At 42.2% G+C, this 116,105-nt stretch overlaps 4 protein-coding genes across 12 annotated transcripts; 2 read left to right on the plus strand and 2 right to left on the minus strand.

Annotated features, from left to right (window-relative positions):
- The first annotated feature begins 12,519 nt into the window (after nt 1-12,519).
- On the plus strand, nt 12,520-71,206 carry LOC105007103 (transient receptor potential cation channel subfamily M member 1). 4 transcript variants are annotated; one of them, XM_034288359.1, is made up of 27 exons: nt 12,520-13,229; nt 27,607-27,683; nt 28,424-28,634; nt 30,099-30,312; nt 31,738-31,862; nt 32,710-32,881; nt 34,726-34,900; nt 35,043-35,166; nt 42,240-42,312; nt 44,029-44,129; nt 45,678-45,845; nt 46,285-46,419; nt 47,210-47,260; nt 47,412-47,552; nt 52,664-52,693; nt 52,869-53,158; nt 53,564-53,792; nt 54,207-54,332; nt 56,417-56,539; nt 56,996-57,124; nt 57,345-57,596; nt 61,911-62,103; nt 63,757-63,777; nt 64,115-64,259; nt 65,512-65,717; nt 66,367-66,499; nt 68,981-71,206. In XM_034288359.1, exons 1-27 carry the CDS (start codon nt 13,143-13,145, stop codon nt 70,743-70,745), a joined length of 5,496 nt encoding a protein of 1,831 aa, XP_034144250.1. In that variant the 5' UTR covers nt 12,520-13,142; the 3' UTR covers nt 70,746-71,206. The 4 variants fall into 4 exon arrangements, with proteins under 4 accessions (XP_034144250.1, XP_034144251.1, XP_034144253.1 ...); XM_034288360.1 differs by having other exon boundaries at nt 61,911-62,085; XM_034288361.1 differs by lacking the exon at nt 12,520-13,229 and adding an exon at nt 23,892-24,768.
- Nucleotides 71,207-76,633: 5,427 nt separating this feature from the next.
- Nucleotides 76,634-88,704, minus strand: LOC105007100 (ras-related protein Rab-8B). 2 transcript variants are annotated; one of them, XM_010865897.4, is made up of 8 exons: nt 88,502-88,704; nt 88,184-88,244; nt 86,759-86,819; nt 86,288-86,365; nt 83,305-83,394; nt 80,165-80,230; nt 79,813-79,863; nt 76,634-78,459 (listed from the first exon to the last, which is right to left on the minus strand). In XM_010865897.4, the coding sequence occupies exons 1-8, from the start codon at nt 88,623-88,625 to the stop codon at nt 78,352-78,354; spliced, it is 639 nt and encodes a 212-aa protein (XP_010864199.1). In that variant the 5' UTR covers nt 88,626-88,704; the 3' UTR covers nt 76,634-78,351. The 2 variants fall into 2 exon arrangements, with proteins under 2 accessions (XP_010864199.1, XP_010864200.1); XM_010865898.5 differs by lacking the exon at nt 88,184-88,244 and having other exon boundaries at nt 88,502-88,679.
- A 2,414-nt stretch (nt 88,705-91,118) lies between these two features.
- Nucleotides 91,119-95,804, plus strand: rps27l (ribosomal protein S27 like). 3 transcript variants are annotated; one of them, XM_029115143.2, is made up of 4 exons: nt 91,119-91,197; nt 92,471-92,579; nt 92,698-92,808; nt 95,565-95,804. In XM_029115143.2, the coding sequence occupies exons 2-4, from the start codon at nt 92,561-92,563 to the stop codon at nt 95,591-95,593; spliced, it is 159 nt and encodes a 52-aa protein (XP_028970976.1). In that variant the 5' UTR covers nt 91,119-91,197; nt 92,471-92,560; the 3' UTR covers nt 95,594-95,804. The 3 variants fall into 3 exon arrangements, with proteins under 3 accessions (XP_028970976.1, XP_012987162.1, XP_028970975.1); XM_013131708.2 differs by lacking the exon at nt 91,119-91,197 and adding an exon at nt 91,643-91,714; XM_029115142.2 differs by lacking the exon at nt 91,119-91,197 and adding an exon at nt 92,021-92,255.
- A 123-nt stretch (nt 95,805-95,927) lies between these two features.
- On the minus strand, nt 95,928-103,422 carry dnaja (DnaJ heat shock protein family (Hsp40) member A). Of its 3 annotated transcripts, XM_034288323.1 has the most exons (8): nt 102,968-103,422; nt 102,573-102,718; nt 101,644-101,824; nt 100,107-100,211; nt 99,782-100,009; nt 98,391-98,621; nt 96,829-96,929; nt 95,928-96,682 (listed from the first exon to the last, which is right to left on the minus strand). In XM_034288323.1, exons 2-8 carry the CDS (start codon nt 102,702-102,704, stop codon nt 96,455-96,457), a joined length of 1,206 nt encoding a protein of 401 aa, XP_034144214.1. In that variant the 5' UTR covers nt 102,705-102,718; nt 102,968-103,422; the 3' UTR covers nt 95,928-96,454. The 3 variants fall into 3 exon arrangements, 2 of the variants coding, with proteins under 2 accessions (XP_034144214.1, XP_034144215.1); XR_004574803.1 differs by lacking the exons at nt 95,928-96,682; nt 96,829-96,929 and adding an exon at nt 96,942-97,148 and having other exon boundaries at nt 97,203-98,621; nt 102,573-102,720; XM_034288324.1 differs by lacking the exons at nt 95,928-96,682; nt 96,829-96,929 and having other exon boundaries at nt 96,942-98,621; nt 102,573-102,720.
- Between the last annotated feature and the right edge of the window lie 12,683 nt (nt 103,423-116,105).

The raw sequence follows: 116,105 nt of genomic DNA on the forward strand, positions 1-116,105 counted from the left end.
GGAGATTTGTGGGATGCACATCCAGGGCACGAAGCTCCCGTTCCACCACATCCCAAAGATGCTCTATTGGGTTGAGATCTGGTGACTGTGGGGGCCATTTCAGTACAGTGAACTCATTGTCATGTTCAAGAAACCAATTTGAAATGATTCGAGCTTTGTGACATGGTGCATTATCCTGCTGGAAGTAGCCATCAGAGGATGGGTACATGATGGTCATAAAGGGATGGACATGGTCAGAAACAATGCTCAGGTAGGCTGTGGCATTTAAACGATGCCCAGTTGGCACTAAGGGGCCTAAAGTGTGCCAAGAAAACATCCCCCACGCCATTACACCACCACCACCAGCCTGCACAGGTGTAACAAGGTATGATGGATCCATGTTCTCATTCTGTTTACGCCAAATTCTGACTCTACCATCTGAATGTCTCAACAGAATTCGAGACTCATCAGACCAGGCAACATTCTTCCAGTCTTCAACTGTCCAATTTTGGTGAGCTCGTGCAAATTGTAGCCTCTTTTTCCTATTTGTAGTGGAGATGAGTGGTACCCGGTGGGGTCTTCTGCTGTTGTAGCCCATCCGCCTCAAGGTTGTGCGTGTTGTGGCTTCACAAATGCTTTGCTGCATACCTCGGTTGTAACGAGTGGTTATTTCAGTCAAAGTTGCTCTTCTATCAGCTTGAATCAGTCGGCCCATTCTCCTCTGACCTCTAGCATCAACAAGGCATTTTCGCCCACAGGACTGCCGCATACTGGATGTTTTTCCCTTTTCACACAATTCTTTGTATATCCTAGAAATGGTTGTGTGTGAAAATCCCAGTAACTGAGCAGATTGTGAAATACTCAGATCGGCCCGTCTGGCACCAACAACCATGCCACGGTCAAAATTGCTTAAATCACCTTTCTTTCCCATTCTGACATTCAGTTTGGAGTTCTGGAGATTGTCTTGACCAGGACCACACCCTTAAATGCATTGAAGCAACAGCCCTGTGATTGGTTGATTAGATAATTGCATTAATGTGAAATTGAACAGGTGTTCCTAATAATCCTTTAGGTGAGTGTATAGTGTCTAATTGAGAAACAGACTCCTTACAAGTTTGAGGTGTATGGATCACAAAGAAGAACATTGGTGGACAGGATATTGAGGCATAGTCGGGGTGGGGAGGGGTTGCAGCATTGCTGCTTTTTGTGGATGATGTGGTCCTGATGGCATCATTGGTCTGTGACCTTCAGCACTCACTGGATCGGTCCGCAGCCGAGTGCGAGGCGGTTGGGATGAGGATTAGCACCTCTAAATCTGAGGTTCTCAGCAGGAAACCGATGGAGTGCCTCCTCCGGGTAGGGAATGATGCGTTACCCCAAGTAAAGGAGTTCAAGTATCTCGGGGTCTTGTTCGCGAGTGAGGGGACAATGGAGCGGGAGATTGGCCGGAGAATCGGGAGCAACGGGGGCGGTATTGCATTCGCTTTACTGCACCGTTGTGACGAAAAGAGAGCTGAGCTGGAAGGCCAAGCTCTCGATATACCGGTCAATTTTCCTTCCTACCCTCACCTTTGGTCATGAAGGCTGGGTCATGACTGACAGATTGTGACCAGATCGTGAGCACAAATGGCTGTAATGGGTTTTCTCAGAAGGGTGGCTGGCTTCTCCCTTAGAGATAGGGTGAGAAGCTCAGTCATCCGTGAGGAACTCGGAGTAGAGCTGCTGCACCTTTGCATCGAAAGAAACCAGTAGAGGGGGTTCGGGCATCTGGTAAGGATGCCCCCAGGAAGTCTCCCTAGGGTGGTGTTCCAGGCACGTCCAGCTGGGAGGAGACCTCGGGGTAGGCCCAGGACTAGGTGGAGAGATTATATTTCGACACTGGCCTGGGAAAGGGAAGTTTGGGGTCCCCTGCTGGAGCTGCGAACCGATACCAGATAAGCGGATGAAGATGAGATGAAAGAAGCAGTCAGCTAGTATCCTGTCTATAATGGAGTGACCAGAACAGTCACCAGATCTCAACATTATTGAGCTGTTGTGGGAGCAGCTTGACTGTATTTTCATGGAAAATAAGGACATTTCAAAGAGTGACCCCAAACCTTTGAACGGTAGTGTATCCACCAGTATCCACCACATTCCTATATCCATCTATACACCAGTATATATAACTAGAAGTTTCTGTCATCCATGAGTCTTACGTGCCTATGTAGTATTTTGTATCTTTTGTATTTCTTTTTAATCTTGTATTCCTATTGCAGTCTCTTAATGCATTTTTGGGAAATATACATTTTATATTTAGTCTATGCTTGTTGTTCACAAAGCATGCAAAAAATGAGGATGGCAATAATTTGAATCAGGTAAAAAAAACTGAATAATGTAAGAAATGTGTATGTTCTTCAAAAACAATTGATGAATTGGGGCCTTAAGCGATGCATTATTACTATTATTATAATAAACTCCACTGTTCTCAGCAGAACATTACTATATCATAATATACTCCAGAGATCTACCTAGCATTACAGTACTGTACTATACTACTCAGTTCTACACTATACTTCGCTTTGCTCAACTGAACATTGCTTTACTACACTGTCTTATACTCTACTCCACTGTGCTGTACTGAACATCCAATCCTATACTACACCTCACTGTGTTCTACTAAACATTATTATGCTGTTTAATACTCTACTCCACAGTGCGGTACTGATCATTACTGTAGTATACTGTGCTATACTCCACGGTAATCTACTAAAGATTACTGTTCTGCATTTTACTGTCATATACTATACTCCACTGTGCTCTACTAAACATTACTATTTTATACAATACTCCATTAAATTACATTTGTTTATACTTTACTATACTATAGTTCAAGAACATATAGTGCAGGGCAATAAAGTTCAGGATAATATAGTACAGAATAATATAGTTCAGGATAATATAGTTCTGGATAATATAGTTCAGGATAATATAGTACAGGTATAGTATCCTGTACTATATTACTATTAATTACTAATTCTTTTATTTTTTAAATGAGTATTGTGTATTTGTAAATAATTTTGTATTAAGTATGTGTTTGGATTTAAGTTTGATTTCAGGGAAAGTAATGGTTTCTTCAGCTGCAGCAAATCAAATACCAATTACCAATACTGTAATTGTTTGTATTGTATTCTACTCTACTGTACTGAATTATAATTTATTGTACTGAACTATATTCTACTTTCAACATTTTCATTGAGCATAGGCTTTGGAAGATAATTTTCATACATGGATGTCAATCAAAGTGATTTTGTATTTGATTGTGTTTTGTTCAATGTCTCATGTTGACCTTTATTTGCATTCATGGGGATTTAGTGACATTGTGTGGTTTGTCGATGTGTTGCACTTTGACTTTAGACATTTCTGGAGAACATTCTGGAATTATTCACGTGAACTAACACTCCTACAATATTATGTGCAGGGTTGGGTACATTACTTTTTAAATGTAATTTGTTACAGTTACAAGTTACCTGTCATCATTTGTAATCAGTAACGTAACTTTTGGATTACTCAAACAATACTTTCATATTAAGAGGGTTTGATGATAAAAAAATAATAATTAAAAACATTGTTGAAAAATAAATGGCAATTACTCGAAAAGGGGATTGACATTTTTGTATATAAAATTATAATATCTGTTTTTTTTGTTCTGAGAAAGATGCATCTGTCTTCATCTGTCCCTAATCTGGTTTTGCGAGCGAACTAATTTTACATGCATGATGATGATCAAACACAATTGAGGCACGCAATTCTTATTTTGTTTCAAATAAAGATGTTTTAAAACATCAAACTTGCAACATGTCATAATTATTTTTTCAATTGAAGTAATCCAAAAGTAATCATACATTTTTTCAAAAGTATCTGAAATCCGATTACAATATCTTTGTTGGTAACGTAATAGATTACAGTTACAGTTTTTTTTGTAATCGGTTACATGTAATCCATTACACCTGTGCAATAATCATGCTGTCTAATCAGCATCTTGATATGCCACACCTGTGAGGTGGATGGATTAAAAGGAGAGGTGCTCACTAACACAGATTTAGACAGATTTGTAAACAATATTTGAGAGAAATAGGTATTTTGTGTACATAGAGAAAGTCTTAGATCTTTGAGTTCTGCTCATGATAAATGGGGGCAAAAACAAAAGTGTTTATTATTTTGTTCAGTGTAGTTTCTGTACATCAGATTGAGACCTCAGGGAAAGACACATTCGAGGAACAGGCCCAGTGTTCTGGCAATTCCCTCCCTCAGGTCTTTGCTTCTCTTTGTATTCCTCAGTTGTATAAATCATAAAGGATTATGTTCTCTCCTTTCCTTCCTCAGTGATTAGGTTCCTTTTGTTTTCTAAGTAACATAAGACTTTGTGCTTCATGTTCTCTCATTTGCTTCCTCATTTCTTGTTCCATTTGTTTTTCTCATCATGTAAGATATGGCATTCAACTGATATCTTACACTAGGCATTAAAGGGAGTATTCACCCTCTTTCAAATGAGGCCTTATTTTTACTGTTTCTGTGGTAGTAGTTTTCCTATTTAAAACATGTTTGACACAATTTCCATTCTTAAATAGAGCATTTGTGGCCATATTTTGCTGAATGATCATTTCCCATGATCATTAACCATCATCACTTACCATTCACCACTCCAGATTCCTTCTGGCTAATGTCTCTGCATAAAGTACCCTAAACAGGATGAATGAGTGATACAGGTTGGGTTAAAAAATCATGGCAGTAGAATCAGAAAAGGCAGAAATGGAAAGAGTACAGCTGAATCAAAAAGAGGAGGTTGCCCTGTTGCTTAGCGGGGAGATCTCCTAACTCTTGGCCAACGACAACATTTGGGTGAACGCCATTTTGAATTTATAGCACTTCAACAGGCACCTGCAGGTCTGCAGGTTTCTGATGCTCACCCTCCAAGGGCTGTTGGACAGCCTTGAGATGGGACCAGTGGTTGACGTCTATAGACCTCATTGCGATGTATCCTGCACACAGGAGGTATATGATATTTTCATTCAAAGGTGTTGACCCTCGCACACTGAAGGGCATCAGGGTCCCTGACCCCCTCAGACTGAAGGGCACCAGGGTCCCTGACCCTCTCAGACTGAAGGGCACCAGGGTCCCTGACCCTCTCAGACTGAAGGGTACCAGGGTCCCTGACCCTCTCAGACTGAAGGGCACCAGGCTCCCTGACCCTCTCAGACAGAAGGACATCAGGGTCCCTGACCCTCTCAGACTAAAGGGCACCAGGGTCCCTGACCCTCTCAGACTAAAGGGCACCAGGGTCCCTGACCCTCTCAGACTAAAGGGCACCAGGGTGCATTGTAGGTAATATACCTTTAGGGGTTAACTTTCTGTTGAACACCCACAGTCTACAAAAGGGAATAGTGGAAAGAGTGGAAAAGGTTGCCAAACATATCTTGTTTACCACACAATGCCTCTAATTCTCAGAGAGGTACAGGTTAAAGGAGATGTATAGAAACAAAGTGTTAGGCCAGGATTCAGTCTGATAAGGAGTACATCAGCACTGTATGTTTGACATACACAAACAATACCTTTACGCTAAATGCTGCACATAAAGGCTCAGTTGAAAATGATAGGTAATTTCCGATTGAGACTTTATATGCAGCATTTACTATGAATGCGTTGCCCTCTAGAGAAACAATACATTTAAAAGGTGTATAGCTGTAAAAGTGCTTGGATTAAATCCTGTTCTTAACATGTTGGTTTGAAGAAGGCAGCAGTTTGAGCTTTGGAATGGTAGAGTCTGCATGTGTTAATATGAACAGCATATATATATATATATATATATATATATATATATAAATCGGTGCCCTTTGTTTTGTACAATGTTATTTCAGATACCAATGGCAGATATATTATTGTCACTGGCAGAATCTATAATACTCCATTGATCCTTGCAAATATCTGTGCACCAAATTGGGATGACATCACATTTTTCATGCCTTTGTCTCGTCACTACCAGATATAATCTCACACTTATTAAGCCTGGGAGGCAACTTTAATTGCTGGCTACATTAGGGGTCAAATAATTTCATTTACTAGGTTTGAAAGAATGTTTTTTTAAAAAGAGACTCTCTGAACTGGCATCTAGTATTTTCCAATTAGACAGTACTTACACTACCTCACCATCCCCAAATGTGTACAGGGATCGACTATCTTTACAAGCTCAAAATATTGTTACAGTTAAATAATGTTAAATAATGAATATAGGCTTAAAGTGCAGTCCCTCAACTTTAATTTGAGGGAATTCACATCCAAATTGGAGGAAAAGTTTAGGAATTACAGCTCTTTAATATGTATCCCCCTCTTTTTCAAGGGATCAAAAGTAAGTTTCATGGACAAATGTGGGCTATTCCTTCATTATTTATTCATCAGTTAAGCAGGTAAAAGGTCTGGAGTTGATTCCAGGTGTGGCATTCACATTTGGAAGCTGTTGCTGTGAACCCACAAAATGTGGTAAATTAAAACAGGCCATCCTTAGGCTGCAAAAGAAATCCATCAGTGAGATAGCAGGAACATTAGGAGTGGCCAAATCAACAGTTTGGTACATTAAAAAAAAATTATATTCATTGGTGAGCTCTGCAACACAAAAAGGCTTGGACGTCCACGGAAGACAACAGTGGTGGATGATCATAGGATCCTTTCTATGGTAAAGAAATACCCCTTCACAATATCCAGCCAAGTGAAGAACACTCTCCAGGATGTAGGCATATCATTATCCAAGTCTGGCATAAAGAGACGACTTCACAAGAGCAAATACAGAGGGTTCACCACAAGGGGCAAACTATTCATAAGCCTCAAGGATAGAAAGGTCAGATTAGAATTTTCCAAAAAACATCTAAAAAAGCCAGACCAGTTCTGGAGCTCTTCAACCACAACTCCGAACCCTGACGCATGTGACAGGGCACCCAAGCCATCGCAGACTACCAGCCAAATAACCCCACCCCCACAGCCAGCGACGTCTCCTTCACCAACGAGTTAAACAGGTTCCAAGCATGCTTTGACAGGCACAACAAAGAGACAGTCATTAAAGCTGACCCCCCCCCCCCCAAACCCCCACCCCCCCATGTCAGACTATCCACCACAGAAGTGTGAACATATACTGGGCAGCTGGCCCAGGTCTTTACCGACATTTTCTACCTGTCACTGGTCCAGGCAGTTGTCCCAACATGCTTCAAGACCACAGCCATTGTGCCAGTGCCGAAGCAGTCGACCACGTCTAGCCTGAATGACTTCTGACCGGTTGCACTCACCTCCACAATCATGAAGGGCTTCAAAAAACTAGTTCTGGCCCAACTTAAGTCCTGCCTCCCCCCAAAACTGGATCCCTACCAGATCAGCCCCTCTCTCTGCAACTATACTCTGGACATCCTAACCAACAGACCTTAGAGGGCATGTCAGGACACGACATTAGTAAAAGACAGTGGTAGTTTTTAGTGTTAGAGGAAATGTAAGGATATGACATCAGTAACAGACAGTAGTAGTTGTTAGTGTTAAAGGACAAGTAAGGACATGACATCAGTAACAGACAGTAGTTGTTGTTAGTGTTAAAGGACAAGTAAGGACATGACATCAGTAGCAGACAGTAGTAGTTGTTAGTTTTAGAGGGATGACAATATTTGTAGGATGACACTCTATAAATAGTTCTAGGATGGATACTGTATAAATATTTGTAGGATGGATACTGTATAAATATTTGTAGGATTACACTCTATATATAGTTGTAGGATGGATACTGTATAAATATTTGTAGGATGGATAATATATAAATATTTGTAGGATGACACTATATAAATAGTTCTAGGATGGATAATGTATAAATATTTGTAGGATGACACTATAAATAGTTGTAGGAAGGATACTGTATACATAGTTGTAGGAAGGATACTGTATACATAGTTGTAGGAAGGATACTGTATACATAGTTGTAGGAAGGATACTGTATACATAGTTGTAGGATGGATACTGTATATATATATATATACACACACACACACACACACACACACACACACTCACTATCTAAATAGTTGTATGGTGGCATTCTGGATGCTGTCAGAGTCTGTTTTTAAGTGTATTTCCAGTTTGGTCACAACTACAGACTTATGTAAGGGGATCTCTTTTTTTTCTTATTTACCCTTACAATTAATAAATACTGATAACCCCACTAGAGGGGGCTCTGAAATAGTTCATCCCCAAGGAAGACATGGGATCCACTAAAACAACATAGATTTCGACATAGGGAAGAAACTGGATCCAGCAGAATGCCACAGAACAGATGTGGTGAAGTAACCAGAACCAGATCACCATAGAAAAGAGATTCAGTAGATTGCCATAAAACAGAGATAGTGTAGAAACTGGATTCAGTAGAACACCACAGAACAGACATAGTTAAGAAATATCTCATACCAGCTGAATCCACAAAAACACAGAACAGAGGTAGTGAAGAATCCCCAATCCACTGTTATATGGTCATACCAGACATTGAACAGTAGAGGGGGCTACTGCATATCATAGCTTTTCTGATGAATAGATATGCCTAAATAGTGCCGAATGGTATTTAAACATCCTGGTATTGTAAAATGTATAAATAGTGTCTGATATCACAACTGCTCAGTGGTATTGTTAAAAGTAGTCAAAGTGAAAATCTAATGTCTCACAACCTGGTATTGTACAGTGGATTAAGAGTATCAGAAGGCTGTCTGAAACAGGATACATAACCTGTCTGTTAGTGATGTCATGTCCTGCTTTGTTTCTTTTTCCTTTTTGCCTTTCTTTTACGCACTCGTTATACTCGTACCATCACAGACATGCCCCAGACACCAACAACTACTACTGTCTGTTAGTGATGTCATGTCCTGACATGCCTTCTAGGACTAACAATTAGTACTGTCTGTTACTGATGTCATGTCCTTATATGTCCTGTAACACCAACAACTACTACTGTCTGCTGCTCTTAGGTAATGTTGCAATCAGGATTTTCAGGAATCCTTTCAAGGTCCACAAAGGGCTTATTTGGTAGGTGAAAGTATTGTGTTCACTTCCCGCTGAGCCACTTCCTGCTGAGCCACCAAAATGCTAACAAAACATTCATCAAATGGGCATAAATATTATCAGGAAAAAAGTATAATATTTTTCAGACTGAAGAGAACTACTTCTCAACAATGATTATTGACTTGAGTTCAGAAATTTCTGAACCCAAAGAATGACAGAGCAATATAACGTATTAATACAGATACTTTTTTGGGTGTTTATTATTTTTTCTTTTGATCACTTTATGTTCCTTATGAACTCAACTACATGATATGACATTGGATTTTGTTCCCTTGGCTAGGTTGAATACTTCATGGGTACTTCATGGGTCTTCTCTCCATTGCTTGGTGCTGTTAGTCTACAATCAGTATCTCTAGACTTAGTCTGCCTGCTAGTCTATGTATCACTAGTGTGTCCTGACTCAATCTGCCTGTTAGTCTATGTATCATTAGTGTGTCTGGACTCAATCTGCTAGTTTACAGTGGATATAAAAAGTCTACACACCCCTGTTAAAATGCCAGGTTTTTGTGATGTAAAAGAATAAGACAAAGATACATCATGTCAGAACTTTTTCCACTTTTAATGTGACCTATAATGTGAACAGTTCAATTGAAAAACAAACTGAAATCTTGAGGGGGATAAATGAAAAAGAAAAACCTAACAATAACCTGGTTGCATAAGTGTGCACACCCTCTTATAATTGGGGATGTGGCTGTGTTCAGAATTAACCAATCACATTCAAACTCTTGTTATATGGAAGTCATTACACACCTGCCATCATTTAAAGTGACTCTGATTAATCACAAATAAAGTTCAGCTGTTCTAGTAAGATTTTCCTGACATTTTCTTAGTCGCATCTCAGAGCAAAAGCCATGGTCTGCAGAGAGCTTTGAAGGCATCAGAGGGATCTCATTGTTGAAAGATAGTCAGGAGAAGGGTACAAAATAATTTCTAAAGCATTAGACATACTATGAAACACAGTGAAGACAGTCATCATCAAGTGGAGAAAATATGACACAACAGAGACATTACCAAGAACTGGACATCCCTCCAAAATGGATGAAAAGACGAGAAGAAAACTGTTCAGGGAGGCTTCCAAGAGGCCTACAGCAACATTAAAGGAACTGCATGAATTTCTGGCAAGTAATGGCTGTGTGCTACATGTGACAACAATCTCCCGTATTCCTCAAATGAATGGGCTAGACGAAAGCCTTTTCTTACAAAGACATCCAAGACCGGCTGAAGATTGCAAAAACAAGTATCAAGTCCCCCAAAAGCATGTGGGAAAATGTGTTATGGTCTGATGAAACCAAGGTTGAACTTTTTGGCCGTAATTCCAAAAGGTATGTTTGGCTATAAAACAACACTGCACATCACCCAAAGAACATCATACCCACAGTGAAGCATGGTGGCGGCAGCATCATGCTTTGGGGCTGTTTTTCTTTAGCTGGAACCAGGGCCGTAGTCAGGGTGGAGGGAATTATGAACAGTTCCAAATACCAGGCAATTTTGGCACCCAACCTTCAGGCGTCCATTAGAAAGCTGAAAATGAAGTTCACCTTTCATCACGACAACGACCCAAAGCACACATCCAAATCCACAAAAGAATGGCTTCACCAGAAGAAGATTAACGTTTTGGAATGGCCCAGCCAGAGCCCAGACCTGAATCCAATTGAACATCTGTGGGGTGATCAGAAGAGGGCTGTCCACAGGAGATATCCTCACAATCTGACAGGTTTGGAGCACTTTTGCAAAGCACAGTGGGCAAATATTGCCACGTCAAGATGTGCCATGCTAATAGACTCCTACCCAAAAATACTGAGTGCTGTAATAAAATCAAAAGGTGCTTCAACAAAGTATTAGTTTAAGGGTGTGCACACTTATGCAACCAGGTTATTGTGATTATTTATTTATTTTTCCTCTAAGATTTCAGTTTGTTTTTCAATTGAATTGTTCATGTTATAGGTCACATTAAAGCTGGAAAAGGTTCTGACATGATTTATCTTTGTCTTGTTGTAACTAGGACGGGCGTGGAGGACGCGCGCCACCCCTCCCGACGTGGTGTTCGGTGCGCGTCATCGCCGGCCTTCTAGCCACGCCGCTCCTCCTCCCATGGCACTGTCATGTCTTGTTATTGCACACACCTGGTGTCCATTCCCTCATTAGGTCGCATATATAAGTTCCTGTGTTTCTGGCTGTCTTTGTGTGGTATTGTTCTATGTTCAGTGTTCTGTATTTGCCTTGTGCAGTTGTTTTTTTGCGCTTGTGCATTATTTGAGTTTTGCGTGCCTTGTTTATCTTAAGTACGCAATACATATACTTTGACTGCATCCCTGCATTCGACTCCTTTTTTCAACACGCCTCTAGACACACTGTTGCACTTATTCTTTTACATCACAAGAACCTGGCATTTTAACAGGGGTGTGTGAACTCAATCTGCCTGCTAGTCTATGATCATTAGTGTGTCTGGACTCAGTCTGCCTGCTAGTCTATATAATGTGTCCCTGGACTCAGTCTTCCTGCTAGTCTATGTATCATTGGTGTGTCTCGACTCAATCTGCCTGCTAGTCTATGTAGCACAAGTGTCTCTGAACTCTTTTTTGTTAGTCTACTTTTCATCAATATCTCTGGAGTCTGGAGTCTGTTAGTTTATGTATTATCTGTATCTCTAGACTAGTCTATATATCATGTCACGTGTGGTAACCGCGTCTTCATGCCTGTGATGAACCAATCTTTAGGCCTGTGGTGAACCAGTCTTTAGGTCTGTGGTGGACAAGTCTTTAGGCCAGTGATGAACCAGTCTTTAGGCCAGTGATCAACCGGCCTTTAGGCCTGTGATGAACGAGTCTTTAGGCCTGTGATGAACCAGTCTTTAGGCCTGTGATGAACCAGTCTTTAGGCCTGTGATGAACCAGTCTTTAGGCCTGTGATGAACCAGTCTTTAGGCCTGTGATGAACCAGTCTTTAGGCCTGTGATGAACCAGTCTTTAGGCCTATGATGAACCAGTCTTTAGGCCTGTGATCAACCAGTATTTAGGCCTGTGATGAACAAGTCTTTAGGCCAGTGATGAACCAGTCTTTAGGCCTGTGGTGGAAAAGATCTTAAGAGCTGTCAGATGTTAGTTACTCAGGACACACATCTAAATCCGGCCTTTACTTCTTTGAGTCTAGCCTCTTCCTAACCCCATCATTCTCCGCTGTGTAACCCTCTCAGCTCTTTGTGATATTTCTATCCCTCCTTGACCGCTCAGCCTCCCAGCTTGCTCTCTATTTCCTCTCTAAGCCCTGCTGTGCCCTGCTGTGCAGCACTGCACCAAAGTACATTTACCTTCAATAACCATGTAATAACTGTCCCTCCATTAGACTGAATCTCCAAGAGCGTTAAGCCAGATTAGAGCACAGTGCTACAGAGGAGAGAGGGCTATGTGTCATCTAGTGATCTATATTCTCAGATGTCCCTCTGTCCTTTCAGTCTGCAGCTGACAACGGAAGGGCTCTGGTGATCACTGTCTCTGGGACTCTAACTTCACTCAGAGAGAATCCTGGGTACTGTGCCTCTGTTTGCACTGACTCTGACCCAGTGACTGCTGTGTAACTGGTTACTGGTAATTTGCCGTTACAAATGGAGGAAGGCTCTACTGACAGCAGATGGAAGAGCTTTCTACTGACAGCAGACAGAGGATGTTTTTACTGACAGCAGATGGAAGACACATCAACTGACAGGACACTGAAGACATCCCATGAAGTAGAACTAGAGGCTATGTTCGTGTGAGGTAGAATTAGAGAACATTTTCCTGTGAGGTAGAACCAGATACTATGTTCCTGTGAGGTAGAACCAGAACCAGTGTTTCTGTGAGGTAGAAACAGAACCAGTGTTTCTGTGAGGTAGAAACAGAGACTATGTTCCTGTGAGGTAGAACCAGAGACAATGTACCGGTGAGGTAGAACCAGAGACTGTGTTCCTGTGAGGTAAAACCAGAGACTGTGTTCTTGTGAGGTAGAACCAGAGACTGTGTTCTTGTGAGGTAGAACCAGAGACTGTGTTCCTGTGAGATGCCCCTACGGAACTGAGAATGGAGAAGGGTATTGGAGTGAAAAGGGCCAGCATCTCAGTAAAACGAGGCTCCATCAAACGTTCTGCTTCTAGTGCCTCCAATAAGGTAAGAGGACTGACTGACTGAACTACTGACTGACAGGCTGACTGACTGAACTACCGACTGACAGTAGTTCAGTTTCTGTAGTCTTACTTTAGGGTCACTGTACTTGTACTTTTGGATTACTGTAGTCTTACTTTAGGTTTCCTATAGTCATACTTCATGGTAACTGTACTCGTACTTTAGGGTTACTGTGGTCTTACTTTAGGGTTACTGTAGTCTTACTTTAGGGTTACTGTACTCGCACTTTAGGGTTACTGTGGTCTTACTTTTGGGTTCCTGTAGTCATACTTTAGGGTCACTATTTGGCCACTCATGTTCAAGAGACCGGGTGTGGTTGGAATGGAATGCTTGGGTTCCAGCAGAATCATATAATGTGTACTGTATATTAGGTCTGAAATAATTCTAAGAATATTGATATAGACATGACTCTAGGGCTGTGAGACAACAATTTGAAACACTGCTGTTGAGCTTTTGACAGTTATATCAGACTTAGTTTACAGGTATGCTGTAATATCAGAGTTTGTTTACAGGTATACAGTTATTACAGAGTTAGTGTACAGGTATGCAGTAATATCAGAGTTTGTTTACTGGCATGCAGTAATATCGGACTTAGTGTACAGGTATGCAGTAATATCAGTTTTTGTTAACAGGTATGCAGTAATATCTGAGTTAGTTTACAGGTATGCAGTAATAACAGAGTTAGTGTACAGGTATATAGTAATATCAAAGTTAGTGTACAGGTGTGCAGTAATATAACAGTTTGTTTTCAGGTATGCAGTAATATCAGAGTTAGTGTACAGGTATGCAGTAATATCAGAGTTAGTGTACAGGTATGCAGTAATATCAGAGTTAGTGTACAGGTATGCAATTATATCAGATTTAGTGTATAGGTGTGCGGTAAAATCAGAGTTAATTTACAGGTATGCAGTAATATCAGAGTTTGTTTACAGGTATGCAGTAATATCAGAGTTATTGTACTGGTATGCCGTAATATCAGAGTTAGTATACAGGTATGCAGTAATATCAGAGTTAGTGTACAGGTATGTAGTAATATCAGATTTAGTTTACATGTAGGCAGTAATATCAGAGTTTGTTTACTGGTATGCAGTAATATCGGACTTAGTGTACAGGCATGCAGTACTATCAGAGTTATTGTATAGGTATGCAGGTATATCAGAGTTAGTGTACAGGTATGCAGTAATATCAGAGTTAGTGTATAGGTATGCAGGTATATCAGAGTTATTGTACAGGTATGCATTAATCGGCAAACATGCATCGTTTAATGAGTCCATTAACCTTGTTCCTCCTATATATATTATAAATAACATTTGGAAGTATATCTGAAACAATCTTCATGTTGAGTTAATAAAATGTGAGGCAGAGACCACAGTCTTCTAATAAGAACACAGACCCACACACAAACACCAGCCATAAAAAACATCTTATGACTGCCCCTTTTCACTCTCTGGGCTAATCAGAAGCATGTTATTTTGTTATCATGTGATGCCCTAACACCCAAACTTAAGCCAAGTCACCAACATTGAGGGACAATGGATCTCTTCACTAACCCACTGAAACCAAACAGCTATTCTCAAAAGGTAAAAGCAAATTAAAGTGAGTTAATGAAACATTAACTCACTTTAAACATTAAACTTTTTAAGGCCGGGTGTTTCTGTAAAAGCACTTTGTGACAACTGCTGTTGTAAAAAGGGCTTTATAAATACATTTGACTTGATTGATTGACTAATGTTCAATTAGATTTAAATCAGAAGATAGACATTCCACTTTTTCCCCCTGATGAGCTACTTGGTTGCATTGCTTATGTTCCACAAATCCATTATTTTCCATTTCACCTTTAACATTGTGAGGTCATGACTTTAGAGGTGCCTCCAGGCATCTCTATGGTTGTCTAATGTTGATAGTCATGGCATGACAGCAGGCAAGCCTCTAGGCATCTCTGCACTTTGGTTTGGTTGTGCCTAGTTTGAGGCAGCGGTCTTGCATTGCCTCTTATAGACTCTGTGCACCAGCGTAGTGACAAACTTACGCTTTTGTCTAGAAGTCAAGATGAGTGATGCTGTTGTACGAAAAAATATATATAACGCATGTGACTCATTTAATTTTCAAGGTACAAGTGGGGCATAATTTTAATCAGGAGAATGTCCTCTTTTTAATAAAATATCTTCAAACGCTAATAGACTTCAAACGCTAGACTAGAAATAGTCAGAAAATGCGATTTTTATATACTTCCACGTAACGCAGGTTTAAGCGCAATTAATACCCTATAGGACCAGATGTTTACTTCCTATCCCAGTTGTTATTTTTCAGTTTCGTTGTGAAATGAGGTTACAGTAGTAAAATAAAAGAGGAGACCTGTTTTGGTACTTTTTTGAGGCTATGGAATTTTAAGCTTCATTCAGGTTAGAAGAGGCTGAACGAAGGTTCGTTTCAATTCACTTGCTATGGGGACGCGCTAGCGTTCCTGCTCAGCCAGCATTCTTTTGCCGTTTTTGAGGCTAGGGTGAATTTTTATGCGTTATATTGTCCTGCCTAATACTACACTAAAAAGGAACACGTCGCTAACTAGCTTAGCCGATAGCCGGCCGGCACACCACAGTAAACAACTTACCCTCGTAGTTGTGCAGATAACTCGATATGTAGAGTTTGAATCCCTTGTTCCGCTTTCTTGTTGAAGCAGGGGACCAGGCATCAACAATTCGATGGACATCACTAATGCTTATTTTAGGCAGGTCTTGGAGACATCTATTAAAAACTGACATTTTGGGCGACGCCGGTGATCGCCTTAAGTAAACCCGAAAAATGATATGCCGACATCTGGCTAAAGCTCAAGTTCGTCCATACGCGTGTGCACAGAGCCTATTTGGGATCCTATTGAATTTCCATTGCTTCCACACACTGTGTGGTTCATTGTGCTTGTACTGTATGCTTGTAAGGAATGTTTCACTACAGCTCTGGGCCTTGTGTCCTGCCTACTCGCCACCGTAGCAAAAATATTTATCACTGGATCACTGGATTTTTTCACCACTTACGTTCAGCTTTCCTACATTCTTTTTTCAGGGTGCGTACCTTAATGGTGGTTTTCCATGGTGCTTTCTGTTTGCTCAGAGATTTATTGACGCTTACCAGTGCAACATGATCCATGACATTCAATATCTTGGCTTTAAAATGATCTAGGATATCAGACATCAACTGACTCTGCACTTATTGTCGAGGAGATAGCTATGGCCTCCATTAATTGATCATTGGTACTCTCATTAATGTACCTTTTACTTGAACATCCGGGGTGATCAGTGATTACAAAAAAGACACAGAAATGATCAGATAGGGCCAAGTTTTTTACCATGACAGGAAATATCGAGACCTTTAGAGATCTAGAATGTGACCTTGAGTGTGTGTACGCTCTTTCACATGTTGAGAGAGATCAAAAGTGTCACGTAGTGCAAACAGTTGAAAACAGAGGTATTCAAAGGAAATAAAATTGTCAAGTGTATTTTCTTTGCACTGGAATGTATCTTTGAATAAGGCAGCCACTCCTCTTCTAATACCATTTCGACACGTATTCATATAACCAGATGTTTTGGGACTATTTCAGAGAGTACAGGGTTGAGATGTCCAGTAATATTAAGACTGTTACAGAGAGTACAGGGTTGAGATGTCCAGTAATATTAAGACTGTTGTAGAGAGTACAGGGTTGAGATGTCCAGTAATATTAAGACTGTTACAGAGTACAGGGTTGAGATGTCCAGTAATATTAAGACTGTTGTACAGAGTACAGGGTTGAGATGTCCAGTAATATTAAGACTGTTACAGAGAGTACAGGGTTGAGATGTCCAGTAATATTAAGACTGTTGCAGAGAGTACAGGGTTGAGATGTCCAGTAATATTAAGACTGTTGTAGAGAGTACAGGGTTGAGATGTCCAGTAATATTAAGACTGTTACAGAGAGTACAGGGTTGAGATGTCCAGTAATATTAAGACTGTTACAGAGAGTACAGGGTTGAGATGTCCAGTAATATTAAGACTGTTGTACAGAGTACAGGGTTGAGATGTCCAGTAATATTAAGACTGTTGTACAGAGTACAGGGTTGAGATGTCCAGTAATATTAAGACTGTTACAGAGAGTACAGGGTTGAGATGTCCAGTAATATTAAGACTGTTACAGAGAGTACAGGGTTGAGATGTCCAGTAATATTAAGACTGTTGCAGAGAGTACAGGGTTGAGATGTCCAGTAATATTAAGACTGTTGTACAGAGTACAGGGTTGAGATGTCCAGTAATATTAAGACTGTTACAGAGAGTACAGGGTTGAGATGTCCAGTAATATTAAGACTGCTACAGAGAGTACAGGGTTGAGATGTCCAGTAATATTAAGACTGTTACAGAGAGTACAGGGTTGAGATGTCCAGTAATATTAAGACTGTTGTAGAGAGTACAGGGTTGAGATGTCCAGTAATATTAAGACTGTTGTACAGAGTACAGGGTTGAGATGTCCAGTAATATTAAGACTGTTACAGAGAGTACAGGGTTGAGATGTCCAGTAATATTAAGACTGTTGCAGAGAGTACAGGGTTGAGATGTCCAGTAATATTAAGACTGTTGTAGAGAGTACAGGGTTGAGATGTCCAGTAATATTAAGACTGTTACAGAGAGTACAGGGTTGAGATGTCCAGTAATATTAAGACTGTTGCAGAGAGTACAGGGTTGAGATGTCCAGTAATATTAAGACTGTTACAGAGAGTACAGGGTTGAGATGTCCAGTAATATTAAGACTGTTACAGAGAGTACAGGGTTGAGATGTCCAGTAATATTAAGACTGTTGTACAGAGTACAGGGTTGAGATGTCCAGTAATATTAAGACTGTTACAGAGAGTACAGGGTTGAGATGTCCAGTAATATTAAGACTGTTGTACAGAGTACAGGGTTGAGATGTCCAGTAATATTAAGACTGTTACAGAGAGTACAGGGTTGAGATGTCCAGTAATATTAAGACTTACAGAGAGTACAGGGTTGAGATGTCCAGTAATATTAAGACTGTTGTACAGAGTACAGGGTTGAGATGTCCAGTAATATTAAGACTGTTGTACAGAGTACAGGGTTGAGATGTCCAGTAATATTAAGACTGTTACAGAGAGTACAGGGTTGAGATGTCCAGTAATATTAAGACTGTTACAGAGAGTACAGGGTTGAGATGTCCAGTAATATTAAGACTGTTGTACAGAGTACAGGGTTGAGATGTCCAGTAATATTAAGACTGTTACAGAGAGTACAGGGTTGAGATGTCCAGTAATATTAAGACTGTTGCAGAGAGTACAGGGTTGAGATGTCCAGTAATATTAAGACTGTTACAGAGAGTACAGGGTTGAGATGTCCAGTAATATTAAGACTGTTGTACAGAGTACAGGGTTGAGATGTCCAGTAATATTAAGACTGTTACAGAGAGTACAGGGTTGAGATGTCCAGTAATATTAAGACTGTTGCAGAGAGTACAGGGTTGAGATGTCCAGTAATATTAAGACTGTTACAGAGAGTACAGGGTTGAGATGTCCAGTAATATTAAGACTGTTACAGAGAGTACAGGGTTGAGATGTCCAGTAATATTAAGACTGTTGTACAGAGTACAGGGTTGAGATGTCCAGTAATATTAAGACTGTTGTACAGAGTACAGGGTTGAGATGTCCAGTAATATTAAGACTGTTACAGAGAGTACAGGGTTGAGATGTCCAGTAATATTAAGACTGTTACAGAGAGTACAGGGTTGAGATGTCCAGTAATACTAGGACTTTTACAGATAGTAGAAAATAGTCCAGGGTTGAGATGTCTAGTTATGTTAGGACTACAACAGAGTACAGGGTTGAGTTGTCTCGTAATGTTAAAACAGAACATATACTCATTGGAACCAAATCCACCCTCTCCAAAAGTGTGACTTTCACTGTCAGGATCGATGTCACTGTTGTTTCTCCATAGCCCCATGCAAGTAATCTTGGCATCATTCTCGATTCCACACTCTCCTTTGATCAACACATTGAACAGACTGTAAAATCTTAATTCTTCCATCTCCACAACATTGCCAAACTCAGACATTCCTTCTCATATCCTGCTGCTGAAACCCTAATACATAACCTCCTGTCCTGACTACTGCACCTTCCTACTCACCGGCATGAACTCTACATCCCTCCAGAAGCTCCAAATTTTTCAAAAAGTAATATTAACTTAGTAGTTCTTAGCTTATTTACTCAATACAGCCTATCACACACTCCAAACAGCCGACAAGACCTCCTGGACACTGGAGCACAATGCACAGGAAGAGTTCTCAACAACTTCCAACTTCCACCAGAGATCGCGAACACACCCCAGGAGATGCTATTCACATCGCCGACTGGAAGTGCCCGAGGCGGTGTCGAGATCCTAAACAGAAGCGTGAAGGCCTCCAGGCTAGGCTAAGCCTTTTCCTCGCTAACATACAGTCACTAACGAACAAAATGGATGAAATACAACTGAAAATCATCTCACAAAAATGGATTATGGATTGAAGTGTCAAAAAAAATGCCTTAACAACAACATACCTGACAATGTAATAGAGCTGGAAGGGAAGCGACATCTTCAGAGCTGATCGGACAGTAGAGGACTCCAGCAAGACCAGAGGAGGTGGGCTGGGCATTTATGTAAACAGAACATGGTGTATAAACACTAACTTAACCGGGAGTCACAGCTCAACCAATCTGGAGTATCGGACGATTAGATGCAGGCCTTTTTACTTGCCTCGGGAGTTTACATCTATTGTTGTTACTACATATTCCCAGATGCTAATGCTGAACTATTAATGAAAGAACCGCAGGCTACCCTTAGCAAACAGAAGACAGAACACCCAGATAGTGTTTTTGGGATTGCAGGGGATTTCAATTATGTCAATTATTTCGAATTATGTCTCAGGATTTGTTCAAGATAGACAAACATTTTGCTGACTGCATGAAACTCTCATCTTTTCACTTGACACTTAAAAAAGTATGTTATCATCTATATTGATACAGTAGTTATTCACGAATGGCTAATAAGCTGTTAAAACGGCTAGTGACAAAAGCCATAAAGTTCATAGATGCTATTTGTGGTGGAGGAAAACTAAGAAACGTTACAACACTTGGTTTAATACTATGGTTAATGGTGTCTAACGAAATATTCAAAGGATGTGATGTTTATCAAAATGATATAATGTCAAGAGGCTGTACCGACACCTGGCAAATGTGTACCTAGGTGGTGTAGTGTTAAAGACAGCCTTTTAACATGGATGACCAGGGTTGAATGTCGTCATTAACCCTATTTATTACCGGCTGGCTGAACTAGGCTTTCCTGGTTTCTTGTTCAGTTGTTACTTATATGTCTACCTCAGGGACCTCATTGCTGCAATCTCTGCTTTCAGGTTGCACAAGTTACCTTACTCGATTTGCCTGTATGGCACATTTAGAATGCTATTTAGAATTGGCCTTTGTACCCATACAAATATTTATCCCACTTGTAACATACACTATACGTAATACTTTTACATTTCTGCTAACCCTACCCAATCTGATTGTTGTATGATTCCATTCAGAAGACTAATAGCCACTATGCTTCATCATTTATTCACATAAATGCACATTTATTTATATATAAATGTATGCAATTTATTGCTAGGAAAAGTACATTCAAATGTTGCTATTAAATTAAATGAATAATGTATAATCTCTGTCTTTCCAACCCTATTAATACATTTACGCAATCCTCCTACTAATCCGAAACAGCTGCCTTTTGTATTTAACAATACTTTCTCTGGGTGCATAAGAACTGAATGGTGTTTATTGTTGCCAGGTTGCTGTAAGTCCTTTATTTATCCAGTACAGTCTCATCCACTGTTTCTAATGCTGCTTCTTGATGTTTCCAAGCACCAGAGGCCCAGTTAACAATCTGCTGGTTTCAGACTGGGTTTTAGTTTTAATTGCTGTGGATAATGAGTTGACGTAATCTGCTGTATTCTGTTCTGCCTAAACCAAGTCCTCTTTGTGTCAAAGTTCTATAATTAACAGCAGCCGATCTGACAAGCCAGGTCCTTTCCCTGAACCACCCCCTCTACACAATCCACCCCTCTACCCAATCCACCCCTCTACCCAATCCACCCCCTCTACCCAATCCACCCCCTCTACCCAATCCACCCCCTCTACCCAATCCACCCCCTCTACACAATCCACCCCTCTACCCAATCCACCCCCTCTACCCAATCCACCCCCTCTACCCAATCCACCCCCTCTACACAATCCACCCCTCTACCCAATCCACCCCCTCTACCCAATCCACCCCCTCTACCCAATCCACCCCTTCTACCCAATCCACCCCTTCTACCCAATCCACCCCCTCTACCCAATCCACCCCCTCTACCCAATCCACCCCTTCTACCCAATCCACCCCTCTACCCAATCCACCCCTCTACCCAATCCACCCCCTCTACACAATCCACCCCCCTAACCAATCCACCCCCTCTAACCAATCCACCCCCCTAACCAATCCACCCCCTCTACACAATCCACCCATCTACCCTATCCACCCATCTACCCTATCCATCCCTCTACACAATCCACCCCCTCTACACAATCCACCCCCTCTACACAATCCACCCCCCTAACCAATCCACCCCCCTAACCAATCCACCCCCCTAACCAATCCACCCCCTCTACACAATCCACCCATCTAACCTATCCACCCCTCTACACAATCCACCCCCTCTACACAATCCACCCCCTCTACACAATCCACCCCCCTAACCAATCCACCCCCCTAACCAATCCACCCCCCTAACCAATCCACCCCCTCTACACAATCCACCCATCTAACCTATCCACCCCTCTACACAATCCACCCCCTCTACACAATCCACCCCCTCTACACAATCCACCCTCTCTACACAATCCACCCCCCTAACCAATCCACCCCCCTAACCAATCCACCCCCTCTACACAATCCACCCCTCTACCCAATCCACCCCCTCTACCCAATCCACCCCCTCTACCCAATCCACCCCCTCTACACAATCCACCCCCTCTACCCAATCCACCCCCTCTACCCAATCCACCCCCTCTACCCAATCCACCCCTTCTACCCAATCCACCCCCTCTACCCAATCCACCCCCTCTACCCAATCCACCCCCTCTACCCAATCCACCCCTTCTACCCAATCCACCCCTCTACCCAATCCACCCCTCTACCCAATCCACCCCCTCTACACAATCCACCCCCCTAACCAATCCACCCCCTCTAACCAATCCACCCCCCTAACCAATCCACCCCCTCTACACAATCCACCCATCTACCCTATCCACCCATCTACCCTATCCATCCCTCTACACAATCCACCCCCTCTACACAATCCACCCCCTCTACACAATCCACCCCCCTAACCAATCCACCCCCCTAACCAATCCACCCCCTCTACACAATCCACCCATCTAACCTATCCACCCCTCTACACAATCCACCCCCTCTACACAATCCACCCCCTCTACACAATCCACCCTCTCTACACAATCCACCCCCTCTACACAATCCACCCTCTCTACACAATCCACCCCCCTAACCAATCCACCCCCTCTACACAATCCACCCATCTACCCTATCCACCCCTCTACACAATCTACCCTCTCTCCTCCTATCCACTCTCTCCTCCTATCCACTCTCTCCTCCTATGCACCCCTCTCCTCCTATCCACCTCCTATGCCCATCCAGCCCCTCTACCCCAATCCACCCTAGAGGCGTTGCTAGGATCACAATACATTTGGGGCTTAGCCCCCCGGCACAGCAAGTACAGGGTTTTGAATGTACATGAGAAAAATATTGATGTACATGCTAGCGGCCTACATACGTTGTCATAATGGCCGATCAGAATTATAGATGAATATATCAGCTGCTTTTTTGGGGGGGGTTCATTTGAGATATGGGGCTATAGGCCTAACAACGCCATGATTCCACTGTCGTGCCACAAATGGAAACTATATCAAAGCATAGATTCCTGTCAAGACTGCTTACAGGGCAAATATACCGATGTGCCCTGTTAATTATTTTGGGTGAACTATCCCTTTAAGCCAGGAATAAAATCATCTCATTAAAGTTGAATGAGTATCTCAGATTATGTAATTACGACAGTTTGAGGTTCCGCAAAGAAAAGAACGTGGTGACTCATTGACCCAGTTGATGGGGAATACCCAATCAGCTAGAGAAATTGGCAGCTGCAAACTGCTTAGCACAATTTATACAATCACAATGAATGGGACTGGAGACTGAATAAAACTAGACATGCTATAATGTTCAATATGTTTGATAATGTTAACCTGACATGATCGATAACTTTGTGTAGGATGTTGGCACACATTAACGGTCATTAATCTTGTTGGACTTTAACCCTTCTTAAATCCACACAGCCAATCAGTCAGGCAGTTAGTCAGGCATTTAGTGAGCCAGCCAGTCATTCAACCAGCCATGTCTTTACAAGGCCCATTACAAAGGAATGACTGCAAACAGTTACATAAATTGAGTTTAAATCAAAGTGGAGTAAAGTAAGGAGGAGAAAGAACAAGAGGAGGAGGTTTTACAATTAAAAGTGGTGTAGTGCCAGCTCATCCCTGATCTGGTTTATTTGTAGTTATCTCGTAGCTCAGGTCTTTCCATCCAGAACCTACCGGCCTTCGCAACTACTGGGACATCAATACAAACTAACAGAGTTCCACCAGCCTGAAGGGAGATAGCAGGCCAACTGCTACCAAAGGAGATGCATTGTTCCTCTCCCTCACCCTAGCAGGGCTGACAGCCCCTCTGACCATGGAGACCGGTCATGAGATCTGCTGAAGGAGGATTAGCTACCTTCTGTTGGAGTCATGGGACCGCCTAACAGAACAAAGACCTAGCTCACATGCTCTTCAGAACAACCCCTAATAACACATCAACACTCATGACTCGCTGACACTGCTGGGAGCAGCCAATCAGGGCACAAACTCCACTGGGACCAGCCCATCAGGGCACAACCTCCACTGGGACCAGCCGATCAGGGCACAAACTCCACTGGGACCAGCCCATCAGGGCACAACCTCCACTGGGACCAGCCCATCAGGGCACAACCTCCACTGGGACCAGCCCATCAGGGCACAACCTCCACTGGGAGCAGCCGATCAGGGCACAATCTCCACTGGGACCAGCCGATCAGGGCACAACCTCCACTGGGACCAGCCTGTCAGGGCACAACCTCCACTGGGAGCAGCCGATCAGGGCACAATCTCCACTGGAACCAGCCGATCAGAGCACAATCTCCACTGGAGAAACCCGCTGGTCCTTGTGTGATGGGACCAAATTTGTAGCTAGCTGAGGTCCAAACCAGCAACTTGGAACCCTGCAGAGGAACGTCCAGAGATGGTACTCAGACCTGGTCTCTCAGATATCGACAGACCTCCTTCCTTCTGTCTCCAGAAGGGTCTGTCTTCAGAAGGGTTTCTCACTTTGTTAACTTGAGGTAGGACTTACATTGCCTTGTCTGGAGCTGATAGTGATATTACTTTTGTCATCTGTATTTGAAGAGATGGCTGAAATGAATGTAACTTTATTGTAAGCCTAAAATGGGTTTATTGTTTTTGTGACTTTGTGAAATCAAAGTAGTAGGGTACACTATTAATAAACATTTACAACATGATCATGTTCAAACATTTTAACTAGAGGCAAAAGAAGAGGCAAAAGAAAAACATATTATATTTTCCTAATGGCCCATAAAACCATTACCTTCTAAATAATCAAGTTGTGAATTATCACAGTGCATCTTTCCTAGTGTGTCTAGATCCCCTGTGAAACAAGGCTGTGATTATTGAACCGTACAAACTACTCACCAGGCTGAGTACTGAAATGGAAGGAGCATTAGTACTAGATCTAGATTTGACCATTAGTTTATTAATTTTGTCAATAGAAAATAAGTCTGGCTGATTTGTTTTAACTCAGTTGCATTAAATAATCCCCCCCAACAAAACAATTTATAAATAGTAAATCATATTTTAGCAACCCACAGCTTAGTTATATGTAATGTGAATTATTGTATTACCTACTGCAGCTGAAAATGTGTTTTTGGAACCAACATATAGTCACAGCAGAGGGGGTGGAGGCTGCTATATCCTCCAACCCCTCTTCTCATCTGTTATATCCAGCCTCCACCCCTCCTTCTCTGTTATATCCTGCCTCCATCCCTCCTTCTCTGTTATATCCAGCCTCCACCCCTCCTTCTCTGTTATATCCTGCCTCCACCCCTCCTTCTCTGTTATATCCAGCCTCCACCCCTCCTTCTCTGTTATATCCAGCCTCCACCCCTCCTTCTCTGTTATATCCTGCCTCCACCCCTCCTTCTCTGTTATATCCAGCCTCCACCCCTCCTTCTCTTTTATATCCAGCCTCCACCCCTCCTTCTCTGTTATATCCAGCCTCCACCCCTCCTTCTCTGTTATATCCTGCCTCCACCCCTCCTTCTCTGTTATATCCAGCCTCCACCCCTCCTTCTCTGTTATATCCAGCCTCCACCCCTCCTTCTCTGTTATATCCTGCCTCCACCCCTCCTTCTCTGTTATATCCAGCCTCCACCCCTCCTTCTCTTTTATATCCAGCCTCCACCCCTCCTTCTCTTTTATATCCAGCCTCCACCCCTCCTTCTCTGTTATATCCTGCCTCCACCCCTCCTTCTCTGTTATATCCAGCCTCCACCCCTCCTTCTCTGTTATATCCAGCCTCCACCCCTCCTTCTCTGTTATATCCAGCCTCCACCCCTCCTTCTCTTTTATATCCAGCCTCCACCCTTCTTTCTCTGCTTTTGATTATAGAGGAATAATAAAGAAATAATAAAATAATAATATTAAATAAAAGATAAATAGAAAATATATATACAGAAAATATTTATTAAGATATAATGATACCGAAAACTACAGAAAACAAAAATTATAATACATATTGTTATATAATACTGTGCAGCATAATTTGATTAGGGAAAGGCCTGATTTAAAAGCAATGACTGTCTGTGCATCCCTGAGGCTGTCAGGAAGGGAGTTCCAGAGGTCAGGTCCAATGAAAGAAAAAGGAGCAGACTACGATTTTTTTGGAGTCAGATTCTTGGTTCACTGGCGTTCCTGGACTGAAGAAAGTGTGGAGGTTCATAGGGGAGAGCAGGTCAGATGAGTATACTGGTCCCAGGTCACATTAGTAGACAGGTTCATAGGAGACGAGCAGGGAACATCCGGCTTCTTATCAGCACACAGTTCACAAGCCCAGCATCTGTGATGGTATGGGGGTGCATTAGTGCACATGGCATCATGACTTGCACATCTGTGACCCTGTCACAACTTCTTTAAAATGTGTTGCTGGCAACAAATTCAAAATGGACATGTAATTTCCCAAAATCAATAGAATGTCTCAGTTTCAATATATATTATATACAGCTCCAATTCAACTCAGCCTCGTCCATTCCATTAAACACAGTACTCTCTGTAATTGTATTGAGGCTGGGGTAGAACAAAGTTCTTTCTTCTATGCACCTCTGTCACCCTGGAAGTGAGTGCACATTACATTACTTACAATCCTTTGCAGCTCACTCTATAAGTGCATCACACTTGCATTGCAGGGGTCTGAAAGTGTGTGCACTCACTCCTGTAAGCTGGATAAACTGCTAAATAATGTAAAAAACGAACACAATAATCTGCTCATAATCCAAGTTAAAACATCATTTTCCTCGACAGAGATCAGACATCATAGATGTTTCCTGGACAGACATGGTTCCACAGCCAGGATCTGTTCATCCTAGATGTTTCCTGGGCAGACACAGTTCCACAGCCAGGATCTGTTCATCCTAAATGTTTCCTGCTCACTCAGTGTTGTGTTTTTGTGTTTTCTCTAGCCTGGATCACTAAATCAAGTTTCTCAGCACTCCACAGTGTTAAATCTGGATTATGATGATCAGCATGTATCGACCTCTGCGCTAAGAGGATTTAGAATGTTCTGGAGAGTGAAACTTTGGTTGTTAAAAGCTGGATTCTTGCTATAAAATGTGTTAGTTATTAACACATGCATAAGAGTCCTCTAATCCTTCAGCCTCATTCTGTGTCTGGAGTTGTGTCAGCCAGGCTCTACTGTACACTCCTTTAACTCTTTTCATTCTGATGGGAATCCTTCTAATCCAGAATTGATGAAGTACTACCAGTGGAAGTGTATGCAAATGTTTTTGCTTAGCACTTTTAAGCACTTTGACCTTTCACCAATTTTATTTTCTTGCTTTGGTTAGAATGGTTGGAATCGTGATTGAAATGTTCTTCCGAACTTCTTTCAGGTCCAGAAAGCGTGGATCGAGAGGACCTTTCAGAAAAGGGAGTGTAGTCAACTATTCCCCAGTAAAGACCCTACAAGGTAAAGACATTGAAAAACTTTACACAAGCTTTGCAAATGCAGCAACCAAGTCTCTTTTTTAAACCTTTTTTGTACCATCTGTTTATCCCTTATGTGTAAGACTGGAAGTATTTATACGTCTTAGATCTAAGAATGGGCGTATTTATAAATCTTAGATCTAAGAATGGGCGTATTTATAAATCTTAGATCTAAGAATGGGCGTGTTTATAATTCTTAGATCTAAGAATGGGCGTGTTTATAATTCTTAGATCTAAAAATGGGCGTATTTATAATTCTTAGATCTAAGAATGGGCGTATTAATAAATCTTAGATCTAAGAATGGGCGTATTTATAAATCTTAGATCTAAGAATGGGCGTGTTTATAATTCTTAGATCTAAGAATGGGTGTATTAATAAATCTTAGATCTAAGAATGGACGTATTTATAAGTCTTAGATCTAAGAATGGGCGTATTAATAAATCTTAGATGTAAGAATGGGCGTATTTATAAATCTTAGATCTAAGAATGGGCGTGTTTATAATTCTTAGATCTAAGAATGGGCGTATTTGTAAGTCTTAGATCTAAGAATGGGCATATAATTAAATCTTAGATCTAAGAATGGGCGTGTTTATAAATCTTAGATCTAAGAATGGGCGTATTTATAAATCTTAGATCTAAGAATGGACGTATTAATAAATCTTCGATCTAAGAAAGGGAGTTTGGAACGCTGTCTCAGCCTCCTGTGGACTCTCCCTCTCTAGATGTATGTGTGGTCAGCTGACGACACAGCATGTGATCACCCCTATCGGCCCTCTGACCAACAAGACATCCGAGGAAAACCACCAGCTGGTCCAGATAGAGCCAGTCCAGCAGCAGGAGAGGTGGTCTGTGGCCAAACATACTCAGACCTTCCCCACGGATGCCTTTGGGACCATCGAGTTCCAGGGTGGGGGATTTATCAACAAGGCCATGGTAGGACCTGGTTATGATGTAGAATGAGACTGGACCCAAAACCATTCCCAACTATAGCACAGCCACACCAGAATGCTGCACAAACACGCAACCACAACTAGTTTCTTTTTTAATTAAAAACTGTGTTCTGTCCAATGTCCAACCAACCACTTACAAATTTGTTTGCCAAATTTGAAAGAGCAAACAATTGTTGAAGAGCCAAACAACATTCTCCTGTTTCTCTGTTCCTCCTGTAACATCAGATTATTTAACCATCCTCTCCCCTAGTAGAGAGTATCTAATAACCCACTCCCCTAGTACAGAGTATCTAATAACCCAAACCCCTAGGACAGAGTATCTAATAACCCACTCCCCTAGTACAATCAGAGTATCTAATCATCCTCACCTCAAGTAACATCAAATGATCTAATCATACTCTCCCCCAGTACAATCAGAGTATCTAATCATCCACTACCCTAGTACAGAGTATCTAATCATACTCTCCCCTAGTACAGAGTATTTAAACATCCTCTTATTCAGTACAATCAGAGTATGTAATCATTCTCTCCTTCAGTAGAGTATCTAATCATCCTCACCTCCAGTAACATCAGAGTATCTAATCATCCTGTCCTCCAGTACAATGAGAGTATTTAATCATCCTCTCCTCCAGTAACATCAGAGTATTTAATCATCCTCACCTCCAGTAACATCAGAGTATCTAATCATCCTGTCCTCCAGTACAATCAGAGTATCGAATCATCCTCTCCTCCAGTAACATCAGAGTATCTAATCATCCTGTCCTCCAGTACAATCAGAATATCGAATCATCCTCTCCTCCAGTAACATCAGAGTATCTAATCATCCACTCCCCTTCAGTACAATCAGAGTATCTAATCATCCTCTACTCCAGTAACATCAAATTATCTAATCGTCCTCTCCTCCAGTAACATCAAATTATTTAATCATCCTCTCCTCCAGGTACATCAGCATATCTAATCATCCTCATCTCTCCAGTACATGGTAGTTTATAAATCACTGAATGGTTTAGGCCCCGAATACATTTCTGATATGTTTGAAGAATGTAAACCGAGCAGGGCTGTTAGATCAATTAACAAAGGTCGGCTAGTAGAGCCCAAAATCCAAACTAAATATCGTCAAGCTTTGGATGTTTTCATATGAGTATTTGTTTTTATGCAATGGACATTTTTGTAAAGCACACTGAATTGCTTCTATGTATGAATTGTGCTATATAAATAATATTGCTTGCTGGTTTGCTGCATCAGAGTATCTGATAATCTTCATCTCTCCAGTACATCAGAGTATCTAATCATCTCCATCTCTCCAGTACATCAGAGTATCTAATCATCTCCATCTCTCCAGTACATCAGAGTATCTAATCATCTTCATCTCTCCAGTACATCAGAGTATCTAATCATCTTCATCTCTCCAGTACATCAGAGTATCTAATCATCTTCATCTCTCCAGTACATCAGAGTATCCCATGACTCCAAGCCTGACAACCTGCTCCATCTGATGGTGAAAGACTGGCAGCTCGAACTCCCCACCCTGCTCATCTCGGTCCACGGGGGGCTGCAGAACTTTGAACTGCAGCCCAAACTCAAACAGGTGTTTGGGAAGGGCCTCATCAAGGCTGCTGTCACCACCGGAGCATGGATCTTCACCGGCGGAGTCAGCACTGGTGGGTACCAATGGTTCTACACCTTGATCCAGCTCAGCCCAGGTTGACGGGTGTAATACTGTTCTACACCCTGATCCAGCTCAGCCCAGGTTGACGGGTGTAATACTGTTTTACACCCTGATCCAGCTCAGCCAAGGTTGACGGGTGTAATACTGTTCTACACCCTGATCTAGCTCAGCCCAGGTTGACGGGTGTAATACTGTTCTACACCCTGATCCAGCTCAGCTCTGGTTGACAGGTGTAATACTGTTCTACACCCTGATCCAGCTCAGCTCTGGTTGACAGGTGTAATACTGTTCTACACCCTGATCCAGCTCAGCTCTGGTTGACAGGTGTAATACTGTTCTACACCCTAACCCACATGTATTCATCTTATACTTGATGCTACTGTAAAATACTGCAGGTAGGACTCATGTTTTTCATCCTGTACATTAGGCTATTAGGAAACTATAGCTCAGACCCTGTATAGTGAAGTCTATTCACATCAGCCATTTACCTGGGCTACTGGAGATCAGATCAGGGCGTGAAGGTGACCAGTAGGCTTGATACTGTCCACCCTTGCTGTCTTGCCAGGTGAGCTCTCGTCGCCACTGGGATGCCCTCCCTCCAATGCCTTTCGGGGGAAGAGTCACTGGCTTGTTGTTGACTCTCTGTTGCGCACCTGTTGGGCTGTACGCTGCTAGCAATACTCAGCCCTCATTCAGGGGGGTTGCGGTTGGTGGGTGTCCCTTTGGTTGATGCCTGGCAATGTGGGTGGATTGATTTCCTGCCTGTTGGGCCCTGTCCGGGGCCTCCCCCGGGTAGGGCCACAGTGTCACCGGACCCCCCCGTCTCAGTTCCAAGGTGCTGCTATATTATTGTGCTGGGGGATATGAGGAATGCACTACTAACTTTTCTCAGTCTCCTCCAGTTTAAAATTTTAGGAGGAGATGAGGTCCTGGTCCACACCTGCGGATTACCTGGTTTGGGGGGCATGTTGCTGTCCCTGTCCTTGTCCACCTGGTCATATTTCTGACCTAGTCTAAAATCAAATAGACTCTGGATTTAGCCCAGAGAAATGTATTTATTATTCCAATTGGACTCTTAATATCTCACCCGGCACAGCCAGAAGAGGACTGGTCACCCCTCTGAGCCTGGGTCCTCTCTAGGTTTCTTCCTAAAATTCGACCTTCTTAGGGAGTTTTTCCTAGCCACTGAAATTCAACACTATTGTTGTTTGCTCCTTGGGGTTTAAGGCCGGGTGTCTCTGTAAAGCACTTTGTGACAACTGCTGTTGTAAAAAGGGCTTTATAAATACATTTGATTGATTGATTGATCAGGTCAGTTCACCATCATGGCCATTACCACGTATTTAGACACACCTTTCATTGAGGTGTTTGTCAAGTCTCAAGTAGTCTAACCTGCAGTGAGTCTTCTGTCCTGCAGGTGTGATCCGCCACGTAGGGGACGCCCTGAAGGACCACTCCTCCAAGTCCAGAGGGAAGGTGTGTGCCATCGGCATCGCTCCCTGGGGGATCATAGAGAACAAAGAGGATCTGATCGGCAAGGATGTAAGTAGAACACATTATGACGGGTTAGGATGTTAGTAGAACACCATAGGATGGGTTAGGGTGTTAGTACAACACCATAGTGTGGGTTAAGGTGTTAGTACAACACCATAGTGTGGGTTAGGGTGTTAGTACAACACCATAGTGTGGGTTAAGGTGTTAGTACAACACCATAGTGTGGATTAGGGTGTTAGTACAACACCATAGTGTGGATTATGGTGTTAGTACAACACCGTAGGGTGGGTTAGGGTGTTAGTACAACACCATAGTGTGGATTATGGTGTTAGTACAACACCGTAGGGTGGGTTAGGGTGTTAGTAGAACACCATAGTGTGGATTATGGTGTTAGTACAACACCGTAGGGTGGGTTAGGGTGTTAGTACAACACCATAGTGTGGATTATGGTGTTAGTACAACACCATAGTGTGGATTATGGTGTTAGTACAACACCATAGTGTGGATTATGGTGTTAGTACAACACCGTAGGGTGGGTTAGGGTGTTAGCAGAACACTTTAGTGTGGGTTAGGGCTGTTAATACCAATATTGTAGGATGGGTAGGTGTTTGTGGTGATACTTTAGGGTTAGGTTTAAGGTCCTTAAGATTACCTTTAATCCTCTGCATTATAGGGATGGCATGCAACCTAATGTTCAAAATAACTGAAAGGTTACTGGCTCTATTCCCTGAGCTGACAAGATAATAAAATGGTAGTTGTTTAGCACGCTACTTAATTGCTCCTGTAAGTTGCTCTGACCAAATCACAAACATTTGAATGTGTGATGACATTCAATGTTTTGTTAAGGCTTGTGTTCCTCTGTGTTATGTTGAGTTGCGCTGCTTTCATCCGGCAGGTAACACGGCCGTACCAGACCATGTCCAACCCGCTGTCTAAGCTGTCTGTCCTCAACAACAGCCACTCCCACTTCATCCTGGCTGACAACGGGACTACTGGAAAGTACGGTGCGGAGGTGAAGCTTCGCCGCCAGCTGGAGAAACACATCTCATTGCAGAAAATCAACTCACGTAAGTCAACTCTACTATCCAGTATCCATTATAACTTTTACCTGATTCAAGAAGATTCTAGTCCGTATCACGTTTTGAGATGATTCTAGTCTCTACCAGGTTTTGGGAGATTACAGTCCCCACCAGGTTTCTATTAGAGTCTTGTTCCTACAAGATTTCTATTAGAGTCTTGTTCCTACCAGATTTCTATTAGAGTATTGTCCCTACCAGGTTTCTAGAAGAGTCTTGTCCCTTCCAGGTTTCTAAAAGAGTATTTTCCCTACCAGGTTTCTAAAAGTACCTGTCCATACCAGGTATACTATTATTGTCCCTCACAGTTTGGTTCCTTATAGGTCGTTTTTTGTGCCTCTGCTTGTGATTTTGGGATATAGGCTTGTTACTGTAAAGGTAGTGTTGAAACAGGAAGAGCTTGATATACAGCGGTTTGAATCTTCTAAAGCAGGATGTGGACCCTGATCAGCACCAGGTCGTAAAGGGTTTGCTACCACGCTGCCAGTCCTTGACGTTTCCTGAAAAAATAAAGACCCTAGCATTCTTTATCCAGTAGCGCATCTTTGAACATTTGAAGCGTCCATAACTCATGGTGATTGGATAATTTGAACAACAATAGCCATCTGGAAGAAACATGTTAATGACAGTGGTACAGTGGAAACTTCTATGGACATAATTGATAATATTACCCGCTATTTTAACAAATTCACTAACCACTTTTCTAAACATCAGGAGACCTTCATTTCTTTAGCCAGCTAGCCACAGCAATAGAATGGTGGGTTGAAATAGATTTAGTATTCTCCCAGGTATGGCCTGATTGCTGAAAGGTATGAATCAGCAGCTTTTCTGCACAGCATAATCTCTTTGGTCTACAAAATTGTATAAATATTAGTTGATGCCGTTGCTTTGGATCATGTGAACCAGATGCTGTTATGGACATTTTGAACTAAGGTACATTTGAGAAATGTCTGTCTTTCTATTGGCTGGTATGTAAATCTTTACTTTGATTGTGACACACATGTCTGTATAATATCAGAGGATTATTAGGTATTTGGGCCATGTCCTCCTGCCTAGACAAAGAAGGTGTCAGTCCTTTCTGTTCTTTATGAATGTAGGAGAGAGGGATCTGGTATATGTCTTAGGGGGCATTCTTGATTGGTCACAGTAGGTTGTAGGGTTAATCATCTGCCGACCTGGAGGTTGTCTAGATGCTTTGAGTTTCCCTTAAGGGTTGAGAAAGTTATCCACATGAGGGAAGACACCATGTCCCTTGTGTCAAGCTCAGGACATGTGATAGAACAAAGGGCATGTGTTGGATTGACATGAGACCGATGCGCAACAACTTACCACACCCCTTTTTCTATGTAATAAATACGGATTGTTCGTGTATGGAGTTAGAGACTCCTCAGATGATTATGTCTGTAAGCGTTTGACGCGTCTCTCATATTTGGATAATAGTTAATAAAACTGTTACAATGTGCCAAGAGAACTTTTTGTCTCTGTGTTCCTTACTCCGAGTGTCGATACATTGGAATTTCCATCACAATGCGTTTCGAATTGTGAAAATAAAAAGTTGTGAACCCCCTCCCTCACGTTCCACTTGGAGATCCGGAGCCTGTGGCCTGTGGGTTTCCCTTTGTCATCCTATGCCTGGAGGTCGACATAAGGCAGGGACAGCAAAGGGATGCTCAGCTGTCACCCCTGACTTCAACCCACCTACTTGGATGGTCTGTCAACACCTCAAGTGGTTGATCAATGGAGCGTTTCAAGACCCAGAGGGCTGTCCTGTACGCATGTTGCCTGGATATTCCATTGTTGTGTTGAATCCCAGCATGTGTCCCTGTGCATTGCAGGACTCGGCCAGGGAGTACCGTTAGTGTGCCTCATTGTAGAGGGAGGTCCCAATGTGATCTCCATTGTCCTGGAGAGCCTCAGGGAGGACCCCTCTGTGCCTGTGGTCATCTGTGACGGCAGCGGACGAGCCTCTGACATCTTGTCATTCGCTCACAAATACAGCGAAGAGGCAGGGTGAGGACACACCTTGCCGGCTGCTTCTGATTCCGATTCACAGCTTCTTTTTCTTCTACTTTCTCTATTTCTGATTACTGTTCCTCTGCTTCTCCTTCCTCTTCTCTCTCTTCTGCTCCTCCCCATCCTACTGTTCCTCCAGTCTGATAAATGATGATGTGAGGGACCAGCTGTTGGTGACCATCCAGAAGACATTTAACTACAGCAAGAGCCAATCACATCAGATCCTCCTCATGGTCATGGAGTGCATGAAGAAGAAAGAGCTGGTGAGTAGAGGAACTCAAATAGGATGTCCTTTTAAGCCATACTTAATTTTGTTATGTAATAAATGTAATTTCCTGGCATCAAATAAAGTTATTGATACTTTCTGTACTGTTTTGGAAAATCCAAGTTATTTATTTAATTAGATTAATTAATAAGTATTGTACTGTAAAAGCTAATGTCATCCTTCATTGTCATTCATTTATTCCTTCATTGGTTGACTTGTTTAGTGAATAAACATGGTCCCTACAACACTTCCATCTGTGTCTGCTGAAGTAACAGCACTTTGTGATCTATTTCCTTATGTAATCCTTGCTATCGACTACTTTAGCTGGTATCACTCATACTGCTTTAAATCACAACCCTTAGAGTCTCATAATGGAAGGACCACAGGCCCATCGACATGCTCTAATCCTCTATATCGAGCTGTGTGATTCCATCAGAATAGATTAGCACTCTAAAGTGAAAATACATGATGGTCTTCAAAGTGTTTTAGCAGTCAGCAGATTACCTTGATACCCTGACTTTGGTTTAAATATATGATGGCATTGGAGCTCCTTTACCAAGCTCCTTTTGCTTTTATCTTTAAAGTCAGTAGTCCACAACCAAACAGCTCTTTTGGAATGGCAGTTTCTGATGAACTTTGGAAACCGAATCACATTGGTGAAAGGAGACGTTTATTTGGCTCCTTAATATCTTAATTTTATTTATTTTAAATAGGTGAAAATATATACAAATAAAATCTGCACTGCAGAATATATATAGTGGGGAGTGCATGCCTCTGTTCCATGTATATTCTCCAGTACAGTAATGTCATTAAAACAAAAAACATTCAAGCTTAGTTCAGCCGGCCTGCAATAAAATGTGTTAATCGGGGTGGCCCTCTCGACAATCAAACCTGGGTCACATGAAAGGCTGTGTCATTAACCACTACAACACAGAGCTGTACATTCACCAAGTCAGTACAGCCTCTTGACATTACAGGGGCTGGTCATATAATTAGAATGTCATCAAAAAGTTGATTTATTTCAGTAATTCCATTCATAAAGTGACATGTGTATAATGTATACATTCATTCCACACAGACTGATATATTTCAAGTGTTTTAATTTTTATGATTAGAACTAAAAACGAAGGAAAATCACTAATTCAGTATCTCAGAAAATTTGTATATTACTTAAGACCAATACAAAAAAATTATTTTTAGAAATGTTGGCCAACTGAAAAGTATGAACATGACAAGTATGAGCATGTACAGCACTCAATACTTAGTTGGGGCTCCTTTTGCCTGAATTACTGCAGCAATGCGGCGTGGCATGGAGTCGATCAGTCTGTGGCACTGCTCAGGTGTTATGAGAGCCCAGGTTGTTCTGATAGTGGCCTTCAGCTCTTCTGCATTGTTGGGTCTGGCGTATCCCATCTTCCTCTTCACAATACCCCATAGATTTTCTATAGGGTTAAGGTCAGGCGAGTTTGCTGGCCAATTAAGAACAGGGATACCATGGTTCTTAAACCAGGTACTGGTAGCTTTGGCACTGTGTGCAGGTGCCAAGTCCTGTTGGAAAATGAAATCTGCATCTCCATAAAGTTAGTCAGCAGCAGGAAGCATGAAGTGCTCTAAAACTTCCTGGTAGACGGCTGCGTTGACCTTGGACCTCAGAAAACACAGTGGACCAACACCAGTAGATGACATGGCACCCCAAACCATCGCATATGTGTTGTTAGTGTCACAACGATGGTTCATTTGTTACTGGTATACATCGCCATGGTGTTGCACACCTAACCTGCTCCGGACCAGGTTATATTCAAGATAACCGATCAACACAAATAAAAGCACCGCCTACTGACCAATTTATTCTCGATTGAAAATGGCATCACAATTCTTAGAAAATCCCATGGAGTTCAGTGCCTGGATAGTAAGAGGGTCTCTTAGAAAAGCAAGAATATTTAGAGACAGACAAAACCCGTTGGCTTTCTCTGATGAGTTTGTTTATGAAAGATATAGATTCTCAGTGGAGGGAATTACGTATCTTTGTCAGCTTCTTGAGACGTATGTTGCCAGGGCGACACATCGAAGGCGTGCGGTTAAGCCTCAATCACATATCCCAGAAAAGAAATGTAGTTTACATATATTTTTGAATACATTTGGAAAATATATTTCCGAATACATTTGGTAAATATATGTCAAAATGTTTGAAATTGGCCACTTAAATATATTTGTAAAAAATGTATTGAATGCATGTCTAAATACAGTATATCAGACAATCAGCAAAGCAGTGTTTCAAACCTGCGACCTTATGTTCCTCAGTCAGAACACTAACCACTACCCGAAACATGATTATAACGAGAGGCAAGTAGTGGTATTGCCAAGTTTACCTTAGTACATTAGACAATATTTGTGACTAAGATGAAATGTATTTTGGTAATGTACACATCGATAAAATGTGTTTCAACACCTAAATGTGATATAATTAATGTCGGTAATTACATTTAATCTTTTTCTTTCACAGGATCTGAAAATTGCATTTTAATATTGGCTTCTATAATACATTACAATTGTAATGAGAGCAATGTTGACGGTGAAATACATTTGGACAAAACTGAAATGTATTTTGAATAAAGTTAAATGTATTCTACATATATTCAGCATACATTCTATCATATGGGATACAACTTCAATGTGCTGTGATACACCGGAACCTAATTCATTTCAAATGGAACACTGCGATTGGCTTGCAGCATTACTGTGCAGAAGCAGTTGCTGAAGGTTTGGTCTTGTGTATGTGTTGGATTTATCCAAAGTATGCCTCAAATTGAATGCAAGGATGCAGAGCGGAAGTAATAGCGAACTGTGAATGTTGAACTTTTTGCACTCATAGCAAACTTTTTCTTATAAAAAATCTGAACATATATTTTTTTTGATAATTCACTAACTACAACATTAATAGTACATATTTCAGAAAATGTATTGTGCAAGCATAGCGTGTTTGACAGCCTATATAGGCTACCAATTATTGGCTAACTAGCAGTTTGCTAACATAACCATACATAACCATTTCTCATAAAAATATTTTTTTTTCATTTGTTTTGATGTTTTCATTTGAGTATTTGTTTTTATGTTATTGTACTTTCATATATTTTTGTTATTTTTCTTTGTAAAGCACATTGAATTGCTTCGATGTATGAATTGTGCTATATAAATAAACTTGCTTGCTTGCTATAAAATAATCTCCCTCAGATATTAAACATTGGAGGATATTACAATTCTAAATAGTCAAGATAGTATTGATAGGCTCATTCAACAATGAGACCAGTGGCTGGGTTAGGGTTAGGGTGAGACCAGTCACTGAGATCACGAAAACAGTTCGGGGACATTCCCAGACTGATTGAAGAGGTTCGGCTTTTAAGAAAGGAATTTGCATAGCTACTTTCGTCCGGACCAAGGCCAATACAATCAACTGTTCCAGATGGTACAGGACTGCGATTTCATTTGTCAAGTTGAACGCCTGGTCATTTGTCTCCGGAAAGAAACATTTAATTGATTTGTAGTGTTTAATACTGTAACTGGAATTAGAAACTGAAAAATCTAAAGTAAAGGGCTTGTAATAAAGCCCATGTTCTGTAACCTGCTTTCACAATCTTTATTGCGTTGAATTCTTATGAGAAATGAGACTGATGGAGGGATGAAAAGTCTATAAAGTTTGAAAACTGTATGGTTATGATAGCAAGCTGCTAGTTAGACAATAATAGGTTGCCTATGTATCTACTTGACTCACAATTATGCTCAGTGAAAATGATTCTCCATTTTATAAAAAGGAGCATACAACATCTGTGGAGAATCCATGCATTCTAAGGAATCGCATAGCTGCACAAATGTTATGCAAGCTTTCTGCTTTGACGCCGTAGGTGTGATCAAGGCGTTACCGTTCCCCAGACTGTGTGCAAAGCGTTGTGTTGTTTGGCTACGGGGAGTTTTATGTAGTTTTATGTATGCTGTGGTTGAAGGGGAGGACCTAAGCAATTCGCAAGGTGGTTCTTGCTCTAACAGAGCTACTTAATACATTTGTTGTGTTCTAGGCCACTTGCCCGCGCAGTCTATTAAAGATGGCTTTTATGAAATAGCAGGTAGATAATAACGTACAAACCCGATTCCAAAAAAGTTGGGACACTGTACAAATTGTGATTAAAAAAGGAATGGAATAATTTACAAATCTCATAATCTTATTTAATTCACAATAGAATATAGATAACATATCGAATGTTGAAAGTGGGACATTTTGTAATGTCATGCCAAATATTGTCTCATTTTGGATTTCATGAGAGCTACACATTCCAAAAGAGTTGGGACAGGTAGCAATAAGACGCCGGAAAAGTTAAATGTACAAATAAGGAACAGCTGGAGGACCAATTTGCAACTTATTATGTAATTTGGCAACATGATTGGGTATAAAAAGAGCCTCTCAGAGTGGCAGTGTCTTTCAGAAGTCTAGATGGGCAGAGGATGCCCGTGATCTTCTGGCCCTCAGACGGCACTGCATCACATACAGGAATGATATTGTAATGGAAATCACAACATGGGCTCAGGAATACTTCCAGAAAACATTGTCGGTGAACACAATCCACCATGCCATTCGCCGTTGCCGGCTAAAACACTATAGGTCAAAAAAGAAGCCGTATCTAAACAGGATCCAGAAGCGCAGGCGTTTTCTCTGGGCCAAGGATCATTTAAAATGGACTGTGGCAAAGTGGAAAAGTGTTCTGTGGTCAGACAAATCAAAATTTGAAGTTCATTTTGGAAAACTGGGACGCCATGTCTTTCGGACTAAAGAGGACAAGGACAACCCAAGTTGTTATCAGTGCTCAGTTCAGAAGCCTGCATCTCTGATGGTATGGGGTTGCATGAGTGCGTGTGGCATGGGCAGCCTACAAATCTGGAAAGGCACCATCAATGCTGACAGTTATATCCAAGTTCGAGAACAACATATGCTCCCATCCAGACGTCGTCTCTTTCAGGGAAGACCTTGCATTTTCCAACATGACAATGCCAGACCACATACTGCATCAATTACAATGTCATGGCTGCAAAGAAGAAGGATCCGGGTACTGAAATGGCCAGCCTGCAGTCCAGATCTTTCACCCATAGAAAACATTTGGCGCATCATAAAGAGGAAGGTGCGACAAAGAAGACCTAAGACAGTTGAGCAACTAGAAGCCTGTATTAGACAAGAATGGGACAACATTCCTATTCATAAACTTGAGCAACTTGTCTCCTCAGTCCCCAGACGTTTGCAGTCTGTTATAAAAAGAAGAGGAGATGCCACACAGTGGTAAACATGGCCTTGTCCCAACTTTTTTGAGATGTGTTGATGCCATGAAATTCAAAATCAACTTATTTTTCCCTTAAAGTGATACATTTTCTCAGTTAAAACATTTGATATGTCATCTATGTTGTATTCTGAATAAAATATTGAAATGTGAAACTTCCACATCCATTTATCTTTATTCAAAATACATTTCAGGTATCAAAATGTATTTCACCTTTTATTCAGAAATGTATTTAAAAATTTATAAATACATTTAACTTTTTTCAAAATACATTTCAGCTTTTATTCTGAAATGTATTTGAAAATGTATAAATACACCTTCAACAATGCTGTCATTACAATTGTAATGTATTATAGAAAATACATTACAACATGTATTTTGAAGCCCATATTAAAATGCATTTTTCAGGTCCTGTGAAAGTAAAAAGATTAAATGTAATTACCGACATATTAATTATATCACAATCAGGTGTTGAAACACATTTTATCGATGAGTACATTACCAAAATACATTTCATCTTAGTCACAAATATTGTCTAATGTACTAAGGTAAACTTGGCAATACCACTACTTGCCTCTCGTTATAATCATGTTTCGGGTAGTGGTTAGTGTTCTGACTGAGGAACATAAGGTTGCAGGTTTGAAACACCACCTTGCTTAATTTCTGATACATTTAGACATTTTTTACATATATATATTTAGGTTGCCAATTTCAACAATCTTCAATTTAATAATTTAACAGCTCAAGTTCAGCCTGTTGTACTGACTGGATTTTCACCTATGTTCTACTTGAAATGGCGTTGCCATCTCAAGATTCAAACACGGGGCACAAACGTGAAAGGCTGTGTACTTCAGTCACCAGAACACGTTACACTTTCATCAATATCTAGAATATATGAAGGTGTCACTTTTTTATTTTAATTAAAGGAAAAAATGAATTTTTCCATGATATTCAAATTTTCTGAGACGCATCTGTATATATTTATATTCTTCATAATTCTCTAAAATGATTGTTTGGTCCTCTTGAATTAAATATGTGGCTCTGGTAGACTTGTCCATGTTTGTGATTGGTCATATGGTGCAAACACTGCCCCTTTTATGTGAACTTGCTCATCGCTAGATTGGGAAAACCTGGGCTGATTTAAGAAATTGATAACCGCTGTCGTGACACTGCTTATTCTGGATTGCGGTTGTTAGGCTTAGTGAAGCCAGCTAATGAAAATAAATCCTGGGCATGCTGAACTTGCTTAGTAATATAGGCCTCAGGTGAGTAACTAGCACAGGTGAAATCAGAGCTACGTTCAAATCACAACGAAACAGAACACAAGTTTAACTAGGAAAATACATAACTGAAACACAAGAAAAGAGAAAACAGGATATCACACTGGAGCCAGTGTATAAATATAGCTTACAACCTAGCACCAGCATTTCATCCAACAAACTAGTCATGCTAATTAGACAGCATGACATTAGTCATGCTGACTAATTGAGAAAGATTTCCAAGAGGTATAAGGAGAGCATTCCAACCCCATATCATGAAATCCTTTAAAAATGAATGAACTTATTACATCATTCCATCACTTGTCATCAGTCATGCACACATCTTAACGAGAAAGTTTTGTTAACTGAACCTTTGTGAGCCTGAACACTGTGAGTTTGAACATTGTGAGCCTGAACACTACACCACTCATCACAAGAAATGGGTTCAATATGTGGTCCAGTAAAGTTCTGCTCCACTCATCTCTCAAACACAGATTACTGTGTTTCGAATGGGTTCTGAAGGACAGCAAGATATAGAAATGGCAATTCTGACTGCTTTACTAAAAGGTAAAACTCCTCAGATATATACACAACCATTCAAAAGTTTGGGTCGCTTAGAAATTTCCTTGTTTTCCATAAAAACATGCATGAAATGAGTTTGAACAGGAAAAATAGCAAAATGAATAGGAAATATAGTAATTGACAGGTTATAAAAAAATATTTGTAATTGAAATAATAATTGTGTCCTTCAAACTTGGTTTTCATCAAAGAATCCTGAATTTGCAGCAGTTACAGCCTTGCAGACATTTTAGTTGTCAGGAAATACGCCATCCACAGGGTATGGCATGGCGTTGCAAAATGGAGTGTTATCCTTCCTTCTTTGAGATCCATTTTGCCTTGTACAAATCTCCCACTTTGCCACCACCAAAGCACCCCCAGACCATCACATTGCCTCCACCAACTTGACAGACGGCCTTAAGCGCTCCTCCAGCATCTTTTCATTTGGTCTGTGTCTCACAAATGTTCTTTCTTGTCCGAACACCTGAAACTTAGATTTGTCAGTCCATAAAAAAAATTATAATCTTCCCCTGTCCAGTATTTATGTTATTTTGCTCATCTTAATCTATTCAATTTATCGGCCAATCTGAGATATGGCCTTTTATTTGCAACTCTGCCTAGAACACCAGCATTCTGGAGTCACCTCTTCACTGCTGATGTTGAGACTGGTGTTTTGGGGGTACTATTTAATGATGCTGCCAGTTGAGGACCTGTGAGGCATCTGTTTCTCAAACTAGACACTTTAATGTATCCTCCAGCTCACTTGAGCACCTGGCCTCCCACCCCTCTTTGTATTCTGGTTAGAGCCAGTTTGTGCTGTTCTGTGAAGGGAGTAGTACACAGCGCTGTACAAGATCTTCCGTTTCTCAGACCAAGAATAGACTGACGAATAGACTACAGTTCAGAAGAAAGTTTCTTGTTTCCAGCCATTTTGAGCCTGTAATCAAACCCACAATTGTTGATGCTCCAGATACTAAATTAGTCTAAAGAAGGCACAACAGTCAACAGTTTTCAGCTGTGCTAACATAATTGAATAAAATAACTGCAAAAAGGATTTCTAATGATCAATTAGCCTTTTAATATTATGGATTAACAAACACAATGTGCCAATGGAACACCGGAGCGATGGTTGCTGATAATGGGGATTTGTATGCCTATGTAGGAATTCAATTATAATTAATCCATTTCCAGCTACCACATTTACAACCTTAACAATGTCTACACTGTTATTTTATTGGACACAAAAAAATTGCTTTTCTTTCAAAAACAAGGACATTTCTATATGATCCCAAAATTTTGAATGGTATTGTACTTTTAACATGTTTTTCTTTTTACATTTGGGATGTTATATCAAGACAGCAGCGCATTACACTTTCTTGCTTTATGTATAAACACAATGACATAAAAGTGACATTATAGGGGTGTAGAGATTTTAGAAATTAGGGGTGAAGTAATTAAATGTTAGGGTTCAGAGTTCTTAAGGAATAGGGTTGCAGAGTTCTTAAAGATTAGGGGTGTCCAGTTCTTAAAAATAAAGGTTGTAGAGGTTTGGGTGCAGACTTATTTAAAATAAGGGGAGAACAGTTCTTTAAGGGGCTGGATTACAGAGTCCTTAAAAGTTACAGGTGAAGTGGTCTAAAATGTTGAATATGAAGCGTTCTAAAATGTATTGTATCTGAATAAGACTATCCTGTGTGCCATGGTAACTATGTTGTGTGTTGACAGGAACCAATGCCTCAGCCCCAGACCAACTGAGTCTAGCTCTGGCCTGGAACAGAGTAGACATCGCACGCAACCAAATCTTTGTATACGGACACCATCTACCAGTGAGTCATTTACCAGACTAACACCATGTACCAGTGAGTCATTTACCAGACTAACACCATGTACCAGTGAGTCATTTACCAGACTAACACCATGTACCAGAGAGTCATTTACCAGACTAACACCATGTACCAGTGAGTCATTTACCAGACTAACACCATGTACCAGTGAGTCATTTACCAGACTAACACCATGTACCAGTAAGTCATTTACCAGACTAACACCATGTACCAGTGAGTCATTTACCAGACTAATTAACACCATGTACCAGTAAGTCATTTACCAGACTAACACCATGTACCAGTGAGTCATTTACCAGACTAAGTAACACCATGTACCAGTGAGTCATTTACCAGACTAACACCATGTACCAGTGAGTCATACAACCGTCTATATGGATTGCAAAATTGGCCAGAATTTTTTTTGCTGAGGGCAAATGGTAAAAGTCACAAATTGATTATTTTTTGCAGTAGGAATGGTGATGGTCCTTAAAACCATTAATACTATAGCACTTCAATACAATGATCACTGTACTCATGTAATCATATTACTGTATGAAACCACAGGTTTGCCCAGGAAAAAGCATGGCATCATCTAATCAATATTTATGGAAAACCTGGGAATGTCAAAGCAGGTTCAGGGTGTTTCTTGGTCAGCCCTGATTGTTTCACTAACTGAAAAGAACATAGCTGTTAACCCGTTAAGAATCCTGCCTAAAACGCCTGATCAAGGTATACCCAAAGTAAACACCAAGATAGCCAATCAGAAATGTGTACATGGGAACCGAAGTTATGACGGAGAATACGTGAAAGATTTGGCACATCTGCCGGGGTACTTTGAAATGATGCATCAAGAGTCCGTGGGTATTCATGGATGTCATAACATGTTTTGGACAGAATATTCTACTTCATTGGATCATTTGGACCTTTGCCAATGTAACAAGACCGTTTTGGTCAAGATGTTATGTATTAGTGGACTACGGGCTTCATGGGTGAGTCTCAGTTTCGTTATTGTTTGTTGATATGTTGGCGGTCTGACAAAGACGTTGATTCTACCTGCTGTTGTGATACTATCTTGACATGGTTTATATCAATAAAGAATAGTAGGATTTCTAATAGGTTTTAGGAAAGCTGTCTAGTGCTTAGGCAATTGTTTTGTTTTACTTTGTGCAGGGCTATATGACTTATCAGCAGATTACAACCCCCCCCCCCCCCCCCCCCCCCCCCACCGTTCTGCCTGAGCTCCCAATATTTTCAGTACTGACTGACTTTTTATGCAGACAGACACAGGCTTAGCGACAGAGATCCAGGGATGCTGAACAGTAGGTCATAACCTGTGATTCCATACAGTAATATGATTACATAGAACAGTGATCATTGTATTGAAGTGCAATAGTATTAATGGTTTTAAAGACCATCTCCATTCCTACTGCAAAAAATAATCAATTTTAGGATTTAGATTTTTAACATTTGCCCTCATTTTGTGGGATGAAGCCGATTAGGCCCACTAGGTGTCTGTGAAAATGTTCATTGAGTGAGCCCTGTTCTCAGCCTGCCAGCGCCCTGGTCAACTCCGGTGGAGCAACTAGCAGCATGGAGCGGCAGAAGAGCCCGGGCTCTGCCCCCAGAAACAAAACTAAGAAGAAAGGGAAGGGAGGGAAGGCCAAGCCTGAACCCCCAGAAGAAACGGACCCCAGGAAGATAGAAATCATGCAATGGGTAAGAATGGAAGATCACACCAATGTTAGGTGGTTTGAATCCTGAATGTTGATTGGCTGATAGCCATGGTCTGTGAGCACATCAGTTTTACCTGATATAATTGCATTGGTATCAGATTTATAATAGCAATATGGCATTTCTGGATTTTGTGGCATACTGCCAGTATACCATGACTAAGTGCTGAGTCCAGGCACTCCACAATGCATTGTGCATAAGAACCGCTCATAGCCATGGTATATTGGCCATTTACCACAACCCCTCGAGCCTTATTGATTAAATATACAATCAGGTAGGTGGAAGAGAACAGTGGGTGATTTGGCCTTGTGTTTGGCACCTGACATTTTCTACAGCTTCATAACAAATAAGAAAATAAGAGGAAAGAAGAGGATTTAATTAGAAGTAGCATGCAGCACCAATCATGGAAGTGTGTCTCTCCCAGGTGAACTCCCTGGAGCAGGCCATGATGGACGCCCTGGTGCTGGACCGGGTGGACTTTGTCAAGCTGCTGATAGAGAACGGAGTCAACATCCACCATTTCCTCACCATCCCTCGTCTGGAGGAACTCTACAACACTGTGAGATGAAGACAACGATGTGTGGATGAATGGACAGAGGGAGAGAGAGAGAGAGAGGGAGAGGGAGGGAGGGAGGGAGGGAGGGAGGGAGGGAGAGAGGGAGAGAGAGAGAGAGAGAGAGAGAGAGAGAGAGGGAGGGAGGGAGGGAGGGAGGGAGGGAGGGAGGGAGGGAGATGATGATGATGGAGGGATGAGCAGAGGTAGAGAGTGAATGATGATGATGGAGGGATGGATGAGGAAGAGAGTGAATGATGATGATGGATGAAAGTTCTTTATCATCCCGAACAGAAAGAGACAGACAAATGCAGATATATACATAGACAGAGGACTAAAATGTGTGTGTGTGTATATATATATATTATACAGCTCCAGGGGAAATTAAGACACCACTCCACCTTTTTCTTATCTTTCCAAATAATTTTGAAAAGGAAAGTTTTGAGTAACAGACGCGTTCAATTTGCAGTGGTCTCTTAATTTTAGCCCTTCTGTTCCTCACTGAAAACTTTCCAACTTTTTGGATAGGAAAGAAGGAAAGAAGTGGTCTCTTAATTTTTCCCGGAGCTTTAGATAAGTGTGTGTATATATTGTGTTTCCTTTGTGGTGAAAACACAACGTTTTCCTTTCTCTTAAATGAATCCATATATATGGATATATATAGATATGGATTCCAAAGCCCTAGGGCTCTGCAATATAAGATGCAATATAAGCTGTGGTATAAGGGTCCCAGTGCATATGAGGGTTCAGGGAGGGGATTTAAACCTCTCCTTTATGTTGCAAATCTTCCTGACAGAGACTGGGTCCTACCAACACACTGCACGTTGTCGTCAGGGACATCAAGAAGGTATGAGGACTTTTCTCCTTGGTAGATGACAGTATGTATCCTGTTGCAGTGGAATGAAACTGATTTGTTCTGGGCTATTGCAGCCAGGTGTGTTATCAAGGATTACAGATGTGTAATCTGAGTATAATCTGTCTGTTTTGGGGGGTTTCAGGGAAATCTTCCACCAGATTACCAGATCACTCTGATTGACATTGGTCTGGTGATGGAGTACCTGATGGGGGGGGCTTACCGCTGTAAATACACCAGAAAGAACTTCAGGACGCTCTACAATAACCTGTACGGGTTGAAGAGGGTAAGACTAGTTAATTACAATAACCTGTACGTGTTGAAGAGGGTAAGACTAGTTAATTACAATAACCTGTACGTGTTGAAGAGGGTAAGACTAGTTAATTACAATAACCTGTACGGGTTGAAGAGGGTAAGACTAGTTAATTACAATAACCTGTACGGGTTGAAGAGGGTAAGACTAGTTAATTACAATAACCTGTACGTGTTGAAGAGGGTAAGACTAGTTAATTACAATAACCTGTACGGGTTGAAGAGGGTAAGACTAGTTAATTACAATAACCTGTACGGGTTGAAGAGGGTAAGACTAGTTAATTACATCCGGTTTGTAGGGTAGGACTTCTGGAGTGACGTATGGACTTCCTGTATGACGTGTGTACGGGCGGGACTTCTGGAGTGACGTGTGCATGTCTGGTGACTTTGTAATTTATGATTACATTGATGTGTCCGTGTTTGATATTTTACAACGACTGAGATAATCTGATGTCCTGGTGAAATCCCAGACTTCAAATATTTCCACAATGCGATAACCTTTCTCAACAGCCTTAACCAGCTCAATAGAAACCCAGGTACCGGTTAAAGATCTTTCTGAATCGGTATGTGAACAATCAGTTACCTGGTTTTCAGACTCTGCACATAATCTACACAAGGGAAAGAACATCTTACCACCGACCCTGTGTGGTAAAACGGGATGATAAAGGCCTTTCGGTGGACATACCGTAGCCTTAACAATACCAAAGTAGGTGTCTAGTGGTTTGAAATCTCGAAAGTTTATGTCTGGATGCCCAATCGGATAAGTCTTTGTCTTGTTGCAGAACGGATAAAGACTACAGACATCATTATACTGAATAGTCTCCCCTTCTCGATCCGTAAACTTCAAATAAAATGTGTTGGTACGACACAAAAAAGAGCATCCCGAGGGTCAAGGTGCTCTGGAGCATCAAAGGTTTTCCACAAAGCTTTGACATCTGCGGATGTGTTTTTATGCTGATTCCAATGACACTTTGAGTGACCGTGCCAGAAACAGCCTAGAAATTCATAGACTGTGCTCACCCCATCACGTTCAGCATATCCTTCAATGTAGTCGGCACCAAATTTTCCCTTCACCCCTGTTCAGGGCGTGCTGTATTGATATATTCTCATCGGCGGCCACATATTCAAGCCACTGGATTGAGCAGTTTGATGCAATGGTGTCCTTAGTGAGGAATCTGTTGCAAAAGACGTTCATCCAAGCTGACAATTTGTACCACCAGCTCTAGTGATTCATCGATCATAATCTCAGCATTACTCTGCATAACACTTTCAAGTAAATTACCAAACATGCGTTCATTATATTAATCCGCTCTCATGGTCACATGTACCGGGGATATCAGAGATTCACCAATCAACTCTATCTGCAGATGATCACCAGGCCCGTGTACAAAGTCTGAAGCTCTAACAATCAAAGTATCCAAGCCCGCCATAATACTTGCAGAGAATGTGCCAAAATCACCAACTTCACCAGTATTTTGTAAATGTATCAATTGTTGTAATTCAGCATTGTCAAACACATTACGTTGTATAACTCTAACATCGCCATCACTGCACTGAGTTTGCATAAAGGAGCTCGAAGGTGAGTCAACTAGATTGTGTGAAAAATGGGGGCTACAAAGCTCGGTTAACAAACCTTGCATCTGAGGATTATTGTGTGCATCACTGTGTAACAAAGTAACGGTTGGTTCATTTGTATTTTGGGGTGTGTTCTGATGATTATGTGTAGATGTTGTTGGTTGTTCCGTGTCTGGTCTGTTGTTAGCATTATCTTTCGCCATTTCTCTAGCTTAACGTATAAATAACGATCCACTTATAGGTTAAAATATTCTAACTCAGACATACATTTACATACATCACAGTTTTGATGAGTTGATGGTAAATATGTATTACCTTCAGCTTTCAAGCATGAAAGAAAAAAATAAAAATAAAAAATCCCCTCACGATGTGTAGCCACAAGGTAGGGTGTCCGTAACTGAATCCATTATGGTGATGTACTCTGTATCATCACCGGGGGTCCTCAATCTGTTGGTTGGAGTACAAAGGTTCAGCTGTATGCTTATTGTCGTAATTGTTAACAAGTACAAGACAAAAAATTTCTGTAAATAATTAAACCTACACAAAAAGTATCTGCTCAGGTTGTGTAAGATCACAACCACCCAGTCCAACTGACACAGATGCTGGTCACTTGGTCTGAAATAATTACAAAGTGGATTAACAAGCGTATACAGGTAATTAAAGCTGATTAACAATAATGTCAAAAGTCTACTATTAAGGGATCATTACTACAGGGCAGATCTGATCGTAAGGCCCATCACTTGTTAAAAGGAAAAAAGGACTGAAACGTTCCAAATTGTAAGACCCCCCCCTTCTTTATATCTTACAAGATTGCTTCCCACATGTAATTCTGTGCTCGTGGAAAAACACCATGCTACACGCACATTGTAAAACCCACTTGTTGTATGACATCTTTTGTACCACTTAAATCCCGGGGGGTTTATGGAATTGCTGGACCCTGACAGCATTTTGTTGAACACCAAACATCTTACCACAGACACAACACTTATTTATTGTCTGGGAATTTAACATTCCGGAACCCTAAGCCCCATTTGTTAATCATCAAACATAACCACCTGTTATAACACAAGTCTGGTTTGCTCATCAGGCGTTGTAAAACATCAAACACGGACACATCAATGTAATCATAAATTACAAAGTCACCAGACATGCACACATCCCTCCAGAAGTCCCGCCCTAACACACATCATACAGGAAGTCCATACGTCACACCGGAAGTCCCACCATACAAACCGGATGTCCCGCCCACCAGTCACATCAATATGGATGTCCTGTCCGCCATAAATCACCATTCTGACACATTATACTCCACATTTACTACTCCTGTGTGGCTTTAGGATTGTTAAGACTACTTAGCCTAATTAAAAGTATTAGACGACCATCAGAACTACACAGTCTAACAAGAACACTGTACCGTCACTACTACAACCAAGACATAACCTGGTTATTATGTCGCAATTTAATACAGTTTGACATCTTAAAGCTTCCACATGTTGTTTCAACACACTGCCATCAGACAAAAATAATAATTAACTGTATAACAATGGACCTGCTGCAAATAGTTAATAGCTCTATGCAATCAGGCATTTTCCCAACGTCTCTAAAAACAGCTACCATTACGCCCCTATTAAAAAAGAGAACACTGGATGCATCTATAATGAACAACTATCGACCTGTATCCAATCTCCCTTTTATAGCCAAGATCATTGAGAAGGTTGTCTTCAATCAACTCAGCCATTTAGTGAACTCAAACGGTCTCTTAGACAAATTTCAGTCAGGCTTCCGACCTCACCACAGTACTGAAACGGCCCTGAAACAAGTTTTAAATGATATACGGCTGACCAACCAACCGACCCTTGTTTAATAGCATAGTGGTTAGAGAAGCAGACTCGTGAACTATAGGTCCCAAGTTTGTATCTCCGCGCAGGCAAAGCGATGTACACATTATGAATTATTCTTTATAGACTAAACTAACGGCTTTAGGCAGCGAATGTTATCTACATTGTAGAAAGCCTGAAATAAAACAGTTTACGGTTATATTGCGACTGTTTCTGGTGGATTTTTGAAGTACATCCGTGCATGTGTTTTGGGTCAGGATAGACAAACACATTTGCTGGCTTAACATACAGTAGTTTCGTTGTATTAAGCCTTAACTGAAACTGTATACGGTTATAGTGCGACTGTTTCTGGTATGGAAAAGTTCATCTTCAGTCTCGTTAGCAATTGATCAATTCTTATGATTATTCCTTGGAAGTTAGTGGATACTAGTAAGCCTATTACTGGCTAATAACGGCCAGTGGCAAAAGCAATACAGTTCATAGACACTATGGTGGAAGAAACGTTAGTGAGTTTAACACAATCCTCAGTGGAGTCTAGTGACTGCTGAATATCTAATGCTGTGGCGTAGTGGTTAAAAACAGTGCCTCTAAGTTCGAATCTATTGAGAGCAACTACATTTCTTAATTATTTCTGGTAGATTTCATAATTCTCTTTTCTTTTCACTTGATGAAAAAGTTTGTTATCGTCCCCTTTATTGATAGTAATTGTATATGTCATTCACAAATGAAAGAAAAAAAACATGAAATGAAATAGCTTTGGCAGACTCGCAAGCAATTGCTCAATTCTTATGACTATTCCAGTAAGTTAGTAGATACCGGTAAAGCTTATTACTGTCTAATACGCTGTTAAAACGGCCAGTGGCAAACGCAATACATAGACACTATTTGTGGTGGAGGTAAACTTCGAAAAATGTGTCAGTTTAATTGTATCAATGTCATTCACAAATGGCCAATTAACTATTAAAACGGCCAGTGGCAAAAGAGGATTTGTTCAGGATAGAGACAAGAGGCTATACTGACACCCAGCAAATGTGCAGCCCCGTGGTGTAGTGCTTAATGACATAGCCTTTTGTGTGGGTGACCCGGGTTCGAAATTCGAGATGGCAACACTGTCTATTGTGGGCCGGCTGAACTAGGCTTGACTGGTTTCTTGTTGCCCAAGCACTCAAACACCTGTTTCAAATGTTGCCCTACCACTTAAACACTTTGAATCAATGTAATCAACCTATCATCAAGTCTTTCATTTGGATCAGGTGTGTGAGTGCTAGGGTAGTATCAACAATGTGCACCACTTTGGGTCCCGAGGACCAGGATTGGGAAACACTGCTGTAGATCATAGAGCACTTCTAGACAGGCTGGAAAATTTGGTAGGACTCTCCTTAATTGGTTCAGATCTTATATAGATGGCCAGAGTTACTTTTTCACCATTGGTAATCATGAATCTGATAGGGTGACTATGACATGCAGAGTTCCACAGGGATCAGTTCTCAGACCGCTTCTGTTCAATCTCTATATGCTACCTCTGGGCCAAATTCTACAAAAGAACAAGCATGGCTTGTGGAGGATTAAGGCTAGTTAGTTAGAGTTTACCCAACAAGGGATCAAAAATCATAAGATTTTTATTCCAATGTCTGATGTGACTTAATTCCTTTCTTCTTTTGCTTGTTTGCAGCCAAAAGCCTTAAAGATGCTGGGGTTGGAGGTGAGAGCATGTCCTTGTTCTAGAAACACAACACTCTTAATTCAGCCAGCCTAGATATTTCCTACATTACTTTACAATGAAAGATGCTAGTCTTAAAATGCATCTATGAGTTCCCGTGTGTGGTATCTGTGGTAACACCCTCACATTGTCCTTGTCACTTCCTGTGTTCCACCAGGACGATGAGCCAAGGGGGAAGAAGAAGAAAGGGAAGAAGAAGAAAGAGGAGGAAGTGGAGATCGATGTGGACGACCCGGAGGTCTCCCGTTTCACTTACCCATTCCACGAGCTAATGGTGTGGGCAGTCCTCATGAAGCGCCAGAAGATGGCGCTGTTCCTGTGGCAGCGCGGAGAAGAGGCCATGGCCAAGGCCCTGGTGGCCTGCAAGCTGTACATCGCCATGGCAAAGGAGTCGTCTGAGAGCGAACTGGTGGACGACATCGCCCAGGACCTGGACAACAACTCCAAGTTAGTTCTTCTTCATATCGTCATCAGTCAGCATCATCACTACTGAAGATATCTACTGATAAAATAAAAACAAATCTACAAATCTCCTTTGTTTTGAAAGTGTCACTTTTCAATCACACATTACTTACTTAAAAATCTATTAATTGTTGTTGCCCTTTGAGCAGGATGACTGTTGAGTTTTAACATAATCGATGTTATGTAGCTTAGTTCCAAACATCACACTAATCTCTAGTCCTACTTCTTACTTCCTCTGGTACTGGTTCATTGTTCCTCTTCTCTTTGTTCTCCTAGGGAGTTGTATGGTATTCATAATAAGATAGTCCTGTGTCATTATGTATAATGCAATGTGTCTTCCATTAACACTCATCATGACATCTGAACAAAAGGAGATTTGTCTCTCCTCAGGGAGTTTGGCCAGCTGGCTTATGAGCTCCTGGACCAGTCCTATAAGCACGATGAGCAGGTGGCCATGAAGCTGTTGACCTATGAACTGACAAACTGGAGTAACTCCACCTGCCTGAAGCTAGCTGTAGCCGCCAAGCACAGAGAATTTATCGCCCACACCTGCAGTCAGATGCTACTGACAGATATGTGGATGGGGAACCTAAGGATGGGCAAGAGCCCAGGGCTGAAGGTAATTAAACCAGGATGGGCAAGAGCCCAGGGCTGAAGGTAATTAAACCAGGATGGGCAAGAGCCCAAGGTTGAAGGTAATTAAACCAGGATGGGCAAGAGCCCAGGGCTGAAGGTAATTAAACCAGGATGGGCAAGAGCCCAAGGTTGAAGGTAATTAAACCAGGATGGGCAAGAGCCCAGGGCTGAAGGTAATTAAACCAGGATGGGCAAGAGCCCAAGGCTGACGCTAATTAAACTGTTTAATTGGTTAACTTCACTCCTTTGAATTGTTCTACCTTCAAGGTTTCTGACTTCCATGTAGGTCCTCCTGGTCACTGTATCTGCTCTACTTCTCTATAGGGTTAGACAGGTTGGCTGTTCTGGGCTGGGTTGTTGTAAAGCCCTTTGTGATGAGACTGGTTTGCCTTCCAAGGTTATACTGGGCATCATCTTTCCACCATCGATTCTGCTGCTGGTGGACTTCAAAGGAGAAGACCAGTCATACTCAGCCACCGACTCTGATGAAGGGAAAGACAAGGATGATGACAAGTCCGGCAAGGTACAGCTTTTACAGTTCAGAATCACCCCCACTATCTCGGGAATCACCCCCACTATCCCGGGAATAACCCTAACCCAACAACCCCACTATCCCGGGAAATCAACCTCACTATCCCGGGAATCCACCTACTCTCCCGAAATCAACCCAACTCTCCTGGAAATCAACCCCACCATCCCGGAAAACAACCCCACTATCCTGTAAATCAACCCCACTATCCTGGAAATCACCCCCACTATCCTGGGAATCACCCCCACACTACTGGGAATCAACCCCACTATACCAGGAAATCAACCCCACTATCCCGGGAATCAACCCCATTATACTGGGAATCACCCCCATTATCCCAGGAATTGACCCAACTGTCCTAGGACTAAACCCTAGTATCCTGGGATACAACCCCACTATACTGGAAGTCAACCCCACTATCCTGGAAAATAACCCCACTATCCCATAGTAAAAGATGGTCAGTTTGTAGTAACAGATATTCAAGCAAAAGCAACACATACAGTCAGCCCATAGTAACACATACAGTCAGCCCATAGTAACACATACAGTCAGCCCATAGTAACACATACAGTCAGCCCATTGTAACACATACAGTCAGCCCATTGTAACACATACAGTCAGCCCATAGTAACACATACAGTCAGACCATAGTAACACATACAGTCAGCCCATAGTAACACATACAGTCAGCCCATAGTAACACATACAGTCAGCCCATAGTAACACATACTCCTCTCGGTGTTAGGCCTTTAAGATCATTTGTATATTAGATCATCTGGTTGCCTTTATTATCCATTAAGTGTAATTGTTCTTTTTATAGGCTTGTATTTTTTTATTTGTACAGTTATGGTTACAGACTCCCCCTCCATACACTCGTATTTTGATTGTAATTAATTTGCCAAAGAAGAGAAAAAGCACATTAAACAAAATTGAAGATTAATTTGACTGATATAGAAAAAAATTGTTGCATTTTCTATAAAAAAAAATGTGCCATTATTTTGGCCACAATAATCGTGTAGTGAAAATCTGATAACGTGACAGCCCTAGTCCGGACCCTGGCTAAATAGGAGTAGTCACCCAAGTGGGCCACCCCCCTTCCCAGAGGAGTCACCCCAGTGGGTCACCCCCCTTCCCAGAGATATCACCCCAGTGGGTCACCCCCCTTCCCAGAGGAGTCACCCCAGTGGGTCACCCCCCTTCCCAGAGATATCACCCCAGTGGGTCAACCCCCTTCCCAGAGGAGTCACCCCAGTGGGTCACCCCCCTTCCCAGAGGAGTCACCCCAGTGGGTCACCCCCCTTCCCAGAGGAGTCACCCCAGTGGGTCACCCCCCTTCCCAGAGATATCACCCTAGTGGGTCACACCCCTTCCCAGAGGAGTCACCCAAGTGGGCCACCCCCCTTCCCAGAGGAGTCACCCCAGTGGGTCACCCCCCTTCCCAGAGATATCACCCCAGTGGGTCACCCCCCTTCCCAGAGGAGTCACCCCAGTGGGTCACCCCCCTTCCCAGAGATATCACCCCAGTGGGTCACCCCCCTTCCCAGAGATATCACCCCAGTGGGTCACCCCCCTTCCCAGAGGAGTCACCCCAGTGGGTCACCCCCCTTCCCAGAGATATCACCCCAGTGGGTCACCCCCCTTCCCAGAGATATCACCCCAGTGGGTCACCCCCCTTCCCAGAGATATCACCCCAGAGGGTCACACCCCTTCCCGGAGGAGTCACCCCAGAGGGTCACACCCCTTCCCGAAGGTGTCACTAAAGTGGGTCACCCCCCTTCCCTGAGTTGTCATTCCAGTGGGTCATCCCCCTTCCCTGAGTTGTCACTCCAGTGGGTCATCCCCCTTCCCTGAGTTGTAACTCCAGTGGGTCATCCCCCTTCCCTGAGTTGTCACTCCAGTGGGTCACCCCCCTTCCCTGAGTTGTCACTCCAGTGGGTCACCCACTGGGGTGACGTCCCAGAGCCGTTGGGCTTTCTCTTTGCAGAACACCCTTGGTGTTTAATGATTGTTTCAGGATGACAATGTTGAAGAAGGGTTGGGGTTAGTTGATTGAGTGATTGGTTAATTGATTGTTTTAGGATGACACTATGTCGAAGAAAGGAGATGAGGAACAAGGCAACAGTAAGGTTAGGAGGAAGCCGATTGGACGGAGGATCTATGAGTTCTATGACGCTCCATTCACTAAGTTCTGGTTCAACACTGTAAGTATCACTGTATTTACAACACTGCAATACTCTCATCCTGCTCAGCACTATATAACTGTATTTACAACACTGCAATACTCTCATCCTGCTCAACACTATATCACTGTATTTACCACACTGCAATAATCCAATTTGGATGGTGGGTGCAATGTGTTCTAAAGTAGCTTTGACTTGGAAGTCTCACATTGTCCTGGTATTTGAAGCATGTGATGATGGAGGTTAGGGTGATGTGATCACGGGGGTTAGGGTGATATGATCACAGGGGTTAGGGTGATGGGATCACAGGGGTTAGGGTGATGTGATCACAAGGGTTAGGGTGATGTGATGGGGGTTAGGGTGATGTGATCACGGGGGTTAGGGTGATGTGATCACGGGGGTTAGGGTGATGTGATGATGGGGGTTAGGGTGATGTGATCACAGGGGTTAGGGTGATTTTATCTTTTTCTCTGTTAGATCTCCTACCTGGGATATCTGATGCTGTATAACTATATCATCCTGGTCAAGATGGAACGATGGCCCTCCATTCAGGAGTGGACTGTCATCGCCTACATCCTCACGCTTGGCTTCGAGAAAGTCAGACAGGTAAATAAGATGTTGAAGTGCAGGAAATTAATCTGGTCATCTTGAATATCAAATGAATATGAAAGAATTTAATCACCGGCGAGACGAGGATTCGAAGGCCCCTAATCCAATTGGGGGTTGGCCAGGAAGTCAGATGACACGGTAACACTGAGCTGCCTCACACTCCAGAAACAAGCACAACATGTTTTTCTTGGCTTAGTTACCTTGACCTTGTCCATAGATTCTGATGTCAGAGCCGGGGAAGCTGAAGCAGAAGGTCAACGTGTGGCTGGAGGAGTACTGGAACATCACAGACTTGGCGGCCATCTCCACCTTCCTGATTGGTCTGCTGCTTCGGCTGCAGAACGAGCCCCTCCTGGGCATCGGCCGTGTCATCTACTGCATCGACATCATTTTCTGGTACATCAGGGTCCTTGACATCTTCGGGGTCAACAAGTACCTTGGACCTTACGTCATGATGATTGGAAAAATGGTAACTTGTTTGATTGACATCCTGTGTTCTATTGTATGTTCCAGAGGATTGACATCCTGTGTTCTACTGTATGTTCTAGATGATTGACATCCTGTGTTCTACTGTATGTTCCAGAGGATTGACATCCTGTGTTCTACTGTATGTTTTAGATGATTGACATCCTGTGTTCTACTGTATGTTCCAGATGATTGACATCCTGTGTTCTACTGTATGTTCCAGATGATTGACAATCTGTGTTCTACTGTATGTTTTAGATGATTGACATCCTGTGTTCTACTGTATGTTCCAGATGATTGACATCCTGTGTTCTACTGTATGTTCTAGATGATTGACATCCTGTGTTCTACTGTATGTTCCAGATAATTGACATCCTGTGTTCTACTGTATGTTTTAGATGATTGACATCCTGTGTTCTATTGTATGTTCCAGAGAATTGACATCCTGTGTTCTACTGTATGTTCCAGATGATTGACATACTGTGTTCTACTGTATGTTCCAGAGGATTGACATCCTGTGTTCTACTGTATGTTTTAGATGATTGACATCCTGTGTTCTATTGTATGTTCCAGAGGATTGACATCCTGTGTTCTACTGTATGTTCCAGATGATTGACATCCTGTGTTCTACTGTATGTTTTAGATGATTGACATCCTGTGTTCTACTGTATGTTCCAGATGATTGACATCCTGTGTTCTACTGTATGTTCCAGATGATTGACATCCTGTGTTCTACTGTATGTTCCAGATGATTGACATTCTGTGTTCTACTGTATGTTTTAGATGATTGACATCCTGTGTTCTACTGTATGTTCCAGATGATTGACATCCTGTGTTCTACTGTATGTTTTAGATGATTGACATCCTGTGTTCTACTGTATGTTCCAGATGATTGACATCCTGTGTTCTACTGTATGTTCCAGATGATTGACATCCTGTGTTCTACTGTATGTTTTAGATGATTGACATCCTGTGTTCTATTGTATGTTTTAGATGATTGACATCCTGTGTTCTACTGTATGTTCCAGATGATTGACATCCTGTGTTCTACTGTATGTTCCAGATGATTGACAATCTGTGTTCTACTGTATGTTTTAGATGATTGACATCCTGTGTTCTACTGTATGTTCCAGATGATTGACATCCTGTGTTCTACTGTATGTTCCAGATGATTGACAATCTGTGTTCTACTGTATGTTTTAGATGATTGACATCCTGTGTTCTACTGTATGTTCCAGATGATTGACATCCTGTGTTCTACTGTATGTTCTAGATGATTGACATCCTGTGTTCTACTGTATGTTCCAGATAATTGACATCCTGTGTTGTACTGTATGTTCTAGATGATTGACATCCTGTGTTCTACTGTATGTTCCAGATGATTGACATCCTGTGTTCTACTGTATGTTCCAGATGATTGACATCCTGTGTTCTACTGTATGTTCCAGATGATTGACATTCTGTTTTCTACAGTAGGTTCCAGATGATTGACATCCTGTGTTCTACTGTATGTTCCAGATGATTGACATCCTGTGTTCTACTGTATGTTCCAGATGATTGACATCATGTGTTCTACTGTATGTTCTAGATGATTGACACCCTGTGTTCTACTGTATGTTCCAGATGATTGACATCCTGTGTTCTACTGTATGTTCCAGATGATTGACATCCTGTGTTCTACTGTATGTTCTAGATGATTGACATCCTGTGTTCTACTGTATGTTCCAGATGATTGACATCCTGTGTTCTACTGTATGTTTTAGATGATTGACATCCTGTGTTCTACTGTATGTTCCAGATGATTGACATCCTGTGTTCTACTGTATGTTCCAGATGATTGACATTCTGTGTTCTACTGTATGTTTTAGATGATTGACATCCTGTGTTCTACTGTATGTTCCAGATGATTGACATCCTGTGTTCTACTGTATGTTCTAGATGATTGACATCCTGTATTCTACTGTATGTTCCAGATAATTGACATCCTGTGTTGTACTGTATGTTCTAAATGATTGACATCCTGTGTTCTACTGTATGTTCCAGATTATTGACATCATGTGTTCTACTGTATTTTCTAGATGATTGACACCCTGTGTTCTACTGTATGTTCCAGATGATTGACATCCTGTGTTCTACTGTATGTTCCAGATGATTGACATCCTGTGTTCTACTGTATATTCTAGATGATTGACATCCTGTGTTCTACTGTATGTTCCAGATGATTGACATCCTGTGTTGTACTGTATGTTCTAGATGATTGACATCCTGTGTTCTACTGTATGTTCCAGATGATTGACATCCTGTGTTGTACTGTATGTTCTAGATGATTGACATCCTGTGTTCTACTGTATGTTCCAGATGATTGACATCCTGTGTTCTACTATATGTTCTAGATGATTGACATCCTGTGTTCTACTGTATGTTCCAGATGATTGACATCCTGTGTTGTACTGTATGTTCTAGATGATTGACATCCTGTGTTCTACTGTATGTTCCAGATGATTGATATGCTGTGTTCTACTGTATGTTCCAGATGATTGATATGCTGTGTTCTACTGTATGTTCCAGATGATTGACATCCTGTGTTCTACTGTATGTTCCAGATGATTGATATGCTGTGTTCTACTGTATGTTCCAGATGATTGATATGCTGTGTTCTACTGTATGTTCCAGATGATTGATATCCTGTGTTCTACTGTATGTTCCAGATGATTGATATGCTGTGTTCTACTGTATGTTCCAGATGATTGATATGCTGTGTTCTACTGTATGTTCCAGATGATTGATATGCTGTGTTCTACTGTATGTTCCAGATGATTGACATCCTGTGTTGTACTGTATGTTCCAGATGATTGACATCCTGTGTTCTACTGTATGTTCTAGATGATTGACATCCTGTGTTCTACTGTATGTTCCAGATGATTGACATCCTGTGTTGTACTGTATGTTCTAGATGATTGACATCCTGTGTTCTACTGTATGTTCCAGATGATTGACATCCTGTGTTCTACTGTATGTTCTAGATGATTGACATCCTGTGTTCTACTGTATGTTCCAGATGATTGACATCCTGTGTTGTACTGTATGTTCTAGATGATTGACATCCTGTGTTCTACTGTATGTTCCAGATGATTGACATCCTGTGTTGTACTGTATGTTCCAGATGATTGATATGCTGTGTTCTACTGTATGTTCCAGATGATTGATATGCTGTGTTCTACTGTATGTTCCAGATGATTGACATCCTGTGTTCTACTGTATGTTCCAGATGATTGATATGCTGTGTTCTACTGTATGTTCCAGATGGTTGATATGCTGTGTTCTACTGTATGTTCCAGATGATTGATATGCTGTGTTCTACTGTATGTTCCAGATGATTGATATGCTGTGTTGTACTGTATGTTCCAGATGATTGACATCCTGTGTTGTACTGTATGTTCCAGATGATTGACATCCTGTGTTCTACTGTATGTTCTAGATGATTGACATCCTGTGTTCTACTGTATGTTCCAGATGATTGACATCCTGTGTTGTACTGTATGTTCTAGATGATTGACATCCTGTGTTCTACTGTATGTTCCAGATGATTGACATCCTGTGTTCTACTGTATGTTCTAGATGATTGACATCCTGTGTTCTACTGTATGTTCCAGATGATTGACATCCTGTGTTGTACTGTATGTTCTAGATGATTGACATCCTGTGTTCTACTGTATGTTCCAGATGATTGATATGCTGTGTTCTACTGTATGTTCCAGATGATTGATATGCTGTGTTCTACTGTATGTTCCAGATGATTGATATGCTGTGTTCTACTGTATGTTCCAGATGATTGACATCCTGTGTTCTACTATATGTTCCAGATGATTGATATGCTGTGTTCTACTGTATGTTCCAGATGATTGATATGCTGTGTTCTACTGTATGTTCCAGATGATTGACATCCTGTGTTCTACTGTATGTTCCAGATGATTGATATGCTGTGTTCTACTGTATGTTCCAGATGATTGATATGCTGTGTTCTACTGTATGTTCCAGATGATTGATATGCTGTGTTCTACTGTATGTTCCAGATGATTGATATGCTGTGTTCTACTGTATGTTCCAGATGATTGACATGCTGTGTTCTACTGTATGTTCCAGATGATTGATATGCTGTGTTCTACTGTATGTTCCAGATGATTGATATGCTGTGTTCTACTGTATGTTCCAGATGATTGATATGCTGTGTTCTACTGTATGTTCCAGATGATTGACATGCTGTGTTCTACTGTATGTTCCAGATGATTGATATGCTGTGTTCTACTGTATGTTCCAGATGATTGACATGCTATACTTCGTGGTGATCATGCTGGTGGTGTTGATGAGTTTTGGGGTGGCGAGGCAGGCCATCCTGCACCCCGATGAGGAGCCAACATGGCGTCTGGCCAGGAACATCTTCTACATGCCTTATTGGATGATCTACGGTGAAGTGTTTGCCGACTCCATCGACCGTAAGACTCAGATTTATAGTAAGATTCTGTTTACTGTCTCTTGGGCAGATGATCAGTCCTGTTTGTCTATTAACCCATCTGTTTACCCGTCTGTTAACCCGTCTGTTAACCCGTCTGTTAACCCGTCTGTTAACCCGTCAGTTAACCCATCTGTTAACCCGTCTGTTAACCCGTCTGTTAACCGGTCTGTTTACCCGTCAGTTAACCCATCTGTTTACCCGTCAGTTAACCCATCTGTTTACCTGTCAGTTAACCCGTCTGTTAACCCGTCTGTTTACCTGTCTGTTAACCCGTCTTTTTACCTGTCAGTTAACCCGTCTGTTTACCTGTCAGTTAACCCGTCTGTTTACCTGTCAGTTAACCTGTCTGTTAACCCGTCTGTTAACCCGTCTGTTAACCCGTCTGTTTACCTGTCTGTTAACCCGTCTTTTTACCTGTCAGTTAACCCGTCTGTTTACCTGTCAGTTAACCCGTCTGTTTACCTGTCAGTTAACCTGTCTGTTAACCCGTCTGTTTACCTGTCTGTTAACCCGTCTGTTAACCCGTCTGTTTACCTGTCAGTTAACCCCTCTGTTTACCTGTCAGTTAACCCGTCTGTTAACCCGTCTGTTTACCTGTTTGTTAACCCGTCTGTTTACCTGTCAGTTAACCCGTCTGTTTACCTGTCAGTTAACCCGTCTGTTTACCTGTTTGTTAACCCGTCTGTTTACCTGTCAGTTAACCCGTCTGTTTACCTGTCAGTTAACCCGTCTGTTTACCAGTCTGTTTACCTGTCAGTTAACCCGTCTGTTTACCTGTCTGTTTACCCGTCTGTTTACCTGTCTGTTTACCTGTCAGTTAACCTGTCTGTTTACCTGCCTATAACCTGTCAGTTAACCCGTCTGTTTACCTGTCAGTTAACCCGTCTGTTTACCTGCCTATAACCTGTCAGTTAACCCGTCTGTTTACCTGTCAGTTAACCCGTCTGTTTACCTGTCAGTTAACCCGTCTGTTTACCTGCCTATAACCTGTCAGTTAACCCGTCGGCTAACCCGTCTGTTTACCTGTCAGTTAACCCGTCTGTTTACCCATCTGTTTACCTGTTTAACCAGTCGGTTAACCTGTCTATCAACCCATCTGGTAACCGGTCTGTTGACCTGTAAATATGTAGCTCTTCTTCTTCCTGTCATTAATTCCCCTCCATTACCTCTTGCTTTTCTCTTGCTTGTCTTGTCTGAATACTGGAAGACATTCTGTTCCATTCAGCAACATTGTAGATGCGTCTTTTGGTATATTGGTTAAGGTGTAGGTTTTTGTCTTGATGCAACATAAGAACCATGTCTTTTATGTGATTGTACACTGATACACAAGAAATTCACTGTCTCCACACTCTACCAAAGATCATCTGCCCAGTAGTTGAATTCTCATGAAAAATGTTTCTTCTGTCAAGGTGGAGGCATTTAGCTAAAATTGAAGTATTCAGTGAGAATTATGGACAGCAAATTACAAGGATGTAGCTGTTTTGGATAGTCCCGGTCAGTGATAGTTTGTCAGCAGCATAGCCAAGTCTTTGATTTCACATTGACCTGCTCTTGACCATGACAGAAGTATGATGTCACTTCAATATTCCTGCCTATTAATTTGCTCTGTCTTTATCTCATAATTGCTGTGCATATCTGGAACTGCTTCAAGTCTATGCAATGGAAATCAACCGTGAGTATTTTTCATTACTGGCTAGCAGATAGCTTAGCAGAACTTGAGAACAGCTTCCGAAATGTTGTAGAGGATCAAATGCCTGAGTCGTCAAGGTTAAAGAATGGAAAGAAATCTGTTGTTTTGTCCTTGAGCAAGCCAGTTAACCCTAATTGCTTCTGTAAGTTAATGTGGATAGAGCATCTATAAATGACAGATATCTAAATAAGTCTAGGTTCATGTTCAATGTTGAGCGTGTTAATATATAAATGCTATAGCATTATACTACCAATTGTTTTCTTGTTTTTTTCTCATTCTTCTGTTTCTTCCTTTCCTTTCCTGTTTCTCTTTCCTGCAGCTCCATGTGGAGATAACCTGTATGATGAGGATGGGAAGAAGCTTCCTCCGTGTATCCCTGGAGCCTGGTTGACCCCAGCCATCATGGCCTGCTATCTTCTGGTGGCCAACATCCTGCTGGTCAACCTGCTCATTGCTGTCTTCAAGTCAGTCCATAACTAGTCTGCATTTTGTTGTACTTGTACAATGACAATAAAGTTTAATCTAATCTAAAACTGGTCTCTTGAAACAGCAATTACACAATATTTGATTATAGCTTTAGAATTAGTGTACAGGTTTTTGCCAAAACTAAATCTTTCACCACTTTACTGTCCAATAAAACATACCGGATGAACAAGGCCTGATGAAATATATCTTAAAAAGAGCATGGTCTCTTAGCTGCTTTGTCTGGCCTGAACTGAGGGATGTTGGTGTTTTTATATTTAAAACAACACGGTCTAGATCGGGCCAGTTGGTTGAGGGATGTTGGTGTTTTTATTTTTAAAACAACACTGTCTAGATCGGGCCAGTTGGTTGAGGGATGTTGGTATTTTTAAAACAACACGGTCTAGATCGGGCCAGTTGTGTAACAACTTGTCAAGGTGTAGTGTTGGAGGGAACCAGGCGCAGGCAGTACTCTCGTTCGTGGGATTTATTAAAACAACAAACAAACCAAACACGAACGGAAAAACAATACTAATGACTGAATGAAATAAAAGTGCGCAACATGCGTCTTAACAATTAACATTCAAACAGTACATTCAATAACACTCACCGATTAAATGCACAAACAGCAACAATGATCCACAATGTGGGGAGCAGAGGGGAAACATATATACACATACAAATGAGCTAGATTGGGACCTGGTGTGGAAGATGGGAAACATGTGACAGTCCGGGATGTGTTCGTGAGAATATGGGAACTTGTGGAAATATGGCACGGTGGCGCTGCTGCTCACCGCACCATTACAAGTTGGTTGAGGGATGTTGGTGTTTTTATATTTAAAACAACACTGTCTAGATTGGGCCAGTTGGTTGAGGGATGTTGGTATTTTTATATTTAAAACAACACTGTCTAGATCGGGCCAGTTGGTTGAGGGATGTTGGTATTTTTAAAACAACACTGTCTAGATCGGGCCAGTTGGTTGAGGGATGTTGGTATTTTTATATTTAAAACAACACTGTCTAGATCGGGCCAGTTGGTTGAGGGATGTTGGTATTTTTATATTTAAAACAACACTGTCTAGATCGGGCCAGTTGGTTGAGGGATGTTGGTATTTTTAAAACAACACGGTCTAGATCGGGCCAGTTGGTTCATTATTAAACCCTCCTGTGGTTCCTCTGCTGCAGTAAAATCTTCCTGAATGGAAAATATTCCTGAATTCATCTCAACACTAACATGAACCTCTTCTCATGCAGCAACACTTTTCTGGAGGTGAAGTCCATCTCCAACCAGGTGTGGAAGTTTCAGAGATATCAGCTCATCATGATCTTCCACGACCGTCCTCTCCTCCCTCCTCCCCTCATTGTGTTTAGCCACCTGTACCTCCTGATCAGCAGGGTCTCCGGTCGCTGCTCCAACAAGAAGAATGAGGGAGAACCGGACGAGAAGGACAGGGGACTTAGTGAGTTAACTTAACAGAACTTACATAAAACAGACAAGACTATCAAAGAGGACAGGGGACTTAGTGAGTTAACTGAACAGAACTTAAATAAACCAAACAGGGCTATGAAAAAGGGCAGGGGACTTAATGAGTTAACTGAACAGACCTTACATAAACCAAACAAGACTATAAAATACATGAATACACAAAAAACAATAACTACGATTAGATGAAAATTTACAAAAGCAAGTCAACCCAACAGAAGGATTTCGGATAATGTAACAAACCAGATCAGGAGTTTGGATAAGGCAACAAAACAGAAGAGTAGTTTGGATAAAGTAACTGAATGGAACAGGAATTTGGATAAAGTAACTGAATGGAACTGGAATTTGGATAAAGTAACTGAATGGAACTGGAATTTGGATAAAGTAACTGAATGGAACAGGAATTTGGATAAGGTACCTGAATATAAAATGAGTTTGGATAAGGCAGCTCATCAATTTCATGACATATGGTGACAAAGATGGGATAAGCATAAAAGAAATACAATACAACAATATTGATTGGCAGTGTTTAATTAGGAGTCTTTATCAATGCAGGGGCAAATACGTCCTGTTCTCACAATAAAATGCAGCTTCAGAAATACCCATGTCCCGCCATCTCCCTTCAGAGCTGCATCTGAATCCGGAGGAGCTGAAGGCCCTGTATGAGTTTGAGGAGCAGTGTGTGGAGGAGTACTTTAAGGAGAAGGAGGATGAGCATGAGTCATCCACCAATGAGAGGATTAAGGTCACATCTGAACGGTCAGAACACCCCACGCACTCCCAACGTCCTCTACAACACACCCCCCCCACGCACTCCCAACGTCCTCTACAACACACCCCCCCCCCACGCACTCCCAACGTCCTCTACAACACACTCCCCCCCCACGCACTCCCAACGTCCTCTACAACACACTCCCCCCCACTCACTCCCAACGTCCTCTACAACACACCCCCCCCCCCCCACGCACTCCCAACGTCCTCTACAACACACTCCTCCCCCACGCACTCCCAACGTCCTCTACAACACACTCCCCCCCCACGCACCCCTAACATCCTCTACAAAACACTCCACCCCACGCACTCCCAACATCCTCTACAACACACTCCACCCCACGCACTCCCAACGTCCTCTACAACACACTCCACCCCCACACACTCCCAACATCCTCTACAACACACTCCCCCCCCCCCACGCACTCCCAACATCCTCTACAACACACTCCACCCCACGCACTCCCAACGTCCTCTACAACACACTCCCCCCCCACGCACTCCCAACGTCCTCTACAACACACTCCCCCACACCGACTCCCAACGTCCTCTACAACACACTCCCCCACACCCACTCCCAACATCCTCTACAACACACTCCCCCCCCCACGCACTCCCAACGTCCTCTACAACACACTCCCCCACACCCACTCCCAACGTCCTCTACAACACACTCCCCCCCACGCACTCCCAACGTCCTCTACAACACACTCCCCCACACCCACTCCCAACATCCTCTACAACACACTCCACCCCACGCACTCCCAATGTCCTCTACAACACACTCCCCCACACCCACTCCCAATGTCCTCTACAAAACACTCCACCCCCACGCACTCCCAACGTCCTCTACAACACACTCCCCCCCCCACGCACTCCCAACGTCCTCTACAACACACTCCCCCCCCACGCACTCCCAACGTCCTCTACAACACACTCCCCCACACCCACTCCCAACATCCTCTACAACACACTATCTCCATGGATACGAATATCACATGGATTTTCAAACTTCTATTTTATTTTTAGTCTTTAGCGAACACTCTTATATAAGGCATTTTTTCATATTTCCCCCGACTTTCATTTTTTAAAACGTCAACCTGATTACAAGGTGGAATGCCTCTTGACAACTCCCAACTTTTCCCAGATTTTGGAGCTGGTTTTAGCACTAAAATGCTTTGTCAAATACTCTTAGACCAAATAATTTGGAGTCCTACAGTTAGAGTTACTCCTAAATCAGCATGTTAGGAGCTACTTTTAGCCTTAAGATGTTTTGTATGAATACGGCCCCTGGTTTGCTGTGCTAGATATCAACCTAATTTGCTTTGCTAGCTATCAAACAGGTTTGTTATGTAACTATCTACCTAGTTTGCTTTTGCTAGCTATCAACCAGGTTTGCTATGCTAGCTATCCGCAGAGTGCCACAGCAGCGAGTGCCATTCCTTGTTTTATTTTCTTGTGAAAATAAGCAGGTAAGTACTTTGTAGGTATAATAAGTATTACATGTTATCATAACATGCCTCAATCATATTAATTTCAGACAATATCAATAGCATATCAAATTCATGATATTGGTGCTTGGCAACCAACTTTTTAAGTGTAATGTATTTCTACTTTTGCTTCTAGGAGTGTAACGTTAAAGGTCAATTCAAGTCACATGATCATCATTTGAATACTCCTTCATTAGCCCCTGGCTAAATCCCTCCTGATCCTCTTCAAAATCGAAACATGAAGAACATGAATTGCATCATTGAAGTCACGTGTGTCCCACATGTGACTGAGTTGATAGGTGTATTGATCCCCTCGCCACTCTCTAGAAGAGTAGATAGGTGTATTGATCCCCTCGCCACTCTCTAGAAGAGTTGATAGGTGTATTGATCCCCTCGCCACTCTCTAGAAGAGTAGATAGGCATATAGATCCCCTCGCCACTCTCTAGAAGAGTTGATAGGTGTATTGATCCCCTCGCCACTCTCTAGAAGAGTTGATAGGTGTATTGATCCCCTCGCCACTCTCTAGAAGAGTTGATAGGTGTATTGATCCCCTCGCCACTCTCTAGAAGAGTAGATAGGCATATAGATCCCCTCGCCACTCTCTAGAAGAGTTGATAGGTGTATTGATCCCCTCGCCACTCTCTAGAAGAGTTGATAGGTGTATTGATCCCCTCGCCACTCTCTAGAAGAGTTGATAGGTGTATTGATCCCCTCGCCACTCTCTAGAAGAGTTGATAGGTGTATTGATCCCCTCGCCATTCTCTGACACCTGACAATGGATGGCCCCCTAAGCAAATTGGTAGGGGTGAGGGGCTGGTTTAGAATCACAGCCATTACGCAAACAAACAACAAGAGTGACAACCAATTCTAGCCTGTTGAAATGGAGCAGTGATATTGAGGATGATCAAGTGCCCTGTGGGCCTTTTGTCCTTGTTGTTCTAGAACTGTAATATGAAACTGTTGACCCTCTCTTCTCAGGGTGGAGAACATGTCCATGCGCCTGGAGGAGGTAAATGAGAGGGAAAACACCATGAAAGCATCTCTGCAGACGGTGGACCTTCGCCTAGCTCAGCTAGAGGACATCCACAGCCGCATGGCCAATGCCCTGGAGAAGCTGGCCGGGGTCGACCAGTCAGAACTTAAACGTTCCCACTCCACACGCTCTTCCAACTGCGACACGTCTACCCTCTTCCGAGCCAGCTCGATCAACAGTGTTGATGGATATAGCATGTATCGCTTTCAAATGGACGTGGACGAACAGAATCAGAGGGAGGCTGAAAGGAAAGCCCAACTTGGCCCTGAGAGACAAGGCAGTATAATGTCTGGGCTGGGCTCTGAGAGACAGGGCAGTTTACAGAAAGGCTGTAGTTCCTCTACCCTGACTGTGGGCCCGGAGAGACATGGCAGCCTACATGCCAGGACCTCCAGGGACTGTGGCCGGACTTTAGGCCTGGATAACAAGATGCGTCCTAGCTCCTATGTGGACATATTAATTTCCCCTTGTGAACAGAGGGTTGAGGGGGAAACCACTGGAGTTGAGGATCTGATTGACACACCTAAAGAATGCCCATACCTTAGAGATCCCCTGGATTCTGCATTAGCCAAAGCAGGTCTATCAGGAGAGAAGCCCAAGCTGGAGAAGTATACGTCCGTTGAATGGGTTTCAACCGAACCTGAGGACACCTTCCCTACATCTAGAGAAAGGTCTAAGACCACCATCATTTATGACCGAGCTGAAGCAAGGGACAAGGGCGTCTGGGTTGCAGACTACACCCCTAAACCAGAAGCACTGGACACTACAGATACACTGCATGCTGCGTTAGCCAAATCAGGTCTACCGAGCCTAAAGCCCAAGCTGGTGGCAACTATTTCCTCTCCACAGGAGAATATTGTCCATGCTAACATATGCTACTCCACCGAACCCCCAGCCACCCCACAATCCACTAGGCCCAGGGCTAAGAGCATGGTCCTTTACAGTACAGCCACAGCAGGGGAAGACACAGAGGTTGAAGACTACAACCGTCTGATGGACAAGGTGGCCCAGTCTCCAGGCCTGTGGGGGTACAGGGTCCAGCCCAGAGCCTCTGTAGTTAGTTCTGCCCAGCTACTAAAAACACAGACCATCTCTGAGCCTGAACTGCAGGAACCACAGGAGTTTCCTAAAAACATAGAGACTGTGATGGTTCCAACACTTTCTAAAACTTTGCTAGTTCCATCAGAGTCTTTGCTGTTTCCTCTGGGTTATTCACCTGCAGACCAGCAGCTAGTTCCTGCAGACACTGCCTCCCCTCCTTCAACTGAGCTGGATCCTCCTGGCCCAACATTGGTTCCTCTGGTTCAAACACTGATTCTTCCAACCATAGAGATTGATGAGGACCAAACCATGTTTCAGCAGGCTACAGACATAGAAGGCAACCCCCACCAAGGCTACCTGATGGTAGGTGAGGACGATAGGATGTTCCCTCAAAGATCTAAGACCTGGAACAGCAGCACCTGGAAAGGAAAGAGCCTGGGTGACAGCAGGGCGCGGCTTCGAGGAGCTAGCAGTTACACAGACATAGTTGGAGCATATGGAACCACAGTTGAGGATGAAAAGGAGGAGAAGACAGAGGAGAAGGCAGGTGGGGATTGGGTGGAGAGAGATGAACGTACAGAGGGGAGAAAAGAGAAAGAGAAAGAGCACGGGAGAGAACAAGGTGGTGGAGAAGGAAAAGAAAGAGCTGAGAGTCAGGTTACCATCTGAAAGAAAGCCACATTGCAAAACAATACCAAACACCACTAGACCTCTGTCCCATGCTCCAGAACAATACCAAACCCCACTAGACCTCTTGTCCCATGCTCCAGAACACTACCAAACACCACTAGACCTCTGTCCCATGCTCCAGAACAATACCAAACCCCACTAGACCTCTTGTCCCATGCTCCAGAACAATACCAAACACCACTAGACCTCTGTCCCATGCTCCAGAACACTACCAAACTCCACTAGACCTCTGTCCCATGCTCCAGAACACTACCAAGCACCACTAGACATCTGTCCCACAATCCAGAACAATACCAAACACCACTAGACCTCTGTCCCATGCTCCAGAACAATACCAAACACCACTAGACCTCTGTCCCATGCTCCAGAACAATACCAAACACCACTAGACCTCTGTCCCATGCTCCAGAACAATACCAAACACCACTAGACCTCTGTCCCGTGCTCCAGAACAATACCAAACACCACTAGAGAGGAACCAGGCTCAGAGGTGTGACCAGTCCTCTTCTGGCTGTGCCGAATTAACATATTAAGAGTAAAAATTGTAATAATTAATAAAAGCATGTGGGCTGAGTCCAGAGTCTATTTAAACTTAGTCCTGGTCGGAAGCATGACCAGATGGACAAGGACAGGGACGGGGGGTGCTGACCCTACTCCCCCAGCACAATGATATTGTATCATAAGACCTTGGGGCTAAGACGGGGGGAGCTGAGACATGGAAACGTGGCATAAGGAGTGCAGGTTTTTGTCTTTGCCCTACCACTCACACACCTGATTCAAATGTTGCCCCAGCACTCACACACCTGATTCAAATGTTGCCCCAGCACTCACACACCTGATTCAAATGTTGCCCCAGCACTCACACACCTGATTCAAATGTTGGCCCAGCACTCACACACCTGATTCAAATGTTGGCCCAGCACTCACACACCTGATTCAAATGTTGCCCCAGCACTCACACACCTGATTCAAATGTTGCCCCAGCACTCACACGCCTGATTCAAAGAGTTGCCCCAGTACTCGCACACTTGATTCAAATGTTGCCCCAGTACTTACACACTTGATTCAAATGTTTCCCCACCACTCACACACCTGATTCAAATGCAACTACTTGCACACTTGATTAACATTAACAACCTATAATCAAGCTTGTAATTTGAATTAGGTGTGTGAGTGCTAGGGCAAAAACAAAAACATGCACCTCTTGGGGTCCCCAGGACCAGAATTGGGAAACACTGAACCTAAGCGCTATCTTACTAGCTACGAAGGCTTCTTCTGCCACATGGACATATGGAAAAGGAACAGAGCACCTACACACAAAAAAACTGTTTTAAATGATCATGAGTCTAATAAATTACTAGCTAACTTTAAAAAAAAAAATTTATTTCTAATGTTTTTTCTTGAGCCTCAGTGCTGGTGGAATGTGCAGGTGTATTTACGTACACCTGACTGGCTGATGGGATGGTCTGGAGAACACGCTCTTACCCAGATAAACGGTCACTTTTCTATTATCATATAATTAGTCTGGTAATATCATATAGTCATCCAAAAGAACCATTCCAAATAAACATTCTGGGAATCTTTTTTTCAAATAGCTCCTTCACAAAGGGCATAACACTCATTTTCACAAGATCTATGTAATTCTGACCTTAGTGTGACAGGGTGGACAATATAATGGAAACACCACATGGAAAAGAACTTCTAAATCAAAATGACTACTGCAGCTGCTGAGGTGACATGTTGATGTCTATTAGCTGTACATCTGAGTCAGATATAAAAGTGGTCTGACAATTAATACTTATTTTAGTTTCTAAAAGTAACATGAGGAAACTAACATTTCTAAAGAGGCTGTGGCTGAAGTGCAGGTGCATTGCTCTGACAAATTGCTACATTTTCTCAAGGGAAAGAGTCTCAAAAATTATTAGAGCATATCCTGAAAATTGACAAATTGCATCTGTAAAGAGGAACAATGCTGTCAAGTTGAAGCAAACTGACAGGGATAGACAGATAGCTAACAGGATAGTTTCTTAATGCACCAAAAGCACAACCTTGAAAATGATCATAGCATTGAACCATGACCTCTGTAACATCAACACACAAAGACACATAACTTGGTTTAAGGACAACAAAACATGGACCCCTGAGCATTAAAAAAAGTGTAATGGTCTGATGAGTTTCAAGGTTTTTTTGTCAAATTCACTGAACAACACAGTCACCCTGCACAATGAAATTCTTGTGACATGGCACCCAACAACTACATAGTGAGAGTTAAGAAGAAGAATATCTAAGCAAATATATAGCCAGAAAAGATAAAGCAATAATATACATAAAACTGTACATAGCAGCAGATTAAAAAGAGTACTGTAAACTAGCAGCAATATTGGTAGTAGTACTGAATATTATAGATATGGCAAGTATGGCAGTAATATACATAAAAATGTAAACTAGCATAAATTTTTGAAAGAGTAGGATGGGGCATATGTACAGTATGGTAGAAGTATTGAGTATTATAGATACATGTGAGTGTAATATGCTTATGAATGGTACATGCAAAGGAATATTCAAATGCCCATTAAAAGTACTTGAAAGGAATAGTTTGGGTGATCAGTATGATCATGGATCAGTGTTGCTGGTTGAGGAGCCTCATGGAAAACTGTTAGTGAGTCTGGAAGTACGTGATCCGATGCTCCGGTAGCGTCTACCAGACGGCAGCAGTGTGAGCAGAACAAAGCCTGGGTGGTTGTGATCTGTGATAATGTTCCATGCTTTTCTAAGGCATCGTGTATGGTAGATGACTTTCACGGAAGGGAGATGGAGATGGCAGCTGATCATGCGCTCCACATATTTTACCACCCTCTGGAGGGACTTGTGGTACTGCCGTACCACGCAGTAATGCAGCCTGAGAGGATGCTTTCAATGGTGCACATGTAGAAGTTGGTGAGTTTTTACAGACATGCCCATAGGGTGTGAGTCATCTTTCACCCTATTTTCTACAGAAGCATTTAGGTTTTGAGAGAACCAAAGGATGCCTTAGTCCACAATGTCTACAGTCAACTGATAAACATCTAATTGGAGTCACTGGGTCCCATGGTTGCTGTTTGCCTAACAGACAAAGAATTATGAGGCCATTCTACAGGACCAGATGCTCCCTATGGTGAAATCCCCCAATATTAAATTACAGAATGGTTTCATGATCATCAGGATCGCATCAAATGCCTTCCATGGCCTCCCTAATCACCAGACCTTTACAGGAAGTTCTGATCCGCAGAGTGCAAAGTAGATTTCCTTCATTCCTTTACAAAACTGAAGGCGTCAGTTCCTGAAGAATGATGCAATATCCCATTCCACAGCTCAGTTCAGCATTCCAAGAAGGACTGGAGCTGTTCTGAAGGAAAAGGTTGGTCTTATACCTTATTAGGTCCTTGATGTTAATACAGGTGCTGGTCATATAATTAGAATATCATCAAAAAGTTGATTTATTTCAGTAATTCCATTCAAAAAGTTAAACTTGTATAATGTATACATTCATTCCACACAGACTGATATACACTCACCTAAAGGATTAGTAGGAACACCATACTATTACTGTGTTTGACCCCCTTTCGCCTTCAGAACTGCCTTAATTCTACGTGGCATTGATTCAACAAGGTGCTGAAAGCATTCTTTAGAAATGTTGATAGGATAGCATCTTGCAGTGGATGGAGATTTGTGGGATGCACATCCAGGGCACGAAGCTCCCGTTCCACCACATCCCAAAGATGCTCTATTGGGTTGAGATCTGGTGACTGTGGGGGCCATTTCAGTAAAGTGAAATCATTGTCATGTTCAAGAAACCAATTTGAAATGATTCGAGCTTTGTGACATGGTGCATTATCCTGCTGGAAGTAGCCATCAGAGGATAGGTACATGGTGGTCATAAAGGGATGGACATGGTCAGAAACAATGCTCAGGTAGGCCGTGGCATTTAAACAATGCCCAATTGGAACTAAGGGGCCTAAAGTGTGCCAAGAAAACATCCCCCACACCATTACACCACCACCACCAGCCTGCACAGTGTTAACAAGGCATGATGGATCCATGTTCTCATTCTGTTTACGCCAAATTGACTCTACCATCTGAATGTCTCAACAGAAATCGAGACTCATCAGACCAGGCAACATTCTTCCAGTCTTCAACTGTCCAATTTTGATGAGCTCGTGCAAATTGTAGCCTCTTTTTCCTATTTGTAGTGGAGATGAGTGGTACCTGGTGGGGTCTTCTGCTGTTGTAGCCCATCCACCTCAAGGTTGTGCGTGTTGTGGCTTCACAAATGCTTTGCTGCATACCTTGGTTGTAACGAGTGGTTATTTTAGTCAAAGTTGCTCTTCTATCAGCTTGAATCAGTCGGCCCATTCTCCTCTGACCTCTAGCATCAACAAGGCATTTTCGCCCACAGGACTGCAGCATACTGGATGGTTTTCCCTTTTCACACCATTCTTTGTAAACCCTAGAAATGGTTGTGCGTGAAAATCCCAGTAACTGAGCAGATTGTGAAATACTCAGACTGGCCCGTCAGGCACCAACAACCATGCCACACTCAAAATTGCTTAAATCACCTTTCTTTCCCATTTTGACATTCAGTTTGGAGTTCAGGAGATTGTCTTGACCAGGACCACACACCTAAATGCATTGAAACAACTGCCATGTGATTGGTTGATTAGATAATTGCATTAATGAGAAATTTAACAGGTGTTCCTAATAATCCTTTAGGTGAGTGTATTTCAAGTGTTTATTTCTTTTAATTTTGATGATTATAACTGACAACTAATTAAAACCCCAAATTCAGTATCTCAGAAAATTTGAATATTGTGAAAAGGTTCAATATTGAAGACACCTGGTGCCACACTCTAATCAGCTAATTAACTCGAAACACCTGCAAAGGCCTTTAAATGGTCTCTCAGTCTAGTTCTGTAGGCAACACAATCATGGGGAAGACTGCTGACTTGACAGATGTCCAAAAGACGACCACTGACACCTTGCACAAGGAAGGCAAGACACAAAAGGTCATAGCTAAAGAGGCTGGCTGTTCACAGAGCTCTGTGTCCAAGCACATTAATAGAGATGCGAAGGGAAGGAAAAGATGTGGTAGAAAAAAGTGTACAAGCAATAATCACAACCTGGAGAGGATTGTGAAACAAAACCCATTCAAAAATGTGGGGGAGATTCACAAAGAGTGGACTGCAGCTGGAGTCAGTGCTTCAAGAAACACCACGCACAGACGTTTGCAAGATATGGGTTTCAGATTTCGCATTCCTTTTGTCAAGTCACTCTTGAACAAGACACAGTGTCAGAAGCGTCTCGTCTGGGCTAAAGACAAAAAGGACTGGACTGCTGCTGAGTGGTCCAAAGTTATGTTTTCAGAACAACCTGGGCTCTCATAACACCTGAGCAGTGCCACAGACTGATCGACTCCATGCCACGCCGCATTGCTGCAGTAATTCAGGCAAAAGGAGCCCCAACTAAGTATTGAGTGCTGTACATGCTCATACTTTTCATGTTCATACTTTTCAGTTGTCCAACATTTCTAAAAATCCTTTTTTTGTATTAGTCTTAAGTAATATTCTAATTTTCTGAGATACTGAATTTGGGATTTTCATTAGTTGTCAGTTATAATCATTACAATTAAAATAAATAAACATTTGAAATATATCAGTCTGTGTGGAATGAATGTATACATTATACAAGTTTCACTTTTTGAATGGAATTACTTAAATAAATCAACTTTTTGATGATATTCTATGACCAGCACCTGTATATCATTAGGTGTTTCTGTTATTTTGTCCACCTGTGTTGCAAGTGTTACATGAATAATGGAAAGTCAAATGATGGACTGTATTGAAACTTTAATACAACCTTTACTTTTCAAACAGTTGTATGTCTTTTTTTATTACCAACCTGCTGCCTACAAACAACATTAGATTAATAAATATTTATGAGGGCACAGTCTGGGACCACACCTAAAAGGTAATGGAGAGAGGTTCTCTCTCAGGTGTCACATCAATAATATTGAAATGATTCTGATATTGTTCTTTAAACCTTCATATAGACTATAAGCTAATACTGCAATTATGGCAAACATGACCAAGTCCAACAAATGGAAGAAGACACAAAACATTAACTGGCTTATAGTGCACATAGAAATAAAAGTTATTTAACAAACAGGACAAGAATTATGTAACTTTCCAAAGACACGCAAATACTCTGAAATAGTACATGCAACTAATACTGTCCCTGTACAACCATGATCACATGAATATGCATCATAACATGTTCCTGTACAACCATGATCACATGAACATGCATCATAACAACATGTCCCTGTACAACCATCATCACATGAATAAGCATCACAACAACATGTCCCTGTACAACCATCATCACATGAATATGCATCATAACATGTTCCTGTACAACCATCATCACATGAATATGCATCATAACAACATGTCCCTGTACAACCATCATCACATGAATATGCATCATAACAACATGTCCCTGTACAACCATCACATGAATATGCATCATAACATGTTCCTGTACAACCATCATCACATGAATATGCATCACAACAACATGTCCCTGTACAACCATCATCACATGAATATGCATCATAACAACATGTCCCTGTACAACCATCATATGAATATGCATCATAACAACATGTCCCTGTACAACCATCATCACATGAATATGCATCATAACAACATGTCCCTGTACAACCATCACATGAATATGCATCATAACAACATGTCCCTGTACAACCATCATCACATGAATATGCATCATAACAACATGTCCCTGTACAACCATCACATGAATATGCATCATAACAACATGTCCCTGTACAACCATCATATGAATATGCATCATAACAACATGTCCCTGTACAACCATCACATGAATATGCATCATAACAACATGTCCCTGTACAACCATCACATGAATATGCATCTCTGTACAAAACCTACATTTGACAGCTGGATGTAAAAGTGACAGATTTGCATATTCTGACAAATCTCAATAGGGGTTTAAAATATCACAAAGAATTACAATTAAATGACCAATGTTATCTCTGTCTGGTATAATTCTGATTCCTATAGTCTGAAGGAGGAGGTTGAATGCCAGCCAGACAGACGGACAGAAACCGACATACGAACAAGAGATAGATAGACACAAACACACAGACAGACAAGCAGCACTGACAGACAGACAGCAGACTGACAACACAAATGGATTGTCATTGTTTCCTCCCTTGACCAGCAAGATGTTGCGTGATGTCAGAGCTCAGTAGACAGGTAAGTCATGAACAGACATTGTTACAGGAACATTGTTACAGGACCTACATCTTCCTCAGGTCCTGCTGTGTTTAGACAGTGGTGGTCATCAGGTGACCTCAGCTGGTTCTATAAAGCCCTGGAGGCACAGATGTCTGAGTGATGGCCAGCAGGACATCCAGCAAACGTCCCAGCTGATCCACTGACCACAACTCTATGGGTGTTACAGTAACAACCGCCATCTAGAAACAACAGATCTATAACCAGACCCACTAAAGCAGAGAGCACTTGAGCAGTGATTTGATCTTCTTGGAGGAGATTCGCTTCTCTGTGATTTTAACTGCTCCTCCGGTGCCCCCTCCTGGTGGATCGGTGTCACTCTGTTGGGTGAGACAGACTATGTATAGACATGATGGAAGATAATAACCTCACATTTCTTAACATCAGCACACATATGACTGCTGTCACGAGAACACACATACGACAATTAGGATCATTCTTCTTTGTATTTTATGCAGAGATGTAAAAAGTACTCAAACAATAAAGGTAATAATGAACACCTAATGAAGCACTAAGATGATCGTAAGATGCACCTAAGTGTCTCGTTATTTCATCAGTGCATTTCCCGAAAGCATCGTTACTTAAGTGGCAGGTAACATCGCTCGTTAATTAACGAGTGCTCCGGATCACTCGTTAGGATGTCTTAACCGATCATAACAGGCACTTCACTGTTTTTGTGAAATAGCGCCTCCCTCAACATTAGAGTGTTTGCAAACAGTAAATATCAAGCCATTAGAACAAATAAAACGTATCAAAACAGTTTTGATTTAGACATCTATGTAGACAAATTAAATAAGCGCGTGACTGGATGTAAATGTAACTGAATGCAACTGGTCAACTGAGGATAAAGAAAAAGGTATGTAAAACAGTAAATAGGCTCATTAAGAAAAAGTGTTCAAAATTAACCGTTCAGGAGTCTGAAAGCCCGCACCGTACTGCTGCTATTATTTGATGGATAGGTGCTGGTGCCTCTACCTCAACAAGAACATTGAAGAACATGCTAGAATGCATGTTGTTTTCTCTCGATTCCAAATAATTAGAATCGATTTTTCCAACTATGCTTTATATTCCCAGTTAACCAATCGTGTGTTGATTGCTATGTGAGACTTATATATAGCTACCAGAGGAATTGATAATTGGATGTCATGTGATCGATTTCCGGAGATATGATTTTGATTGGCTGAAGTCCACCCCCATTGGTTGCAAATAAGTTTCGTCCACCATATATTTCTCTACTTCTTTAAGTTTTACATTTTCTTACTTGAAGTAGTTGAATACATCGCCAGCGATATTAAATGCTTCTGATAAGTAGCTCTATCGAAATGCAATAGGCTATTTCAAAACGTATTCATGGCATAATTCCATTCCATGCCAGATAGATGGCCTAATTCTATTCCAAACGGCCATAACGTGGTACTTACGATGCACTTCATAAAGAGCGACTTACGTGGTGGTTTGAGAAACAGGCGTAAGTATGTCGTAACAAAGTCCCACTTAAGGCAACGTGTATCGTTAAACCATCCTACGTGCTACGCTATCGGGAAACCGGGCCCTGGTCATTTAGGTCTAAATAAGCAACTTCCCTAAACTGGTGAACACAGCCAAGTACTTTTACCTTTTACACCTCTGATTTGAAACCCCTATTTTCATCAGGTTTGCGTTTATCTACATACCGTTTTACTGTCCAGGCTGTCCATGATGTCTCTTGCCACAGTATAAAATGCCTGAGTAGAGAGGGATGGCAGGATGTAAAACACAGCACATCATTATCACTAGTTTTTGCTAAAAGGTTTTTCTAATGCAATAGAACAAAAATGTAAATTATTTGGTAAAATCCATCTGAAAAATAAGTGAATTCTGAAATATATAAACTTAAACCTCAAAGTGACAGTTTCCCAGAAATAGGTTAACCCTAGTCTAGGACAAATAAAAATCTAACTCAATCGAGAAGTACATTGAGCTTAATATTTTAGTCCTGCACTTGGCTTAATCTGTGTCTGTAAAATAGGCCCATAGTCAATTTACCTCTTCCACATTTAAGCTGGACTTTGCACTCGTCTCCAAGAACTTCACTCCATAATCTATTGCCAACTACAAAAATGTAAAAATACATAATTACTGAAAAACAAGAACATAAAACATTTCACAAGTAAAACCCATAAAGTTGAGACGCTGCGTATAATGTAAATAAAAACAGAATGCAATGATGTGCAACTCATTTATCTGTATATTTAATTGAAAATAACACAAAGACAGCGGCTGAAATGGGTTTTCTCAGAAGGGTGGCTGGCTTCTCCCTTAGGGATAGGGTGAGAAGCTCAGCCATCCGTGAGGAACTCGGAGTAGAGCCGCTGCTCCTTTGCGTCGAAAGGAGCCAGGTGAGGTGGTTCGGGCATCTGGTAAGGATGCCCCCAGGACGTCTCCCTGGGTAGGTGTTCCAGGCACGTCCAGCTGGGAGGAGACCTCGGGGTAGGCCCAGGACTAGGTGGAGAGATTATATTTCGACACTGGCCTGGGAACGCCTTGGGATCCCCCAGTCAGAGCTGGCAAATGTGGCTCGGGAAAGGGAAGTTTGGGGTCCCCTGCTGGAGCTGCTGCCCCCGTGACCCGATACCGGATAAGCGGATTAAGATGAGATGAAGACAACAAATTAAATGCTGAAACTGAAAAATACATGTCCATTTTGAATTTGACGCCAGATACACGTTTCAAAAAAATTTGGCATGTTCACCACTGTGTTGCATCACCTCTTTTTTTAACAATACTCTGTATGCGTTCGGGAAGACCAGCTGCTGTAGTTTTGAAAGTGAAATGTTTTCCCATTATTGCTTGATATTGGATTTTAGCTACTCAACAGTTCGGGGATTCCTTTGTAGTATTTTTTGTTTCATAATGAGCCAAATGTTTTCAATGGGTGACAGGTCAGGACTGCAGGCAGACCAGTTTAGCACCCGGACTATTTTACTACTGAGCCATGCTGTTGTAATATGTGCAGAACGTGACTTGGTATTGTCTTGCTGAAATAAACAAGGCCTTCCCTGAAGAAGTCTGGATGGCAGCATACGTTGCTCCAAAACCTGTGTATATTGTTCAGCATTAATGGTGCCTTGACAGATGTGCAAGTCACTCATGCCATGTGCACTAATGTGCCCCAATACCATCACAGATGTTGGCTTTTGAACTGTGCGCTGATAACAAGCTGGATGGTTCCTGAGTCCGGAGGACGCGGCATCCATGATTTAAAAAAATCTGTTCAAACTCTTTTAAAATGTGTTGCTTGCATCAAATTCAAAGTGGGCATATACATTATAACCACCTGCCTAATATTGTGTGGGTCCCCCATTTGTCACCAAAACAGCCCTGACCCGTCAAGGCATGGACTCCACTAGACCTCTGAAGGTGTGCTGTGGTATCTGGCACCAAGACCTCCGCCGGCTTGCCTTCTTCCCATAGTGCATCCTGGTGCCATGTGTTCTCCGAGTAAGCAACACACACGCACCCAGCCATCCATATGATGTAAAAGAAAATGTAATTTATCGACCAGGCCACCTTCTTACATTCTTCCATGGTCCAGTTGTGATGCTCACATGCCCATTGTAGGCGCTTTTGGCAGTGGACAGGGGTCAGCATGGACATCCTGACTGGTCAGCTCCATACGCAACAAACTGTGATGCATTGTGTGTTCTTACACCTTCCTATCAGTACCACCATTAACTTTTTCAGCAATTTGAGCTGCAGTAGCTCGTCTGTTGGATCGGACCACACAGGCCAGCCCACGTGCATCAGTGAGCCTTGGCCGCCCATGACCCTGTCGCCAGTTCAACGCTTTTCCTTCCTTGGACCACTTTTGATAGGTACTGACCACTGCAGACCGGGAACACCCCACAAGGGTTGCAGTTTTGGAGATGCTCTGACCCAGTTGTCTAGCTAGCACAATTTGGCCCTTGTCAAAGTCATTTTTCAAGAAACAATTTTCTATTGAATATTGGGTTTAAATGATTTGCACATCATTGCATTCTCTTTAAATTGACATTTTACGCAGCATCCAAACTTTTTTGGAAACAGGGTTGTAAAAGAGCTCTGTTTAGAACCCGTCAAGCAAGTGACAAATGAAAGGAAAAACCTGAATGAGTTGAGGAACACATGCAGATGCTTCCATACAGGTGTACTGCATGATACAAATAAACAGTTAACATCTGATTATGCTCTCTGGCATGTATAAAAATGCTGAGCAGCCCAGTTCACCTCCATTGTGGATCAAGGTGGCAAGATAAAAGGATCTAAGTGACTTTGAAAATGGGTTAATTATTGGGTCACTTCCTGGATGACAATGCCTCCATCCACAGAGAACAATTGGAGGCCACTGAATAGTTTGATAAGTATGAAAGTTATGTGAATCATATGCTACAGCCTTCGCAGTCACAAGATCTTCAATACCTATGGGAGATTTTGGACCGATGTGTTACGTCCGCTCGCACACTGTCCGCTCGCTCAACTTGCAAATCTCTGGCGAGCTGCCGCTGAGCCTTCTGACTTTACTTAGACACTTTGTTAGTTTTTCCAACCATTTGTCACCCATCTGTAGGTTTTCAACTCTCCACTCAGGGACCCCATAGCCTGGCTTACATCTGACTCTAAGTCCTCCTGATTTTGATATCCCTATTTCAAATTGAATTCATCATGATCTATCTTTTACTGAAGCACCACCACACGAAACCAAACTGGCATGATAAATAACTAACCCTAACCCAAATATTTGGCGCAATGTGTGGATCAGGAAGACTGCGGAATTGTGCATGCAAATAGCTAGTAGATGAGAACCAATCAAAATTCCCATTTTGTGAATATTGTGGTTACAGCAGACTCCTGTTCAAAGCATTGGGTCACAGCGTTGTCACTAACGTAGGTTGCATCAGCCAGGCTAGGGACCACCAGACACTTCACATTTTTTTGTAGCCCTGAACAGACACACCTGATTCACTAGTCAAGGAACTGATGATTAGCTGACAGGTCTGATCAGGTGTGCTAGCTCGGTAATAGATCAAATACATGGAATGGCTGTGGGTCCCTGAGGAGAGGGGTGAGATCCTCCATTGTAAAATTTCATGTGATAATTTCACTTCATTGGCCAGGCAGTACCATCAGCGACTGCTAGGTAGACCCACCTTCTCCCCTCGTTCTCTAGACACCTGTCTTCGGTCAGTCATGTCACATTTATTTCCCAGGATCATCTTTTCCACATCAGATGACGCGTGCTACAGGGAGGAAGGCACAACATTCAGCAAGATGAGAAGGACCCACTCTGATGATACTACCAGCAGTACATGCTGGGGACAGTTGATATGAGCATCAATAGACAACTTAACAGCAACATAGCTCCTAGCTACATTAGGACTGTTGTAAAGAAGTCTAGCACAGAACTTTTGAGAAGACAATGTAACAACAGCATAGCTTCTAGAGTTGTGCTCAAAATTCTGCATATCCTTGGAGAATTGATAAGATATATACCATTTGCAAAGAAAATATGAGTGAGCAAAACACCTGTCTTTTATGTCTTATGGGATTCACATTCAACTGTAGGTCATAACAGAATGGCACATCACATCAGAATGGCAATCACAAAACATTGCAACAAATAAAAAAATTAACTGACCCCAAAAGTCTGCATACCCTTAGTTCTTAATACTGTGTATTAGCATCAATGACAGCGTGCAGTCTTTTGTAATAGTTGTCTATGAGGCCCTGAATTCTTGCAGGGGGTATAGCAGCCCATTTGTCTCTGCAAAATGCCTCCAGGTAATGCAAAGTCTTTGGTCGTCTTGCATGAACAGCACGTCTGAGATCTCCCCAGAGTGGCTCGATGATATTAAGGTCAGGGGACTGTGATGGCCACTAAAGAACCTTCACCTTTTTCTGCTATAACCATTGGAGGGTCAACTTAGCCTTGTGCTTAGGGTCATTATCGTGCTGGAAAGTATAAAAGCTTCCCATGCACAGCTTTCGTACAGAAAAATGCTAATTGTTTGCCAGTATTTTCTGATAACATGCTGCATTTATCTTGCCATCAATTTTCACAAGATTCCCTGTGCCTTTAGAGATCACCCCCCCCCCCCCCCCAAAAAAAACATCAGTAAGCCACCACCATGCTTCACAGTGGGAATGGTATTCTGTTCCTTATAGGCCTTGTTCACACCTCTCCAAATATAGCGCTTCTTGGTTGTGACCATAAAGCTCTATTTTGGTCTCGTCACTCCAAATTACAGTGTGCCAGAAGCTGTGAGCCATGTCAAGGTGTTGTCGGGCATATTATAAACTGGCTTTTTAGTGGCATTGGCGCAACTCGACCACGCAGCTCATTTTTGTTCAAGTAACCTCGTATTGTGCTCCTTTGAAACAACCACACCGTCTTTTTCCAGAGAAGCCTGGATTTCTCCTGAGGTTACCAGTGGGATTTTCTTTGTATCCCTAACAATTCTTCTAGCATGTTTTGGCTGAAATCTTTCTTGGCTTGGTATCAAGAAATACCCGAATTTTCCACTTCTTAATAAGTGATTGAACAATACTGACTGGCATTTGCAAGGCTTTGGATATCTTTTTATATCCTTTTCCATCTTTATAATGTTCCATTACCTTGTTATGCAGGTCTCTGGACAGTTCTTTTCTGCTCCCCATGGCTCAGTATCCAGCCTGCTCAGTGCATACATGTGAGAGCTAAAAAACTATTTATACAGACACTAACCGCAATTAAAAGCCACAGGTGTGGGAAATTCACCTTTAATTGCTATTTTCACCTGTGTGTGTCACTTTGTGTGTCTGTAACAAGGCCAAACATTCAAGGGTATGTAAACTTTTGAACAGGGCCATTTGGGTGATTTCTGTTATCATTATGATTTAAAAAGGAGCCAAACTATGTGATAATAAATGGCTTCATATGATCACTATCCTTCAAGAAAATATATGTTTGCATGATCAGTCATATTTTCAGAATTTCACAATTTCTGCCAGGGTATGCAAACCTATGCACAACTGTAGGTACACAAGAACTGTTGTAAAAAAGACAATAAAATAGCAACAGAGTTACCATGTAGTCTACCACAGCTGTAAACAAGTAATAAGACATAATAGCAACAGCTCCCGGAAAGATTAGCATGGTTTTAAAGAAGACAACATATCATTAGGCTAGTAGTAGCACATAACTACTGTAAAGAAGACAACATAACAGAAACATAGCTATTAGGTAGAGTAGTACTTTTGTAAAGAACACATTGCCTGTGCAGCATAGCTTCCAAAAAAGATGAATACTGTTGCAAAGTAACATGGTTACTAGGTACTCTAGCGTCTGTTGTAAAGAAGACAACGTCAAAGCAACATAGCTATCAGGGAGGTTAGTACTGAACTGTTGGTAAGAAGACAACGTCAAAGCAACGTAGCTATCAGGGAGGTTAGTACTGAACTGTTGTAAAGAAGACAACGTCAAAGCAACGTAGCTATCAGGGAGGTTAGTACTGAACTGCTGTAAAGAAGACAACATCAAAGCAACATAGCTATCAGGGAGGTTAGTGCTGAACTGTTGGAAAGAAGACAACGTCAAAGCAACGTAGCTATCAGGGAGGTTAGTACTGAACTGTTGTAAAGAAGACAACGTAACAGGAACATAGTCTCTAGGTAAACTACTTCTGTTGTACAGTCAAAATAACAGCAACATAGCTACTAGGTTGTACAAAAGCGTTTGGTGTAAAATGTGATTAAAATGTCTTTATAAAATAAATGTAATTGATTGATTGATGAAGATAAAAACATAACAGCAACATAGCTACAAGGTATGTTAATTAGCACTGTTGTAAAGAAGACAACATAACAGAAAAATAACTATTAGGTAATTAAGAACTGTTGTAAAGTAGATAACTATATCAGCATAACAGGTACTAGGTACAATAAGACAAACAATAAGACAAACAGTAGCTGTTAGACAAGCCTACTAGTATAGACCATCTACTGTTTGACTGCAGACCCTAGAAAATCAACATTCCATGTACAGAATGAGACAAAAAACAAGCATTAGTAACTGTGACAACAGACAGTTAACATAAGATTATTTTAATAAAAATGTATACCATTACTCAGAGCCATATGTTTAGAAATACTCACCTCCTCAATGTTCCGGATCCAGTTCTTTATGTTCTCAAAGGACTTCTCATTGCAGATGTCATACACTAACATAATGCCCTGCAAAATACCAGAAAACGGCATCTGATATCTGCATTTCAGATCTCTTTACTACATCTCATGTCTCCAATGCAACTCATGTCTCTACTGCATCTTATGTCTCTTTACTACATATCATGTCTTGGTTTTATCATATCTTTTACTACATAGCATTTCTCTTAACAGCATGTCATGTGTCTTTACAACAAGTGATTGGCTTTACTACATGTCATGTGTCTATACTACATCGCATATCTCTTTACTACATGCCATGTTTTTAAAGCATACCATGTCTTTTTTCCTGTATCTCATGTCTTTTACAGAAGCCACTGCTAACTATATAAAGAAAATAAAGACATAGATGTCCCCACAGATGCAATCCAAGGTAAATCAGGTATCAGCCAAGTCACTAACCATGGCCCCTCTGTAATAGGCTGTAGTGATTGTCCTAAACCGCTCCTGGCCAGCTGTGTCCCTGGGAAACACAATGTTAAAAAATGTCACACGTACTGTGGCTGCAGGGTTAGGGTTAGCCAGGGATAGGGTTAGCCAGGGATAGGGTTAGCCAGGGATAGGGTAAGCCAGGGTTAGGGTTAGCCAGGGATAGGGTTAGCCAGGGATAGGGTTAGCCAGGGTTATAGGGTTTTCCGGGATTAAAGGGTTAGCCAGGGTTATAGGGTTAGCCAGGGTTATAGGGTTAGCCATGGTTATAGGGTTAGCCATGGTTATAGGGTTAGCCAGGGTTATAGGGTTAGCCATGGTTATAAGGTTAGCCATGGTTATAGGGTTAGCCAGGGTTATAGGGTTAGCCAGGGTTAGGGTTAGCCAGGGTTATAGGGTTAGGGTTACGGTTAGCATCGGTTAGGTTAAGTTAGAGTTTGCCAGGGTTAAGGTTATCTATTTAAGTATTAAAAAGGCATAGGGATAGCCAGGCATGTTAGCAGGGGAAATAAGCCATCCATCTCTACTGTTTCACACTCCAATTACAAGCTAGGAAGTGATGTAGGGCTGGCAATTCCCCCATGTGATTAACTTATAATGTAGGCCTGGCTATAATATTTATATTCCTCTATGTGAATAACTTATAATGTAGGTCTGGCTATAATATTTATATTCCTCTATGTGAATAACTTATAATGTAGGCCTGGCTATAATATTTATATTCCTCTATGTGAATAACTTATAATGTAGGCCTGGCTATAATATTTATATTCCTCTATGTGAATAACTTATAATGTAGGCCTGGCTATAATATTTATATTCCTCTATGTGAATAACTTATAATGTAGGCCTGGCTATAATATTTATATTCCTCTATGTGAATAACTTATAATGTAGGCCTGGCTATAATATTTATATTCCTCTATGTGATTAACTTATAATGTAGGCCTGGCTATAATATTTATATTCCTCTATGTGAATAACTTATAATGTAGGCCTGGCTATAATATTTATATTCCTCTATGTGAATAACTTATAATGTAGGCCTGGCTATAATATTTATATTCCTTTATGTGATTAACTTGTGATGTAGGCCTGGCTATAACAAATATTATTCTGTGCAACTCAATTATAATGAATGTAGGCAATAAAGTCTATATTACCTATGTGATTAAGTTATTATATAGGTTGTTTTTATGACAGATATATTCTCTATATGACATAATGTAGGTTTGTCTTTACATATATATTCTCGATAAGATATAATGTAGGTCTGGCTATTACAGATATATTCCCTTTAAGATATAATGTAGGCCTGGTTAATATGACAGTTACAGAATGCACTGTTGGAGAGCTGTGGAAGTATATATGTGTAGAATGTCGTGGAGGCAGACCTACCATATCTGCAGCTTTACTCTCTTCCCGTTTAGCTCTATTGTTCTTATTTTGAAATCAATTCCTGAAATCAGAGACAAAGATGATGTGCAGTTGTGCTTATATGACCATTCTAATAATAGGTCGTATAGTGCTGTACGGAGAAGGATAGCTTATAAACAAAGGGAAAGCATATTAAAGTCAACATTTATTGGGTCAGGTTACTGTATTAACCAATAGGAGCTCTCATAAAGGAACAATAATTTGTCTCTTTAAATCTCAGCCAAACCGGCTAAACGCTATACCGCAACACACACGGAGCCGGTGATTCCTTGAACTAACCGATTGTTGAAATAAAGGTGGTGTTGAAGGCGTCTTCGCTGAACCTGAAGAGTAAACATGTCTTCCCGACACCGCTATCTCCGATCAGCAGAAGTTTGAACAGATAATCGTACGTTTTAGCCATTTAAAACACCGTCCTTGGTTAATTATGACAATGAAATAAGAGTCCTCCAGCCAAGTCAACACCTCCAAAACCTCCCCGGCTGTCTGGCTGGTAGGGAATGGGGGGGGGGGGGGTGACGTCATGTAATCTCTCCCAGTAAGGTATACTAGTGTTCTGCCAGCAGCACTAAAGATGACGTCATAATCGTGTTGCAATGAGGAAGCCTTCAGAATAAAAGTGCCAATGTCAATATATTGCATAGCGTATAAGTCGTTCTGAAGATGGTAAAGTGTAAAGAAAATACATTTTAAAAAGTTTTCTAATGAACGCAAAGAGCACATAATATAAGATTTATATAGGTTTAAAAAAATAATTAAACCACAAAAATATGCAAGACTCTGTACCTGAATTTGGCCTGATGCAAAAACCCTAGATGTTGTGCCGTGGAACACAGCTTTCGAGAAGTACTCACCTGGCAAGTTGAAAGGCAGATGAGTTCAGAAAGAACTAGCTTCTTTCTGTTAAGACTTTTAGCAAAGGTTAAGGTCTATCTCTCTCCCAAACATTTTTAGAGAAAGTTATCCATGCTTTTATCACCTCTCTGCAAGATTATTGTAATTTTTTGTACATGGGGGTAGAACAGTCATTTCTGAATCTGCTCCAATATAGTACAAAATGCAGCTGCTCGTCTTTGGAAAAAGAAAGCGTGAACACATAACAGTATTGGCCTCCCTCCAATGGCTTCCTGTCCGTTTCAGGATTGATTTAAAGATTTTATTGCTTGTTTTCAAGGTTTTAAATGGGTTGGTGCCACCGTATCCGGCTGAACTCTTACACCGCCATTCTCCAGTTAGAGCCCTGAGGTTGTCCAACCATTTGCTCCTGGATGTCCCAAGATCCAGGCTTAAACATAAAGGGGATTGAGTTTGGTTTTTGCCCTGAAATAGCTCATCTGATTCCACAGGTAAGGGCTTGTTAATTAATTAAGAATTAGCTCTGGGATCCATCTAATAGATGGAATGGCTGGGGGGTCCCCAGGGGAGGCTTGAAAACCTATGGATTAGGGTATAAAGAATCCATATATTGTGTCAATGAATGGAGGAAATACAGGGTAGAGCCAGCAGCTATTTTGTTCAATCACAGAGCCATTATCTTTAGTGTGGGGAAGGAAAGTGAAGTCAAGCCTAATTACTACAGATGAGAACCTGTTCTTCAGATCTCACACTTTCAGGAATTATGATTGACACTCTATATGGATTCTTTATACCCTAGTAATTCTCGAATGCCATGTTCCATGGCACAACGTCTATTTTTTTTTATAAGGCAATATACCCCGATCAGCCATAACATTATGACCACTGACAGGTGAAGTGAATAACACTGATAATCTCGTTATCATGGCACCTGTCAGTGGGTGGGATATATTAGGCAGCAAGTGAACATTCTGTCCTCAAAGTTGATGTGTTAGAAGCAGGAAAAATGGGCAAGAAAATCTGAGCAACTTTGACAGGAGACAAATTGTGATGGCTAGACGACTGGGTCAGAACATCTCCAAAACTGCAGCCCTTGTGGGGTGTTCCCAGCCTGCAGTGGTCAGTACCGATCAAAAGTGGTCCAAGGAAGGAAAAACGTTGAACCGGCGACAGGGTCATGGACGGCCAAGGCTCAATAATGCACATGGGAAGTAAAGGCTGGTCTGTGTGGTCCAATCCAACAGACGAGTCACTGTAGCTCAAATTTCTGAGAAAGTTAATGGCGGTACTGATAGGAAGGTGTAAGAACACACAATGCATCACTGTTTGTTGTGTATGGGGCTGCGTAGCCACAGACCAGTCAGGGTGCCCATGCTGACCCCTGTCCACTGCCGAAAACACCTACAATGGGCATGTGAGCATCAGAACTGGACCACGGATCAATGAAAGAAGGTGGCTTGGTCTGATGAATCATGTTTTCTTTTACCTCATGTGGATGGCTGGGTGCGTGTGCGTTGCTTACCTGGAGAACACTTGGCACCAGGATGCACTATGGGAAGAAGGCAAGCCGGCGGAGGCAGTGTGATGCTTTGGGCAATGTTCTGCTGGGAAACCTTGGGTCCTGCCATTCATGTGGATGTTACTTTGACACGTACCACCTACCTTAGCATAGTTGCAGACCATGTGCACCCTTTCATGGCAACGGTATTCCCTGATGGAATTAACCTCTTTCAGCAGGATAATGTGCCTTGCCACAAAGCAAAAATTATTCAGGAATGGTTTGAGAAACACAAAATAAAATATAAAATATATACATATTTATTTGTTTCTAATCATTATTCTTTTGCTTTAAGAAAAACATACACTTTCGAATATTATGATTTTTTTCAATGATGGCTTTTGAAAAAGTATTTATTTTGAAAAAGTAAATCTGTGTTAGTGCTGCCAGGATAATATCCTGCTGCTAGGAGAACGGTAGTGTAAGGTATGTTATGATCTATGCAGTTTTCTTGGGTTGCTTACAGTGAAATCCATGTTAATCGCAAAAGAAGCAGCCGTTGGGAGGTCGTTTTCACACATGCAGCAAAGTTATTATGCTACATTACTAATGTTACAGCCAGGTAATTGTGCTGTATATTAGGTAGATTATGCGATGGATATTAAGTAGACACTCTCGCATGTTGAATGGGAAGACAACGTTTTAAAGATATTCTGTGCACTAGCATAGTAGACATATACAAAGTATTGTCACTAATTAGACTGGTTACTTTTACTGTTACATTAACTGTAGATAGTAGCAACAATTGTAGCAACATTTTTCAAAGAAGCACAAACCCAAAGATTGCCAGTGGTTAGGATATCCCTAAAATAAATATTCACTGATAGTCACAAGTCAGACTGTCAGCACTAATTAAAACAACTCGTTATTGTTTCATTAGTTTGCTTGTTTTCACCTCCAAAATGTAATTGTTACTTTAGTTACAAGAGGGTTTAGCTAATAATTAATAACAATTGTGGAGATTTACAATCATCCATGGCAACCTAGTGGGTGGTATCCCCCCCCCCCGACCAATCAAATCAGAGCAGAGTTAGCTAGCAAGATATACATGCAGAGTGAGCCCAAACGGTAAAATGCCAGTAAGTTGTCATAGATTACTCTTGCTATAGCAGGTATTTGTTGTTGACAGGCATGTCATCCGTACTTGAAATCAAGGTGCTGCCAGATAATTAAATTAATATTATCAGAAATAGTTGTGATGTATTTGTTGTTGCAGCACATGGCGCAAGCTAGCTAACGTTAGCTAGTGTCTCGGGTCAGAGTAAATGGTTCTGTGCATGTGTCCGATCAAAGTTTAGCATAGACTATAATCCGGCTACTGTTCGAACTTTTTAAGGGTTTTAAGCACAGGGAAATGTATGCTGCTATTTAACTAGTTAGCGAACACACGTTGCTGCAGCTAGCCACAACGTTACGCGACTGTAAATCTTTGGCATCGCCCCAAGACAGCTGTGGCACGATTTGGCCACGTACATTGTTAATAAATATGTAGTTAACTAACCAGCGAGAAATGTACTGCGTACAGCTAATGAGTTCTGCTTTAGTTACTTTTCACGGTGATGTATCAAATCAGAAGCGAAACAGCCTGTTTCAGACGGAATGTTTCTTAATTAAGTAAAGGTAAAATTACCCTGCATAGGCTTTAAACCTTGTTTAAAACTCAGGAATACAAGTACAACATGACGTAAAACGTAACTGTACAGTACGGGATAACCCTCGACCGCAAATTTTCATGAGAATAAAGGTCACCCAAATTGTTATTGTTTATACTGCTGATAGTTGTGTCTATACCTTGAATATTATTTATTAACTCAACAAACGACCTATTATTTCAGTTAGCCAGAGACCTACTCCACCCTTCTGTGGAGTTGGAGAGAAGACAACATAAGAAGAAACGCCTCGTTCAATGCCCTAACTCCTACTTCATGGATGTTAAGTGCCCAGGTATGTTATGAAATATTAGGTGTGTAATGAATGCATTTAGACAATTGAAGGAAACTCACCTTCCAATAAGATAGTTTGGAGATATTTTTGTTTAGATTGAATGTGTCTCATCTCCCAGGCTGCTATAAAATCACCACAGTGTTTAGCCATGCCCAGACCGTGGTACTTTGTGTTGGATGCTCCACTGTTCTCTGCCAGCCAACCGGAGGAAAGGCAAGACTCACTGAGGGTAGGTCATCAGCTATTCATTTACAATAATTTACCAGACTGCATGTCAGTATTTAACACACAGGCTATTGTAACTAACCTGTCATCTCTGATCTGCAACATAACAAAAGTGAGCTTTTATTTTCAGATGTACTGTACTCAGCAGGTCCTGTTGGTTGGTATGCTGGGTGTTATGTGTATGGGGGACTTAAAATATACTGGCATGTACCGTGCGTCTAGAATATCCTGCCATCTACAGTATGACTAGAATACCCTGCTGACTACAGTATGACTAGAATACCCTGCCGTCTACAGTATGACTAGAATACCCTGCCGTCTACAGTATGACTAGAATACCCTGTCATCTACACTATGACTAGAATACCCTGCCATCTACAGTATGACTAGAATACCCTGCCGTCTACAGTATGACTAGAATACCCTGTCATCTACACTATGACTAGAATACCCTGCCGTCTACAGTATGACTAGAATACCCTGCCGTCTACAGTATGACTAGAATACCCTGCCGTCTACAGTATAACTAGAATACCCTGCCATCTACAGTATGACTAGAATACCCTGCCATCTACAGTATGACTAGAATACCCTGTCATCTACAGTATGACTAGAATACCCTGCCGTCTACAGTAGGACTAGAATACCCTGCCATCTACACTATGATTAGAATACCCTGCCATCTACAGTAGGACTAGAATACCCTGCCGTCTACAGTATGACTAGAATACCCTGCCGTCTACAGTAGGACTAGAATACCCTGCCGACTACAGTATGACTAGAATACCCTGCCATCTACACTATGACTAGAATACCCTGCCGTCTACAGTAGGACTAGAATACCCTGCCATCTACAGTATGACTAGAATACCCTGCCGTCTACACTATGACTAGAATACCCTGCCATCTACAGTATGACTAGAATACCCTGCCATCTACAGTATGATTAGAATACCCTGCCATCTACAGTATGACTAGAATACCCTGCCGTCTACAGTATGACTAGAATACCCTGCCGTCTACAGTATGACTAGAATACCCTGTCATCTACAGTATGACTAGAATACCCTGCCATCTACACTATGATTAGAATACCCTGCCATCTACAGTAGGACTAGAATACCCTGCCGTCTACAGTAGGACTAGAATACCCTGCCATCTACACTATGATTAGAATACCCTGCCATCTACAGTAGGACTAGAATACCCTGCCGTCTACAGTATGACTAGAATACCCTGCCGTCTACAGTAGGACTAGAATACCCTGCTGACTACAGTATGACTAGAATACCCTGCCATCTACACTATGACTAGAATACCCTGCCGTCTACAGTAGGACTAGAATACCCTGCCGTCTACAGTATGACTAGAATACCCTGCCGTCTACAGTAGGACTAGAATACCCTGCCGACTACAGTATGACTAGAATACCCTGCCATCTACACTATGACTAGAATACCCTGCCGTCTACAGTAGGACTAGAATACCCTGCCATCTACAGTATGACTAGAATACCCTGCCGTCTACACTATGACTAGAATACCCTGCCATCTACAGTATGACTAGAATACCCTGCCATCTACAGTATGACTAGAATACCCTGCCATCTACAGTATGACTAGAATACCCTGCCGACTACAGTATGTCTAGAAATGTCACTGACAGGAACCTGGTTTGTCAGAGCTCATCTATGTCAGTGACCAACAAGTGGGGTGTCTCTCTGCAGACTAGTGTTGTATTGCACGGTTATTATTATTTATTATACACTGTGCCCTGCCTGTTAGTTTGCACCAGACCTCCTATTCGGATTTAAATACTCTTACATCCACAACCGTTGTTGTTTTTGTTGTACCATCTGTATCGATCAACCGTAGACACTTTTGACTGTGAAGAACCCTAGAGGGTAGACCTTCCTGAGGGTCTGGTACTGTCCGTGGTAAACGCTAATAAAATTAATAATTTTCTGTTCTCTTGGTCCCATAACCTAGGTTTGGATGATTTCAAAATTACTATTACCTTGAACTGTTCTGTAAAATATTGCATTCCTACATATACAGTGGGATTTGGTAAATTAAAATACATTTATTTTGTAGAAGAAAATCATGTCCGTCATCTCTGCATAGAAACAATTGTCCAGCCCAATTATGTTGGTTCCAGATTATGGTGGTGTTCTGTGTATGCATGGTTCGGCATCAGAATTGAAACCTCTGGATCCAGTCTGTCATGCAGCTCTGTGTTTCATTACTGATGCTGACCTCCAGAAGAACCAGACTGGTTGACTGTATTTTGTATGTAAGGCTGCAAAGGCTTTAATTTTGTGTAAAGAAATGAAAGTGCAGTGAGTTAATCATACTCGGCACACTCACTGGACTGACTAGTCCACGAAGAACTATGGGCTTATTCAGAGTTTGGTGAAACTGCTTTTAACCACTACGCCCTTTACGGAATGTCTTGCAGTGTCCTTAAGCTAGAAGCACTGGTGCCTATTAGGCAGGTCAAATGTCTGATAAATGTGATTACAGCCATTTGTGATTGCTTTTCTTAATGGTGTTTCATTGTGTATTTTGTATATGCATTTATATGTAATATAAAACTCTGCTGTAAGAGACCTAGCTGTCAGTTTGATTCATTTGTAAAGATTAACAATAAACCATATCAAACAGTAACTTAACCTCTTTTCCTGCTATATACAGTATACGATGTCGCTGTCTGTAGTCAATGTCTGTTGTCCAAGTTGTATGACTGACTGTGTCTGTTCAGGTTGCTCTTTCAGGAGGAAGCAGCACTGAGGATGATGACAGTGTGACAGCTCATGTTAAGCAGACAGTGTGACATCATTTCACGGATCAACATCATGCCAGAGATCTATGATCGATGCCTTAACTGTTCAATCATTGCAGTGACGGAAGTGAAATAATGCAGTCGTTTTGATTTGTAACCTTATATATGGCTCATCTTTTTACCATCAGTCCACTTCGGAATAAAGCCTTACTCATGATGCATCGTCTTCATTTTATGAGCCTGCTGAATTGGAATAGTTCCTGTGTGTCGCGTCACTTCATTTTATTGTGTAGAGAAATATTTAAAATCACACTAACCAATGTAGCACAAAAAAGATTGTCATCGTTTTTGAAAATGAAAAGGCAATTTATTTGTGTAAGAATAAATATTCCAAGACTGAAATGTCTGCCATGAGAGAGTAACATCACCTTCATAGAAAGCATACAGTACTTCTGCGTATTGGGCCTTTGTAAAACATTTAAATCAAACACTTCCTGTGCCATAGTATTCATGCCAAATGATCCTCCCAAACTGGCTTTTGCTTACCAATGAGCACTGGCATTTGAAAGAGCACAAACATCTGGAACCAGGTTAGCAGTATCTCTCATGAACAGATCCATAATAAAAGGCAGAACACACGTTACGCACAAAGATACACAGTGCAGAAAATGACAGGTTTGTCATATGATCTAGTGAACTAATGACATAGTATTTATGTACAGTCGATTTGTGAAGGGTTACTTTGTTTACCTAAAGCAAATGGACCAGATAAGGCTTGATCAAACCCTATCTTTAGAAACAATGCGATTTAATTTAATACAAGTTCATTGTAGAATAGGTTCAGAAATCAGGAACATTCCTTCTCCATTCTACTGCTGCTGACACTGTACCCCATGGCTGGTCCCCTCATCCTCATCAATATCATCAAAGGAGGGCTTCCCTCGCCCACTCCTCTGTTTGGTGTAGCTCCCGTCTATCTCCTCAAGGTCCACCTCCTCCATGTCGTCTGTTATCAGGGGCTCGTCTCTGGGGGGGAGCAGCGCCTCCAGCTGGGGAAGGAGGTGCTCAGGCAACCAGTGCTTCTCTGGGAACTCCACCTGAATGGGAGGTGAGGTACAGGCTTGCATCACATGGTCAGGCCAGCCTTTAGCCTCCAATGACCCTCGACTTCCTACATAATGCCCTAGAAGTAGTTCTATCTAACCTGTATCAGTTTGGTATATAATCAGTACTGTCCACTAACCAGAAACTGAATGATGAGCTGTCCTCTGTCAAAAGGGTCTCTGTGGATGGGCATTCCTTCATTAAGGACACATCTTGTATCATTGGCCTTTATCACTTTACCTGCAAACAGAGAGACGATTACTGAAAAACAATCACGTCACATCACTGCTCAACTATTGACTGGCCGACAGTACGCAGAAAGAGCTGCCAGGTAGTTATTTGTGTGCCAGATTACGAAACAACCAGAGGATGTCAAGTTCTCCATTATTTTCTAATGGCCCAATTGGGACAGTGAGTTGTTAGTTTTATTAGTCCTGACTTGGACTAATAAAACTAGTCCTGGAGGTGAGTTGGCCTGGGGCCATGGTTATTGTCAAGACCTGACTGTATTACCTGGAGGTGAGTTGGCCTGGGGCCATGGTTATTGTCAAGACCTGACTGTATTACCTGGAGGTGAGTTGACCTGGGGCCATGGTTATTGTCAAGACCTGACTGTATTACCTGGAGGTGAGTTGACCTGGGGCCATGGTTATTGTCAAGACCTGACTGTATTACCTGGAGGTGAGTTGTCCTGGGGCCATGGTTATTGTCAAGACCTGACTGTATTACCTGGAGGTGAGTTGGCCTGGGGCCATGGTTATTGTCAAGACCTGACTGTATTACCTGGAGGTGAGTTGACCTGGGGCCATGGTTATTGTCAAGACCTGACTGTATTACCTGGAGGTGAGTTGACCTGGGGCCATGGTTATTGTCAAGACCTGACTGTATTACCTGGAGGTGAGTTGACCTGGGGCCATGGTTATTGTCAAGACCTGACTGTATTACCTGGAGGTGAGTTGACCTGGGGCCATGGTTATTGTCAAGACCTGACTGTATTACCTGGAGGTGAGTTGGCCTGGGGCCATGGTTATTGTCAAGACCTGACTGTATTACCTGGAGGTGAGTTGACCTGGGGCCATGGTTATTGTCAAGACCTGACTGTATTACCTGGAGGTGAGTTGACCTGGGGCCATGGTTATTGTCAAGACCTGACTGTATTACCTGGAGGTGAGTTGACCTGGGGCCATGGTTATTGTCAAGACCTGACTGTATTACCTGGAGGTGAGTTGGCCTGGGGCCATGGTTATTGTCAAGACCTGACTGTATTACCTGGAGGTGAGTTGACCTGGGGCCATGGTTATTGTCAAGACCTGACTGTATTACCTGGAGGTGAGTTGACCTGGGGCCATGGTTATTGTCAAGACCTGACTGTATTACCTGGAGGTGAGTTGACCTGGGGCCATGGTTATTGTCAAGACCTGACTGTATTACCTGGAGGTGAGTTGACCTGGGGCCATGGTTATTGTCAAGACCTGACTGTATTACCTGGAGGTGAGTTGACCTGGGGCCATGGTTATTGTCAAGACCTGACTGTATTACCTGGAGGTGAGTTGACCTGGGGCCATGGTTATTGTCAAGACCTGACTGTATTACCTGGAGGTGAGTTGACCTGGGGCCATGGTTATTGTCAAGACCTGACTGTATTACCTGGAGGTGAGTTGACCTGGGGCCATGGTTATTGTCAAGACCTGACTGTATTACCTGGAGGTGAGTTGATGATGAGCATCCTGCCGTCTAGAGTGCGGATGGTCTTCTTAAAGCCACAGAGGGCTTCCACCAGTCGGATTTCAATCTTCATGTAGAGGTTGTCATCCTGCCGCTGGTACACCGGGTGTTCCTGCTGGTCCAGCACGATGATTACATCACCTGGTTCCAGACCAGGTTCCTGGTCCCCCTCCCCATGGAATACTACCTTCTGACCGTCCTTCATACCTGCAGGACATAAGGCAATGTCAGGTCATTGAGCAGACGCTCTTATTCTCCCCGTGGGAATCGAACCCAACACCTGCTAGGCAGGGCTTGAATTTAGTGGGGTCCAGTCATCCTGATGACAAATACAAATATATTTCTGGAACACCATTCTCAAATGCGCACTTGATGCGAGCGGTTTTTGTAATGTGACAGATGGACATACAGACTAGCTAATGAAAACATAACACTGAAAGAGGAAAGATGCAACTATTGGACTGTGCCTTACTGCCTTGGGACAGTCCATTAAACATTTTGTAAATCAAATAGGAAAGAAATGCAGGTTTTAACAGTAGATCAGGAACTCTTCAAAATAATCTGCTTTTTTAAGGTCAGATTTTGGCAATGGGCAATGTAAAACATTCAGGTTTCATGTTGGGCATTTAAGCATATTAGAATGCAAATTAGAACGCCCAAGTGTATAGAAACATTTGAGCTATGATCAGGTAATTACATATTATGCTGGCTGATGTTATTTTTAGTTACTATAGGATGTAAATGTGGGTGAAGCAGAGAAAGTGAAGTCTGGGGAACACATGCTTTTTAATATATGGTGGTGTTATGTTCTTTAACTGGGCAGCTAGTGGTGGAATAGAATCTCAACATCATCTCCATGGAATTTTATGTTGTTTAAGTTCAATTAATAAATTAAATAACTAAACAAATTTGTTTTATGTAACGTCAACTGTCTGTGTCAGAAATAAATTAAGTTTGCATTTTGGGACAATGCCGTGACAGTGATGAAAAAGGATAGTTGCAAGCCCTGCTGGCAGACACCATGCCCCATCCTCTGAACTACACACAAAGACACAGGCCTTCTTTTCCAAAAGCTTTAGTTCTATCAGTCCTGACGCCTGCCCACAGCTAGAGGGAGTTGTAGTTCTCAGTCCTGACGCCTGCCCACAGCTAGAGGGAGTTGTAGTTCTCAGTCCTAATTCCTGCTCATAAGTAGAGGGCACTGTTGCTAATATATCCTAGTATTAGTATAAACCTTCTTATATTTAAGTCCTGGGAGTTTAAGGTTACTGTAGGGGAAACATTTTAGCAGGGATGTTGATTCTAGTGTAAAAATGTATTTAAAAAAAATATTAAAGAATCTAAAAAGGAGAGGAAGCCAAACACACCTTTGTCAATGTGAACCTCTAGAATCTTCTTCTTGCGCTCCACTTTGTGTCCATTGCAGTTCTTGCACCTGTCTTTCGCACTGAAGCGTTCGCCCTCCCCGTGGCATTCTGAACACATAGTCTGGATCTGCTGGATCATCCCTGGTCCAATCTGCTGCACCTTGATCTCCACTCCTCTCCCCTTACAGGAGCCACAGGTCTGCAGTGTGCCCTTCTTGCCACCGTAACCTGTTGTAGAGCAGGAAGAACCAGGGACTTCACAGCTGCTATTCAGGACAATGTCTGGGAACACACTGCCACGGTTTGTTTTGAGATCTCAATGTACCTTCACATTTTTCACAGATGACGTTTTTCTGCAGTGCAAGTTTCCTCTTGGTTCCATTGTACAGCTCCTCCAGAGTCACAGTGAGCTGATGGACCACGTTCTTACCTGAAGAACACACAAAACAAGTTCTTACCTGAACCACTGACATTTAAGTCATTAAGCAGGTTCTCTTATCCAGTGCAACTTAAACTAGTTGGTCCTACATTTTACCGAAAACACGTGTCACTGGACTAAGTAATTCCAATGACTTCTCAAGACTTAATCCAATGACAGCAGTTAGACGTGTCACCTCTCCTAATGAATGTGTGTGTACTGTGATCGTGGCTGGACGTGTCACCTCTCCTAATGAATGTGTGTGTACTGTGATCGTGGCTGGACGTGTCACCTCTCCTAATGAATGTGTGTGTACTGTGATCGTGGCTGGACGTGTCACCTCTCCTAATGAATGTGTGTGTACTGTGATCGTGGCTGGACGTGTCACCTCTCCTAATGAATGTGTGTGTACTGTGATCGTGGCTGGACGTGTCACCTCTCCTAATGAATGTGTGTGTACTGTGATCGTGGCTGGACGTGTCACCTCTCCTAATGAATGTGTGTGTACTGTGATCGTGGCTGGACGTGTCACCTCTCCTAATGAATGTGTGTGTACTGTGATCGTGGCTGGACGTGTCACCTCTCCTAATGAATGTGTGTGTACTGTGATCGTGGCTGGACGTGTCACCTCTCCTAATGAATGTGTGTGTACTGTGATCGTGGCTGGACGTGTCACCTCTCCTAATGAATGTGTGTGTACTGTGATCGTGGCTGGACGTGTCACCTCTCCTAATGAATGTGTGTGTACTGTGATCGTGGCTGGACGTGTCACCTCTCCTAATGAATGTGTGTGTACTGTGATCGTGGCTGGACGTGTCACCTCTCCTAATGAATGTGTGTGTACTGTGATCGTGGCTGGACGTGTCACCTCTCCTAATGAATGTGTGTGTACTGTGATCGTGGCTGGACGTGTCACCTCTCCTAATGAATGTGTGTGTACTGTGATCGTGGCTGGACGTGTCACCTCTCCTAATGAATGTGTGTGTACTGTGATCGTGGCTGGACGTGTCACCTCTCCTAATGAATGTGTGTGTACTGTGATCGTGGCTGGACGTGTCACCTCTCCTAATGAATGTGTGTGTACTGTGATCGTGGCTGGACGTGTCACCTCTCCTAATGAATGTGTGTGTACTGTGATCGTGGCTAGACGTGTCACCTCTCCTAATGAATGTGTGTGTACTGTGATCGTGGCTGGAAGTGTCACCTCTCCTAATGAATGTGTGTGTACTGTGATCGTGGCTAGATGTGTCACCTCTCCTAATGAATGTGTGTGTACTGTGATCGTGGCTGGACGTGTCACCTCTCCTAATGAATGTGTGTGTACTGTGATCGTGGCTAGATGTGTCACCTCTCCTAATGAATGTGTGTGTACTGTGATCGTGGCTGGACGTGTCACCTCTCCTAATGAATGTGTGTGTACTGTGATCGTGGCTAGATGTGTCACCTCTCCGCTCCCTTTGCTGGTGCATCCGGCCTCCACCTCCAAAGAACATGTTGAATATGTCCATAGGGGAACCTCCACCGCCCATGCCCCCCTCCTTGATGGCCTGCTCTCCTCCCTGGTCATACAGGTCCCTCTTTTTAGGGTCCGACAGAACCTCATAGGCCTGAGATATCAGCTTGAACTAGAGGACAGATTAGTAATGTAAATACCAAACCAGAGAGGACAGATTTAAATCTTGTATACACTGAACTATACTGGTGGGAGATTTATATGATGTAGATACTGAAATAGACCATTTTATATGATGTAAATACCAGAGTGTGAACAGTTATGTAAACATATGAGTTTGATGCTTATAGTACCTAATAACAAATGGCATGCCAATCTTTTAGCCCCGTTTTAAAGCAGTTGTTTTCAACTGCAACAATAAAGATGAAATGGATGTTAAAACCAATCATAGTGTGGACCTTAATAATTTTTCTGTTTCACTCCCAATTCAGCTAAGTTGCTTACTAAACTGGTTTCTCTATAGAAAAGATGCCCTACTGAAAGAGCACAGTTAAGGCTCCTGGCTAATTACGGCCACAGAAAACTGACGAGGGAAGCAGCAGGTGCGGGTTATTTTCAGACCGCAGCCATCAGCTCCTGGAAAACCGTGGCAATTGCTACTGAGTGGTCTATCTTAGCTTGATTAATGTTACGGAAATAAAACGAAAACAGTAGTTTTAATCAGCTTAGACCTGAACTGAATCGAATACAGTGAGGGCAGTACAACCCACACATACATCATACGAGGTCATTCCAGAAAGTTCCTTGCTCACATTCTGTCCCTGTCAAGTCGTAGAAAACATTCAACCTTGTTTGGTTGTTGAAAACATACACCCAGCCCAAGATGACCATGTATAACCTGTTTACAGACAGTTACCTACCTTTTCCCCTTCATTCGGGTTCTTGTCCGGGTGGTATTTCAGAGCCAGTTTTCTGTATGCTTTTTTAATTTCGTCTGGTGAGGCTTTAGGACTCACACCTAAAACGTCGTAGAAGCCCGTCTCTTTAACCATCTTCGTAGCAGGATCTCTTAAAGAAAGGACATAATTAGTCTAAAAAACGACGAGTATGTTATATTGGCTACAATATTAATGTTAAGTGTTAATGTTAAGTAAGTATTCACTAGCAAAGTTCCACAGAGCCACATGTTCTAGCAAATGTATAACAATAATCTCTTCTGTCGATGCTACCTCGCTGTTGTCTGGTAGGCTATTTATCCACGTATTTTTATAAAACACACATTGAACAATAGAAGATAAAAATTATATCTGTTTACCTGTTCCGTTGCTGTCGATTACAGCGCAAATTGTACTCTGTCTCTAAGAGAGACGATGGTTCTTTATATACCCCAGCGGCAGGCTGACTGACAGAACTTTCTGGAGCTCCTCGCCGTGACGCCGGATGTTTCGTTGCCCTCGCCTGGACGAGTCTAGAAACTGTATCAGGTCCTGTCAATCAATTCCTTACGTATTCTCTGTTGGTCTCGGGCCGGGGTGTATAAATCCTTAAAATGCGTACGAGCCTCGAGTATTAATGATGATGTTGTACACAAAATCCGCGAGAATTTGCAGCACCCTCTGCACCCCTACTTCACACGGCTAAATACCATACAATTGTGGATATAATGATTGACTTTCATTGAGCAAACTTGTTATGAAATGCAGGCGAATCCTAAACAATTAGACTATCACCAGCAAAAAGGCTGATTAAATCTACATAATAGCGGGATCTGCAATCAAGGAATAGAAATTGTACAGTTCATGTACACCCAGCTAATGGTAGTTGACCGAGGTAAAGTTGGTTTCATATCCACACATTCACTGCTTCCAAATTCTAACATTGAAAATTATGGAACGCTGTTTGGGTCTTTGCATGAGAAAATGAACACATTAAATAACACTGTTTGATGTGTTAAATAACATTATTTAGCGTGAAATAAGCTTATTAACCAATCAGCACTTGAAAATGAATTGTCGTCATGCAATTCACGTGTACATTCTTTTTGCGGTCCGTGTGAGCGGAGCCGGCCAAATGTCACTGACTGACTTACTACCCTTTGTTAAATAGCATAGTGGTTAGAGACGCGGGCTCCGGAACAATGTAAATATTGTAGCGACCCTGTGTTCATTTAAAGTTCTAAGTTGGTCAGTTATGCTTCATTAGGGGGTGGGGCCTGACAGTTAGGTGGGGCTGGTTTACCTGGTGGGACGTCCCGCAGTGAGGAGGGCATCTCTGGGGGACTTGGGGACAGCAGGGGCGGGTCCAGGGGTCTCAGGCCATAGCTTATATAAGGTGGGGTTTTGGGAAGCTCTCTCTCTCTCGTGGCTCCACTCCTGTGTGTGATAGAGGACCGTGACAGGTGTACTTGTCTTAGCTAGCTACAGATCTAAGAAGAGGGTTTGTAAAGAACCTGTGTGTTAACAGGTATTGTTGGGCGTAGACAGTGGCCACACAGCTGTCTTGTTAGGGTTAATAAATTCTACCTGGCATTCTTTACCTCTGACTCCGGCTCCTGATTTAGCATCCCGACCAGGGGTGTTACAATATAATTAAATGTATTAGAGAATGTATGAAGAAGTTTTTATGAAATAATTTCTCAAAATGTAAGGAATATTTTAAAATCCTAAATACATTTTGTATGGAAATCAAAGGTTGTTGCACAGACCTTATTTATCCATATTTTAACCAAGCATAAAGTTAGCGAGCCATGGAGAACAAACCGCTAAGTATCAGAGCCGAAACCGAAAAGGAAGCGATCTCCTGCGGGTGCTGGTTGTGGGAGCGTTAAAAGTGTGTACAAATGCAGCCCTCTTCTTCAAACTTCTAGTTTCAATAGCTCCAACATTAGATATGCCATGATAATAAAAAGTACATATTCTTAATCAGGGGAGGGTGAGGAACAATGCACACCTTTTATTTCTTCAAAATCTGAAGTTTGAAAATGTATCAGAATGTCTTGTTCCTCAGTTTTTTTTTGTCACAATGAGACCAATAATGGATTACATGAATACTTCGTTAAAGAGCTATTAAGATTTGAAGAGCCGAATGTCTGTCAAATGTCCAATCTAAAACTAACTTCACCACAGTCTTAAAGGGTACATATAGCTGTTTTAAGTGTCTACTAGAAAGATGTAGGTCATTTTCATTCCTTCACGATTTCCAACCAGTCTAAAACAATTTTCATACATAAAATGTTTAAAATATATATACATTTTTTAACTTCATACAGTTCTATTAAAATTGGCGGTGGGCTAGCTGAAAGGGTATATTTAATAGCAAAACATACCGTTATTTCCCAGGGCATTTACATTTTGAGCTTTAGAGGGTTTAGTTCTCCGATCGCAAGAAACAGGTATAATAGGAGAGCGAGAATAGGGCAACATTAGCTAGCAGTCAATGACGGTAGCTGTAGAACACGCTAGCTAAGTTGCTAATAAAAAGTATTCTTCATACACAACACATAAAACATGACTAAACTACACCCTAAAAATTTCATATAAATATGTACAGTTGTGCTCAAAAGTTTGCAGACCCTTGGAGAATTGGTAATGTATGTACCATTTGTAAAGAAAACATGAGTGAGCAGGCAAAACACATCTTTTATTTCTTGTGGAATTCACATTCAAGTGTAGGTCATAACAGAATGGCACAATCATAAAACAAAACATGGCAACAAAGAAAAAAATGAACGTGGCAATATTTGCCCAGTCTTCTTTGCAAAAGCGTTTCAAATCTGTCAGATTGCGAATACATATCCTGTGTACAGCCCTCTTCAGATCACCCCACAGATGTTCAATTGGATTCAGGTCTGGGCTCAGGCTGGGCCATTCCAAAAAGGGAATCTTCTTCTGGTGAAGCCATGCTTTTGTGGATTTGGATGTGGGTTTGGGTCATTGTCGTGCTGAAAGGTGAACTTCCTCTTCATCTTCAGCTTTCTAATGGACACCTGAAGGTTTTGTGCCAAAATTGCCTGGTATTTGGAACTGTTCATAATTCCCTACACCCTCACTAAGGCCCCGGTTCCAGCTGAAGAAAAACAGCCCCAAAGCATGATGCTGCCACCACCATGCTTCACTGTGGGTATGGGGTTCTTTGGGTGATGTGCAGTGTTGTTTTTGTGCCAAACATACCTTTTGGAGTTATGGCCAAAAAGTTCAACCTTGGTTTCATCAGACCATAACACATTTTCCCACATGCTTTTGGGGGACTTGATGTTTGTTTTTTCCAACTTCAGCCAGGCTTGGATTTTTTTCTTTGTAAGAAAAGGCTTTCGTCTTGCCACCCTACCCCATAGCCCATTCATATGAAGAATACGGGAGATTGTTGTCACATGTAGCACACAGCCAGTACTTGCCAGAAATTTTTTGAGTTCCTTTAATGTTTCTTTAGGCCTTTTGGAAGCCTCCCCGAACAGTTTTCTTCTCGTCTTTTCATCAATTTTGGAGGGACGTCCAGTTCTTGTTAATGTCTCTGTTGTGCCATATTTTCTCCACTTGAAGATGACGGTTTTCACTGTGTTCCATGGTATATTGGAAATTATTTTGTACCCTTCTCCTGACTATCTTTCAACAATGAGATCCCTCTGATGCTTTGGAAACTCTCTGCGGACCATGGCTTTTGCTCTGAGATGCAACTAAGAAAATGTCAGAAAAATCCTACTAGAACAGCTGAACTTTATTTGTGATTAATCAGAGTCACTTTAAATGATGGCAGGTGTGTAATGACTTCCATATAACATGAGTTTGAATGTGATCGGTTAATTCTGAACTCAGCCAAATCCCCAGTTATAAGAGTTTTTATTTAAAAATATTCCCCCTCAAGATTTCAGTTTGTTTTTCAATTGAATTGTTCACATTATAGGTCACAATAAAAGTGGAAAACGTTCTCACATGATTTATCTTTGTCTCATTCTTTTACATCACAAAAACCTGGCATTTTAACATGGGTGTGTAGACTTTTTATATCCACTGTAGGTGTCTATGAGGCCCCGAATTCTTGCAGTCTCCTGACCTTAATATCATCAAGCCACTCTGGGGAGATCTCAAATGTGCGGTTCATGCAAGTCGACCAAAAACTTAGCATGACCTGGAGGCATTTTGCCAAGACGAATGGGCAGCTATACCACCTGCAAAAATTCAGGGCTTTATAGGACATACATTCCAATGGTCATGAATACATGACAAAACATTGCATAGAAGTGTGTGTTCTGTGTGTTTTCTCAGAGTTAGGACTAAGATTCAGGGTTTAGGTTTTTTGAGCAGCTATATGAAAGAAGCAACAGTACATGTTGAATGGAAGTCTGACACTTAATAATACAATTTAAACAGACCGTGATGTAAGTATATATAACATTATTAGCTCCAACTATTAGTTGTAATTATTTTTTATTAACCCAGACAATAATGTACGAGCAAGCCAATAATGTAAAAGCAGATTACATTACAGGCAAAAGCTATTACATTATGGGTTCAGAAAAGTTATTATATTATTGGTAAGTTCTTACATTATTGACTTATATTTGTACCCTCACATCTGCTCTAAAAGGCCGGCCCAAGTCTTTGTCCTTATCACCGGATGCCATCCGTGCGTTCCATCTCCTCAAAGAAGCCTTCATGACCTTCCATTTGTTGTTGAGGTGGACGCATCCTCCACGGGGGTTGGAGCGGTCCTATCTCAGTGGCAGGGTGAGCCCCCCCGACTCCATCCATGTGCCTTCTACTCCAAAAAACTAACCCCGGCGGAGCAAAACTACGACATCGGCAATCGAGAGCTGCTCGCCATCAAAATGGCCCTGGAGGAATGGAGGCACTTGCTGGAGGGAGCAAATCACCAGTTCGAAGTCATCACGGATCACCGCAACTTGGAATACCTCAGAGAAGCTAAGAGATTGAACCCTCGTCAGGCCCGCTGAGCTCTTTTCTTCACACGGTTTGACTTCCTGGTCACCTACCGACCTGGAAGCAAGAACTGCAGAGCAGATGCTCTTTCTCGTCTCCATCAGTCTTCTAAGGATGACACTCCTCCGGAACCCATTCTCCCTCCAGCCGTCATCCTAAGCCCCATCGTCTGGGACATCGATGAGCAAATCACCCAGGAGAACCAATGCCACCCGGCTCCGCCGGGAGGTCCAGAAGGGCGCGTCTTCGTACCTCAACACCTACGTACTGCCCTTCTGGACTCGGCTCACACAGCTCCGGGCTCCGGACATCCAGGTAGCAAGCGTACCCTCTCGCTCCTTAGTCAACGGTACTGGTGGCCGTCCATCTCCGAGGATGTGTCCCGTTACGTCAGAGGATGCTCAGTCTGCGCCATCACCAACACTCCCCGCAAACTCCCGGAAGGCAAACTCATGCCATTGCCCATTCCCAGACGTCCATGGTCCCATATAGGGGTTGACTTCATGACTGATCTTCCTAGATCTGAGGGTCACACCTGCGTGTTAGTGGTGGTTGACCGCTTCTCTAAGGGATGCAAACTCATCCCGTTACCCGGTCTACCCACAGCTCTAGAAACCGCAGAAGCCCTCTTTCATCATGTCTTCCGTAACTTCGGCATCCCCGAAGACATAGTCTCAGACAGAGGTCCTCAGTTCATTTCCCGGGTATGGCATGCATTCTTCAAGCTCCTAGGAGTCACCGTAAGTCTCTCATCCGGATATCACCCACAGTCCAACAGCCAGACCGAGCGGAAGGTTTAGTTTAGTTTATTGGTTTATAATAATGTGGACAACCTCTTTCAATAAAAGAGCAGCTTTAGCCTCTACGGCTAATTTCCAGCTGTAGTCCCCAGCCAGTTGTTAATAGGCAGGTCCAGGAGATCGGACGTTACCTTCGAACATACTGCCACCAGTACCAAGACAGCTGGACCCGATACCTTCCCTGGGCGGAATACGCTCAAAACTCCCTCAGGCAGAACACCACCGGGCTCACCCCCTTCCAGTGTATCCTCGGGTATCAACATCCTCTCTTCCCTTGGTCGGGTGAGCCCTCGGGGGTTCCAGCTGTCGACTATTGGGAGGGGGGGGTACTGTCAGGTTTCCACCATCCACCACGCCTCAATCACCCTCATCGGCAACACCGCCCACTCGTTCCCCGTCACCGGAATTCTAATCATCCCCACCTGGATCCCATCACCAGCTCACCCTTGATAAACCCACCTCACCTTTCAGTCATCGTCTGGTCTCCTCGCTACAAAGACTCTCAGACTCACTTCTTACCTTTCGAAACGTTCACTGAGATTTCCCGTTCCAGATACAGCCTGTTCCCTGATCTTCCTCCACCTAGGCACCGTGTGCTTCTGTTCACCATCCGCTTCCCTGGCAGGAGAGGCTCAGATCACCGACAAGCGAAGTAATACACAACTGTCATCATTCGGTCTACTCACCGTATCTCTGGTTCCCGATCCATTCTGCAAATAAAGATGTCTAGCCTCATTTACCTGGTTGATTCCCGTTCCAGTCGTGACAATATTACATTAATAATGGAAAATGTTTTACATTATTGGCAGTTATTACATTAACGTTAGATTTTACATTATTGGCTGCTAAAAGCACCCTTCCAAACAAACACTACCTCCTCCACCGTTTTCCCCACGCTGTATAATCTGAAATCCTATTAAATACAAGTAACACACAAACAGGATAATACAGCAAGTAAAGAAGAATTCAAGGTAAGGATGCACATAACTGCACATAACTGCACATAACTGCACATAACTGCACATAACTGCACATAACTGCACATAACTGCACATAACTGCCCGACTGACGAGACCCTCCCCCGGGCCGGGGTCTGAGTACCGTGCCAGCTTGGCTATTTTATAGTGGAGCCTCAGGGGAACATCGACACCGTGCAAGATGGATTATGGACAGGGCAAATTGGGCCAGGGCAAATGGGGCCAAATGTCTATTAAACCTAGTCCAGATCAGAAGCATGACCAGTTGGACAAGGACAAAGACAACACGGGGGGGGTCAGCAGAGTGGCAGCTGAAATTGTCAGGTATTACCTTGATCTGCTACACAACCAGGTGGACTTTGGACAAGGACAGCAACGAGTCTTTCAAGCCTGGTACTCTGCAGGTGTGGGCCAAGACCTCATGTACATGATGCCCTTCTACGGCCCTGTCCAGCTCACCCTGTGTAACTGCCCGTCTCCTGGTATCTCCTCCATGCTCTTGAGTCTGTACTGGGAGACACAGCTAATTTTCTTGCAATGGCACCTATGGATGAACTAGAGAATAATCAGTCAAGAAGGATATGGAGAGAGCCATTGTCTGAGGCCACCACCTGCAAAACCATTCCCCGTTTGGGGGTTGTCTTGCTGTTGCCACTCCAGTGTACCTGTTGTCACTTTCAGTTGCACCAAAACAGGTGACATTGATTCCCAATTGCTTATGTTTCCTAACTGGACAGATTGATTTCACAGAAGTTTAATTGACTTGGTGTTATACTGTAATGATTACGTATTTGCTTAATTATTTTGAGCAGTGTATATTATATGGAGCAAATTTACACTCACCTAAAGGATTATTAGGAACACCATACCTATACTCTTTTTGACCCCCTTTCGCCTTCAGAACTGCCTTGATTCTACGTGTCATTGATTCAACAAGGTGCTGAAAGCATTCTTTAGAAATGTTGGCCCATATTGATAGGATAGGATCTTGCAGTTGATGGAGATTTGTGGGATGCACATCCAGGGCACGAAGCTCCCGTTCCACCACATCCCAAAGATGCTCTATTGGGTTGAGATCTGATGACTGTGGGGGCTATTTCAGTACAGTGAACTCATTGTCATGTTCAAGAAACCAATTTGAAATGATTCGAGCTTTGTGACATGGTGCATTATCCTGCTGGAAGTAGCCATCAGAGGATGGGTACATGGTGGTCATAAAGGGGTAGACATGGTCAGAAACAATGCTCAGGTAGGCCATGGCATTTAAACGATGCCCAATTGGCACTAAGGGGCCTAAAGTGTGCCAAGAAAACATCCCCCACACCATTACACCACCACCACCATGATGGATCCATGTTCTCATTCTGTTTACGCCAAATTTTGACTCTACCATCTGAATGTCTCAACAGAAATCGAGACTCATCAGACCAGGCAACATTCTTCCAGTCTTCAACTGTCCAATTTTGGTGAGCTTGTGCAAATTGTAGGCTCTTTTTCCTATTTGTATTTGTGGAGATGAGTGGTACCCGGTGGGGTCTTCTGCTGTTGTAGCCCATCCGCCTCAAGGTTGTGCGTGTTGTGGCTTCGCAAATGCTTTGCTGCATACCTCAGTTGTAAGGAGTGGTTATTTCAGTCAAAGTTGCTCTTCTATCAGCTTGAATCAGTTGGCCCATTCTTCTCTGACCTCATTTTCGCCCACAGGACTGCCGCATACTGGATGTTTTTCCTTTTTCACACCATTCTTTGTATACCCTAGAAATGATTGTGCGTGAAAATCCCAGTAACTGAGCAGATTGTGAAATACTCAGACCGGCCCGTCCGGCACCAACAACCATGCCACGCTCAAAATTGCTTAAATCACCTTTCTTTCCCATTCTGACATTCAGTTTGGGGTTTAGGAGATTGTCTTGACCAGGACCACACCCCTAAATGCATTGAAGCAACTGCCATGTGATTGGTTGATTAGATAATTGCATTAATGAGAAATTGAACAGGTGTTCCTAATAATCATTCAGGTGAGTGTATATTGGATACTTCCGTGAATGTGAACTAATAATAATAATCAATAATATTTGTATTGATTATTATTCTTATTGGTGTTTAGAGCTATGTTGTAGGTGTTGTAGTAGTCGAGTCCCTTTGGATTGAAGGAACCGGAAAATCTCAATTCTATGTTTAGCAGAAAATATGCTGGATGAAAACTGTTGGCCACTGTTATGTTTATAAATAAAAAAAAGTACATATATTTTTTTGTTAAATCCATGAAAGCATTATGACATGTACATTTTGTTCAACCAAATTAAAGTTACTGTTTTAATATTGTGAGAGTGACAATTGTCAGTTTCATCTAATCTAACTTGGCATCAATCAAATAAGTGTAAAAGAAAAGCAAGTGAAGTGATATTACCAGGAAAAACGTTTTCCCCGTCCAGCAGGACAGAGAGTAATATTACATGGGTGTGTGGGAACATCGTGTAAGTTTGGGGGTGGGTGGGCCTCCAAAGACACCCTTGTCCAGGGGTCTCATAGAATGTATATCTGTCCTTGGGTGCGAGCCAGGAAGACTTGGTCAAAGTCAGAGAACGTAAACAAGCAGCCTGGAAGTGCTCCAGAGCTCTCCTGCAACCCATAGCCCTGTCTTCCCTCTTCCTCTGCCACAGCCCTGTCTTCCCTCTTCCCCTGCCACAGCCCTGTCTTCCCTCTTCCTCTGCCACAGCCCTGTCTTCCCTCTTCCTCTGCCACTGCCCTGTCTTCCCTCTTCCTCTGCCACAGCCCTGTCTTCCCTCTTCTATCTGTCTTCATCCCAGGCAACCCTCCATGATTGAGAGCGGCGATCACCTCCCCCTAATTTGAGTGGAGATGAGCTGAATGTGGTCAGGCTATTTGACCCGTTCCCTGTACACACCCGACTCTGGGGACACTGTAAGAGACAGAGTCCATAATTCACCCACGGGAACAGAGGTGTGTGTGTGTGTGTATTTGTTTTTGTGTGTCCTTGAAGAACAGGCTCTGACTCTTCTGAGTCCTGGCTGTCTCTTGTAGTTTCCCTGTCAATCAGTTGGTCCAAATGGCATGACATTACCTCCCTTCACAAGTTCATCACAACAGGTTTCTTTCTATGGTCTTAACCTCATAGAGCTCCACTACTGTGGAATGATTTGCCAATTAAGGTTACAAATGCAGACTCAGTGCAAACTTTCAAGCGTCTTTTCTACTAAAGACTCATCTCTACTGCACGGTTTTTATAATTAGGTGTAGCCTGGCCCAGGGGCGTGACGGTGACCCTAAATGCTTGTTACTGTCCACCCTTGCTGTCTTGCCAGGTGGGCTCTCATCGCCACTGGGATGCCCTCCCTCCAATGTCATTTTGGGGCTGAGTCACTGGCTTGTTGTTGTCTCTCTGTTATGCATATCGTGCAATTGGGCTGAACCCTGCTGGCAATACTCAGCCCTCATTCAGTGTGGTTGCGGTTGGTGGGTGTCTCTTTTGTTTTTTCTTTGGCAATGTGGGTGGATTGATTTCCTGCCTGTAGGGCCCTTTCTGGGGCCTCCCCCAGATAGAGCCACAGTGTCACTGGACACCCCTGTCTCAGCCCCAAGGTCTTACGCTGCTATATTATTGTGCTGGGGGAGTAGGGTCAGTTCTCCTTCTCCACTATAAATCCTTGTAGAACCAAGGAATGCATTTTCTAAATGTTCCTTGTCTCCTGCTCCATTTAAACTTAGGAGGACATGAGGTCATGGCCCACACCTGAGGAGTACCTGGCTTGAAAGATCCGTTGCTGTCCCTGTCCAAAGTCCTCCTGGTTGTGTTGCAGATCAAGACGATACCTGACGATTTCAGCTGCCACTGTCCTGACACCTCCCCCTCCCCCATGTTGTCCCTGTCCTTGTCCATCTAGGTATTGCTTCTGACCTGGACTTTAAACTGGAAGTTTAAATGGACTCTGGACTCAGTCCACATGCATTTATTAATTATTAAAATGTGTACTCTTAATATGTTCACCCGGCACAGCCAGAAGAGGACCGGTCACCCCTCTGAGCCTGGGTCCTCTCTAGGTTTTTTCCTAAATTTCGGCCTTCTTAGGGAGTTTTTCCTAGACACTGAAATTCAACACTACTGTTGTTTGCTTCTTGGGGTTTAAGGCTGGGTGTTTTGTAAAAGCACTCTGTGACAACTGCTGATGTAAAAAAGGGCTTTATAAATACATGTGATTGATTGATAAAGTTTTTCCGGGCCACCACTCTGTGACCACTGCTCATGAGGTTATTAGGCTGGGCATTTTTATAGGCACTCTGTGAACACTGCTCATGAGGTTATTAGGCTGGGCATCTTTATAAGCACTCTGTGACCACTGCTCATGAGGTTATTAGGCTGGGCATCTTTATAAGCACTCTGTGACCACTGCTCATGAGGTTATTAGGCTGGGCATCTTTATAAGCACTCTGTGACCACTGCTCATGAGGTTATTAGGCTGGGCATCTTTATAAGCACTCTGTGACCACTGCTCATGAGGTTATTAGGCTGGGCATCTTTATAAGCACTCTGTGACCACTGCTCATGAGGTTATTAGGCTGGGCATATTTCTAGGCACTCTGTGACCACTGCTCATGAGGTTATTAGGCTGGGCATCTTTATGAGCACTCTGTGACCACTGCTCATGAGGTTATTAGGCTGGGCATCTTTATAAGCACTCTGTGACCACTGCTGATGTAAAAGTGCTTAATGAAATACATTTGATTGATTTTGTTGGAATTTGAGGTGTCTACTGGCAGTTACTCTAGCTTACAATTTAAAGCGAGTTAAACCTTCACATGGCTCCTCCCCCCAAGAAAAGTCCCCAACAAATTACAAAGCCAGATGCAACTCCAACTGGTCTGAACAGGAATCAGAGGTTGAGAGTGAAATGTACTGATCAGGTATGTGGTGTATGTCTGTGTGTGTGTGTGTGTGTGTGTGTGTCTGTGTGTGTGTCTGTGTGTGTCTGTGTGTCTGTGTGTGTGTGTGTCTGTGTGCCTGTGTGTGTGTGTCTGTGTGTGTGTGCGCGTGTGTGCGTGTGCATGTGCATGCTCTTCATGTGGAAGTTCAAGTTGCTTATTGAGAGAGGTAGAGACATGATTTCAGCAGCAGGTAAAATACATTTTCAGAAGCAGGTCATTCAAAACATGGCCTATAACTTGTTTCAAACTATTGTTCAGTCTTTCCTGTACTTACCTATAGTGTTTCTACCGCTGTAAAACATATTCTAAAAGTCAATATTAGCCTACAGTGTGTAAATATGTATATATCACTTGTATAATTTATAGATCAAATTCTGCTCTTTTACAGATCTCCTATGTTTAAGGATTATGTAAATATCCCTAGCATGATTAATGTTTATGGATTGTACATTTCTGCTCACATGCCAACTTGCTTTAGAATACCTTAAGCACTTGACTTTCAAATTAAAATGCGGAGGCGAGATTCAGGGCTGGATCAAATGCCTGCACACCCAGCTGCTTGCCAACAGGGGGTGCTGATGTGTTTTATACAGAAGCTAGACAGTATTGTTACTATGCAATAGTAGGAAAATGGGATCAGAGACCAGTAGGGTCTCTGCAAACCTGCAGATGTGATATTGGGTGTTTAGGAACAACAGTAATTTGTTATTAGATGTTAATGTATTTGATCCAAGTGCTCATTTCCCCGTCCAATGGGAGTGAATTCTGTGGGCGATACTCTGCCCTCTTTCTGGGTTGGTTGGTATCCCTTTGGCTGATGCTTAGCAAAGTGGGTGGAGGGACTTCCTGCCTGTTGGGCCCTGTCCGAGGTAACCCCTGGATAGGGCCACAGTGTCACCGGACCTAGTCTCAGCCCCAAGGTCTTACGCTGCTATATTATTGTGCTGGGGGAGTAGGGGCAGTTCTCCTTCTCCATGGGAAATCCTTGTTAGTCTAAGGAATAATTATTAATCTCCGTTTAAATTAAGGAGGAAATTAGCCCTAGGACCACACATCAGGACTACCGGGCCCGAAAGGCTTGTAACTGTTCCTGTCCAAAGTCCTGGTTGTGTTGCTTTCCTTGCCTCTGCACACCAACACTGTTGCTGCCTGCTCCTTGGGGGTTCAGGCTGGGTGTTTGGTAAAAGCATTTTGTGACAACTGCTGATGTAAAAGGGGCTTTTTAAATACATTTGATTGATTGATTGAATGAATTAATCTCACGCTGCAGTTAATAATCTGGATATCATTGTCTAAATTCCACTCCTTACACTGTTGTTGGCTGTTAGCATGTCAACTTTAGGGACTCAGACTAATGAAACCATTTATTAGAATCTATTAATAAAACTCTTATTCAGAGCATCTTCACTTTTCCAGGTTCTCGGGAAATAATATTATTAGATTTTCATTGCTGATAATGCAATAGACGGAATACGCATGGTTGTCTCATAAATTAAACACTAGTATTATCATGTATAGTAAATGTGACATAATAAAGTGTCAATAAAATTATCAGCTAACCGTTGGACTTTTCTCGAGTGAGATCAGCGGAAACTCTATCTGCATATGAAAAGACCAGAACTCATTGTTATTCTGATCAGGCTTAAGAAAGAAATGCAATCGGGATAACTCGTGCTTTGGATTTCACTTGACAATTAAGACACTAAAGATAAAAATAGTAACAACCTGTAATTATTGGATTGCTTGCACTTCCTTCAATTAGGAAAACGCAAACTATACATGCATGGAATCGTTTTCCG

Source organism: Esox lucius, chromosome 19 (genome assembly GCF_011004845.1).
Source record: "Esox lucius isolate fEsoLuc1 chromosome 19, fEsoLuc1.pri, whole genome shotgun sequence".
NCBI classification, from domain to species: domain Eukaryota; kingdom Metazoa; phylum Chordata; class Actinopteri; order Esociformes; family Esocidae; genus Esox; species Esox lucius.

Excerpts from the sequence above, each read along its gene's own strand:
- LOC105007103 (XM_034288359.1), top strand. The coding sequence starts at position 13,143 with ATGGAGAAGGGTATTGGAGTGAAAAGGGCCAGCATCTCAGTAAAACGA. Across the intron at positions 35,167-42,239 it reads GCATGAAGAAGAAAGAGCTG|ATTACTGTGTTTCGAATGGG; the intron begins GTGAGTAGAGGA and ends TCTCAAACACAG. Across the intron at positions 64,260-65,511 it reads CTGCTCATTGCTGTCTTCAA|CAACACTTTTCTGGAGGTGA; the intron begins GTCAGTCCATAA and ends CTTCTCATGCAG.
- dnaja (XM_034288323.1), bottom strand. The coding sequence starts at position 102,704 with ATGGTTAAAGAGACGGGCTTCTACGACGTTTTAGGTGTGAGTCCTAAA. Across the intron at positions 101,825-102,572 it reads ACCCGAATGAAGGGGAAAAG|TTCAAGCTGATATCTCAGGC; the intron begins GTAGGTAACTGT and ends TCTGTCCTCTAG. Across the intron at positions 100,212-101,643 it reads CCAGCAAAGGGAGCGGAGAG|GTAAGAACGTGGTCCATCAG; the intron begins GTGACACATCTA and ends TGTGTTCTTCAG.
- rps27l (XM_013131708.2), top strand. Across the intron at positions 92,580-92,697 it reads CATGGATGTTAAGTGCCCAG|GCTGCTATAAAATCACCACA; the intron begins GTATGTTATGAA and ends CTCATCTCCCAG. Across the intron at positions 92,809-95,564 it reads AAAGGCAAGACTCACTGAGG|GTTGCTCTTTCAGGAGGAAG; the intron begins GTAGGTCATCAG and ends GTGTCTGTTCAG.
- LOC105007100 (XM_010865897.4), bottom strand. The coding sequence starts at position 88,625 with ATGGCTAAAACGTACGATTATCTGTTCAAACTTCTGCTGATCGGAGAT. Across the intron at positions 80,231-83,304 it reads CTAGAGAACGAGGGGAGAAG|TTGGCAATAGATTATGGAGT; the intron begins GTGGGTCTACCT and ends ACATTTTTGTAG. Across the intron at positions 79,864-80,164 it reads CCAGCTTAAATGTGGAAGAG|GCATTTTATACTGTGGCAAG; the intron begins GTAAATTGACTA and ends CTCTCTACTCAG.